At 50.2% G+C, this 120,302-nt stretch overlaps 1 protein-coding gene across 2 annotated transcripts; it reads right to left on the bottom strand.

Moving 5' to 3' along the window:
• Positions 1-1,387: 1,387 nt before the first annotated feature.
• Positions 1,388-111,508, bottom strand: PPARGC1B (PPARG coactivator 1 beta). Of its 2 annotated transcripts, XM_066344083.1 has the most exons (12): positions 111,171-111,508; positions 34,531-34,704; positions 26,933-27,154; positions 24,528-24,644; positions 21,734-22,856; positions 20,785-20,821; positions 20,129-20,193; positions 18,207-18,993; positions 15,250-15,325; positions 12,966-13,087; positions 10,100-10,254; positions 1,388-9,216 (listed from the first exon to the last, which is right to left on the bottom strand). In XM_066344083.1, exons 1-12 carry the CDS (start codon positions 111,246-111,248, stop codon positions 9,116-9,118), a joined length of 3,057 nt encoding a protein of 1,018 aa, XP_066200180.1. In that variant the 5' UTR covers positions 111,249-111,508; the 3' UTR covers positions 1,388-9,115. The 2 variants fall into 2 exon arrangements, with proteins under 2 accessions (XP_066200180.1, XP_066200181.1); XM_066344084.1 differs by lacking the exons at positions 26,933-27,154; positions 34,531-34,704; positions 111,171-111,508 and adding an exon at positions 26,110-26,235.
• Between the last annotated feature and the right edge of the window lie 8,794 nt (positions 111,509-120,302).

The following is a 120,302-nucleotide window of genomic DNA, read 5'->3' as shown; positions in this document are numbered from 1 at the left end:
CACCCAGCTGATAGGAGGTCAAGTCAGGACTCTAAGCCAAGCGCCTGACACCAGACTCCTGGCTTGTAACCATTTTCCCTGCAACATACTGCTTCTGAGAACCAGCCTTTTTTAGGACCTTGGAGTTCATCTAAGCAAACCATCTTATTTCCTAGTTGGGGATGCCAGTGGCCAAAAAGGTGCCTTGTCCAAGTTTGCACAACACAGAGGTGGCAGAGCTGGGTCTCAAACACAGGTCTTGAGGCTCCAAATCTTCCGTTCTTTCCTTGCACCATTGACTGCACCTTTGAAAGGATTATTCCTAGGACTTTGTGGTTTGGATGCCTCCCTAGCTACGTGTAGTCAACAGGTCATGGATAGGAGCCTCTTACTTGCCCATTCATGAATTCTTGGTTAATGGAGCTAGGTGCTCTGCAATGAAAGGAGAAACACTCTGTTCTCCTGGAGGTTAGCATCTAATAAGGGGGTGACAGTTACTGACTGATCAATCACATGGGTGACCTCTCTAATGACTCTAATTCATGCTGGGGAACACTGCCATTAAATGCAAACCCCCCATTCATTAAAAGGGGAAAATCACCATGCATTCCTTCCCAACCAAAGTAATCCAAACAATTTCCAGGTTGCTAGAATAAATCACCTGAACAATGACAAACTATTTCGGTAGGTAATAAGCATCAACTTGAGGATAGTTTGCACCTAACACAAAATGGAATGGCTTATCATACACGTTCTTGTTTGTGTATCATTCCCCCCCCCTCAATGTTTCAACCCTCCAGGGGCCTATGGGTACCATGCACTCGGCCAGTACTTAAAAAAATACTAACATGAAAAAAATATACATACCAACATTAAAGCAGCTATCGGGCAAAATAAAGGCTAAATCCAAGAGCGCTTTGAAACAGAGGAAATAGGCACACACCCAAGGGAGGAAATATGGCGCACAATTCAATTCTGTCCTCCGCTCCTCTGAGCTGAAATTGCTCCAGAGTTGTCAACTGGTGAGTATTCCTGCCCGAAACCACAATGTCAAAATACCTCATTCAGCACATTCATTTTGTGTGCTCATGTGAAAAACTGGACATGCTGAAACAAGGGTGTACTTGTTCAGAAAGTGGGATAGCTTTAGAAAAGTCATGGCCATAGCCAGGCATGGGACATCTGTTACGGTGGGGGTGGGGGAGCAAGTCTGAATGATTCAATATGATCCACGGAAAGTGCTGCGAAGGAAGAAAAAGGGAGCTCAGAAAACCCTGGATGGGTGGCGGCCACACCTTGACCAAGGGTCTTTTCTGCGAAGGCTACACCAAAACCAGCATCCTTTGCCCGGTCCCTCAAACGAGCATGCAGGGCCAATAAAGAAAGACACACCTGGGCAGGGTGTGGGTGGTATTTTCTTTTTAATCTCCATAGTGTATTTGCTAAGTTTATTTATAAGCAGATCACTTCACTATTTACAGTACATGAGCATAGAGATTCTACAGTTCTTGTGATGTAAACAATAGCTCCACAGTGGGAGTCTGAGAAAAGAAGCCAGTTTCTGAAGTATTTACAGACGTTAAAATAGGACTTTATACTCACAGAATAATAATACATAGAGCCATTTGGTTAAATTATCTATGAAACTATAGAATCTGACAATGTACAAATACAGGAAAACATTTTCTCATTTAGAAGGGAAGACAGATAAATCACACCAGAAATTAAATAGGGACAATGACAACCACAATAATTAAAAGCAAGGAAGCTTTTCTTCCTTGCCTCTGACAGATAAAGTATTTATTTATATAAATAAGGACACAACCCAACAAAATGGAAAAAAAATATATAAAAATCCTCTACCAATTAAAAAAAATAGCAAAACTAAAAACTCGATTTCCAATCATTAGCAGTGTCCTTTAAAAAAATTAAAATTTAGCTTTCTATTATAAATAACAAAGCGATGTGTCCCTCTGTGTGTAGGTGAAATTCTTGCACCTTTCTCAAGAAATGCATCAATGAAATTCCACACATACACAAACGCAGATAGGCATGCAGGTGCAGGTGCGCGCACACACACACGCGCGCGCACACACACACACACACACACACACACACACACACACACACAACCTTACATTCACGCACCCCAGGCTGTAGTTACCTTGTTGAGCTTCCTAATAAATAATGCCCCCTATGGAGAACCCCTGGGGATGCCCAAACCTCACAAGGTCAGCCATTCCCTGGGTTGACCCTGTCACAGAGCCAGGGAACGCCCTGGTTTCCTATTGCTCGGAATTCTCTAGGCTGCATAGTCACACCAAGAGAAGAGGATTTTGAGTCCAAGATTTGGAAATGCTGAAAGGGACCACAGGGACCACCTCACCCAGTCAATTAAGGCTAACTACAAATACCCTCTCTTTAGAAACCTGGGGCTGGGGAGAGAGACCTTACATTGGTTTCAACATCAGCAGCTGCGTCTAGAAGAGGCAGGTGCCGCAGCCCACGCTAATACCATGGCACAAGGAAGTGAGGGGGGGTGAACTTTCGGAGCAGATGTGCAGATTGCACTGAGCTGGACTTCCGGATGGTCATCTTTCCCAGAAACCATCGGGAGATCCAAGTGGTCCACTCCCCTGTTCCACTGACCACCCTGACCATGCGCCCCTTGAGATTTCCAACCTGTTTCCAATGGAATCGGAACATCCCTCGAGAAACCTGGTTGGGAAGAGTTTATGACTTTTATTCCTAACACAAAAACACTTGACGAGATTTTTAAATACAAAATATAGAAACAAAACCAAACTAAGAACAACAGCAACAAAATATAACCTGTTTGGCTATTCGGTGGACCCTATCAAAGGCCATGGCCAGCTCCCCCACCCCCCAGAATCCTGACACCCAACTTCTTTGCCTGTCCCGAGGGTACAGTATGGGCCACCTAGCAGAGGTTCACTTAAGAAGGTCAGCAGCTGGGACTGCCAGTATTGCAATTACAGTAAACCCCTCCTGGCACCTGGACACAGGGTCCACTCCTATTTCCTACGACCTACACCCACAGGAGAGCTAGTGACCTCCTCAGTCTATGTGCGTCTACGTGGTTGCTTCTTAATTCTCCTGAGTGTTCACTAAGCTCTCAATATTATAGACAGTTCACCCATAACATTACATTTCATTGCCCAAGTAGGGGTGTTGGACAGCAAGGTGGCCGAAAGGATTTATTTGCCTTCCATCTGGGTAGCTGGTGGATGCAGTCTTTGGCCACTAGATGGCGACCAGACGTTGATAAGGCAAAGTGCTGAAGTGAAAGCGAACCAATCCCTTCAAAAGTCACCCAGAGCAAGGCCAGCAAAGTGGGAAAGGAGGCTTTATTAGGCTTCCTTGAAGGATCCTTTGATAAAAAAAAATACAGCACAGAGGGGGTTATAGCTATATAAACATCTCATCTCGTTAAGGTGCTGTTTCACAGCCCAGGGACTAACCACCTACAAAATCGTATTTTCCAAGCCCCTAATTCGGGCAATTGGGTTTCTGAGCAGCTTCCAGATGTGCTAGGCATTCTGATGAAACAGAATTATCTAGTGTCTGTTCCCCTGCCCCCAAACCACGAAGAAGCTTCAGTCACTGCTGCAATACCATTGAAGAAACCAAAAACAAAAGCTGCCCTACACACAGACAGTCTGATCGAGGCCTCCTGTTGTCCCCTGTGTTTTACAATCATTTGAAAGAAATGTGTGACAAGTGTCTAAGTTAAGCTTTTTTTAGGGGGGGGGGGGTATTGCTAGTATTGTCTGAGAGCAAGAGAGAAAACAGCCACATGGTCAGAACACCGAGGTTAAGAGCTGTTTGTGGGGATGACGACAAGGCTGTTGTGAGACTCGATATCGCCACCTAGCCAAGCTGGGGTTGAACTGCTCACCATCCCCACTAGAAACTATGGCTTAGATCTGTCCTGGGGAGCTGGCCATCTGGTCTCAGGTAGCTCTGCCAGGACCGTGTAGGTTTGAACCTGCTGCTGGTTAGTGACCTTGCAGAGAATTTCACCCTGGTCATGAGCTGGGCACAACCAGCGAAGGGAATCTGAACCTATCAGAGGTGAAAGGGACTCCCGATATTCTTATTTGCTAGAGGAAGAAACGGAGGCCCAGGATCACACAGCAGGGAAGAAACATCGCCTTTCTCACTCTGAGATGGCTTATGGTTAAGTTACTTGTTCTGTACATCCATTTCAATCAGCTGGGCTGTTTTAATTTTTTTTTTTTTATTAGTAAAAATTAGGTACCAAGATCTAAACTCGCTGTTCCATTTCTAGGACCTCCAACAGAGAGGCCAGCAAAGGGCCCTAGGATTGACTCTCCTGCTGCTGTCTTAGAAGGCATCTCCGTTCTCTCCTCCCTCACACCAGCCCCTTCCCAACACCCTATCCCAATCCCTAGGAGAGTACCTCTCACAGCGAGACGTGACCCATATTTGCCAGTGCAGACACATGGAGCCAGACGGAAGTACTGCGGTTTCCCTCAAAGTGCTTTTACTGGTTCGACGCAAAGTCAGCCTCTGCCTGCTTTCTGGGTGTCACACAGAAGGCTCTCAAGGGCTCTGCCCCATACCTGTGTCTGTTTGGGGCCAAGGGCATCCCTGGCACGTGGGCTTCCCAGCTCCCAAGCTCTCCCTCTATTTACCCTGTACCTCTGGACTTGGCAAACAGCCCTGGAGCCGGCTGGTGTGTGCAAATGCCTCAGGGACATGGGGACCAGCTTAAACATATTGCACGTAAGTACTAAGTGGTTTCCTTCTGCCCCAATGGGGAAGGGGTGAGGGGGTCCCTCTTCTTTGGCCAATGAAACCATTAGGTTCCCTTTATTTGCTACTGTCCATCCCATTTCCTTCCTTGATCCTATCTGAGGGTGACTGCTAAATCTCAAATGCTAAGAAAAGTACTGAAGTTTTGACATCAAATGAATCAGATCAGCAGATCCACTAGGGTGCCTTCCACGTCACTGTTGGGATGACCCATCCTCAAGCTGCAGGCTCAGCTGTGATGTCAACTAGGCCTGAGGCCTGGGATGGGTTCTGACCTGTCCAGGCATAAGAATCTTGCTGTCAGTGTCTTCCCTGCTCCCTCCACTCCCCACCTGCACAGCAGCCTGGGCATGCATATTGCACATGCCTATAAGAAATCGCTCTCAGGACATCAACGAGCATATGCTTTAGGTGATGAAAGCTTTTTACTGCATCAGCTCTTCTCACATCAGGACTTGGATACTGAATCTTTGAGCTCAGAGCATCCCTCCCTTCCTCCTCCCACCCCCAAAGCCCCTGAAGCCCCGCCTCTCTCCTGAGCACATCCCACATGCAATGTGGCCAGATCTCCCGGTAGATGCAGACACACGAATGGGGCGTTTTGACTCCAAGCAGTTTTCTGGTTGGGAGTACAAGGTGTGAGGGGGTCACGGGGTGGGGGCCTTAGCTACACTCCATCCACTCATATTCTTTACCTCTTTGATGCATTTTCCTTCGGTAACCAGAGCCCCCGAGAATGAGGATTCTGATTCAGCCTTGTACCGACTGAGGAAGGAGATGGAAGAATTCCACTTAGCGGCAGGATTGAACATTTTTGGGAAAACACCAACACGGCACAGAGATGGACAGCACAACCTGCCCTGTGTGGGCGTCTACCGACACAGTCTATAGTAAGCTTTATGGCAATCACGTGTAAACATCATCGAGAGCAAACACTAGGACAGAGCTACAGCGAGATGGTTGCCAACGGCAGCTGCTCCCTCTGAGTTACTCCTTAAGTTGGTGGGCAAGAGACCAAGATTGACTAGTTCTCCTGGAGAGACCTTGGAGTCTCCCTGGTAAATAGTACACAGCACCGAATGAGTCTTCTGGACAGAGGTGGTCTGCGGGGTCAGTCCACTTCAGGACCTGTAGCCTTTTATGTCCAGACTGGACAGTGAGCAGGAACCGCTGGATGTCCCTGGCAGGCATCCTCTCCCATCAGCGGCCCCAGTTCTGACCTTAGGCACCTCACACCCTACTGCCATGCTCAGACCTCTGCTCTACTCAAGGACAAGTTCAAGGAACTTCAAGAGCCCGGTATTATCCAAAGTGAAAGGACAGCTTAGCTGACCCCGAAGAGGGGAGAGACTGTGTTCTTCACTAAAAAACTGCATTTCTGTACCCTAGAGCAGTGGTCCCCAAACCCCCGGGCCGCAGACCGGTACCGGTCCGTGGGCCATTTGGTACTGGTCCGCAGAGAAAGAATAAATAACTTACATTATTTCTGCTTTATTTATATTTAAGTCTGAATGATGTTTTATTTTTAAAAAATGACCAGATTCCCTCTGTTACATCCGTCTAAGACTCACTCTTGATGCTTGTCTCGGTCACATGATACATTTATCCATCCTACCCTAAAGGCCGGTCCATGAAAATATTTTCTGACATTAAACTGGTCTGTGGCCCAAAAAAGGTTGAGGACCACTGCCCTAGAGTACCACCTGTTCATGGTAGAATCTCTGGCCTAGTGTAGTTGAGGTGGAAGCCAATAGGAGGGAATTAGAGATGATCTTGACCAATTCTGAATGTTTGAGTTCTTTCCCGCTGGCTTCCACAGGTGAAATCTCAAGTTACTCCTTGGTGCAAGTGAGGACTCAGGGGAGGGAGCAGACAAATTCAAATTCCATTCCATAACCATTTATTGTGTGCCTACTGTGTGCTAGGCAGTGAATAGCTATAAAAGGAATTCAGAATGTTCAGGTCTGTGCTGTGGAAAGTCCCCCTTTTTTGGTCTATCCTCATAAAACCTGCCTCCCTCAAACATGATCCTGTCCACTATTCCACTTTCCACCCCCACCCCAAATGGGATTGTGTGTCATTATATCGGGACTCCTGTGCCAAGGAATGGCTTTAGGGAAACTGCCTCTCACAGATCAGGACATGAAAGAAATGGGCCAACACGAAACCCAGCCACCATATTAATGTGTGATGGAAACCTTTAGAAGATAAGACCAAGGTGTCAAATAGGTTCAACTCTGATCAATTAATAATGTCTGCCCAGCACACTGTGATGAGGATTTGAATAGCATGACCAGGCTCAAAGAACACAAGTGCTGTGGTCAATTAGTTATGTCTGCCACTGGCTGAGGATATGGCTGTAGTGGTGCATATGCTGTGTATTTGCCGTCTTGAGCTAGACACTGCCTTAGCAGAAGCTAAGACTATTAGGGTTGGCAGGGACCTTGAAGATCAACTTGCCTAATTCTCCCCTGGTCTATTTCACAGAAAAACAAATGGGCCCAGAGAGGTCAACTGACTGTGACACACAGGAGCTCAAATTCCCTATTCCTTCTAATGCCTGTCACCTCCAGCCTTCTTAGTGGGCTTGGAATATGCTCACCACCCAGGACAAGCTCAATGACTCAGTTTACCTACTAAAGTATTTGAAAATCTTTTTAAAAAAAATCAATTATAAAAGGACTAGGCCTGGCATTAGCAATAGATTACCATAGCTTGTTAAATTTAATGAGTCAACTTAAAAAACTTTGTTAAAGCAACAGGGCCTTTTTTCTTTTCTTTTTAAATACAAAAATTTACCAAGGAACACTAACGTTTGAAAGAGATGGAGTGGGAGCTGCTTTCTGGAGCAGAAGCCACGTGCACATACCCTGCCTGGCCATGCCCTCCCTCACAGCTGGCCCTAAGGCTGCTGCAGAACATCCAAGCCGAACATGGCTTTGACATCACTCAAGAACACAAATTTTAAAGTAAGTAAGTCAAAAAGGAGCTTGGAGATGGTTTTATCCGTCCCCCACCCTCACATCCTCTTCCTGCTCCCCCGTCCTGTGACACCCAAACAACTTGACAGATGAGGAAAGGGAAAGCCAAGCTGAAGGGAGTAAGATGGGCCGGTGACTGGCCCAAAAAGGATGACTGCTCCCAGATTACCTGTCCATGACACCCCAAATGTGTCCCTGAAGCTCTGATGGCATGTCCACAGGTGTAAGCAAACCACAGGACCCCTTGGATCAAAATGCATGCCAGAGCTTGAACTCACCGAATGCTGGCGAATCCGCTGTTGAGATAACTCCCATCATGGGCCTGCAGATTTCTAGTCAGTCGCCCGGTTTAGCTGAACTTACCTCTACCAGCCCTGAAATGTTGCATCTTCGCCCCAGCAACTGCAGGAGCATGGGACCAGGATCAGGAGGCCTGGGCGGGGTCACTGCTCTGCCCTCCCATTGGCTTTGGTACCTCGGGCAAGTCATTTCACCTGTCGGGGAACTGCCTGCCTCACCTGGAAGGCAGCTAGCTCACCTGCCCTCCTCATGAGGATCTGAGGACTGACTCATGGGCAGACAGAAACTCTTAGGTATGAGCTGGGCACCAGACGAGGGCTCTGATTGTAATCGGACCCAAACAAGCTCAATGAGAGATGGGGCAGGACTTGGCAGGAAGGGCCCAGTAACATCTCTTCACTGCATTTCGCTGTGGCCGCACCTCCCCGGCCACCCAGCATCTCTGGAGCATTCTGGCAAAGGGAGCAGAGCGGCTCAGTGGCAAACACCTCACAACAGTGCATAGTTAAAAAAATCAAGGAAGCAATACAATAACCCCAGGCACAGTACATCTGAGCCATAAATAGATTATTTTAAGGATATACTTCTTTTTTGTTTTCTTCAATTAAAAATGAGTTTATAATCCTGATTCTATTCACAAGTTAACAATTTCATCATCACACACTACGGACAAGAAATGTTATGGTGAACACGGCCGCACGTCTACGAGGGGAAATCGGTCGGGAAGGAAGGGGAAGTGGGGACCGACCCGGCCCTTGGAGACGTACCCGGGACAACCCGTCGGAAGCAAGGAGGCTAACGTGGCAGTGGAACATCAACACCAGGGAAACTCACAGACAGAAGCAGCTTTGTTCAATGTAAACATTGATTTTTTTTAAAAGGACCGCAGTTTCAAGTCTCTCTCTCTCTCTCTCTTTCTCTCTCACTTGCTCTCTCGTGTGTTCGCTCATGCGTGCTCTCTCTCTCCTCCTCATATACTTTTCTTTGAAAACGTAAACATTTGGAAAGGGCCTTGTCTGAGGTATTGAGGTATTCCTCGAAGGTTAAGGCTGTGATCAATGCAGGCTCTGCTGGGCCTCCTTCAGTAAGCTGTCAAAATCCATGGCTTCATACTTGTTTTTCACTGGTGCGGGGAGGGCCTCTTCTGAACTGGAATCTAGGCAGGGGGTGGAGGACTCGGTGAGTGGGGAAGGCGGTGAGCAACTCAGAAAGACCAGGCGATCAGAAAATCTGCCACAACAGAGCACACGTGGCCCAAGGCCTCAGAGAGCACTGGACAGCAAGCATCGGCTGTGACATCTCTGCTACGTAGCCAATGTCTCAGGGCCTTGGCTGCCATTGGCAGAACTTGGGGGGGGGGAGCTGATCTAGAGCACTCCAGAGCTCTTTATCCTATAATTCTTCTTTCCCTCAGAGCCTCGAGCCCGTTAGCAAACTGTTGTGGATGTCACCTAAGGCATGCCACAAAAGTAGGATGCCCTCCCTCACTGTCTAGCTGTGGATCGGGGTCCCTGAAGAGGACCTGCAGCCAGGTGGGGCGTGCCCTGGCCTGGTACCCTCCTGGGTCCCCTGACACTCAGCGCTGCACTGCGGAGCCTGCATCGGACTCCCACCTACAAAAAATTCTCTCCTAAATTGTACTTCTCTGTCTTTCTTCACCAGCTTGTCCCCAATTGGTCAGGGCATGGCAACAATACCATTTCACTGTGGCCCCTTTAATGGACAGGGCTGCTGCCTATTAGGGCAACCATGGAATGCCCCTCAAGGGGTCAGGGCAGCCACTGGCCTGGTGAGGTAAAAAAAATAGTAGTCATGGTTCTGCCCCTGGCTATGAACACACGTTTGGGCCTTCCAAGAGGCCACGGAGACTTGACTCTCCCCTTCTGGTACCAGACCTTGGTACCTTAAGCAAGACGGCAGCCTCTAGGCAGCGTGGTTGCAAAGTTATAGCAATCAGGTCTGGGTTTCACTCGAGGAGGTCACAGCCCGCCCCTCATGCTTCGGGTCTCACAGGAAAGGGGCAGGGCCTGTGTACGTACCGTAGTCAGTGTACCTGGGCCAGCAGAAGTGGCGGAGTCCTCCGTAGCTCAGCTGGAACGAGGGCTCATCGTGCTTCCGCAGGGCCGCGCCGTTCCGCAGCGAGAGGGCGGCGTGCTCAGAACACCGGTAGGTGATGAAGCCATACTTCTCGGCTCTGTGGGGAGAGGACAAGGGGACTACGTCACTGGGCCAGCTTGGTTGACACTGTCAGACCACCCATGACTAGATGAGGACCAGAAAGCCGATGATTCTGTAATCATGTCGCATGACCCTCCCCGCCCCCAAACAGAGATGAGGACAATGGCTAAGCTGACCTCTGCAATGTAACAATAGTAAGAGCAAGTGCTTTACTGAGTGTCTGCAGTGCTGGCTGTCACACATCACCCCACCCTCTTCAGACCACCTGTGAGTGGGTGCTGCTCTCATCTCCACCTCAGGGATGAGGAAACCGGCTCCATGGAGGTCAGTTTGCCCAAAGGTGGGTGGCAGTACCAGTACTGGGAATCCGAAATCAGGCCTTTCAGCATGAAGGCTGATGCTCTTCACACGCCCAATTCCCGCGTGATTTCCATTTTGTGGGCTTTGCCATGCCTATGGCCCCATCCTTCAAAGTCAGTCTCAGCCACCACTTCCTCGGCTGCTAATGTGGCCTCCCCCTCCCCACTATCACTGGTGTCCTCTCCACCTCTCATCCTGGTACGTCTGCCTGCCTAGCACCCCCTCTCCCGTTTCAGACAACAGGGCTCCGGGCACCAGGGTAGGTTACATGAGTGTGACCTCCCTGGACACTGTGATTTGTTCAAAGATAAGCCTGTCGCTCAAAGTGGAACCCCAGAGAATCCATCCCAGGTCTTTGCTGGAACCTGTGAGGAGGCTCCTGCTACCACTGGGAGGAGATAAACCTGGAGGTAGAAGCAGCCACTTTGCCCCCAGGAGGGAAGCCTGTCAGAGAAGGATGCCAAAACCCCAACACTCGGGAGCCTAAAGTCAGTCCTACCCCTGCCTCTGACTCTTCAGCTCCATGAAGAAAAAGAAGAAAAGAAGAAGAAGGAAGAAGGAAGGAGGAGGAAGAAGGAGGGAGAAGGAAGGAGGAGGAGGAAGAGGAAGAGGAAGAAAGGAGAAAGAAGAGGAGGAGGAGAAGAAGGAGGAGGAAGAAGGAGAAGGAGGAGGAGGAAGAAGAGGAAGAGGAAGGAGGAAGGAGGAAGGAGGAGGAAGGGGAAGAAGGGGAAGGAGGAGGGGAAGGAGGAGGAGAGGGAGGAAGAGTAGGAGGGGAGGAGCAGGAGGAGAAGGAAGAGGAGAAGGAAGAGGAGAAGGAAGAGGAAGGAGGAAGAAGGAAGAAGAATCCTGATGGCTATACCGGCCTGCCATGCAGGCTCAAGAGCAGAGGCGATGTAGAGCCTCCCTACCACTCAGAGCAAGTTTACCAATGGCAGGTGCCTAATAAACACCCAACTGAACCCCATTTCTTGACACTGCTCTGAGCCAGGCCACAGTCAAACCCCTTCTGTTGCTTTACATGTGTCTGAGAATGGTAGTATGGCTGGGACTTGTGAGTACTTTTAAAGTATTAACAAATTAACCCTTCTCTTTCAAGACTAATTTGCTCTTTTGCTTTTGCAGATTATCTCCATATGATATCCTGAAGACTGCATAGAACTTAAAACAGTTCCACTTGTATAATGATGATTTCTTTAAACTGTGGTAAAAAACATAACATAAAATGTACCATCTTTACTATTTTTAAGTGCACAGTTCAACAGTGTTAAGCATGTGACAGGATTTCCTTTCTTTTAAGATTGAATAATATTCCACCATATGCACATACTATGTTTTCTTTATACATTTATCTGGATGGACACTCAGGTTGTTTCCACATCTTGGTCATTGTGAATAATGGTGCTAAGAATGTGGGTGTACAAATACCTCTTTGAGATCTTGCTTTTCATTCTTTTGCGTATAGACCCAGAAGTGGGATTGTGGGATCATATGGTAATTCTAAGTCTAATTTCTTAGGAAAGTCCATACTATTTCCATAGTGGCTGCATCATTTTACACTCCCACCAAGAATGCATAAGGGTTCCCTTTTCTCCACATCCTTGTCAACACTTATTATTTTCTGTAACCATCCTAATGGACGTGAGGTGTGTAATGATTCTTATGCAGCCACTATTTTCTCATTGAAACTTTAAAAATTATTAATTTAGGATTTAAAAACCTTAATAACTTAGCTTGCACATATAATAGGAGATACTTTAGAATTATTTCAAAACTGACAAAGTTTTTGACATCTAAGTCGTGCATTTATGTACAACCTATTCTTGTGGGCCTCCGATAGCTCAAACACTGCTTCCACAGGTAAGTGAGGAAAACCCAGGCTTTCCAGGAGAATGGAAGGTCCGGGGTGGCTGCTGCAGAGCAATGGAAGGATAGGAGCAGCATGGGGCTTGCATGTATGTCTGTAACCATGTATGTCAGGCTGTTTGCATCCTGCACCGGCTGCAGGGCAGAGACTCTGAAGCAGACACGGGGGCTGCAGATCTGATCGCCACGAACTAGCTGCTCAGTTACCTGGTCGCCTCCAGAAAGAACAGCCATGGAAAAAATGAGTGCATGCATCATAGGCTCAGTGTTGGGAAGTTTAAGAGAATGCAAGGAAACTGACTAGTACTTAGCAAACCACCAGCACGTGTTCGCTGCTATTTTCGGGCTGCAGGATCCTTAGTGGTCCTTCTCCAGGTCCAGGCTGTGGGACTTTGTCAAATTTGTTCCATAAGCCTTCTACGGCATCTTCTATGTGGCCAGTCCTGGATGGGGACCTCTGCCCTGCCCTACCCTGACCCTGTGCCAGGGCTGGACTCCACTCACCTCTTGCTTCTCATCAACACCTGGCACTCCACGATCTCGCCAAACACTTCGAAGCGCCTCTTCAGCTCGCGGGAGCTCATATCGCTGGAGAGGTTTCGAACATACACCACTCGGCCTTCGCCCTGCTCGAGAAGGGGGACACAGAGGGAGCCAGTCATTGCCTGGGCCCCCTTAGTGACAGGCTCCCATGGATTCCTGGTCCCCAGTCCATGATGCCTGGCTGAGCAAGTGACACCAGCGGGGGCTGGAGTGAGAGAGAGGACAACAACAGTCACCATCCCAGAGAAACTGTCCTGCTGGAGCAGGGGGCTGCTGGGTGCCAAATGAGGAAGTGACCCCTAAAGAAAGCAACAGCTTCCTTGAAGGAAGCGAGCAGAGACTGGGCGGAGAAAGCAGAGGGGCTCACCACTGCTACGATTCCGTCCTCAGTAGCTTCCATGTTTGTTTTGAGCCTGAGACTTTATTGATAGTGGGGAGGTATTGGGATGGAAAGGCAAGGGTAGCGGGCAAGCCCTGGGAGCCAGGTCAGAGAGGGAGTCAGAATGGGCTGGGAGGAAAGCAGTGGGGCCATGGCCAGGTAACTCGGTTGGGTGGACCATCGTTCTGAAGCACAGAGGTTGCTGGTTCGATCCCCAGTCAAGGCACATACAGGAACAGCTTGATGGCTTGGTGTCCCCCTCCCTTTCTTTCTCTCTCTCTCTCTCTCTCTCTCTCTCTTTCCATTCTTCTCTCTCTAAAATCAATATAATAAATATTAAAAAAAGAAAGCCAATGGACAGGGAACACAGGGCCACTGGAGTCAACATTATCCTTGGTTCTCCCAGGGCAGTGTGTAGACCCTGTGACTGAGGTCCCCTTCAGGTGAGCTTGTGCCACGCCAGAGGGCTCCTAGAACAGCCCCTCCTCTCCTCGCTAATCTGCGACTGCGTCCAGTTAGAGCCACTGCTATCGGAAGAGTTGTCCTGACCTGTTGGAGAAACTCCAGCCGTGTTCCTGGGAACCCACGAGCTTGTGCTCCCATGGGCAACACCAACGGGTTCTGGTTTGGACAGGCTTTCTCGGGTCAGGGCCAGCGATTCCAGAGCCACTCATTCCACAGGCAAGAGGACTGTGCATGCCACACCAGGACACAGCTCAGTGAGGCCCAGCGCAGACACTCCTCCCAGCCTCCCTGCAGCTCCTGGGACTCATCACACTCTTCCCTGCCTGTGGCTCAGCTCCCTGGAGATGCTGCCCAGACCACCATGTAAATACATCCTCTCCGACAGTCAAAACAGTCAGACATTTGAGTCGTGATGCGATGACTTTCCCAGGACTTCTCCCAATCTGTAAGCATAGTGTTTATTTCTTGTTTCTGTGTTTGTTGTCTCTCTCTCTCTCTCTCTCTCTCTCTCTCCCTCTGCCCCAACCATGGGAATGGGGACCTCATCTGTCTTGTTTGTTGTTGTTGTCTAGGGCCTAGGACAGTGCCAACCATGTCACCACTGCTGAATGGTGACATATGGATTCTAAGAAGCCCCAGGCACAGCCTGTGGTTTTGAGCACCTGCTTGTGACAGCTCTGTACCTCTGCGGCAGGCACACCCCACATGCGCCCCTGCCTCTTCCCCGAAGCATCTGTCATGGGGGAAGCAATCAAGTGAGGGTCCCTTTGTCTTTTGTGCTTCCGTCTCCCTATCCCTTCCCTCCTGTCTAGTAACATGGAGGGGCCGGCTGCACCCGCCCCCATGGCTTCCTCATTAGCTTTCCCTGTGGGGGCTTCGCAGTCGGTTCAGCTGGTAGGGTTCACTCTGGGGTAGGGTTAGGGAGGTGAGTGGGGAGCAAGGGACAGGCCTTCTTGGCCCCTTAGACCTGATCAAGCTGAGGGACCCTTAGAAAGTATGAGGCCCAACTCCCTGTGTACAGATGAGTAAACTGAGGTTCAGGGAAGCTGAGGCACCTGCCCAAGGTCACACAGAAGGTGGTGGTGGGGCTGGTGTGTGGCCCGGTCTGCCAGGCTCTGCTTCCCTTCCCATGGCCTGCCCCAGGGCCCTGTGGAGCCCTGGTGCCGGGCCCGATATCACTACGAACTGCATGCAACTCAGCCAGTCCCTTGCGGCACTTTGCATGATGCCACCTTTGATGCCTTTCGATCACCCCTGTACTTGTTAAGATGAGAGAGATATAGTTATCTTCGGCAGGCCACAGCCAGCCTCAAAGGGCTTCGGGTCTACGAAGTCCCGGCCCTTCCTGACGCCCCTGCTCCTTCCCATTTGCTCCGGGCTCCGGGGCCCCAGATCACTTACAATAGCCTTTTCCCGCCGCTTCCTGGCGTGCCGGACGCTTGGTGTTCCGTCTGAACACGGCCCTCTGCTCTCACATCTGTCAGTGAACAAGCAAAGCAGAGGCACTCACTCTCGGGAGGGACCACACGGGGCGGGGGACGGAGCTGCTCCAGGCGGCCAGGGATGTGTCTCTCTGGAACTCATTCATGAGGGCAGAACTGTTAGAACCCTCCCTTGGCAGTGACAGCCAGTGCCGTCTGTGGGGCTGAACACTGACCCTTGCCCCCTGCCACCTTTTGGGACTAGATCTCTGAGTACCACCGCGATGCTGATCATAACCCTCTGAACCTGGCCTGTCTGCGTCTTTAGCGATAGAAAGGCCCGTTCCCTTCACTCTCGTATCTGGGCTGATGAGAACACAACAAAAAAAGATGAGGTCTTCTAGTTCCCCATTTTCCAGATGAAAACCCGAGGCTCAGGTTCAGTATGGGATCTGCCGAAACGAGAAAATGAGGAAGCCAGAGGAGGAAGGAGGTCTGCTGAATCTAGATCCACTGCTCTCTAGTGGATGGTGCCTGGTCCAGAAGCAGCTCCCGCCATGACAGCCCCACATCCAGTCCAGCTACCAGGCTACTCAGTCCAGATGCACAGAGCATGGGTGCCGCCCACTCGTGCCTTCCCGCCTGTCTGCACGCTGCCCTCTCCCCCAGAGAGCCTGGTGCGCGAGGCGCCCTGAGGCTGGCTCTGCCGCTACTGTCTGCACCCTGGGAACGCGACACAGCAGGGAGGGTGAGAGCAGGGCTCTCAAGTCCAACAGCCTGTGTTTGAATCTTGGCTTTACCACCTCCCTGCTGGGTGACCTTGGGCCAGGTCCTTAAGCTCTCTCAGCTTCAGTTCATCTGTAAAACAGGGAGAACCAATGGTATCCACCTCCTCGGTGCTTTGTGGGGGTCGATGCAGAAAATGCACGTAAACGCTGAGCCCGGGTACTGCTCAACAGCTGCTTGCTCTATATTTCTATCGACCTCTTTGATAGAGGTCAGCTTCCTCATCTGTAGAGTGGGGATAAGAAGCAGACACCCTCTAAGTGCACCCATGAAGCTCAAATAGGGTAAGAGAAGGGGACATGACCTGCAGACTGAAACGGTATCATCATCCAATTGGCAGTTTCCCCTGAAGACCTGAGACCGCCTGGAAGGAACAGTGGTGCTCAGGCTTTGTGTTGTTCAACCAGCTCAGAATGCTTCCCTGTCATCGGGCTTTGGTAGCGGACGCACAGGGAGAGAAACATGGGTCTGGAGAAGGCTGATGACTAGTTCATCAGGCTCACCGGTGCCGAGCTCTGCCAGGCAGCCAAGCAGGGACTGGGTTAGCCAATGAACTATTTCCAGTGAGCAGAAGAAGCCAGGCTGGAACGTGGCCCAGAAAAGGGAAGAGGTAAAGAAGTCATGGAGGATTTGGAGGCTCCCGACGCTTTGCCAGCAAGCCCATGAATGCAGGCCCTACTCCAACATCCCTGGACCTGTCAAGGGGGAGGGGGCTGGGCAGCTTCAGCTCTGGCACTGGGGAGGGTTTCAACAGAAACAGAACCTCAGTGGCTTCCAGGGAAATGCTGCAGAGAAACTGCTTAATGTGAACACTGAGCCGGTCATTTAGCTCACAGCACAAGCCCTGGGGAACGGAGAACAGAGATGGAAAGAGAGCTCAGGGAGGTCTGGCAGAAGACAGTTCTGACTGAGCATCCTGGCTTATTATATAGGAGGATTTTTAGAGAAATCACTGGGGAACTCACTTTGAGTAACGTAGTTCTGGGCTTCTAAGCACTAGAGCTGGGGAGTCCCTTAAAATGGAAAGCCTAGTTAGATGTCTATGCACATTTTACTGGGGGAAGAGACTTTGCTTTAATCCGATTTTCAAACAGTTCAGTTTCTATGTAAATAGAAAGCTGAATTTTTCTAAGAAAAGGTATCTTTCTATTACCTAATTCTGGTTCTCAGAGTCACACTCTGGACACTCTGGGCATTATCACCAGGGAACTTGTTAGAAATGCAAATTATCTAAACATCGTCGTCGTCCCCCCTTACTTCCCCTACCAGACCTGCAGAATTAGACACTCAGGGAGTCGGGCCCAGCCGTCCCTTGTTAACACGCCCTGGAGGTGACTCAGCGGCATTGCTCTAAACCCAAGGGCACCATCTAGTGGCCACTCAGGTGCACCTCAGGGTTTGGGACCTGCACAGACCCACCTCAGGCCTCCCCCAGGAGGGTCTATGTTGCTGAGATCAGGGAGAGAAGCAACCTGTCTTCACCAAACTATGCCAAACCTCCATTCTTCCTGCCCAGCTTCCCACTGACGTTTGGACCAGCCCCCTCTGCAGCCCAGTTCAGTGAGCAAAGATGGGATGAGCTAATGGGCTCATGACGCACCATCGCATCATCCCTGCGCAAAGGTAAAAGAGCTGGGGGGGGGGCAGTACAGGGGGGGCGGCTGACTATGGAAAGTTACAGTGCAACTCAGCAGTACCAAGAAATGGGAATAAACCTTATCGCTGCTTTAAACCCAGGTGTTTCTCAGAACACAAGACAGAATTATACCCATTTTCCTTCTACATGTAAGTGTCACATAGACTGTATGTCTGTCTCCACAAAAACCTATCTATTTCACAAACGTATAAGCAGAAAATAGGTGAGTAAGAAGTAAGTCCCTTCAGACATTAGGCCCCAAATGGCAGAAAGTAGGCGTTCTTCCTTCCCAGAGGCCAGGAGAGGTGGGCCACTCCTGACGGTCAGTCCACAGGCTTTGCTCACTTCCAGGACTTGCCCACAATTCCCCCAGGAGGCCACCTTCAGGCCCCCACCCAGGTCAGGGAACACACAGGGAAACGCAGGCCCAGCTCCAAGGCTCCTCCCTCCCCTGGCACCCTGGGAACTGGGGTCCTCAGCTGCCCATCGTCCCTCCGAAGGCCACCTGTCCATACCTGAAGGTCCTGCGGACAGCTGGTGACCGTGAGCGGCAGGATGAGGAGCCCGAGCTGGAGCGGCTGCGGAGGCAGAGCTGCCGGTTGGCCTTGCTTGGTGGGCTCTGGTAGGGGCAGTGGTCAGAGCGAGGGGGGCTGACCCCCGAGTCCTCGTCATTGTCTTCCTCCTCCTCCTCCAGGAGGAAGCTGCTCTCGCCACTGCTGCTGCTGCTGTCCTCAAAAACAGTGTCGTATTCAGGGCTCTTGCAGGAGGCCAGGTCTTCGTCCTCCAGGGCGCTCTCCAGGAGCCCAAAGTGCTTGGTGAGGCTGGCGCGGATCTCGTGGTCTCTGAGCGGCAGACTGTCCTTGGGGGGCGCCCCTGCGTCACAGCTTCTGTTTTCCACCCTGCCAGAGGCCTGCGCCTCGGCCTGCAGGGCACCTTGCTGGGGCCAGTCCTCGAGGTGGATCCCAGATGGCTCCCAGGACCTCAGCACCTTCCTCTGCAGGGCGCCCTCTGGCTTGAGCACCTGGCAGTAGTCGTGGTCTCCGAAGGAACAGGAGAAGGGGCGCTTCTGGCCAGGCTGGGAGGCTGGCTGGGCGGTGGCGTGCCGCAGGTGGGACAGGAGCTCACTCCGCTCCGGGTGCTTCTTTGGCAGCTTGTGGGCTGCCCCTGTGGCGGCCTCAAGCTGGAGGCCCTCCGGGGTGGGGAGGCTGGGAGCTATGTCTTTGCCTGGGCTGTGCTTAATGTCCGGCTTGAAGGGGTCCTCCTCTGTGGGCTTGTATGGAGGCGTGGTGGGTGGGGTGAGTCCTGCCCATGCAAGAGGACAAACATGTGAGGCAGGGACAGATCACGTCTCCAAGAGACACCGAAACCTTAGTTTGGGAAGGCAAAGTGTGACCCCACTCCCCAGACCCAATGGATGGCAGGCATCACTAATCAATCACTGCACTCGTGGCTGAGCCTGTACATAGCCTGGGACTCCTCCGAGTCCACCATCAATTTTTCGTAGCTGATGTGTGATGAAATCCATTTGCCGTCCGTTCCATAGCCTGGCAATGAAAGCCAGAGCCTCTAGGTCATCCAGGGTAACTCTTCCTGTGCCACACCCAGTCAATCAACAAGACCTCCTAGCTCTTTACCCAGCTGCCTTCCACCTGGACTTGACCACGCCAGTGTCCCTAGAGCTCCTGATCGGACTCTGGCCTCCATCCTCCCCCACGCACCAGAGGGAACGTGGTGAAATGCCACCGACCACTTCCTCTCTGGAGCTCCTGAAGTCTGCGGGGTCAAGACCACACCCCTCAGCAGCCTGGCATTCCTCTCAGCCTTTTGTGGCCGTTCTTTCTTAAATCCCCAGTTCTGCATGTCACAGCGCCAGGTACCGGAGTCCTCAGGGGCACCTGTACTTTCACTTCTCTGTGCCTTTGCTCGTGCTGAATTTGCTGCCAGGGATGCCCTTCCCCTACTTCGTCTCTCCAACTCCTATTCATCCTGCAAGCCCAGCTCAAATGACCCCTGCCCTGGGTGCCCTGCAAATCTGCCCAGGCCCCACTCCTGCCCCTGGGGCCCCACCCCTGTGCTCCCGGAGCGATTACACATACTTTGGAACTAGTGGAAACAAAACAGCACTCATCACAGTGTGAGTCTGTCTCCCACATAGGTCAGCGGGATCCTTCGGGGGAAGGCGTGTGGCTCTGTCTTTTCTGACCTCAACAGCAGCTCATAGGCCAGATGGCAGCTGAATGACTGAGCCGGCCCCTGACTCTCCTCCTTATAACACCCTCATTGTGTATCAAGAACCAGCGCAGCCTGTGTCACAGTGGCAGGGAGGGCTCAAAGGGGCACCCCTCTCTGCTCGAAGGACTGCTCAGTGTGGGGGACTCGCTGCTGGCCATTGTGCCAGCTCCCCCGAGGGCACCCCACAGCTGAGCCCCTGGCTCACCTGCCGTGCCACAGAGTTCCACTGTCAAGGTCTGCTCAAAGCTCTTCTTGCCAAAAGGAGGGTCACTGGTGGGGCGGGGAGGACAGAAAGGAAAGAGGCCAGTCAGCAGCAGGCCCTACCTCCCCGAGCACACAAGGAGGGCAAGGGGACACTGTGACAGACCCTGGTTCTGCTGCCCATGGAAGTGAGGCCTGGGGAGAATTTGCTGGGGACCCCCCCCCTCCATCCTAGCTTTTAGAGGCATTCAGAGCTGCAAGAAAGACCTCCCAAAGAGTGGGAACAGGACCAGGATTGTCAGCCTCCTTATTTTACAGATTGAGCACCTGAGGCCCAGAGAGGGAGACAGACTTGCCCAAAGCCACACAGCATTGCCAGCTTTTCCCGATCAAGAAATGTACTCCTTCCCTGGTCCTAGAGAGGACAGCTTACAAAATGGCTGAGGCCTTGAGTCCTCATCTTTCCTTGGGCCTGCAGGGACTAGCTAATGACACACTCCCTTTTAACGGAGCTCTGCTCCTGAGGGCCCCACTGGGCAGTAAGGGTATGGGCACGGGGCCAGGGCCAGGCTCAGGGCTGATGAACCACCCAGTTCCGTCATACACCCCCAACAGGACTAAGTCTCATGGAATAATAAACCAATAATTCCCAAAATCTACCTTTGTGACAAGGTCAGCATGAGGCACCTGGGAGAGTCTGAAAAGAAAAAAAAGAAAAATATTAAGATTCCTCAACATAGCACTAGTAGCAAATGTGTCCCTCATGGGGAGACCCCAAACTTCCATTAGCACCAAGCACAGCTCCCTTCAGGCATGTGACCCAAAAGCCCCTGCTGTTTTTAGGAAAGGGCAGGAACAACCTAAAGCCACCTTCATTCCCAGGGTCTCAACAACACTAACTGCTGGCAGACCTCCATTCTGCAGAAAGAACTGATGAGTACAAGAGCGACCCCTCCTGGCTACGTAGTATATATAGCACAGTGGGGAAGAGGCTGGTGCCCAGGGCCAGCGGCTGTGGGCTCTACTGCAGCCCTAACTAGCGGGAGCGATCATTAGATATCTCTGCCTTGGTTTCTCTGTCTTCAAATGGAGGTTCTAATAGAACCAGTCTTCCTGCGAGGAGTCAGTAGGGAAATCTGTGCTAGACCAGTGCCTGGTACAGTGAGTATACAACAGATACCTGTTGTTGTTGTTATCATTATTGTTACCATTTAAAACTCAACTTCATTATGGAACTAAATTTATAGATGTGCCTTCTGTCACATTACCACCTACGAAGTCTTCTTTAGAGCACTCATCACAATATGCTATCATCTTTCTTTTATTTTTTGCTTTGTGATTGCCTGTCCCCCCCCCCCCAAACATGAGCCCCATCCAGGCAGGCACCTCAGTCCTGTTCATTATGTGGTGCCTGGCCCGTGCGTGATGGGAAACTCAGATGTACGGGTGGTTCCTGAAGGTCTGCCCGACTAGCCCATTGTACAGAAAGGAAAGTTGAGAGCCAGAGAGGAAAAGGAACTTGCCCAATGCAAGGCTCCTGGCTCCCAGCACAGGGGGGGTACACCACATCCCAACCCTGTCCCCTTTCTTGCAGATGGACTCCGACTACCTCTGGAAGGGAGCTGTGGGCAGTTGGGGTCCTCGTCGGTGTCCCCACACCCACTCTCACAGGGGCTCTCCAAAGCCGGGATCTGGGGTCCCCGGAGTTGCTGCTGGTCTTGGCCACTGTCCTTGCTCGTGGGGCTGCCCAGCTCCCCCTCTGTGTCATAGGCCTCCGAAGCCAGGTGCGAGGGCAGAGCTCCTTGGGGCTCCGAGGGGACCGGCGACTCATCAGTGAGCGTCAGCCAGGGGCCCAGCTCGGGGTTCAGTCTCCTGGAACGCCGCACGGGGCACCCCGAGCTCTCCAGCTTCCTCCCCAGCTTGGTCCACGGCAAGCCTCTGCCCGGCCTTTTCCAACCCCACTCTTCCTCCTCGTCTTCTTTTTCTTCCTCTTCCTCCTCCTCCTCGTCGTTCTCCTCCTCCTGAGGCCGCCTGGCCGACCGGCTGCCATGACCCCTCACGTGCAGCCGCAGGGGGCGCAGGCTGGGGCTGGGCCCCACGCTCTTGGGCGAAGCCGCCACCCTCACCTCCTTCATGGGGGCCGGCCGGCCGGAGGAGGCCTGGCTGTCTTTGGGCCTGTGCTGGGGCCTGAGGGAGGCGTAGACAGGCGTGGCCAGGCGGTACGGTTTGCTGACATCACAGAGGACATCTTGAGCCAGAAGTTCCCTCAGGATGGAAAACTCAGCCCAAGCGGCTTTGGAAGGGTGCTGGGACCGGGCCCAGGGTCTGGCCTGCTTGGAGGGGATGCTGCAGGGCCGAGGGGCTGACTCTGCGGCCTGCGGGGGCAGCTTCCTCTGGGGGAGGCAGTAGGTGTGCATGTAGCGGATAAGCTGCACCACCGCCTGCATGTCCTCCGGGGAGACCTGGGTGCTGGGGCCTGCCCTGACCGGCGCCGAGGAGTCCCAGGTCGAGGCTGGAGCTGGCTGCGGGCTCGGGCAGTCCTTGCCCGGCTCCTCATCCTCCTTGGCAGGGGGCCGGGGACTCAGGGGGGCTGGTGGCTGCAGGCCCCTTTCTGGGGAGTGGGCTTTCGCCTGGAGGCAGGATGGCACCGACATGAGGTGCTTATGCAGTTCTGTGCAACTCCGGCTCTGGGGCTGCATCGTGGAGGCCTTCTTCTCTTGGGTGCTGTCCACCTAGAGAGGGAAAGGGGCCAAGAGTGAGGAGAGGCCACACTGGTCATCCCCTCTGCCCCACCCCTGGACCCACTAGCTGGGCTCAGCAAGGAGCACCAAAAATTGCAAGGTTTCGGCCCTGGGCAGGTGGGTCAGTGGATAAAGCATCGTCCCAGTGCACCAAGGTCGTGGGTTCAATCCCTGGTCAGGGCGTGTAGGAGAAACAATGAGTGCACAACTAATTAGAAACAAATTGATTGCCCTCTCTCTCTCTCAAACCAATGGAAAAATTGAAAAAAAAAATTCCAAGGTTTCATCCATTTTTATCTCTACTGGCACCTGGCTGTGCTCCTGTGATGAAGACTGAAAGAATGACCAGCCTCCTAACATGAATTTTGCCCCGTCCAGATTCACAGCAGAGCCCTGCTCTGACCACCCCACTCGCCTGCACGAGGGCCTCCGTTAGAGCACCAGGAAGTACAGTACATTAGCAGTTGCCCGGGGCAGGCGTGGGGACAGGGATTAACTGTAAATGGGGGCACCTCCTGGGATGGTGGAAATGTTCTAAAACTGGATTGTGGTCATGTCTGCACAGCTCTGCAAACTTACTAAAAATCACTGAATTGTGCTTCTAAAACAGGTGCCTTTTATATGTGAATGGCGCCTCCATAAAGCTGTTAAAAATAAAAAGCAGCAGCAGCAAAATTCAGTAGCTTTCCAGTGCCTATCAGATAAAGGGAAGGCTTCTTGGCTAGGTATTCGGGCCCTCTGCCCTCTGGGCCCTGATGACGGCACTCACCAGCCGTATCTGTCCCCGTTTGTCTATACAGGGGCTTTCCTCCAACACACCTCCACTGTCTCTTTGCTGGGGCCAGAAGGGCTGTCAAGTGTGTCCCACATCCCTGGGGCACTTCCCAGCCTCCCAGAGGGCAAAGGGCTGGCTCACCAAGGAGCTTAGCTGCTGCCCCCTCAACAGAACAGAAGAGAACAGAACACGAGGGAAGATCTTTGTTTGGTCAGCCAGGGAGGGGGCACAGGGACAGGGTCCCACCCCCATGGGAGTCCCAGCAGGGCGCAGGTTCCTACACAGAGCCATGTCCTGAGAGAGATGTCACCTGACTCTGCCGTGAGGGTGTGGACCGCAGGCCAGTCCCTGGAGTGTCCCAGGCCAAGAGGGGAAGGGCCAAGTGCAGGCTTCCAGTAACAAGAGCACTGGGAAACGGACCCTGAAACCTTCCCTTGGAAGTCTCAGAAGACGGAGCCCACGGAGGAGAAAGGGCTGGCTTCACTCCTGGGTGTTCGTAAGAGAGCTTCCAGCTCTCCAGGGGCTTCCCCAGAGAAATCCCAACTCCTTACTGTGGCCTCCACGACCTCGGGACCTTGCGTTTCGGGCTGTCTCCCCATCAGAATAAGCCTCCTGAGGACAGGACACATCTTCCCAGTCTCTAAGCAAACATCTACCACAGAGCCCGGAACAGGAATGTGTATGAGGATGCCCAGAACTCTTTCCGGAACCTCGGACTGGCCTGGGTCTCAAGAAATGCCGAGCATACCAGCTAGCAGGACGTGTGAGGAGCCAAGAGGCTGGCAGTTGACTGAACTTGAAACCCCGAACAAGAGCCGACGGTTGCATCCCTGCCCCCAGAGGCCACCTGAGGACCCAGGTGGGTTTTAGGGCATGCGCAGAAATACCTTGACACAGGGCCGCTGACTTTTGGACCTGAGGCCTGCCCGGCGCCAGACATTCCCCTCCTTCTGGGCGTCGGAGCTTGGCGGTGGGGAGGACGTGGCAAGCAGGAGCTTCTGCAGCTGCAGGAGAAGCAGAGAGCAGAGGAGCCGGGCCTGAGCCGCAGCCAGAGGACGCGAAGAAGAGGAGAGGCCCAGCCCCAGCTAGCCCCTCGGCGCTGACCACGCCCTGACCCCACCCATCACAGGACCATGGGAAGAACACAGGATGGGCATTTAATGACCTACACAGTATGTTCCCAACGTAGTATCAAGTACAGAGAGCAGATTGTCTAACAGCCTCAAACACACACAAGCATCCAGACAAAATGTAAATCCTTTTCAAAACTAATTACCTAAGAAGAGTATCTGTGACTTTGAGTAATGTCTTGGCTAGTGTCTGCTCATTCTGTTAAAATGTTATGGATATACTTTATTGGGACGCTCTGAACCCGCCTGCAGTACACACACACACACACACACACACACACACACACACACACACACACACACACACTGGAAGGTTGGCTATCACAAGGGTTCTTTGGTGAGGGATTCCAGCAGATTTTCCTTTTCTTCTTTTTGATTATTCATATTGCTTTTTAAAAAACTAATTTCCTTAAAAACAACACTCAATGGTGAAAAAAAGTATGTTACACAAACACTAACAGGTGGACAATCAGAAGCAAGTCTCTCTCTCCTGCTCAAGGTCCCCTTCCTCCCTCCCAGGGGCAACTGCTATTAACCATTTTCTTGTGACCCTATCACGAGGCGGGGTTTGATCACACAAGAATAGAGGGTGGGAGAAAGTAGGTTTACAGTTGTGCTGACATTCTTTTGCATTAAGAAAGCTACTGTAATCATCATAACCTGCGTGCCGTTTTCCAGACAACTGTGAACCTACTTTTGCCCTCCCTTGCACGTACACCGCACCTCCGGCCACCCGGCTATTTCTACACAAGTAGAAGTATATGGCACTTCAGCTTGTCTGGCTTTTCTAATTTTTCTTAAAAAACTGCTGAGAGACTTATACTTCTGCACCAAGAGGGCTGATGTGCAATGTATCCCATCTGAGAAAGCAGGGAGCTGAGTGCAGGTAGAGTCCTATCGGGGACCCTATCACAGCCAATGTTGAGAGCAAGTCAGAAAGTATGGCAGGTTTTTTATTGCTAAAGCATTGAGTGCCTCCTTGGGGGTCATGTTCCCAGGTCAGCCCAGCAAAGAGTGCCAAAGGCCCAGGAAGCAGAGAAGAGGCCATTCCACACTCCCTCAGGAGCTGGTGACTCCCACGACCCCACTCAGACTCCAAACCAACACAGGCACGTCTGGGACTCTTTGATGTGGGCAAGAAAAGTTCTGCGGACTGGAGGGAAGGGACCTGGTTCTGGCCCAGCTCGGCCCCAACTCACCATGAGACCTTGGGCAAATCCTTTCCCTCTCTGGGCTTTGGGTTCTCCATTGGCATAACAGGGGCTGGTGGATTAAATGACTAGATTTGAACGTTTTTTGACTCAGAAGTCCCTGTAAGAATACACTAGAAGTTGCAGACCTTATGAAAACAAACAGGTAGACAGAGAGGTCCGTGGGTCCCTGCCAATCCAATGGTGAACTCCGTGGAATCCATGACTCCAGGTTAAGAACTGAGAATGTGGACATCTCGGGGCCTTTCTAACAGTCAGTACCCTGGAGGTCTAGAGGGGTGAGTCTGTTTCCTGTGCGGAATGAAGGCAAACTAAGGCACAGGAGGGACCACCTTGTGACCAGCAGGGGTCGCTCTCTGCCTCACAGAAGTTTGGTCTCTCTCCAGAGCCCAGCACAGAAAGCACAGAGAATGTCTCTTGTTACTACAACTAATTGGTTGTGCCAGGACCATTACTTAGAGCATTTATTGAGCAACTTCCTTGTGCCAGGCACTGTTCTAAGTGCTTTACATGTAGTACCTACCACATTCCTCCTGACAGCCTTCGAGATAGGCACTATGTTTTACCCCATCTCATAGAACAGGAAGCTGAGTCAGAGGCTGGGGACACACAAACATTATTAATTGGTGGGGTGGGGATTCAAACCCAGGAGGTCTGATTCCAGTCTGCAAAGAAGCAGGACCCCTATCAGCAGGAGCCACAGTGTGGGACTGAACATACCCATGTGTCCAGCACATACGGGGTGCTTACTAAACAGTTCGCACTCCTTCAAGGAACTGAAAGGAAGCGAGAAAGAAGGAAAGGTGCCTCGGACCAGGGGGCGGAATAGCGGGGCTCTGGTTTGCACAGAGACTGCAGGGGCTGGAGCTGGTTTCCCTTCACCCGGCAGCCCCACAACCGGCACCACAGCCCCGGCCACCACCGTCATTTCGGCTGGAAAGAGGTTCTCACCAGAGAGAGCTCGTCCACCTCAGGGGCTGGGACTGGGGTCAGGGGGCTCTCCAGGGAGGGGCTGGGGGGCGCAGATGAGGGGGCAGGCGAAACTGAAGTGCAGGATGGTACGTCTCCACCGTCCAGGGCTGGGAAGGCAGCCAGACCCATGTCATCTTCGGGGATGTCGTCCAGGGTCTTGGTGAGCGCTGCCAGGAGGGCCTCATTCTCACTGTCGATTATCTGAAGTAGGGAGCGGGCGGAGCAGAGAGGGGACACAGTCAGTCAGGACCTGGGGCTCAGCCGTCTTCGTCGTAGAAAACCTGCTATGCACACACCATCAGCGCCTTAGGCAACTCACTTTGTTTTTTCATCTGTCAAATGGGGTAACTTCATAAGGTTATTGTTGATGACTAAGTTAACATACATAAGAATCTTAGAAAATACTACTACTGCCGTTACTACCATAATCCCTTTGATGATGATGGTGATGGTAATGATGATGGAGATGGTTGGGGGGTGATGCTGGTGGCAATGATAATGATAATGATGATGGTGACGGTGACGGTGGTAAGGATGGTGACAGTGGTGGTGGTGGTAGCAACAATGCCTCCCCCATCTCTTTCCTCCCTCCCTTCCCCTAACCCAGTGGTAGTCAACCTGGTCCCTACTGCGCACTAGTGCGCGTTCCAGCTTTCATGGTGGGCGGTAGAGGAGCAACCAAAGTATAAATAAAAAGATAGATTTAACTATAATAAGTTGTTTTATAAAGATTTATTCTGCCAAACTTAGAGAAAATCTGACATAGAGTACTTGGTAAATAATTATTATTATATGCATTAACTTGCTGTAACTCTGCTTTATAAATTTTATAAAGTAAAGTGACTTCCCTACTTTATAAATCACCATTACTGTGAAACCGGTGGGCAGTTAGAAAATTTTACTACTAACAGAGATACAAAAGTGTGCGGTAGGTATAAAAAGGTTGCCTACCCCTGCCCTAACACATACATACTAAATGGCTGCTCTGTGCCTGGCACTGTCTGGGCACCGGTGGTCCAGCAGGCCAGGACTGGTACAGCCCCCGCCCTCACAGAGCTTACTCCCCAGTGGAGAAAAGAGTTAAACAAGGAAACACACAAGACCGTCCCAGAGGGTGAGAAAGGCTGGGAAGAAAATAAAAGGCTGTGGTGAAGAATAAAAACAGTGAAGATTACAGGCTATTTTGGGGGCCAAAGGAGGCCGCTGCGAGCAGCTGAAATGGAAGTTCGGAGGCTGAAAGAAGAGAAGGCACCAGCCAAGCGGAGGGTGGAGGGAAGGAGATTCCAGGCAGAGGGAAGAGCGAGTACCAAGTCCTGGGACAAAGAATCTGGCAGATGAGAGGAACAGAAAGGCTTTGTAAACACTGCCTCACAACCACCTCTAAGGGGGGTACTACTCTAATCTCCGTCTTGTAGTTGAGGAAACTGACGCTTACGCAGGCTGAGTGAGGTGTCCAGGGTCACAGAGCGAATTCAGGGCAGAGGCAGGGCTTGAACCCGCACGCCCCGCACAGATGAACCAAGACCCTCCCTTCCCTGATGCCTAAGATCTATGTAATAGGAAGAGTCAGTGAGCTCGGTTCCGGCCCACCTGACACCAGCCCCCAGCCCCCACACCCAGAGGCCCTGGAGTGGGAGATCAAACTGCTTCCAGGTGAGGCAGCGAGCATCCTTCAGTGGGCCCTGGCTGCTGAGCCTGCTCTGGTGGGAAGCACACTCTGTCACATGACGCCTCCCCCGCTCTCTTTCCCATCCTAGGTCAGGTTGTTTATCCTTTCTTCAGGAAGTTCATCTGAAATACACATCTCGTGACGGCCTTTTGGCCGCACTACATCTGTTCCAGGCCTCGCAGCAGCTGAGTAATTCAAACAGGGGGACATGGGGAGAAGAGAACAAACGCGCTTGTAATTTTTGGAACACAGCTAATAAGAGAAAAGTCAAAAGAAGGTTTTGGTTGGGCCTGACCCAGGCCCTGGGGATCGGAGGGCCCGAGGGTAGATCTGGGCTTATGGAGTCTGGCTCAAGAATTCAATGGAGTTCACTTGACTTCCCTCCACCCACCTAAGGACCAGAGTCTCCTGTGTTCCCAGAGCAATCTGCCTAGCCTGGCAGGGAGTCAAGGCCTTGGGACCCGGGGCTCAATGACCACTCTTTTTTTTTTTTTTAAGGCACACTCTTAGGTAAGAGGTACTTTTTTTTTTTTTTTTTTTTTTTTTAATTCATTTTAGAGAGGAGAGGGAGAGACAGAGAGAGAGAAGGAGGGAGGAGCAGGAAGCATCAACTCCCATATGTGCCTTGACCAGGCAAGCCCAGGGTTTTGAACCGGCGACCTCAGCATTTCCAGGTCGATGCTTTATCCACTGCACCACCACAGGTCAGGCCAACCTTGGGGCTGACCACATGGGGCTCTGGCACCACAGTGATCTTGGATAACACGTTTCCCTCTTCTAAGACTCACTGCTTTGTCTGTAAAATGGGGAGGCCGTGATCCCTGCCGAGTCTCCCTCCCAGCTCTACTAGGAAGGCAAGTCGATAAGAAATGATGAAACTCAGTGCCTGAAGCATGGGAGGCACCCAGGCAGACTTTTCTGAATGGAAGAATGAGTGAACCAAACAATGAATTCTGGCCACAAAGAGATTGAGATTAGGGTTTCAAAGACTAGAATTTAGAGGGATGTTATTCAGAAATGACATCATCAAGCACTGGACAGAATGAGAATTCCCACTTTCCTAAGAGGTAGCCAACGGCCCAGAGATATTATGAATTATCACAAACATCCGCTGGCTCCCTCAGGGATCACATAGTGATGAGGGATGTTAACCATGTGACCTAAGTACTACCACATCCCTTACAACTAACCAGAGGCGGCCATTCCTCCCATGCCAGCATCTCCAGGCAACAACTGCCAATCCAGCACAAGTAGTGCTCACGAGGAAATGGACTTGCCATCCCTTTTAGGGTGGCGGGGGAATAAAGGTCCAGGAGAGAGACTTGTCAAAGTCATACAAGACAACAATCAGAGGAGAGCATCACGGTCTTACTGTGTGCCAGGCACTGTGCTAAAATGAATACAAAAATGGCCAAGACCTCAAGAAGCCCCCAACAGGTTGGTATACACACAAAATGACTGCTGAAAGGCGTCCACAATCTCCTCAGCCCTCCCTGCACCGCTCCAGCTGGGGATGGAGAAGCAGACGCCGCCTGGGAAGAAAGGCCACTCCAGACCACAACACTGCCCGGTCGGCACTCTGGGATGATACATTACAGGGAGCTGGGCCGCCCGCCCCTCTCTTCTTCCTGGGCCCATTAGCTCTACTCTCCCAGCTCTGCTTTGAAAAGGAGTGTGAATTAATGGAGAGTTAATCAGCTGAGGAAGGGATATTAATAGACTTGTCCCCACCCCCAACCTTCCTGAGCTGATCTCAAGCTAGAGGAAAAGGAGTCTTGACAAAATCTCAGGGAAAATGCTTCATTTGGGGCCTAGCATAGCTTACAAGAATGGGGCAGGACAGAAGTTAAACAGTGTGTGCTGGAATGACACTCCAAAATGCTCTGCTCCCCAGGGAGCTGAACTGGGCTCCAGGAAAACCCAGGAAATCAGTTTCCCCCCTTTTCCGCTGGCAGTTGGTCCACAGACTTCACCCAAGTCTAAAAGGGCCCTGTGAGTCTTCCCCAACAGATTCAGAACCACTTTTGAATCCATGCTCCTTCCTCATATGGGGAAACTGAGGCCCAACTAAAGGAAGCTACCTGCCCAAAGCCACATAGCACATTGTGACAGAACAACCAGAGGCCAGCTCCCTCCAAACATACGTACAGAGTGCCTGCTGTGACCCTGACCCCAGGACTCTGGGCACACAGAGAATTGAAGGCCCTGGCCCTGCCCCCGCCGAGCTGTCACACCTGTCACAGTAACTTGTTCTCCATTCTGCCAGTCTGTTTCTATAGCAATGGTGTCATTTGACTGTTAGAACACGGCTCTGACATAAGGCAGCACGGCTCTATGAGTCCCTCTGGTCAAATGAGGAAACTGTCCCAGCTAGTGGCAGAAGGCCGATGGAACCTATGGTCCCTGAGTCCCAGCTGAGGGATGTGGAATGGCTCATAGCCTGGTCCTTATGGGGGAGGGGGGGAAATAAAAATAATTTAATGTATATGATTGCATCCTGACAATGGGTGAGGGCCCCATAGACAAATAAAATGCTGTGTGTCTTTAAGGAGCTCCAATTCTAAAGGACACTAGACATACACATGCATATCTCTCTCTCTCTCTCTCTCTCTCTCTCACACACACACACACACACACACACACACACACACACCCCACAGGATGGGAACCCAGGAGAGGAAGTAACTGACCACTGTTTTAAAAGGAGCCACCATGAGAGGGGGGTGCTGAAGGATGCAGTCATTTGATAGATATGTACTAAGCCCTGAGTGCAGCCTGTGGTGGTGCAATGGATAAAGCGTTGACCTGGGATCCCTGAGGTCGCCGGTTCAAAACCCTAGGCTTGCCCGGTCAAGGCACATATGGGAGTTGATGCTTCCTGTTCCTCTCTCCTTCTCTCTCTGTCTCCTCTAAAATGAATGAATAAATAAATAAAAATAATTTTTAAAAAAGCCCCGAGAAAGGGCCGGGCTCTGTGCAGAGCCCTGGGACTATAACAATGCACAATGCCATCACAGCCCTCGGTGCTCCCGGGTTTCAGGAATCAGGCGCTAATCACATAATCACAGGCACAGAGGTGCATCAACGTATACTGGCGAAGCTGGCCTAGTCTTGAGGAAGCAGGCGAGGAGCACAGGCCATGAATGGGAGAGAGACTGGGTGGGCAGAGGTCTGCACAGTCCTAACCGGCTGTGAAGATTCTGCCTTCCTCGCCTGACCAGGCGGTGGTGCAGTGGATAGAGCGTCAGACTGGGATGCCGAGGACCCAGGTTCGAGACCCCGAGGTCGTCAGCTTGAGCACGGGCTCATCTGGTTTGAGCAAAAAGCTCACCAGCGTGGCCTAACCAGGTGGTGGCGCAGTGGATAAAGCGTCAGACTGGGATGCAGAGGACCCAGGTTCGAGACCCCCATGGTCGCCAGCTTGAGCGCGGGGTCATCTGGTTTGAGCAAAAGCCCACCAGCTTGAACCCAAGGTCGCTGGCTCCAGCAAGGGGTTACTCAATCTGCTGAAGGCCCATAGTCAAGGCACATATGAGAAAGCAATCAATGAACAACTAAGGTGTTGCAATGTGCAATGAAAAACTAATGATTGATGCTTCTCATCTCTCTCCATTCCTGTCTATCCCTCTCTCTGACTCACTCTCTGTCTCTGTAAATAAATAAATAAATAAATAAATAAATAGCTCACCAGCTTGGACCCAAGGTTGCTGGCTCGAGTAAGGGGTTAGTTGGTCTGCTGAAGGCCCATGGTCAAGGCACATATGAGAATGCAATCAATGAACAACTAAGGTGTCACAAAGCACAATGAAAAACTGATGATTGATGCTTCTCATCTCTACGTTCCTGTCTGTCTATCCCTCTCTCTGTCTCTGTAAAAAAAAAAAAAAAAAAAAGATTCTGCCTTCCTTGCCAGGCTGGGACTTTGGGGGCCACACCAGGCTGACTTGTGTCGGAGACCGTGTCATGCACACTACAGGACCTTGGCAGGACCTTGCTAGTGGGACTGGCCAGTCCCTGAGTTGGCAGGGGCCTGAACTTAGTTGGAGATGGTCCCCACGGAGCAGCTAAACTCCTCTCAACTCATCAGTCTCCACAACCTAAAAGCATTTTCTGGAAGTTGGACCCTCTGAGGGAGCGAGCAGCTTAGCGTATGTCTCATTCCCATTGTTCACGTAAAGAATGAAGGTCAGCAGATGGAGCCTGACCTTCTAGCCTGACCTAGAGCCCAGCCCTGCTGATCCTCAGAGGGTTGGCAGAGAGGCTGTGCAGCAGTGAGAGGTATGGGTTCCTGGTTAGTCTTCCTCTTGACCCTTCCTAGGACCTTGGGCAAGTAACTTAACCTCTCTGAGCTTCACTTTCCTTGCCTGTAAAATAGGTTATTAATAGTCCTTTACTTAGAGATTAGAATAGCCTTGGGGAAAAAGTCAAACTCCTTAGCACGGCCCACAAGACCCCGCATGATCTGGCTCCTGCCTACCCGTCCGACTTGATCTCCTGGCATTTTCCTCTTAGCTCCTACCCTGCAGCCCTTCTGTTCCCAACACAGCGAGCTTTCCCGCGCTTACTGCTCCCTCTGCCTGGAAAGCCCTGTCCCTGCTCTTTGGTCTTCACGAGGCTCCTCCTTCTCACCTTTCGGATAAAGCATCTCCTCCCCAAAGAGGCCTTTCCTGACCACTCAGCCTTTAGAACCCCTTCTCATCCCAGGTTCATTTCCTTTTGTGCCCCCCCCACACACACACACACTGACAATGGCCAGTGTTTTCGTGTTGACTGATCTCAGGTCAATCTCCCCTCTGGACTGTCCAGTCCACTGATGGGCACAGTGCCTGAGACACAGAGCAAGCTCCGTAAACAGTTCTAGGGGCAGCGATATCACCTGCAGGACTATCTGAGAGGGTGCTCGGGGCACACCAGCGCAGTGCCCGACACACAGGACGTCGTTGTTGTTACGATTACTATACTGCCCAGTGGGCACAGGGAGCTCTGTCTTCTTTCCCCAGTCTTCATGGGGGAGCATATTTCAAAGAAAGAATCATGAATCTGAATGTCCCCATCACCCAGGCCACCAACACCCACCCACAGAAATGCACGCAGAGCTTGCTTTACTGTGAAGTAAACCTCAGACACCATTATTACGCCATGTTATGGGGCTTCTTAAAGGAAACGTCACCCACTATGTCTCCCTGAGGCTGGGCAGGGGAGCGTGCAGGATGAGAGGCATGTGCATACACAGTGATTCTCAGCAATGCCTCCTTTAAAGACCCTCTGGGCTCCCATTGAAAAATGGAGATAACTATCCTTATGTCTGAGAGCTGTTAAGAGAATGAAATGAATTAATATACACTCACAGGGACAGTTCTGCCACAGAGCAGTTGTTCAGTAAATGATGAGACATTCCCATGATGGCATCATCGCAGCTACAAGGCCCTGGCTCGGGAAGCAGGCAGACTGGGTTTGAATCTAGCTCGCCACTGACCAGGCAAATGGCCCTGGCCCGTGACTTCACTTCTCCAAGCCTCAGTGTCCTCATCCACAAAATGGGGAAATAATTGCACCTGCCTCACAGGCTAGAGATGAGAACTGAGTGAGTGAGATGCTACAGGAGAGGGAGGACTCGAACCCGCACTGAGCCACAGAGGGGCTGGGTTCTGACTGGGGGCACAGAGGAAGCAGCTCTTCTCAGCCCTCACTTTCCAGAGGCCAGGCAAGGGGTGAGAGCTGCCTGAGACCAAGCACTGATCCAGAACAAGAGGCATGGTCCCGAGAGCTTTGGCCATGCCAAGAGGAGACCTCTGTGCAGGAGCAAGTGCAGAAGAAGGCGGGGCGGGCGGGGCCGGGCTTTCAGGTGCAGAGACGGATGAGGCCGGGCAGCCGGCGGCTCGGCTTGGCTCGGCTCGGGAGGACATACCTGGAAGAGCTCCGAGTCGTCGGGGCTGTACTGGCTGGGCTCCGTGTCGGAGCTCTCGGGGCACCACTGCAGCTCCCCAAAGCAGGTGGAGGAATCGAAGTCGCTGGCGTCCAGCTGGGAGAGGTCAAGCTCCGGAAAGTCAGCGCAGAGTTGCTCCTCCCCGGACCCCCCACCCTGAGGAGACAGGAAGGAAGGAGGCCAGTGAGAGCTGAGCTTGCCTAGACCCAAGAAGGGACTCTCTTACTCGCCATGCCGCCAGCCTTGACACTCGGCTGCCCTTGGCCAAGGACCAATTTTGCCAAGTGACCGAGAAGCGTAAAGCTCTGCCCCACTTCCTTGCACCCACCAGGAGCTGAGCCAGGCCCTGGCAGGATGGGCCTGCCCACGGCTCTCTCCCCTTCCCCTGGGCCCTCCTCCATGCCCCTCAAGGCCCTGTGAACGCAGCAGCAGCTCTTTCCTCTCGCCAGCAATGTTCTGTTGAAAACTTTATTAGAACCTATAAATAGAGACCTACTCCTTTACATACCTGCCCCCAGCTGAAAGGGCATTTCTGGAAGGCAACCATCCCTCCCTGATAATGAAACAACAAACACAGCTATCATAATGGCTGACGTTATCAAGTGATTACTATGTTGTGGACAAACACTCTCGCACACTCCCAAGGACTTTACAGGAATATCTGTGAAGTCTCATAGGTGGAAGACCACCCATCATGAGACAATGGGTAAATAAAACTACTACCCCTGTATCATGGACTTTTACAATACTGGAAGAGAGTGAGGCAGATGACCCTGCTCTTTAAGACGTGTTAAATAAAAAACTGAACTGTAGACTATCAAAACGTAGAATTTTATCCCACACGCGTAAAGAGAGAAACCAGGCTGCACATTTCCCTGCGGACCATTAGCACGGATGCAACGCACAGGAAAAGGTGTAGAAGGCCCCCCAGCCCGCCTGACGTGGTGGGTGTGGACTCTGGGCGGCCCTGGTGACGGCACTGATGGAACCAGTGCTTCTCAACACGAGGCTCCAGGACTGGCAGCCGTCAACAGTGCCGGGGCCGTGAGAGAAGTCACGCAGGTTCTCAGGCCTAACCCCACAGCCCTGAATCAGAAGGCGTTCACTCTCTCACCCCATCCCCCTAGTTTAACAGCTACCGACAGAAGGGCTGCCCTGCCGATGCAGAACAAAGCCCAAGTTGGGAGGCTGGTGCTGAAACAGAATCCCACGGGGCCTGGGGGCCTGAATCGTAACCCCGCTCAGCGGCTGTGGGCGAGTCCCTTCACCTTTCCGAAGATCACCTGCCTGTCTGTAAAGTGGGGAACCCATAACTGCCGCACGCACACAAGGGGATGGTACAGCCTGGCTCGGCAAGTGCCCGAGAACGGTCCTCACAGTAATGGTAACAAATTTTAAAAACGAATAAAAACAACAGCATTTGATGGCAGGCAGAGGGGCGGGACTGACTTAGAGAACAAAAAAAGGGCTTCTATGACACTTCGGAGAAATAGGTTCTGGCCAGGCCTTTTCCTTAATTGTTCCCACTTACTAGGCCTCATCAATTATGAATAAATGTGTATTATTAGCCCAACTTGACACAGGAAAAAGGCTTTTATCTGAATTTAGGTCAAATGTCTTAATTGGCATTTTGTAAGAATCTTGCATGCACGGGTAGCACCAGGGCCAGCTTCTCACAAGTGGCCTGTCCCCTGCTCTCGGGCCAGGGAGAGTGGTGCTCACGCCGTCTCTGTCTCCAGGGACACCCCGGCCACCCATGTTCCCCACCTGCCTAGCCTTCCTCCAACCCACACATACTCAATAACCACGTATACTGAGCACCGGTCACCCTGGGCTCCGCCAACCTCCTGACCACAAGTCACCACTGCTCAAATTCCATGGCCACAGGGAGCTCAGCTGGATTCTCAGCCACCTCTTGGGGACTTCCTTCTCCTCCTTGCCTGGGGGGACTGTGGTGATACAGCAGTCTTGCCTGCTCTAGATGGATGGATGGTTTGCTTCTAGTTTTTAGCTATTATGAACAAGCCTGCAATATTTGTGTGGAAGTCTTTGTGTGGACATATGTCTTTATTTCTCTTGGGTAAATAGCTAGGAGTAGAATTGCTGGGTCCTATGTTAAGTGTATGTGCAACTTTATAAAAACTACACCATCACTCCAAAGTGCATGCCTGTCAACTGCGTGAGTTCCCACCACTCGGAGTTCCAATCCAGCACTTGGCATTGTCACTCATTTTAATTTTAGCCACGCTAGTGGGTGCATTCCAGCATTTATTAAATGTTATGAGCCAGGCAGAGACACGGAAGACTCCGTTCATTCCTTCGTGGAGCTGACATCTTTGTGGGGGAAGAAAACACATCAATGTTTCATGATAGATCGTCGTTAGTGCTCTGAAGGGAACAAACCAGGTGCGCTGGTGGAGGACGACAGGGGTGGGGGTGGGGAGGAGGTCAGGAAAGGCTTCCTGGAAGGGCTGACATCTGAGTTGTGACTTGAAGGAGGAGGAGCCAGGTAGTGGAAGACATGGCAGAGGGCCCCGCAAAGGCCCCAGTGCGGACGAAACCCTGAGCATGAGGCTGCATGCAGCTCAGTAAGCAGGGGTGTGTGTGTGTGCGCAGAGGCCTTCAGAGAGGCAGGTGGGGACAGATCAGGTAGGGATTGTGCGGGATTTGGGGTTTGCTCCAAGTACAACGGGGGCAGGGCCAGCCTAGAAGCGGGCAGATGGGTTAGGCGCCAGTATGGCACCCAGGGGAGGGGCAGGCGGCAGGACAGGGCAGCACACTGGACACAGGAGGGCCCATGGAGCAGGAGGGAGGGCTCGGACACACAAGGGCATGGAGCAGCCGGGGCCTCCCCGGCCAGCAGAGGCCCTGGCAACAACCTCTGTGGAGAACTCTATTTGTTCCTGGTGCCCCTCTTCCCAGGGACTCAGAGCAGCCCTCTCTGTAGGATTTGCTTCTTGAGGCTTAGAAACAACTTTATAATCAGAATTCCAGACAGGGAGGAACCAGCAATCCTGACAGGTTGTCCAGGCGAGTTATTGCGGATAGTTTTGAAGTCCGAGGCCCCTTCAAGAACCAGATAAAAGCTATGGAGAGCTTTTACGGCATCCATAAAATATGTGTGCGCAATGCATAGCTGTGCAAGGAATTGGTACTTAACTTCTAGGCCTTCAGAGATGCAGCTTAAGAACTCCTGACTTGCTTGGTCTCCCGTCCTCACTCTGCAGATATGGAAACTGAGGCCCTAGGAGGATAATGGATTCGCTCAGGGTCATCCAGTGCTGTCCTTCCCATCAAAACTATGCCTGCTCCTTTAAAAACACCCCCAAAATGGCCATGACTCCTGTACTTATTGATTACCCACAGCAGCTTGACACACTGAAAGTGTATCCAGGACATAAATAAAGAAACCTCAGCTCCGCGGCCTTGTCAATTAGGGCCGAGGCCACTCTAGCTAAAAACCTTTAAGCACTGCATGAACAGTGATTTCTCCAGCCTTCTCCGTATTTGGAGAGGATTCTGACGGGTGCTGCGATGACCCAGTTCTCTTTGAAAGGTCTGACTCTAGGCCTTCTTGTTCTGTTCCGGCCACCTGCCGTGGGCCCCAGCAGTGGAACTGGGAGGTCACAGCACAGGACCAAGTCGCTGCTGTTACCGAATGCTTCCTGCACGCCAAGGCCCACCTAAGTGCTGCATATGCATCTGCTCATCAGATTCCTAAAACAACCCTGCAGAGCAGGTGTCTCTGTCCCCAGGTGCTAATCAGGAAGCTCAGAGACCAAGTCCCTTGCATTAGTTTGACAGGGCTACTGTAACTAACGAAGCACCACCGACTGGGCAGCTGAAACAACAGAAATGTATTGTTGCCTCACGGTTCTGAGGCCAGAGGTCTGAGATCAGGGTGTTGGCAGAGTTGGCTCCTTCCGAGGCCTCTCTCATGGCCTGTGGGTGGCTGTCCTTCTCCCTCTGGCTCTTTGCATGCCTTCCCTCTATGTCTGCCTGTCTCTGTGTCCAAATTTCCCTTTTTTTAATAAGGACACCAGTCATACTGGATTAGGTCCCACCTTAATGACCTCGTTCTAACTTGACTACCTCTGTAGAGACCTTATCTCCAAATAAGGTCACACTCAAACCCAAGTCTCTTCGCTCCCTACAAAGCCTGCCATCGTCCAACATCCTGCTCCTGAACGTGAGAGGAGCATTCAAGATCATGTATTCCCATTTAGAGATGGGGAGACAAAGCTTCAGAAGAGGGCTGAGAAAGACCCAAGGCACACATCAAGTTCATGGCTGAGCCTGCAGGACAGGTGTGGGTCTGATGCGCTGCCTCGTGCCCCAGCCTCGTTAGGACAGCCCCTCGGGTCTCCTCCACCCCCGCCCAGAGGGCGGCTCACACCCCTGCCATGGAGTCCCCCGGTTGCTGGGTCTGTCCTAGCCACTTCTCCAGCAACACCACACCGCACTCTGAACAGGGCTGTGGCTGCCCCAAGCCAGGGAGATGAATGCTCCTGGCAGTGAATTAATGGTGTCTCATCGAGAGTCACATAAGTGGCTGGAAGCCTGTGTATCTTGGTGCAAATCAATTCCCTGCTTAAGAAAGAAAGCATCTTCAAGAAAAAAATTGGTGGCTCCACTTTCCTGACTGCAATCAGCAAATCGCCTCACTTAGTGCCTGGCCCAGAGCAGCTTTTCAGAGCTACTGGGTGGAAGGAAGCAGGAGGGGGAGGGGTGGCCGCAGGGACAGAGCCTGGCGTCTGCGTCTGTCCCTGCTCCCTGTGCATCCTTCAGTGAGTCATCGCCTCCCTCGGCTCTCTGCCCCTTCCAGAAAAGAGAACGTCAAACAGACAGACCATATGGACCCCTTTCGCTCAAGCATTTGATTCAAGTCTGCACGTATCTAGTTTCTGAGATCCACATAGGCTCGGGGGAAATGTTTCAGTAAAACTCGGCATTTAACAAACAGATAATTTGCAGAGGTGCAGACAAGGGGCAGAGGGAAGGACTGTCTTGAAATGGAAAGAGGCCTAGACAAGAAGGACAAAGAGCTAGAACCTGGCTTCGCTACTAACAGTAATCCTGTGAGGTCAGGACATACCTTTTGCCACCTCAGTTTCTATTGACAAAATGGGGAAGGGAAAAGGGTTCTTACAAGGGTAAAGTAACATAGGTTGGGAGCCTAGCATGTGTCAGACGCCCCACGATTGATGGTCACAGATACAGCACTTAGAGTGGACATTTCAAGTGACAATCTCAGCCATAGTCTCACTGGTACCTTCCCAAGATGCAGAAAGTAGTCAATGGTCAGCATCTCCATTTGACTGATGGGAAAATGAGGGCTCTCAGAGAGGGTCACTGCTTCTCGAACTTGTCTTCTGACCCTCCCCCCTTCGGTCCTAAGCCCTCTCTCATCCCATGTCCCTTCCACCTCGGCCAGCCCCTGATCCTGGTGTCATCATCACTCATGGTGTCTGTTGAGGGAATGATCACAGCTCTACTTCCGGCTGAGCCCTGAGCCTGCCCAACACGAACCCTCAGCAGCCACTACTAATCAGTCTATAACCCTGAGCCTCTACTGGCCTTCCAGGAAGAAAGGAAGGTAAGTATTCACGAGGTCCCCACAAAGCCATTTCATTAGACAAAGGTTTCTTCTTTTCTCCTCCCACTTCTGTTATTTGGCTGGCCTCCCTCCACCCTCTTCCTCACGTTGGCACCCCATAGACTTTCCTTGGGGAAGCCACCCTTCCCCTCCAGCCAGGAGGTCCAAGTAAGCACGATCTGGCTAATGAACATGCTTCATCTAGTGAACCCCACAACCGGTTTGACTGGTTCAGAGGTTATCAGAGTGAACACCAGAAATCTCCTGGAGCATCTGGACAAGGGGCGGGGGTGGGGGGCTCAGCTAGTCTGGAGAGGCTAGAGGTCCTCTTTGCCACTATCTAGATGGAAAGAGCCCATCTAAGAATGAAGCCCGCACAGGGAATGCAGAACCATGAAGCAGAGAGAGGTCGATTTCCCCAGATAAAAAAATTGTAATTCAAACACTTGGATCCAGCTGTGCCTGAAGGCAGTTGTTCCCTGTGCTCTGCAGTTTTGTGAGTAAATTTCCTTTCCTGATGGCATGCCAGTTGGAGTTTCTGTCACGTATCAATGAAAAAAATGATGACTAATTCATCTCTCTGATACTTAAAAAGAAAATCTAATCTTTCCACTGTCTTTTAAATTAGTTCAAAACTCCTAAAGAGGCTTTTAGGATAACAGGAGGAAAAGTAATTGGTCCTAGTCCCCACAGGAATACTTACAGCATCCTCTGAAATAAGACTTTGGGATCCTTAAACTCAAGGTCAGCTCCAGAAAAAATAAGTAGAAAATGGAGAAACTCTGAGTCCAGCTTAGAAGAACAAAACACCCCGAACCTAGAGATAAACCAGGTCATTCATTGAAGGGCTCTCCTACAAAAACACAGCTCAACATTTCAACTTGGCATTCAAGAACTGTTCCATGTGGAAGCATCCGGCCCCCTACCTGCAGGCACAACCTCGTGATGCTCAGCCCCTGGCCGAGGGGCCCCAAGGCCCAGCCACGCAGCTGCCTGCTCTGGGCTTAGTGCGAAGCGACCTGCGGAAGGTCACCAGGTCTGGCAAGAGTGGGTTCTCCAGCCCAGACCCCAGGCAACCAGGGAGACGACCTGGGGAAGGCCGCTCTGTGTGGTAGACAGGACAACAGGACGGAGGAAGTCGGGGTCTCTGACACCGTGACATGCCAGCCTGGTCCTGGGACATCTACCTCAGGACATGAGAGAGGACTCAACTTGGAGCTTATTGACCTTTTTGTCATTTTTTTAAGGGGCGGGGGGAGGGGATTCTGTTACTTGCAGCCAATGCTAATCCTGACCAGGATCTCTCAGGTCCTCTGTACAATAGAGCTCCCCCGACCAGCCTCCACCTAACCAACCAGGTTAACCAGCTCCCTCCACCTCCTGTAAACAAGCCCCAGAAAAGGTCACCCGCATGTCTGCTCCCACCAGCTGGGCTGGTTGTTTACTGGGAATCAGTTGTGTGTTCTTCCCAAACCAGTTGGTTGCTATAATTACAAAATTTAATTAAATGGTTCATACCCAGAAAAAGACAAGTACAAAAGAAGCAATTTCAAGAGAAACTAAGTTGAAGGCTGTGGAAGGATGCAATAAAGTTGAGATGTTAAAAAAAGAGGGCTGTAAAATCGTGTGTTAGTGCAATAACAGTTAAAAAGAGTAGGAGGAACTGGCAGGAATCTGGAAGGATTCGGCACTCGGATTGCTTGACAGGAGCCTAAATTCTTGATCCCACTGACCGAGTCCCCACTCTGGAACTTGGATTCCTGGCACTGTGGCTGTGGACGATGCAGAGAGATGACCTGGATTCTCGGGCCAGCACCAGAAGCAGTCCTATAGCAAACGACGGGCAAAATGAATGGATGTGTCACATGGCTTCATTAAAAGATAAGGTTAGGAATTGTGTTTTCTAATTTCGTGTGTTCACTGACACTTTCCTCGGAATTCCCCTCTCCATCCCGCCACCGCCTGCTACAGTTCCCACTCTCATCAGATAAGGTGACTCTGGTGTATGGAGTCCCACCTCCACAGCACAGGAAATAAATGGACTGCCAAACCACAGGTGCAGCGCTTGGGGCCCTGGAAGAGTCTGCATTCTAGAGACTGAGGTCTCACTTTGCAGAGGGACAAGCGGACGAGGAGTCACCCAAGAGCCACACAGCCAGCTCCTTCCTGGCAGGGTTAGGACACAAACGGGATATCTCCGGGGTCCCCAGCCAAAGCTCCTTCCAATATGACAGGCCGCTTCCTCACCAGCTGTGGCCTGGACAACCAAAAATTTTTCTGTGAGATCCCTCCTCTTTTAAAAGGCAAGGGAAAGGTAAGAACAGCAAGTCTCCCGGGACGGGTGTTATCTTCCTCAGGCTTCTCCTTTCCCACTCCCTGCTGCCCGCCAGCAGCCGCTTATCCAGTGGAGATCTGTAAAGCCTCTTCTAGCTGTGCCCAGGTGAGGTTACCTGGGATGGAACAGCTCCTGGGTGTCCCAGCAAGTGGCTGGGCAGAGCCCAGACTCCTCTCCCCGGGCACCGAAGTCTCAGGGTTCCATCCGCTCTCCCCACCTCCCCACTGCAGTTCCTGGTACCTGTTGGGGCTGCCTTTTAGCGGGCACAGGCTGCTCCAGGCCGGGGAAGGTGATGTGTGTTTCATTTTTTTATTCTAAAACAATAAAACCTTGAAATATATTCTGTGACACAAGCGAGTGAGCGAGCCGAGCTGCTTTAGGGGCAGCGTAATGTGCACAATTGTGTTTGCCTATGATTGCAGTCGATTTTATGCACTTGAATTCAAGGGCCTCTTGAATTCAAAGGAGAGTGGCAGGAAAAGTGTTTCACAAGCTGCGAAGCCTGCGCAAGTATCCATTGTTAAGCTTTGTTGAAGCAGAGCGGCCCCTGGCTCATCCCTTGCTAGTTACAGGGAGTCACCTGGCCTCTGCACGTCCCCGGGGACCAGCTCCCTCAAGGATGGTAGTAAAGCTTGAGTTTCCACCCTGGGGCCTCTGTGCTGGCAGCTCCCTGGGCCTGGAACGCTTCCTCTGTCTTTCATCTTTGCATTGGCTGGTCCCTTCTTATCATCCCAGTACGATTAAGTGTCCTTCCCAGATGGGCCCTCCTGACCATAGTATCTATCCTAAAGTGGCCACCCCATCGCTCTCTTACCTATCACCCTGCTGTATCCCCACAATTAGTGCTCCTAATTCCCTGATATCTCCTATTTCTCAGTATTTTACAAAATAATGGTAAAATACACATAACAGAAAATTTACCATTTTAAGTGTGTAATTCAGGGCATTAAGTATATTCATACTATTGAGCCACCATCACCATCATCCCTCTCCAGAACCTCCCCGCATTTTTCAATCATCTGCTTTGTATACAGTTGCCTTACCTAGCTAGTAGCTCTCCGTGAGCGGGGGCCGTGTCTATCTTGTTCCCTGCTGCTTCCCCAGTGCCTAGCAGGATGCCAGCACATAATAGGTGCTCAATAACCCGAATGAGATCAACGTGGCTATACCTTGTAAAGGGCAGTACACAGAAGTAGAGAGCACAACATGGGCCATTTTTTTTTCTGTAACAACCTAAGACGTGGCCAAATCGCCTGGCATCCTGTGACCAGACAACGATTTGAGTTCCGTCCAGCTCCAGGGGAGCAAACCGCCGAGAGCCGCTTTCCTGGTTCCAGGCCCCTCTGCGAGGTCAAGAAGGAAGATATCCGATCACACAAACCACCTGACATCAACACTCACCATTTCAACACATCAGCTCTACTGAGGGCAGCATTTTATCAGTCGCTGAAGGGCAGGCACAAAAATAGACTGCTGGGATCAAATGCCACCCTCAGCTGCTCCCCTGACACTCAGGGGAGGCTGAAAAGGCCCTAGCATATGAGGACCTGAAGCCTGGGCACCAGGGAGGGGACTTTTCTGTCACCGTAGGACACACAGATTGGAAAGTGGAATCAGAGCCAAGATTTGGTGTAGTGGCATAGGCACCTGCCTTGGGCACCAAACATCTCAGAAATCAAGACAGATCATATTTAACTTTATAAAAATAAGTAAATAAATAAATAAATAAATAAATAAATAAATAAATAAATAAAAATTAATGCCAAAAAAAATCCACGCTGTGCAAAATACCAAAATTCTAAGTAAAGACAGGGTCAGTAGTACTGATTTTTCCTTTGGCTTTACACACCTATATGCCCCTGCACGGCACCCTTATTGTTCCTGCCTCTTTTTAAAATTTGGTATTTTGTTCAGTATGGATGCTTTGGCAGTCATTGTTATTATTTTTCAATGTGGTGTTAAAATATGATTTATCTTGATAACTGAGTTTTCTGGCATCTCTGTACATTTTGGAATGAGACAGTGAAAGAGTTACTGTATGTGCAGGTGAATGAAATGAGGTTAGATCACATCCTCGATCACTGCACGCCTCAGTTTCCACATCTCTACAATGGGTTCATAAATAACCCTCTGGTTGCTGTGGGATTAATGTCCCAGCCTAGTCCAATAAGGAATTTGGGATGGGAAGGTGTTTGGAAAAACTACAGTGCTATCCCTATGGAAGGAACTGTTATTAAATTTCTATCAAAGGTAAAAAAAAAAAAAATCAATGGTCCAACAGAGTGGTGAGCAGCATTCAGTTTTGCAAAACACTTGCCCTATTTATAACAAAAGGAGTGAAGTTTGCTCAATGAATAGATTTTGCTCAAGGATAGAGAGAGAAAGAGAGAGAGAGAGAGAGAGAGAGAGAGAAAGAAAAGAGCAGATTCTCGGTTCGCCCAGCAACCAGGGCATCCCCTCCCATTCCACTCATTCCAGTTCTGATCCCTTTCCTGAAATGGAAGGAAGGCAGAGGGTACAGCGAGCCCTGGGAAGTGTGCCCATTCTGCACAGCTGAAAGGGGCGACCACGCACATTCTAGTGGAGGTGTGGCAATCACAAACTGGCAGGCGCCTTCCTTCTGGGGGATTTCCTTAAAACCAGAATATGCACAGGGCAGGGGTGGGCGGACTGGCTCCGGGGACAGGGGATGGGGGAACTGGCACTGCCAGCCAGCCTCATGTGTCAGATAAACCAAAAAAAAAAAAATACCTGGCTTTGGGATAATGAAAAAATTCTAAAACTGGAGAGGCGTGACTTTGAACAGCACTGTGAATGTACTTAATGCCACTGAATTATACACATAAGAATGGTAACAATGGCAAACTTTGTATTGTATATCTTTTACCACAATGAAATAAAAATAAATTTTAAATAGTGCCAGAAACCTAAAAAAAAGGAAAACAAAGCAAGGACACGTACCAGCACGCTCGTCTGGAGGTGTCCTCGGGGTCCTACAGTGCCCGTGCTCTTGGGTTCTCTGTGTGTCTCAGCCCTGGCTGGCAGGTGCTACTGCGGGCATGGGGCCAGGGCTCAGTTGAGAAGCCTTTTTTATTTCTTTTTTATCTGTTAGCATTGTTATAAATAACCCAGAAAGAGGCAGAAAGGGGGTCCTGGCAAGAGAGTGAAGGTCAGGCAGCCCCTCGATGGCATTTGAGGAAATGTCATGCTCACCAGGCCAGCGAGGTGCCAGCTCACATCTTCAGCCCAGGGTCGACTGTAGCCTTGCCACCGTGCCAGGAGACCACGGGGCGGCATTCCCACCCAGAAAGGGCAGCCCCAAGGTGACTGGCTCCTGGCAGTTCTGACCAGGGACGGGAATGTCACATGGCGGGAAGACAGTAGAGAGCTAAGGATTCCCCTGGCCCAATGGAGAGGGGCTGAAGTCAGCTTCCTGAGAACCTGCGACCAGGGTTCTGCCACCAACACACCAGCCTTGGCTTGTTAGTCAACACAGGACCTGACCTGCTGAGGGAGAGATGACTCAGCAACCTTCAACCCACAACCGCCCCTGCTGAGGCTGCTGCACAGTGTGGGAGCCGGGAGGGGCCTCACAGCCCATCTGGCCCTGTGGTTCCCACGCTGGGCTCCCTGGGGAACCCCCTGCAGGATCTCCACCCCCCTCAGCCCAACAGGGCGCTGGGCTTTGAAGTAGGAGGGATTATGAGGGAATTGATTAATTAGGTTTTTCATTTTTATGAACTAAAAACCATAGAGTGGCAGCCCACCATACCCTTGTCTAACCCGAGGGAATTAAACATTACGAGCTTGGCAAAAAAACAAATACATAACAAGTCAAATTTCTATTTCTTCCTTACATATTACAAATATAGTGACATTCTATTCTGCACATGAATTCTGTATTTTCCCATGCCCGCATACTCACACCTACTATTCATACACACTATTTCATGGGCAATCTAAGGGGCTCTACAAGGCTACCTGGAATCCTCAGACCGAGAAGCCATGCCCCAATAGGTGGTATCCACCACTCAAGAGTGCCTGAGTGGCATATGGGAGCCCAGAAAAATGGATATTTAAAATTCACCCATTTTACAGATAAAGAAGCCAAGGCTCAGGAAGGTAACATCACTTTGCTATGCAAAGTGTAAATCCAGACTCAATCCCCAAATTCGTTGCTGTCAACTCCTCTATCCCTCTGCTCAGGCTGAGCACAGTCCTGACGGCTCCGGTGGGGAGGGGCAGCAGCCCTTCTCCTTGTTCTGTGCAGGTTTATCTGCTAGACTTTGTAATAAGGGGAGAGAAAAGAGTTCTCAACGCCCTGCTGGTACTGAGCCTTTCCGGGTTCAGGAAGCGCAGGTAACAAGTCGCTGGTGTGGACTATGGAAGAGAGAGCCCACGGCAAGGGACACGCCTGCCATCACCAGAGGGCTCAAGGCAGAGCTGAGACTAGAGTTAGTTGCTCACTCTCCTGCTTAAAAGCCTTCCCCGCCTGACCTGTGGTGGCGCAGTGGATAAAATGACCTGGACTGCTGAGGTCACCGGTTCAATACCATAGGCTTGCCTGATCAAGGCACATAGGGGAGTTGATGCTTCCTTCTCCTCCCTCCCTTCTCTCTCTCTCTCTCTCTAAAAGTAAAAAAAAAAAAAATTTTTTTTTAAAGCCTCCCTGACTTTTCACTGCCCCTGACAAAAACCCAAAGTCCCCACTGTGCCTGCAAGGCCTGGGGCCTGGGCCTGGGCCTGCCTCCTCCCCCACCATCTCCTGGACTCTTCTGACCTCCCCAAGCTGCAGGCATGGTGATCTTCTTCTCATCCCGGGCCTCCCAGGGACACCTAGGCCACTTACCCAGAGTTCGGTCGCACTGACAGACCTTCCACAACCCCTACCCCACCGGGTCTCCGCAGGCTATGGCCGTGTGTTCTCCACAGCATGAACCCAGGGGCGGCCTGTGTCCCATTCACAGTGTGAGGCACATGAGGGCAGGGGGCCCGGGCTTGTCCTCTGTTGACTCCCAGTACCTGGCACAGTACCTGGCACAGAGTAGGTGCTCACTAAACCTTTATAGGACGCGTGGAGGTTAGGAGGGGAGTGGGGAGTAGAGCTCCCATTTCCCAGGTCAGTGGGCACCTCTGCTTCACATTAGCATGACGCCTGCGAGGTCTCCCTCTCACACCCCCCCTTCACTGGGGGAGGTGCCGGTTTCCTCCCCTCTCATGTATTCTCTTATGGAAATTCCTGCCTTTCCTTTTCCAGTAGGTCAGATGATGAGAATCCCAGACCCATGAGCTCCCAGATAAGGCTGGTGGGAAACAGATTCTCTTGGGCCCCAGCAGGCCCTCCCTGGTCACGTGGTGAGTGAGGGCCAGAGGAGAAGGGAGGCCAAGGCAGACCCCCACTCACTCACGTCCCCATGTGGCCCCAGCATTGCCTCCTGATAGCCCCAGATGAACCTGCCATATGTAGAGAAGCATGTTCACTGGGCATGTAAAGTAAGTGTGTCAAACAAGTAACACGTTTCCATCCCCTTCTATCGTGTAGCAGGGATGCGTCCCATGGGGCCAGGTCCTCTGTGCTACGCACTAATGCTGGAATCCCAGGCACCGCACTGTGATAGGGTAACCACCTGACAACGCCTGATTATCACCAATGCCTGATGGAAAACAGACAGGAAGTGGGGAGCTCTCAAATAGAGACCAGTGAGCTCTTTCAGGGAGTGAGGTTCCCGCCACCCCGCACATAAGTGCCACCTGGACCCATTTTTCTGCCCCACTAGGTTTGTGCCACCCTACTGAGACTGGAGGTCTTAGGACTCATAAAAATCCTTTATGCTGTAAACTAACATTTTCCCATTTGATCCTCACAGGAAGACAGAGGTAAAGCCATTTTTCTGACCGGGAAACTGAAGTTGAGAAGGGAGGTAACTTGCCTCATGTCATACAGCAACCTGAAAGAGGGGCAAGACGTGAACCCCGAGACCTCTGACTCCTTAGCGGAAGCCATAATGGAGAGCACCGACTGGGAGTCACACAAGCCTGAATCTTCTGTGCTACTGGCATGGGACCTTGGACGAGTCCCTCCACTTCTCTGAGCCTCGGTTCCCCCATATTCCAACACTGGGTCAGCCTTGGGAACCACGGTCAAGTCAGCTTGGAGTCTGGGACATGTGGATGTAGTCAGCCTGTGGTGTCCTGAGCATGGTGGGGAAGCGTGGAGGTGGCGAGTGTCACTGCAGGATGGAGCGTCACGGTGAGGCGTGTCCGCACTGGTGTTGGGGAGGGCGTGTGGGAGACCTGCTAGCTCCTTGTGATGCCTCTCAAAGTGTTGTCCATGGACCAGCTGCAGCAGCCTCCTGGAGCTTGATAAATTCTGCAGAATCTCATGCTGAATCCCTGAACTCCTGAATCAGAATCTGCATTTTTAACAAGATCCCTGTGACTCATGTGCACAGTTTGGGAAGCAAAAAAATTTTAAATCAGGAGTCAGATGGTAGCATGTGACCTTGGGCTTGACACCTAAATCCTTCGAGCCCCAGTGTTCCCATCTGTAGGGTAGCGATGATGTGCGCACCTCACGGGATCGCTGTGAGGCTTATGTAAGATCGCGCAAGCCCACAGCTCAGCCCGGTGCCTGACAGGTAACAGCTGCCCAAATTGCCGGTTTCTTTCCTTCCTGAAAGGCCAGAAGGAAGAAGGCCTCTGCTGCCATTCCAAGTCCTGCCTATACATCAGGGAGGTGAGGAAAAGACCCCCATGGGGCAGCAACAGATGGGGACAGGGCAGGAGCAGAGGGGAAGCAGAGGAGAGGAAATAAAGAAGCAAATAAAAACAAGCAGCAGAGACTATCTGAATCCCCGGGGGCAGCCGACATGTGAAACTCAAGAGTGCTGGCTGTTTCAGCTCATGCCCTAACCACAGCTATCAAGCCCTTCCAGAAGCCAGTGGGCTAGGAGGGATGGAGAAGCGACAAGGGCCATGAGGCTGTGTCCCTTCAGGTCACACATGACAGACAATGCCTCTCCAGCCCAGCTCTGAACCAGCTCTGTGGCCAGGGCAGACACAATACTGAGGGTCACTACAGCAACAGACAGACGCCAAGGGCTTGGGCCCTGAGAAGAGTCAAACTCACATGGAAGACACCAGTCCAGGGGACTGTTAGTCCAGAGGAGCTGAACGGCGGGGAACTGAGCCATGTGGTTGTGGCTCAGTGACTTAACCTCTCTGGGCCTCACTAAAATGGGGATAACAATAGCCCCACTCACTGCCTAAGGGTTCTAAAGAGGATTTAATGAGAAGGGCTTTGCATAGTGTCTGGTGCAAAGCAAGTGCTCAAAAGACAATGGCCATTAATGAGATTATTACATGGGAGCCTTTTTTTTTTTTTTTTTAATTGAGTGAGAGGCAGGAGGCAGACAGACAGGCTCCTGCATGCACCCCTACCGGGATCCACCCAGCAATCCCCCTAATGGCCGATGCGCTGCCCATCTGGGGCAACTGAGCTATTTATTTTAGCACTTGCGGCAAGGCCATGGAGCCATCCTCAGCACCAGGGCCAACTTGCTCAAACCATTTGAGCCATGGCTGAAGGAGAGCGAGAGGGGGCGGGGGGAGAAGCAGATGGTCGCTTCTCTTATGTGCCCTGACCAGGAATCAAACCCGGGACTTTCACTCTCTGGGCCAATGCTCTACCGCTGAGCCAAGCAGCCAGGGCCTACACTGGAGTCTTGAAGCAACTTCTGGAACAATTGCTTCTCTGGGCTGCTGGAGCTTCCTCGTGGCCTAGTCATGGGGTGAACTCTTTAAGCTCTGTCTGACTCAGTGCACACCCCAGTCAACTCACACTGTAAATGGCAGCCACAGCCTTCTGCTTCCACTCCAGCCCCCTCCAGGCTGCTGGACACAGCGCAGCCAAAGCCACCTTCCCAAGATGCAAATGGACCTGCCCCGAATTTCTCCCAGACAAAGACCAACACCCACCCTCAAGCCTGTGACATCCTGTGTGATCTCATTCCTCCCTACTTCCCTCTATCATTTCCCGGTAATAACACAGTCCCTCCCCCTCCAATCCCAACTTTTAAGTCTCACTGGTCTTCTTTCCAACCCTGGCACCTGCCAGAATATTCCCCCGGAGAGCCTTTTTGTATAAACTGTTCCCTCCACTGTTACATGATCTGTTCGTGTCCACACATACCTCTACTTTGCCTAGTTATCTCCTACCTGTCCTTTACTCCAGGGGTCCCCAACCTTATTTGGGCCACAGACCGGTTTAATGTCAGAAAATATTTTCAGGCACTGGCCTTTAGGGTGGGACGGATAAATGCACAAAATAAAATTATGCGACCCGCGTAAAAACTGTGGTATTTTTAAATATAATTGTCGAACTTATGAGACAAGCGTCAAGAGTGAGTCTTAGACGGATGTAACAGAGGGAATCTGATCATTTTTAAAAATAAAACATTGTTCAGACTTAAATATAAATAAAACAGAAATAATGTAAGTTATTTATTTTTTCTCTGCGGACCGGTACCAAAAGGCCCACGGCCCGGGGGTTGGGGACCACTGCTTTACTCTACATCCCGGGGGAGTTTCCTTGAGCCCCACAGACCAGATAAGGAGCCCTACTTCACCCACTCTTGGCTTTCTGGGTTGTCCGAGCCTTCTAGACTCTAGAATCTAGTGTATACAATTGGTAATTACACATGTCTTTGCGTGGGCATTTAATACTCACCACTGTATCCCCAGCACCTGGCACATAGTAAGCGCTTAATAAATACTTGGAAAGTGAATGAATAATCCCATTCTCTGTAAACCACATCCTAGGAGGTCCCACTGTCCCTTTCACTTCACCCCCTAGGCCTTGACTCTCCACACACATGGGACAAACCCCAATGCTGCCTGGTCCTCAACTTACATCCAGCAGGCCCAGTGTCAAAGATCCAAACGTTTCTAGATCTGATTTTCTTGAAAGCAGCATTGGGCCGTGGCCAGGGAAGGCGTGCACCACCAGCCTCAGCAGTAAACGCTGATGAAGCCGTCTGGACCAGCTGAGCTGAGATGAGGAAGTGCCAAGATTTAAAAGCATCCGGAACCCATTTATTTATTGTTGTTCTTGCACTTCCAGGCTATTTTAAGATTCAGATCGATCTGTTGTCCCTCCTCCTCTCTCCAAGTGTCGCTCCAGCAACACCCAACATGCACCTGGCTCTACCTGTCAGGGCTCAGCTGCCCCCTGTCCCATCTGACATTACGACAACGTCCGCAGCAAACACAGGTACCGACAGCCTCTGTGAATGCTAAGAGCTTACACTGAAAATCCCCAGAAGTCCCAAAGGGAGATATAATTAGCTCCATGTGGAAGATGGAGGCAATGAAACTCAGAGAGGTGAAAAGACTTGCTCTGTGTCACATAGCTGGGAAGTGCCGGGGCTGAGATGTGATCCCCGATCTTTCAAATTCAAAAGTCAGACTCAGAGCCTTGGCTGACCGGCTCAGTGGTAGAGCGTCTGCCCAACGTGTGGATGTTCCAGGTTCAATTCCCAGTTGGCACATAGGAGAAGCGACCATTTCCTTCTCTTTCTCTCTCTCCTCCTCCCACAGCCATGGCTCAATTGGAGTGAGTTGGCCTTAGGAGCTGAGGATGGCTCCATGGCCTCTGCCTCAGGTGCTAAGAAAAAGCTTGGTTGCTGAGCAATGGAGTAATGCCCCAGATGGGCAGAGCATCGCCATGTAGGGAGGCTGCTGAGTGGATCCAGATCAGGTGCTAGCAGGAGTCTGTCTCTGCCTCCCCTCCTCTCACTTAATCAAAAAAAAATAAAAAGGTCAGACTCAGCTTCTAACCACTCGACAGTACTGCTTCCCTCATTCCCTATCAAAGCCCTCTTACATACTGTGGGTTTTCTCATCTGGTCCAAGCCCTTCCGGCTACCTGCAAGGACCACACCACCGCCACCCATCAAAGCCCCCCTTCCTTCTATGGAAAGCACACCAAGCTGGGGGGTTAAGAAAACAGGGGAAGACATTACATGATCCTGTTTGTACTTTTAAAAAAAATGATAGCCCTGGCCGGTTGGCTCAGCAGTAGAGCGTCGGCCTGGCGTGCGGGGGACCCGGGTTCGATTCCCGGCCAGGGCACATAGGAGAAGCGCCCATTTGCTTCTCCACCCCCCCCCCCTTCCTCTCTGTCTCTCTTCCCCTCCTGCAGCCGAGGCTCCATTGGAGCAAAGATGGCCCGGGCGCTGGGGATGGCTCCTTGGCCTCTGCCCCAGGCGCTAGAGTGGCTCTGGTCCGGCAGAGCGACGCCCCGGAGGGGCAGAGCATCACCCCCTGGTGGGCAGAGCGTCGCCCCTGGTGGGCGTGCCGGGTGGATCCTGGTCAGGCACATGCGGGAGTCTGTCTGACTGTCTCTCCCCATTTCCAGCTTCAGAAAATTTAAAAAAAAAATGATAGATGGATGAAAGGATAGTTTAAGGTGTTCAGAGATTATTACTAAAAGACCACACAAGAAAATATTAAGAGTTTGAGAATAGGAATAAGGAGTTGAATGGAGACAGTGGGAGGTCAAACAATACTTATTTCTTATTTTATGTGTTTTTCTTTTCTTTTCTTCTTTTTTGAATTTTATTAGGGTGGCACTGGTTGACATAATTTATGTTTCTTTACTCTTTGAAAATTTTACTTTTATTTAGTCACACACAAGCGTCAACCCATCCTGCGAAGTCCAATTCACATGCCACCTCCCCCATGCAGTCTACATGATTGTCCCAGCTTGTTCCTCCCCTCAGTTCCTACCGCGTTCTGCCTGCATCTCTCTGGGCACGTAGGCCACTAAACCTGTGTCTTCACACACGTTAACATGGAAACCTCCAGCCAGGCAGGAGCCCCAGGGCCTGGGTCAGTGTCCTAGGCCCCTCGGGTCTCCTTCCACACTGAGCCTGAGCCTCTAATGAGTTGGGGGTGTGGACAACCCTGGTGAGTGTGTGAATAACCGTTTTGCTTTTCTATCTTGGTCCATGCCCTTCTGAAGCCAAGGAATTTGGAAACTCTAAAATGGAGCTTGGGGGTGGGGAGGAGAAAGGGAAAGCAGAGAATCAGAGGATAAATTCAGCTTCTGGAAGCCTGCCCAGTGCTCGCTTGTCCCTGGGAAATGACTCAAGCACCACTTATGCCAGCAGACAGTCCATTTGGGCCCTGAGGTCACCAAACATTGTCATGGTCCTGCTTATTAAATATAGAGGCGCGTGAAATAGAGCTGCCACTCTGGTGCTGAGGCTCTGGGGAAGGAACAGAGCCAGGGAGGAGAGGTGGGCGTCTGGCCGCTGTTCCCTAGTCCTGACTGCTCACCTTGGAAGCATTGGGCTGTGGCTGGACTCCAGGTGGGACCTGGCTCTTGGCCTTGGTGGGAATGTGGTGACGGTCCCATCTCACCTCCCAGGCAGCAAGGGGGTCCATTCCCTCCTCAGCACCCAGCCCCTGCCTGAAGACCTCTGAGAATTTGGTAATAGTTGGCCCACGAGCATCTCTGTCCTTTGTGGAGCCTGTCTTTTGTGCCCTCCATTTTACAGACATTTCATTCATACTATGAAGCAACCATGGACAGACAGGTGGACACACTGGCCTGTCCATTTTGCAGATGGGGAAACTGAGTGCCAGGGATGGTAAGTACTGTGCTTGAGATCATGCAGCTAAGTTTGTGACACTGAAACTGGACCAAGGTTGCAGCCAGGGAACAGCCTCAACTAGAATTCCATTGGCTGAAGTACTTGACTACGGGCAAGCCATCTGATGGCCCAAAGCCTCAGTTTTCTCATTTGCTCAGTGGGCTGCCTGCCAACAAGGCAGCATGAGAATCAACTCAGCTGAGGCACGTTTCTGTCTCTGATCACACACCCACTGGGCCCAATGGTGGGCTGAGAAATAATCAAAGGCATAGGACAAGCATGGTGCCTCTTCTCTACTTCCCTCCCAAGCTTCAGCACCACAGGGAAGGCAATATTTTCACCAGTAAGGAAAACTGTCTTCTACTACAAAAATCAAGTGCGTAATAGGGGCTAGAGTGCAAAAGCTACATTAATTTTGTCAGATAAAATACAAATGGTTTTTGTGCTGTAGGTTCTGCTTGAATTGATTGTGTCACTAATGGGGCTGCTGTGGAGGCAGTGACAGGACTGTTAAGAACATCAACTTTGGAATCAGAAAGATCTGCAGTAAATGTGGGCTCGGTCACTCAACCAGCTGTGTGACTCTGGCCATGATACTCAACCTCTCTGAACCTTCGCATCTATGAAATGGGAATAAGATCATGCTTTTAAAGCAGGAGTCCTTAACCTTTTTGAGCCATGGGTCCCACTGGCAATCTGGGAAGCCTATAAACTTCTCAGAATGTTTTTAAATGCATAAAATAAGACAAGATTATAGAGGAAACCAATAATATCAAAATGCGCTCATAAAATATTAAAAAGTAAATTTATGTTACAGTAATATAACATGCTTCCTTAATACTGTATTAAATAATATGCAGTAGTGAATGCAATAATCACCTGTAATTTCAAAATAGCAATGAGCATAAATATTTCTAGATATCTGAAACAACTGTAATGTGATATGAAAATATCTATGATTGCCATTATAATGACAAAAATCACAGGTACCACTAATACTTTTTCTGGCTGGTCACCTGTACTGACAAAGAAACGCTCCATTTCACTTAGAGGTTAGGGAAAATAAAGATGCAGTATTTTTTTCCATCCAAGTTCACAGACCCCTGGGGTTTCTATCCCCCAGGGTTGGTTGATGGACATGAGGTTAAGAAGCTCAGTTGTAAAGTATGTTACACGTGCCTGGCATGTTCTGCCAAGGTTCTTTAGGGCTAGTTGGTTTAAGCTATGCCAGCCTCTGCCCCCAGACACAATAGGGCCTAAGGTTCCATCTGCATGTCACTAGAAGTCCTGTAGGGGAGCGGCTGGAGCAGCCTCAAGCTCTTCAGGGGCTCAGGGAGGGATGTGGGTCATGCCAGGCTATCAGGTGAGGGAGGTAGGCCCTTGAAGCTAATCCAGAAGCTTAGGGCTGGAAGAGGGTTAAGCCCCAGTTACATACGTACTCAGGCTGTCTCAGCTCAAAACAGGCTGTGTCCTCAGTTACTCCTGCAAAAAAAGCCCTCGAAAATCCTGCCTCTTTGACACTTCCACTTGGGTGGTCTATTGGCATCTCAAGCTTATATTCAAATGGAATTCTATTTCCACCCAAAGCAGTTCTCAATAGCATACTCTTCACCTAGCTGCTCAGAAATGAAAGTCAGGATTCCTCTCTCCCTCACCTCCACATTCAATCATCAGCCAGTCCTGTCCATTCCATCTCCAAAGCACTCCTCTCCACTTCTGCTGTCACCAGGCTAGCTCACGCTATCACCATCTCTTGCCTAGACTCTTATAATGCTGCCTAACATGTCTCCCACTTCTATCCCTGCCTGTGTCACCCTAACCTGGTCTCTCCTAAAGTAGTCAAAATCACCTTTAAAAATTGGAAATCAGACCGTGTCACCCCACTCCCCACTGAAAACTCAAAAGGCTCTCCAGTTGCATTTAGAATGAACTCCAAACATCCATGGCTTATAAGGATTGCCTAATTGCCAGCATCCTCTCCAGCTACTTTCTGCCTCATTCACCAGGACCCCAGCAAACTAGCATTCTTTACATCAGAGCTTAAAAAACAGTCATGGCCCCAGGGCCTTTGCACAAGCCATTTTTGCATGGCTGTCTTCTTCCAACACTCCAGTTCAAACATCACCTCTTCAGAGAGGCCTTCCCTGTCCACTCACTATAAAGTGGTCACCCCTCTGGCACACTCCCCCTCACAGGGTTGTGTTTTATTTTCTTCACAGCCCACATCACTGAAATAATCTCGTCTATTCTTTTCATGTTTGTTATCTGTCCACCCCCACTTGCATAGACACTCTTGATTGCTGGGAACGAGTCTGTCCTGCTTCCTACCCTATGTTGGCACATATTAGGTACTCTCCGGATTTTACTGAGTGAGCTTATTTCGCGTGGGAAAATGGCTGGGCTCTTAACATGCACTGTCATTTAATCTTCACAGCTGCTATTATTTCCAATTTACAGAGCGCAGAAGAAACTGAGGAGGCCCAATGAGATTCCTCAGCTGGCTGAGAGCTGTCTGCTGCCAAAGCCAGGTTCTTTTTTTTTTTATTTATTTATTTTTTTTTTTTTTTCATTTTTCTGAAGCTGGAAACAGGGAGAGACAGTCAGACAGACTCCCGCATGCGCCCGACCGGGATCCACCCGGCACGCCCACCATGGGGCGGTGCTCTGCCCACCAGGGGGCGATGCTCTGCCCATCCTGGGCGTCGCCATATTGCGACCAGAGCCACTCTAGCGCCTGGGGCAGAGGCCGAGGAGCCATCCCCAGCGCCCGGGCCATCTTTGCTCCAATGGAGCCTTGGCTGCGGGAGGGGAAGAGAGAGACAGAGAGGAAAGCGCGGCGGAGGGGTGGAGAAGCAAATGGGTGCTTCTCCTGTGTGCCCTGGCCGGGAATCGAACCCGGGTCCTCCGCACGCTAGGCCGACGCAAAGCCAGGTTCTTAATCCCTGCATTATACTGCTTTTTAAAAAAAATTATCCCTTCAAAAATCATCCCCGAGTAGAAGACAAGGGAAGGATGATGCTACAGAAAGATGCAGAGGGGCGGGGTTGAAGTGATGGTATCCCAGGCTTCATGATGCTGTGACCTCATCCTGCTCAGAAGGCATCCCCTTCTGGACCACTCTGCCTACAGGAGCAGCCAGCAGGGACGGGGCACTCACACCTAGACTCACCTCTGCCTGCCGTGCCCTGGAAACTCCCTGCTATTCTTTCCTCCTCCTCCTCCCTTTCCAGGCCTCTAATCTCCAGATCAGGTTTCCAGAGCTGTGGAGTGTCCTCCGCTTAGGAAACTCCCTAGCCAACATCGGGGCAGACAGGCAGGCGGGTGAGTCTGGAGACAGAGTCACAGAACCACTTCTTCCCACCTCTTCCTTATGCTTTAACCAAACAATAGCTGCAGCTGCCTCCTGGGGTAGGTTCCCTCTTCATCTGCATTTTACAGATGCAGGAACTTCAGGCCCAGAGAGGTCCGCTGACTTCCCTTGGAGACACCCAGATAAAGAAGTTCGTTGAGCTAGGATGGAACCCAGGAAGTCTGACTCCCTACACCGTGACATTCAACCTCCATGCTAGAATAAAAACACCCCCTTTGTGTTTCAGAGCCTCTTCAATTCTGGCTCAGGTGCAGAATTCTCAGAACTGGTTCTAACTATCGGATATACCAGGGGAGGACACTGAGGCTCAGGACGGGAAGTCTGACTGGCCATCTGACTACATCAAGCTGCTTCTGGTGAATGCACTGTGGCCCTGGACACAAGGCAGGGTGTCCAGGTGGCACGCTTGGGGGTGGGAGGCACTGATCCCCACAAAGGACCCGGTCCAGGACAGTGTACCCCGGGTGCCGCATTCCAATCTGGTTACGGCAGGAAGGGCAGGTGCTCAGCAGACAACGCTCCATCCACAGCGGGCGGCAGACAGCTGTTGTGCGGGACCTTGCCTTAAACAGAAGTCCCTGTTTCCATTTTAGCCCTGTTGCTATGGGATGGGCCTGGCTGGGACAGCGGCCTCCTTATATAGGGCAAAGCAGGACTCCTTGCCCCCCTTCTCCTAATGCAAAGGCAATGGACACAGAAAAGGCAAAATGAGCAACTGCCCTTTAGAGGCAAACACATCTCTTTGCTGTTTTCCTGCTTAGAGAATTTTGTGTGTGTGTTTGCGCGCGCGCCATAAAACAACAAATCAGAACAAAGTGCTCTGGCCTGGATTTGAGACAGAGAGCTGCCACCTATGCTCCCAAGCCAAGTCCCCTTGCTTCCCCAGACCTAAGTGTCCCCATATGGATATACAAGGGTCAAAGTAGACACTGCCTAATGTCCTTCTTGGCCTTAACATTTGATAATTCTATAAAATCCAGACAAGCTGAAACCTTTCCACTCATTAAAGCACCAGCACATGCACATTAGTGACAACACCATCAGCCAGTCTGTCTGCAAGTCTTTCCCCAAGAGACTTCACACCTCCTGGTGTTGTTCTCACTTGGGCTGAATTTTAACCCTTCCTGATAACTCAAACCATGAGGGCTTGGCAAATTTTTTATGTACAGACCTGTATAGTAAATATTTTTGGCTTAAAAAAATAATTTTATCAATTTGAGAGAGAGAGAGAGAGAGAGAGAGAGAGAGAAACATTAATCTGTTTCTGTATGTGTCCTGACCGAGGATTGAACCAGCAACTTCTACATACCGGACGCTGCTCTAACCACCTGAGCTATCTGGCCAGGGCTAGGTTTTTAAGCCATAAAGTGATCTGCTCAGCTTCGTGGCAGTAATACTATAAAAGCAGCCACTGACAACGTGAAAACAAATGGGTGTGGCTGGGTTCCAATAAAACTTTATTTACCAAAACAGGCAGCTGATTGAATTAGGCCCCCTGGGCCTTAGTTATTGACCCCCAGAACCATCATCTTAACCACCACCCCTTCAAAGTGGTCCTCTGCCCTGACAGTGCTGTCCTAGCCCCGGGCGCTGGGTCTTCAGAGCTGCGTACCTCTGCCCTTCGCTCATCATCTCCCAGCAGCTCCTTCTTAGTTTGCAAGTTTTCCTGCTGTGAGTCTGCTGTCTTTGAGAGCTCTCACTTCTCTCTGCTTTGCGGCCATTTCTAATCTGCTGTGGACAGGTCAACCAGATCCCCAAACTGAGGCTCTATCTAAATTTAAACTCAGTGGGCTCTGAAGAAGAATCCTTTGGGGAACAACAATGTCTGGTCTCTGTAATAATGGTTTTGGCTACCCCAGGCTCTGTGCTAGAATCCAGAAGGCAGAGGCTACTGGATGAGATGTGTCTGAAGACACGAGGAAGCCGGGCTGTGAGCCGTCCTCCCAACAGACATCGGTGGCATGGATGCCACATGAGGTAGTGCAAAGGCATTCTTCTAAACAAGGGCCACTTATGCTATTATTGGTAGTGCACTGGGGTTTTCAGAAGACAGAGGCTGCTCCGATGAACCAACTTGTTTCCCCTGGGATTTGTTGCTATAACCACTTCTTTCTTCTGACAGGAAAACATCTCCTATGAGTCAGGGGCTCCTTCTGGCAGGCCGAACCCCTCTCCTGCCCAAGACCCTCCCTACTGCCTCCACTCACTTCTTGGGAAGGCGATGAGGAAAGAACAGGCAACAGCAACTGCCCCCACAGGCTGTCTCGGGAGAATCCACCAGACCAGCAGTCCCAAGAGGGAGGGCACACCCACCACCAAACCCAGTGGCCCGACCTGCACCTCGCCTCTGACTGCATGAAGAGGCCGAGGGTGTCCTGTCCCAATGCTGTGGCCATTGCCCTCTTAGCTGCACGTCTCTGAAAAGCCTTCACGAAGCAGACACCTGAACTTCTATCACGGGGTTCCAAGGACAGATCCAAGACACCAATGGATAGAAGTCATATTTATTTCCATACATGGAAGAAGGTTCCAGTGAAGGCGGTGATGTCCTCCTCTCTGCTGAGATTTATAGTCCAGAGCCAGCAGTGCAAGCTGCAAAGGGTGCTCAGGCGCCCAAGATTGCAAGCCGCTTTAGTCAGTCAATATGACAGCATAGCGACTCTGTGCTCTTCCGGTTCTCAGCCTTCAGCAGCATATTCTTTAAGCCTCATGACAATCCGCAAGGTAGAAAGTAATATTGTCCCACTTTGCAGATGGGAAAAGTCAGGCTCAAAAAAGGTTGTAAAGAGCAGAGAAAGTAGAGCACCCAACCAGGATAAGACCGCAGCTTCCCAGACTCAGTGTCTCCATAAAAACATGCTCATTAAATGGCACTTAGAATCCAAACCCCATTCCCTTCTATCCCCAAAGTGGAATGAATTCATTCAAGAAGTGGTCTTGGTATTTTTTTTACCCCTCCTGGCTCTGGGGAGCTGCTGACATGCGGAATGATGGGGTGGAGACTCCCCATCTTAGATGCCCCGGGAGGACAGACTTCTGCCCCTGCCCCAGGGTCAGAAGTCTCCCCTAGGAGACCAGGAAGAGCCCAGCTGGCTCCAGGACTCACCATGCTCACTCCCACTTTACAGCCTCCTGCCCTGCTCCTCCCTACCCTTCACTCTAAAGGCCCTGAATTTCCCCAGGTCAGCACCTCTGTCCACACCTTCCAGCACTCGGCCCTGCTCCCGCCTGCCTTGCTAAGGTGACTTTGTTCTCAGCACCAGGTCTTCAGGGCCCTGCCCTTCCCAGCACTGCCCGAGGACACCCTCTGCCCTGTGCTCACCCCTCCCTGGCTTTAGCATCACTTCCCAGTGAAGAGGCTTGGGATGAGCTGCGGGACTATGGTGTGTGTTTCGGAATCACCTGGGGGGCCCTAGGGCCAGCAGGTGCCCATTCACCCCATGTTTGCTGACTGAGTGACACTTATAGAGATGTATCCTTTTACATGTAAACAGAAAAACCACAAGGTACTGCGATAGGGGCTTCTCAGTCATTCTCTTAATCTGTAAAAGGCTATAAAAAAGGGGGAAAGGGGACTGCTGGGTGCCATTCCAACAAGAGCAGCTCTCCTGTCCCCGTAACTCATTGGGTCCTCGGGTAAGATTCTGTCCACCCAGGGGAAGAAAGCATTCTTGCAGTGGGGGGAAAAACCTCCCTTCTAGCTCCAACATTCTCTAATTACCACCCATTCAGCAGATATTGACTTTTGCTCTAAAAGACCAGCCTCTCCAGGCAATGAAATCACAGAATCACAGCAGCAAAGGAGGCTGCACTTCAGAGGCATCTCTAAAAAGTCTTAAGAAGGAGCTCTGGGCATCTTGCAGGGTCTTCTGGCCGTCCCAGGAGTTGGGGGGAGGTGGCACAGAGAAGGGAGCCAAAAAGAAACCTCATAGAATCAAAGGATAGCCTTTTTGTTTTTAATTGAGGAATAATTGGCATATAACATTATATTGGTTTCAGGTATACAACATAATGATACAATATTTGTACATAATGCAAAATGACCACCGCAGTAAGTCTAGTTAACATCGCTGACCACACAGTTATAAATATTTTTCTTATGATGAGGAGTTATGAAGAGCTACTATCTTAGCAACATTCAGATATGCAATATAGTATTTTTAACTATAGTCACCATTCTATACAATACATCTCAGGACTTAATTATTTTATAACTAGAATCTGTGCCTTTTGAACTTTGGGGGTGGGCAAAAGAGCTGATGGTGACCAAAAGGATTTTAAGAGACTTAGCATTTCTCAAGGGTCAGTTCCTGACCCTCTGCTGCAGAATCTCCCGGGGAAGCTTGTAGAAATGCAGATTTCCGGGCTCTGCCCAAGAAGCCCTGAATCCATCTTTGGAGGAGACCCAGGAATATGCATTCTAAACAACCACTGTCCACTGCCCAGGCTCCCGTCCCAGCCCAGGAATCTATATATTTCACATAAGCCTTTTGGATCACCAGGTTCCATTCACAATGGAGTCATCGAGACCCACCCCCAACAGAAAAATGCACTCAGGGCGATTGACAAGAAAGCGAGTCACCAATGAGCTTTGCCAGTCATGTTTTTGCTTATTTCAACAAATCCAAAAACAAGAGTACTTGTACACTCTCAAGATGCCTTATCCTAGAATCAGAATGTCTTCCGATTGTGCTCTTTTTATTATAATTTTTCAAGCCTCACAGGCCCCCCAGGGAAGCCAGGCTGCAGAGCAGCTCACTCTGGATTTGGCTGGTTTGGGGCTGCTGAAGTTTGGACAAGGAGTGTGGCTGCCTACTGAGCCATGGGGGGGGGGGGGCAGCAGAGGCATGCAGGGGTGAGGGCTGAGGCACCCCCCAGAGGAGAGGCATTACTGAGCCCCATCTGGGAGCCTGCGGTGGTGGGTGGTAGCTTCCACCCAGGTAGAGAGAATCTGCTGAGTAGCCCAGGGCATCATCATAAATGATGCTGCAGAAAGGCCCCCGGTCCTTTGCCCGGTCCTGAGAAGGGAAGCCCATGACCACCATTCCAGGCCCCTTTAACCTCTGCACCCCGCCTCCCCCACACCACCCATGCTGATTACTTAATATGTCACTAAGCACATCCCTTCCATTATCCCATTGACTCCCCACAATAATCCTACATAGTCGGTATTATTATCAGCTCTATTTACAAATGAGGACACTGAGGCTCAGAGAGGTTAGGTAATCTGCTCAAGGTCACACAGCTAGGCAGTATTTTAGAGCCAGGAGGTGAACCCAGGCAGTCTGGTGATCAGGGGCAGACTCCTTCTTTACCTTCGACAAGGTCTCAGAAAGGTGTCAGTGAGCCCTGAAAGGTTGACACACAGACCAGCAGAACAATTTCACCCCCATAGGTGGTTAATGAGGGAGTGAATTAGTGAGGCATTTCCTGAGCAAGAAAGGAATTAGAGGTGCTGCTTCAGGTAATCCCTTTCAAGTGCATGAACTCTACAGTTTACAGTGAGAAGCACCTTAATAATAATGGGATTCCCAGCGGTGACCCCTGAACCAGGCTGTCTGGATTTGCACCCTGTTCCCACAGCTCTGTGATCCTGAGCATGTGACTTAGTGTCTGTGCCTAAGCATCATTCTCTATAAAATGAGGACAGGCCCTGGCTGGTTAGCTCATTTGGTTAGAGCGTCATCCAAAAACACCATGGTTTGGGTTCAATCCCCGGTCAGGGCACACACAGGAAGCAACCAATGAATGCACAACTAAGTGGAACAACAAATGAATGCTCTTCTCTCTCTTTCTCTCTTTCTTTCTCTCTTTCTCTCTCTCTCTCTCTCTCTCTCTCTCTCCCCCCCCCTAAAATCAATCAATTTATTTTATTTTATTTTTTTTACAGAGACAGAGAGGGTCAGAGAGAGGGATAGATAGGGACAGACAGACAGGAACGGAGAGAGATGAGAAGTATTAATCATCAGTTTTTCGTCGTGGCACTTTAGTTGTTCATTGATTGCTTTCTCATATGTGCCTTAACCGTGGGGCTACAGCAGACCGAGTAACCCCTTGCTCAAGCCAGCGACTTTGGGTCCAAGCTGGTGAGCTTTGCTCAAACCAGATGAGCTCGCGCTCAAGCTGGTGACCTTGGGGTCTCGAACTTGGGTTCTCTGCATCCCAGTCCGACGCTCTATCCACTGCGCCACTGCCTGGTCAGGCTCAATCAATAATTCTTAAAATATGTTTAATAAAATAAAATGAGGCTAACAACAGTAACCCACACTTCATAAGGTTGTTTTGAGAATTTAATGAGAATATAAGTAAATCACTCAGAAGAGTGTCTGACACATAAAAAGTGTCATTTAAACGCTTCCTGTTATTATATATATCACAAAGTGATTTCACATTTATTACTTCATCTGATCTCATAACGACTCTGCTTGGCTCAAACAGCTAGATTATTTGTCCCAGTCAGCAGATGAGAAGAAGGAGCCTCAACAGGAAAGACAACTTCCACAATCAGGCACAGCAAGCAGCATTAAGTTTCTGAATTCTCAAGTCTCTTCCCAGGCAAGCCCCTCTTTTGCATCTGTTTCTCCTTTGAGCCTCAAAGTTGCCCCAATTTGTTCTGTTGATTGATGTCTAAAGGGAAAGAGCTGGGGAGAAAGAAAAGTTTGCCTACTATGTGGCAAACATCACTTCCAATGCCTTTGCCCATGGCAGACACTGCTAATCAAACATAGGGCTCTTTCCTGCTGAGCCAGACTCTCCAACACAACAATATGCTTGACAGTCACTACGAATTGATCACAGATGGTAGATGATCAAACCCAACTCTTTCATTATATAAGGGTTCATTGGACAGGCTTGTTCTTCTATACAAGTTCGGACTATTTCCAAATCTAGTTATGACTGAGAGACAGTCACATCACTACCTGTTATCAACCTCCCTGCTTATCTTTCTCAAAGACTATAGTACACTTGCGGAAAGAATATGGTCACAGCAGCATACACCTTTCCTTACATCCACAAAACTGCCCGGCACAGATGGCCTGCTTACAGCTGGCTCCACGGTTTCGTCTTTGTGGCTGGAATCATGGCAGCTACTTGGGGAAACAGATGTTCTTAGCATTCGACATCAGTGGGTCTCCCCTCTGAGGCTATGGACACTGGTGAAAGGTGTGGTAGGTAACTAGTTATTAATCACATTTTAAAACTCCAACCTACAGAATGAGTTGGTTTTTAAGTAAAGAGGCACAAGAGATTTTTAATCCCTCTACCATCTCTCTCTGGAGAATATCTTCCCATTCTAGATCTCACGTTCAGTGAGGTTAAACCCACATTTCCCAGACATCACGACTGGCTCAGAGCTGAACACGTGCCCCCAATCCAGACAAGGAGAGTCAGCCCCAGGTTGTTAGCTGGTGCTTTGGGAAAAGAGATGTTCTCCTATCACAGTTGCTAACCTGAGCCTTGTGGCTTTTTTCTCCCCACTGACTGGGGAGAGCCCGTGTGGAAATGGAACCCCCACAGAGGAGGGCACAGTAGAGACAGAGCTTCTGGACCCAGTAAATTCATGCCCTTTTTGGGAGATAGGGTTGTGGGGGGGAAGACTTTGAGACAGCTCTCTTTCACTTACAACCAAAACAATCCTGGCAGTTAAATACTCACATTCTGATGTGGGTGGGAAAGAATCCAGCAGGCATGTGGCCCTGCAGCTTCTCTTACCCACGCCATAGCTGGTAATTAGAGGAGCGAGCCTGTCTTCTTTAAACACACATGTTGGGGTAGAATTTAAAAGTTTGAAAATCATTGAGCATAACCCCGTGGTTTATCTCCTGGTGTCTTTTTTCTACTCTAGGCACGTAATAAAATTGATAAGGCTTGAGCCAAGAGGGTTTGCACTCTGCTTCTGAGGCCGGGGGGCGGGGGAAGGGGGAGGATTCTGTTTCTGTTGGCAGAAGAGCTCCATTCATTCATTCCTTCATTCATTCCTTTGGTCACGTTACTGACATTTATTGCCATTGGATGGTCTGGATTATTCTCCATGTTCTCTACGACCTAAGAAATTCCTCCTGACCGTCTCAATTTCTGGTTTCTGCAGTCGGCAGCAGGCGCGCAGCTGGGGTTAGACAAGGTCACCCTGTGACAGGATGTCTGGGTGAACATCTGCACAGACCTACCTGCCTCCGATCCGGGCTCCTGCTTCTGGAGTGTCTTGATCTCGGTTTGCCTTCACTCTGAGCAAAGTCTGGCCCAGACCCTTGGGCAGCTAGCCTCGTATATATGGGGGGAGGGTCAGCAAATGCTTCTCTCTCTGGCATCTTTTAGTGTCACCCTGGGTTGGGGTGCCACCAGCCCCTGATAGTCACAACCCTAAGCCACAGCAGGACCACCTGGACCACTCATGTGACACCAAGTAGAAGGCAAGATCAAATGCATAGGAGGCTCTTTATAAATACTAGGCACTAAATTATATGGGGAGAAAATAATTTCTTAATGATGAAGATTTATTAGTCATTTGAACCACCAAGGACCATCATCAGATTGTAAACTTTAAAGGAGGGAGCCCCCATTCACTGGGTGCTTATTAAGTGTCAGGCCCTGTGCTGTATCATTTGAGACAGCAGAAATGATTATTCTACCCCTCCTGCACAGAGAAAGAAACCAAGGTTCAGAGAGGCCCAAGATCACCTGGCCAACACGTGATGAAAGCAAAGATTCAAACCTGGGTCTGTGTGGCTGCCAAGTCCGCGCTGTAAGCCTCTTTGCCTTTTTTCGGTCCTCCCTTTGGGACCAAAAGAGCCCTCGGACAAGGTGTACAGACCCGACTGAGCCCTCAAAGGAAGAGGCCTGCGTGGGACCCAGGTTCCTGCAGCCCTGGGTGAGGCTTCTTTCTCTCCAGACCTCCTGTCCCCTGAGGGTCAGTATGAAGAACCCTCGGTTGCTGAAAGTATATAAACACGTTCCTCTTCCCTAAACAGTTATTTCAGTGCTGACCTGGTACCTAGTGCTGGGACTATAGCCGTGAAGAAAGATGGGGACCTCTATCCAGTCAGGTGGGGGAGCCCCTAGGCCAGTGCCCAGTTGATCAGAACACAGGCAAAGGAACTAAGGGAAACTCAGTTGGCTGGAGTCAGGGTTTGGGAATCCACCGTGAGAGGGGAAGTGGGCGGACCAGGTCCTGGAGGACTAGCAGGCTACGGTGCTGGTGCAGGGGGCCTTTTTGCCCGAAGAATCACAGGGCTCCACTGGGGAGGTTTCCGTAGGGCACAGACATGACAGATCTGCGCTCTGGCTGCCATGGGAGAGGGGACAAAATGGCAGCAGGGGCTCCAGTGTGACAGTGGCCTCTGAGTGGAAAGGAAGAAAAATGAAGAGAAGCAGACAGACTGGCTGTATTGCGATAGATATTCTGGGTGATGGCCAGGCTGTGGGAAGTCAAGCAGGAGGAGAAACTAAGGAGGGCTTCCTGGTTCGGGGCTGCGGCAGCCTGGGTGGAAGAGGGAGGGGAACCAGGGCTGGGTGGGGGTGAAATGCAACAAGGAGCCCCACCCTGAACCCGCTGTGCTTGGGCACCTAAAAACAGGTGAGCAACACAGAAAGCTTCGGGCAGGAAAGTCAGCCAGTCTCCCACGCCCACCCTGCCCAGGCCAGGCCAGGCATCTGTGTATTGTATGTGCGCATGTGCGCGGGTGGGCGTGTGAATACGGCTGTTGCATGCTCCTCTTTATATAATGCTGAAGAACAGATTCAGACGCTCCCTACTCCTCTCATTTGGTTCTCAAAGCATCCTGGTGAATTCTCCCCAATTCACAGATAAGAAATTTAAACCCAAGAGATTAGCTGAGTTCCACGAGGTCATAGCTCCAGCCCACGTTTGCTGTCTTCCAGGCCCCACGCAGTCATCGCTGAGGTCACTAGTCCCCTTCCCTGACTGATACTCTTTTTATGAAGAACTCTGCACAGCTTTAACTGAGTTCCCAGTAGACAAAATGGGGCAGATGTGCTAATTGGTCAAGACAATGTCCCTAATCCTACTGGTGGCTGTAAGTCTCAGTGAAAATTAACTGATTGGCTTCTAGGGTGTTGAGTATGGCAGGAGGGGCAGAGATGTGTCCCGAGGGTGAGGAAGGTCTGGGTGTGCCAGTGGTCTCCTTCACTCTGTCTTATTCCATTGTGACCCAGGAGTTCCGGTGCCCAACCCAAAACCTCTGCCCTGAGCACCCTGGCCTTCCGTCCACCCTGTGAGCTCAGAACTAGCGGCCTTCACACAAGCCCTTTCTTCTCTTCCTCGTCTCTGCCCCCTCCCCACCTCAGTCCCAGCAGGCACTTGGCGGCACCCCAGAGGCCCGCTGGGAGTCAGGAGGGAATGTTGAGCATCTGGCCAGAGCTCAGGCCAGCCCTGTGGGTTCACATTAGGGCACCTGCTAATGTGCAGGACCCTGGGGCAAGCCACCTTGTGATTGGCTGGCCAGACCCAGCATCCGGCCATCCCAGTGCCCAGGGCCCCGTGACCCCAAATCCCAGCTATAAATAGATGAGGACCTGTCAGCCCCCTTGCCCATACTCGGCCTCTCCATCCTCTTGGCCAAGAATGAAAGGGTGCCTTGAAACGGTGCAGAGGCCCAGGCAACCAGCTCAGCTGCTCTGGACCCAAACCTTCTACTGACCTCAGGGAAAACGCTCCATCCTCTAGAAATCCAAGGCTCTGTCAAAGCCCAGGCCCCATTCAGCCCACATCTTGCTTCTTTTCCCAATAACTATCCTGATGTAGCTACCGCTTCCAGCCCCCAGATTTCTGAGTCATTTGGTTCACACTCTAATATGCTGCTGCCAACAAGGCATTGATTAGGAAGCCACTGCCCACTCCTAGGGAAGAAAGTGTGTGTGTGTGTGTGTGTGTGTGTGTGTGTTGGGGATGCTGGTCTTTGCAGATAAAATTTTTAAAGCCTCTTGACAGCTCTGAGGATATTGGATCAATCCCTGCCCCTGACCTTACACGAAGGAAATAAGCCTTACCCAGGGTCACATAGTAAACCACATAGTAAATGGCTGGCAGAGCAGGGACCAGGCTCACAGGTCAGTACGCACCCAGCCACCCAGATCACGAGCCCTACGTCCGGCCCAACGCCACTGGGATTTTTGCTTAGGCAGTGCCAATGGCCTGGAGTGCCCTTCTTGCTTCTCTCTCCTTCTGTCAATCTCACTCCTTCTTGGGTTTAGCCCACTACCACCTCCACCAAGAGGCCATCACAGCTGTCCTGACCCCCCACCCCCCACCAACACATACACTTCAGGTGCTGACCAAAACTGGAATTAATAATTATTTTCTTTCATTTAGCAGTGGCGAATAGAGTCTATCTCTTAAGCCTATCTAGTAGTAGCTGTCATCATGTGGATAAGAATTATGAGGCCATATCCAGAATCAGCAGGAAGGAGAGCAGTAATTGATTAGTGATGTCTGCCCTGGCCATAGAAGATGTCAACCCTCATGCCAGGTTTTGCTATCCCTGCTTTAGCATTTCCTCTTCACTCTGCTGCCCCCCAAAGACTAAATTCCTTACGGCAGAAGTTCAGCTATATAGATCAGTCAGCTTCAGTTGGGAGACAAGGATTCTCCACTCCCTGCCCGCCACCCAAAGGTCAGAATGGTGGCAAGTAGACAATCCAGAGAGGAAAAAAATGCTAAAAATCCTTTGCTTGCATCTGGAGTTGCACCATGCCAAGAACTCTATAGCCATCACTTCAACTAACCTGGATAAGAAGGCTGAGAGGCAGGCAGGTATTCTCTCTCCTTTCCCACGAGGAAACTGAGGCACACCGAGGGTGAGGGACTGCCCCGTGTCACACTACAGGAGTTGGCAAGTTCAGACCTGAAGTTAAGTCAGGTTACAGAATGGCAGCCATCCAGTACCGGCAGGAACCATCCAGTCCAAGGCTCCAAAGGGCAAAGGACAGCCAAACGGCCAGGAACCATCCCACTGGCCCTCTCCTACCTGCCTGAGAGGAAGCTCCCCGTCACCAAGCGCAGGCCAGCTCACTCCACCTGCAGGTTCTGGCTGTTTGGAGAGCTCCTTCTCAGCACCTCCACTGCCAGGTGCCACCCTCCCCCATGTCAAATACTGCCGGCAGCTCTCAGGCCCTCCCTGGAACCTTGTTTCCTTTAAGTCACACACGTCTACAGAAAACACCACTTGGAAAAACACCTGGTTTAGAGTCATCTTGCTTTGCTTTCCACCCCTTTCTCTGAGAGCACATCTGTTTGCCTTTATCTTGGTAATAGAACCATCTCCTCCCTCGTTCTAGAGCCCAGACTCCTATTAATAGTCAAATGTTCAGAACTATCAATAATTTTTTGAGGTTCACCAGGTTTCACGCTATAAATCCCCACCCCCAAATGCACCTCCTCCGCCAGGGATCCCCAAAACCAGAATAAACTAGAATAACACTGTCAGAGTGAGAAGGGCCTTAGAGACCCCTAGTTTAAACTTGTCACTGCTCAGATGGGAGAGAAGGGTCCTGTCTCAGGTTCAGTGCTGAGATGGTAAGGAGCCAGCCCAGAACCTAGATATCCTCCTCCCAGTCTTGACTCTGCCACCAAACACTAGGTAATGTTTGACTTGAAATCCTGCACCCAATTCAAGGTCAGGCGAGCCAACCTGGGTCATACTGAAGACTGCTGACAGGTCAGGATAGGAATCTGACCCTGCAGGCCTCGGGCCAGGCCTCGGGCCACACTTGGCTCCCGCTGGCCTCCACACGGGCCTCATGCTGTGTTAGAACTCGTGCTCGGTTAGAACTCCTGGGTGTGCAGGCTGGCGACACTCCAGCCTCACTTGGCTCTGCTCCCCTCCTCCCACGCGCCCCAAACTCTGCAGCAGGAATAGGCTTTCCACCTGCAGGCCTAGGAGTGCACACAGGTCCCTCCCCAGCCCCACCCAGGATGAAAGCCCTTTCACCCAGATCTCCTTTAAGCTCTGGGGAAAGGGACACTCATTTTCTGCCATCCAGAGGGTGGCAGGAAGGCCGACTGAACAGAGAGAAAGCTCCCGCGCAGAGGGGCTGCAGGGGGAGCTCCACCTACTCCTTTATCAAACATCACAGAGCCGTGAGCTATCTGCCCTGGGGCCAAGGTACCAAGAGGACGGGACAGGGCACAACGGGGGTGCAGTACATGCCCTGCCCTGCACCTCGTCCCCCCACCCACACACATTCACAACTGGGTCTCCATCCCCTGCACACCTGTGTTCTCACCACACTAGCCTCCTCTTGCAATCCCTCCAGCTCTTTCAACAATGCTCTTTCTTGCCTGGAGGTCTCAAAAGTCAATCTTGGAACAAGCCCTCCCTGATGGCCCCACCCCTCATTTTTTCCTCCTTGTGTACCCTGCATCGTGCCAGAGCTTGTCACCATTTGATTCCTCACCTCTGTGTCCCCAGAGAGCTGCATGAATGCAGTGGCCTACCAGTCTTTTCCTGGACTTGTATCCTCACTGTTCGGTATATAGTAGATGCTCAATAAAACCCCAACGTCATGAAAGCTGCATGGCGCCTGAGCTGCTCCAACACTACTTTGGGGGAAGTGAGTACCAAAACTTGACCTTGGAGACAGAAGACACAGCCCCTCCCCAAGTAGCAGAAGCACCTGCTGTTTCCCAGGTACTGAGCACTCACGCTGCGCATTTGTCCGACCAATTTCTAACTAGCCTCACCACTAAGCAAATGGATGGGGAGATGCAAGCTCAGAGGCTCAGTGACATGCACCCAGGATGCAGCAGAGACGGAATTAAAACTGTAGGACTCTTCCATGAGTTGCATTCAGATTCAGAGCCCAGCTTCCATCTGGACTTTATCTAGTAGCTAATGGAAATCTAGGAAAGACTCTACTGAGGAGGGGCTGACGTGAGCCCTTTGATCCATGACATTCAAAAACTAGGTCTTGTTGCACCTGACCAGGCAGTGGCGCAGTGGATAAGAGCGTCGGACTGGGATGCGGAGGACCCAGGTTCGAGACCACGAGGTTGCTCACTTGAGCGCGGGCTCATCTGCTTTGAGCAAAGCTCACCAGCTTGGACCCAAGGTCGCTGGCTCGAGCAAGGGGTTACTTGGTCTGCTGTAGCCCCACGGTCAAGGCACATATGAGAAAGCAATCAATGAACAACTAAGGTGTCGCAACGAAAAACTGATAATTGATGCTTCTCATCTCTCTCCGTTCCTGTCTGTCTGTCTGTCCCTATCTATCCCTCTCTCTGACTCTTTCTCTGTCTCTGTAAAAAAACAAACAAACAAACAAAAAAACTAGGTCTTGTCGGGAGTCGCAGCTTTCTAGGGCACCTACTCTGTAAATGACTGGTCTGGCATAAACTCCCAGTCAGACACAGACACTGGACACAGGTCATTTCTCCCCAGTGAGATGTTTCTAGCACCTTCTGGATACTCTTTTTCCATAAAATCCTGGCAACTGAGGGACAGTTCTGAGATCACTCAGTCAGTTACACAGTTCCCTTTATTTTTTAATTTGTTTACTGGTTTTAGAGAGAAAGGAAAGAGAGTCAGAAACATCAATGTGTTCCTGTAAGTGCCCTGACCAAGGATCGAACCAGCAACCTTTTTGTATCTATCGGACGATGCGCTAGCCAACCGAGCTGTCCAGCCAGGGTCACTCTTGCATTGTTTGTTCAAATAAGGAAACTGAGGGCACAAGTGCCTGGTCTTGCCTGAGCCCCCAAGCCACCTCCAGGTAGTTACAGGTCCAGGATGTCTGGCGTGGGCAGGGCGGGGCGGGGGAGAGGAAGGGAGAGAGCAGGTAGTGGAAAACCCAGGAAGAAAGGGGCCTGAAGAGCTGTGATCTGTCCAAGTGAGGAGCTTCACTCTGTGAGGTCCCATGAGGCTGAGCCAGGGCCAAGGATGGGAGCTGAGACCGCAGCTCAAGTAACTTAAGGAAGCACTTGTGACAGCCAGAGCTGCCCAAAGATGGTCACAGGCAGCCTTGTGAGGGCTCTGTGACTGGGCGGTATGGGACGGCAGTGGATGTAAGCACTAGAGAGTGGGCAGTCTCCATGGGACAGCCTTGAAAGCCCCCTGGACACAGCACGAGAGCTCCGAGCCCCTTCTCACCCACTGCCTCTGGGGTCTCTCTGGCTACTGGAGGTCTAAGTGAAGCCAGGAAGCCTCCCAGACCCCTCCCCCTCCTGCTTGCCAAGCTGTAGGCTGAGGGTAAGAGATACAGTTTTCTTGTCAGGAGCATGGGCCTCCCCATCACTTCATTTGGGGACTGCCTCCAGCACAGGCATCCGCTGAGACCCAGCCTATGCCAGCCCATGCACGTGAGCAGCCGGATGCTGTGTGTGTGTGTGTGTGTGTGTGTGTGTGTGTGTGTGTGTGTGTGTGTTTCAGGAAGAGGGTTTTAAATCCCTACATCCAAGTGTTCCCCTCTTGGGAAGCTGGAGCTCTGGGAGGAGGATGGGGCGGTGCGGCCCTCCTGGGGAGAGAGGACCAAAGAAGGCAAGAAGTTAGAGCAGAGGGGGAGGGGGCAGGCCACGGGCCCTTTCCCAAGGAGACCCAGGCTGTAAAAGGAGTGAAGAAGCTTCTGTGATCCATGAGGGACGAGGCGGACACTTAACTCTTCCGTCCCAGCGTTCCGGCGTGGGACAGGAGAATTTCCCAACACGGTCCTGGGCGCAGCGCCAGAGAAGCACCCCCCCTCCCGCCATCGGCACCACTCCAGCCAGGCCTCGGTCCTGAGCAGGGCTGGCAAAGGCCCAGGCGTGGTGGGCTTCAGGGAGGAGGCAGGAGAGAACGGGGAGGAGGGAAACGGCCTCGGATCCTGGCCGTGCCTACCTGGGCAACCCCGGCATGTGCCTGCGGACTTCTCTCATGACAGGAGTGTCCCCATGTGTAAAGGGGGCAGACAGTGTGTTTCAGATGATTGAGAAAACTACTCTAAAGCCCTGGCACATACGAAGTGCCCGATAAGTCGTAGGTGACACCAACCACAGAGCTGCTTGGGCAGTAATGGCAACAACAAAAATGGTGCCAGCTGAGTTCCAGCCCTGGCCCTGCAGCTGAATTAAGACGGTCCCGGCACCTTATTGAGCCCTGGGCCCTGCATCTGCAGAATGGAAATAATAACCTCCTTCTTGTAAACCAAAAAGTGCGACAGACCAGGAAATGGTTGTTCCTGTTGCGGAACAGCTAGGCAGAGGGTGGGGTTAGGACTCAGGAGCTGGGCAGGACGGAGCGTGAGGGTGTGCGCACGTGAGGATGTGCGCACGTGCGTGTAGGCGTGCGCATGCGCAGAATACAAGCAGCCTGTCGGCTGCCAAAAGGAAAATGTTACTGGGCTATTTCCATTCTCAGCTGAGAACCATACACAGTCCTGGTTCAAACCTATTGGGAGCCTCAGAGCTAGCAAGTGGCAGAGCAGGGATATAAACTCAGGTCTAACTGCTCAGGGTCCTCTGTGGCTCTTCAGTGCTGGCCTCTGGGTGGGTCACTCCGAGGGCTCCCGGATAAATTCACTGCAGCCCAGCTGTGGCTGGCACCAACACCCCACCTCACACGTGATCTCAAGATCCCCTGGTCTACATATGCCAGCCATGGACGGTAGCACTGCCAGGGGGGCATTTGGGAGTTCCAGGTTGGCACAATGATTTGATTTGGGGGCCTAGGATGCTGTATGTCCTGTATATGTCCCATACAACGAAAAGCTGTCCAACCCAAAAATCTTTTGACACTTATTTTAGGAAACACTGAACACAGGCTTTCTCATAGTGCAGACAGGGAAAGTAAGGCTCACAGAGAGAAAGAATTTGCCCATGGTCACACAATGAGGTAGCAATGGAAATGAGGCTCATCCTACTCCTGTCCAGTGCTCTACTCTTCTGCCTTTTCTACATTACCTGTAAGAGGTAGAATGGAGCACAGAAGGGATCCAAAAGAATTACACACAGTATGAGGAAGCTAATAACAATGATGGAGGAAGAGGGGAGGTGGTGGCAAGGGGCCCTGCAGTAAGTGCTCTCTTGACGCTAGCCACTAGGGGGCAATGTTGGCCTCAGTCAGCTGGGTTGTGTTGGAGCAATGTTAGGAGGAAGTCTGGGAAGGGGAGGCGGTAGGACTCAATCAGTTGATTTCTATCTTACTTGATTTACTCTCCTTATAAACTATCCAGTGCCCCAACTCCCTTCAATGCTGCCTGTGGAGAGAGGTATGAGGAAAAGACTGAATTGTAGGAAGAGGTCCAAAGACAGATATAGATCAGAGAAGCCACAGAGATCCAGAGCCCTGAGATCACAGTTGCTATGGAAAAGGTATAGTATCACTAGGTGAAGCCTTCAACACAATATAGGCCCAGCTGCAAACTCAGCATCCCTTTCTAACTCTCTTAAAAAATATTTATCTCAAGCATCAGCTCCAGCTGATTAGGAGGACTGCCTGAAGCACTATTTTGCAAAGGATTCTGAGGCCTGTCCAGGTTCAGGGGGAAAGTGTGGTGATTGATTAGTTCTGTCTGCCATGGGTGCTGAAAGGGAAGTTTTAGCTCATGTGCCTTCTCAGGCATGACTTTCTCCCTTCCAGGAATTCTCGGCTTGCCTCACTCTACTACATCCTTCAAGCAGCCTGGGTAGTGGGCAGAGCAGGAATGATTGAGCCTCCTCTTTGAAAGGAAGAAAATTGAAGGCCTGAGGGCCCAGGGAAACTGTACAAGGTTACACAATGAGTCAGTGATGATTATGAGGATGAGAACCTGGGACTCCATCTCTCCTATCACTGCTCTGTCCCCTGCTCCCTGGGGACTGACAGAAGTACCTTCTCAGCAGTCTCATGGGCCTGTAGTTATGGCTCTGTAGAAGGGGTGAAAGTTCAACCACGTGACGCTATCAGGAGGCTATTAGAGGCCTCCAAGGCAGGGAGCTACCCTACCCCACCCCTACACACCCCTACACACCCCTACACACCCCTACACACCCGTCAACTGCCCATGAACACACCCACCAAAGGAGGAAAGACAAAGCCGATGCAGACGGAGCTGTGTGACCAGTTCCATCATCACACAGCTGGGACAGCTCCCAGCACCAGCTGCAGCTCTCCTAGCTCTCTGACTGTGGGGACATGTCACGCAGGTGGGTCATGGCCCCAAGTCTCAAGTGAGTCTATCTAGACCCTGGAAAATGCTGAGGTGGAGTAACCACACCAAAAGGCCATGTTGGACAGTGAGAAACACTGCACCTGGAGCTTACAGAGTCGTAGGGTAAGGTTTTGGCTAGGCCATTCACTCTCTCTGGGGCCTGGCCAAGTCCTGTCCACCCTGAGCCTCAGCTTCCTCTCAATTCAATGAAGATTTGTGGCCCCCAAACGCCAGTCCTTGGACCAGCCACATTAGAGCCATCCACACATGGGGGCTTGTGAACACACATAGGCTGATCCCAATCCCAGACCTGGGTAAATACCTGGGCCCAGAGCCTGGAATCTATACTGTGAACCAGTTTCCCATAGGACTCGGGTCTAGGGACAGAACAACCCCTGGGCAAAAGGCCCTCATAGCTCCCACACCAGCAAGCTCATCTCCATGACTCCCTCAAGCGGGTCCTAGAGAATCTCAGCCACTTTCTGAGCAGACTGACTACAAAGGGGAGAGTCCGTGACCAACTCAGGGCAGAGGCGGGAGGGAAAGCAGGCGAGCCTCGGACCCTGCCCAGCAGACAGAGCAAGGGACCAGCCATGCTCATCCTTGAACACCTGGGACCCCAAAAAGGGCCTGGCTTATAAGGGATCCAGCCTGTATGCTGAATGAATGAATACATGTCATAGCGGGGACTCTCAGAGAACACCCCAACCCCTCTCAATGCCCAGATGTGACAACTGTAGTCAGGAAGGTCATCACGGACCAGACTCCAGAAGGATGACAGTGGCAGCAAATCTTAACTGAGCCCGCCCTTCTGCAGTGCCAGGCCCACTGCTAAGTGCTTTACCTGAATCATTTCATTTAAATGTTGGAACCCCTCAGCATGTAATATTTTCAGCCCCATTTTGCAGGTGAGGAAAGTGGGGTCCAGTGCACACAATAAGCAGCAATATTAACTTTAATCCGGCCCCATGACCATGCTTGGAACTTCTCTAATATGGTACCTGCTGTCTCAAGAGAAGAAGCCAAGGCTCCACCAGGCTTTCTGCCTTATGGCTGCTGCAAGGTACCAACCCCTGGACTTCTGCTGTTGGGGCTCAGATGTCCGTATCTCCTGGCCTCTACCCAAAGGGCATTCAAGTCAGATCTGAAAGGGGAACCCAGGACATGTACCCCATTTGCTCTCCTAATGGTGCTAAAATAAGACAAAATAGCCTAACCGGTGGTGGCGCAGTAGATAAAGCATCGACCCAGAACACCGAGGTCACCAGTTCAAAACCTGACATAGCCAGCTTGAGCCTGGGGTCATCGGCTTGAACCCACGGTTGCCAACTTGAACCCGGGGGTCGCCAGCTTAAACCCTGGGTCGACCCTGAGGTCACCAGCTTGAGCCAGAGGTCTCCAGTTCGATCCCTAGTCAAGGCATGTATGAGAAGCAATCAATACACAACTAAGTGGAACAATGAGCTGAAGTTTCTCTCCCTCTTTCTCTTCCTCTCCAATTTTCTCTCTCAAAAAATAAAATAAAACAGACAAGACAGGCAAGGCTGAGGCTAGAGCCCAGAGGTGCACCTGTAGACACCTCCTTTCAGACTGACAGAGCATGCAGGCTGCCACGGGGCCCCGCACAGGGCTGGTGAGATCCCGGGACGGAGAACCCACATCAGGAGGATGCCTGCAGGAGGGGCTGGCACCCTGCACCCAGTCCGAGAGAGTCACCGTCAAGCCAGGCAATTAGGTTTCTTCCTTCAGAATTTCACACTCGGCTCCCTCCCCGAAAAGCCTGTGCCCACTTCTCCACCTACTTCCCCTCACTTCAGCCACAGTGCCCACCCCACCCCATCTCCTTGGCTGTTCGGCCCCCCACCACCCCGTTAGCTTCATGGCACTCTCACAATGCATAACTGCATATTGACTTGGATATTGATTATTGTCTGTCTTACCCCACCCCATCCCTTTCCACACTAAGACAGGGATGCTGTCTATCTTGTTCACTTGCCCAGTGCTGGCACATTGTGGGCACTCAATAAATGCTTATCCAAGAAAGGAGTCAAAATCCAGTGGGGAGGCAAAATGCAAAGTTGAGAGTGAGTGATCCCAACCGCAAGGGCTGACAGAACCCCAATGGGCAGAGATCACTCAGGGTTGGCGCAGGTAGGGAAGAGGGAGTCAGTCAGAAAAGGCTTCCCGGAAGAGGAGTTAGTTAGGTTTTGAATGGTGAATAGGAGTTCAACCATAAGAGAGTTTTAAGAGTGGCAGAGGGGCCCTGGCCGGTTGGTTCAGTGGTAGAGCGTCGGCCTGGTGTGCAGGAGTCCCAGGTTCAATTCCCGGCCAGGGCACACAGGAGAAGTGCCCATCTGCTTCTCCACCCCTCCCCCTCTCCTTCCTCTCTATCTCTCTCTTCCCCTCCCACAACCAAGGCTCCATTGGAGCAAAGATGGCCCGGGCGCTGAGGATGGCTCCATGGCCTCTGCCTCAGGTGCTAGAGTGTCTCTGGTTGCAACAGAGCGACGCCCCGGATGGGCAGAGCATCGCCCCCTAGTGGGCATGCCGGATGGATCCCAGTCGGGCGCATGCAGGAGTCTGACTGCCTCCCCGTTTCTGGCTTTGGAAAAATACCAAAAAAAAAAAAAGAGAGAGAGAGAGTGGCAGAGGTAGAGAAAAGATCATGACGGGGTCAAGCTGGAGAACAGCCAGGTAAGGACCAAGCTGAGACACAAAAACTCTGAGAGTAGAGGCTGCCTGGCCCGCCAGAGCCCACCATCCAGAGAAGGATTCAGAGGTGTCTCCTCTCCTGTATGCAGCAATAGCTGAGAAACATCAACTGCCAGGCCGAGTCATACACTAGCCCCACAAAGCACTAAGCAGAGACACAGGAAACCAGGGGACACACGGAATGTCAGGCTTTGGGAGGCATGGTTGTGATCTCTGGGGGCTGGTTTAATAAAAGGCTATAGATCTCATGTGGCTGCACAAACACCACCACAGCAATGTCTGTCTCCAACTGCTATCACCAGAAGGTTCACACTGAGCACCAGCCCAGCTGGCACTGCTAACCGAAGACACCCAGCACAGCACACCACAGTGGCAAGCAGTATGCTGCAGCACAGCTGATAACCTCGCCTTGCACACCAGACACGCTCATGGTGTGGCCGCCACCTCGGGACACTGTCATATGAAACCAAAACACCTCTGCAAGGTAACAGCACTGTTGCACCAAGCCCCACCACAATGCCACCACCTCTGTCAGCCAGTTAGCAGAATATACAATAAATGCACAGCAATACCACACAACACCCACAGCCAAACCCATTACACCAAACACCACAATGGATGCATCATTAACATAAACCCCACATCCCACGAGAGCCAGCAAGACACAAACATTATCACACCCAAACCCGCTACAGGTATCAACATATCACAATATCCCTGCCAAACACCCTCAGAGCAACATGTCTCAACTGCCAGCCCAGCAAGCTCACAGCGAAGGCCTTCACCACTAAAACAAACTCTGACCAACATCATGCCCGCTGACCCAAGGATCCTGGGGTGACCCCAGCTCTGAGCAGATCAGAACAGCCCCTCAGAGGACACTCCGCCCTAGCACACTGTGGGGCTACGGCTCGCCCAGTCTGCTTCTTGACTCCACTGGTTCCTAATCCACGTTGTATGAGGCCCATCCTGGCCAACACCATGGCCACCGCAGATCAGGAGCTCACAGTGGTCTTGTTTCCCAGCTCAACGTTATTCTTGGCCCTTTGGGACCTGCCTTCTCTACCCCGTTCCACCCCCACCCAATGTGCCCAGTCTCTTTCCACCTGGCACATTATCTGATACATGCTCCCGTCAGTCACCTGGCTGAACTCTCAGATGAGGTGCGGCAAAGGGGAAAAGCGGGGCTGTCACAGAGCTGAGGGGGTTCTGGAGATGATGGGCTTCACCCCTACAGCAAACAATGTCCCCCCAGGATGCCCACATCCTAATCCCACAAACCTGTGGCTATGTCACTTTACATGACAAGAGTTTCTGCAGATGTGATGAAGTTAAGGGTTTTGAGATGGGAGATTATCCTGGATTATATGGGTGGGTCCCCTGTAATCACAAGGGGCTTTATTAAAGGGAGGCCCGAGCATCAGAGTAAAAAAAAAAAAAGGATATGTGATGATGGAAACAGAGGTCAGAGTAATGTGACCACAAGCCAAGGAATGTGGGCAGCCTCTAGAAGCTGAAAAAGGTAAGGAAATGGATTCTCCCCGCCATGACCCTCCAGGAGGGAATGCAGACTCCCTGCCAATATCTTGATTTTAGCCCAGTGAGATCCACTTTGGACTTCTAACCTCCAGAACTGTGTGAAACAATACCTATGTGTCGTTTCAAACAACGGAGTTTGTGGCAATATGTTGCAGCGGTCCTAGAAATACAACCCTCATTCAATACACAAGTGAAAAGGCTGAGGCCCAAAGAGAAGAAGGGAGGGAGTGGCCAGGTGTCCCAGGATGGTGGGGAAAGACCCAAGGAGGGGAGATGGGCTTCCGGTGCCAGTGAGAACCCACTTGTTCTACAGTTTCTCATTTAAAGTGAAACATAAGATAATGTGGAGCCTGTAAACAAATGCTAGAAAGTTCCAGAGGAGCAGAGTTCAGCTCAATGAAAGGACCGCCTAAACCAGGGGTAGTCAACGAACGTTTTTATACCTACCGCCCACTTTTGTATCTCTGTTAGTAGTAAAATTTTCTAACCACCCACCGGTTCCACAGTAACAGTGATTTATAAAGTAGGGAAGTTACTTTACTTTATAAAATTTATAAAGCAGAGTTACAGCAAGTTAAAGCATAAACTAATACTTACTTACCAAGTAGTTTATGTCAGATTTTCGCTAAGTTTGGCAGAATAAATCTTTAGAAAACAACTTACTATAATTAAATCTATCTTTTTATTTATACTTTGGGGTTGCTCCGCTACCGCCCACCATGAAAGCTGGAACGCTCACTAGTGGGCGGTATGGACCAGGTTGACTACCACTGGCCTAAACTGTCAGAGGCCCAAAGGGAAGGTGATACCTGCAGTGAGAATAAATGTCCTGTCCCTACAGGTGACAGCTAAGTGGGTACAGTATCCTCAGGAGTGCTAAGAGAGGTTTTTGCACTTTGGGAAGAAAGTTAGACCAAAGGATATCCATATAAACTCGTGACCTGAGAAGGTTCTAGATTTCTGGTATTCCACTACATTGAGCACAAGGCTCTAGACTCTGCTCAGTTCTAAGACCTGACTCTGCCCTTCAATAAAAAAGTCTGAGCCCCCATGCTTGTGAGACATCCTAAAGCCATCTCTCCACACATCCTCAAAGCTTCCTGGCGTCTCCATGGACTCCGAGGAAAAAGCAGGAAGAAGGTTCTTCCCCTGGGAACTCTAAAAAAAAGCCATCATTTCTAAACAATAATTTTATTATCAAGGAATCTTTGCAGCTGGCCTCACGCAGACCACACCTCCTGGAGCAGGGGAAGGCTGGAGACACAGAAACGCCTCTGTGGGCTCTCGTGCCTCCCTGCACAAACACCCCCTCAGGCCCTGGAGCCCACCTCCCAGAACTTTACACCCCTGCCCGAACCCTCCCCTCCCAGCCAAGCCAGCGTGGGAAATGGGCCGAGACGTCCCATGTGACAGAAAGAGGACGGTTGTTCCCTAGTGCAGGGCAGACTTCCTCCTCTGGCTCAGGACATCCTTGCCAGGGGCCAGGAAGTTGCTAGGACAGCTCTCCACTTACCCAAAGCAGGGACCTTGTCCTCATCCCCACGCCAGCCACACCAGCCATGCCAGGCCAGCACCACCAGCCAAACTGACTTGGAAAGAAACACGCTGGGTTTGCTTATTCCTCAACCCCAAGAGAGTGGGCTGGGTCCACATTCAGGTTCTCAAAGCGCAAACAGGAAACCTGCTTCCCAGAGCCACTCAGAGAGTACCCACCTTCCCGAAAGAGGCCAGCCACCTCACTGGGTGATGGAAACAGAGGTCAGGGGTCAGGGGACAGGAAGTAGGAGAACAGATAATTCCATGGTCTCGCATTTGCCTTCAGTGGAATCGATGAGACCATGATGGGTGATGGGCACTACCATACTCTGTAAAGGGTAGGGGCAGAGCTATAGGGTATGAACCTAGGCCGGGGGTGACATGCTGCTTCTGTAGGCCAGCTGCAAACAGAAACCAAGAAAACATTAAACCCTCTGGGACCCAGGAGCTGGACAGATATTGGTCTGTGCTTTGTTGAGAGCCAGTAAAATGAATACTTCTGGTTATTTATAGGAAGGAAACAAAACACTAACTCAAAATGATAGCTGTACCCCCATGTTCACTGCAGCATTATTTACAATAGTCAAGACATAGAAATAACCTAAGAGTCCATCAATGCATGAATGAAGAAAGAAGTGTGCATATATACAGTGGACAGTGGAATATTATTCAACCACCGAAAACAAACTCCTGCCATTTGTGACAACACAAACGGCTCTTGAGGACATTACGCTAAGTGAAATAAGTCAGACAGAAAAAGACAAATACCATATGATCTCATTTATATGTGGAATCTTAAAAAAACAACTCAATAGATACAGAGAATAGATTGGTTGTAGCCAGAGGCAGGGAGGGGCAGCAGAGATGGTGAGTAATAGTGGTCAAAAGGTATTTCCAGTTATAAAATATGATGTAATGTACAGCATGGTGACTATAGTTAGAGCTACTGTATTGCATATTTGATTTTTTTTTTTAAGTGAGAGGAGGAGAGATAGTGAGGTGGACTCCAGCATGTGCCCCAACTGGGATCCATCCAGCAACCCCATATGGAGCTGATGCTCAAGTACCAAGCTATTTTTAGTGCCTGAGGCTGATGTGCTCCAACAGAGCTATCCTCAGTGCCCAGGGACACACTTGAATCAAGCCACTGGCGGGAGTGGAAAACGGAGAGAAGGGGGAGAGGGAGGAGGGGAGAAGCAGATGGTCAGTTCTCCTGTGTGCCCTGACCAGGAATTGAACCCAGGACGTCCACACACTGCGTTGATGCTCTATCCACTGAGCCACTGGTCAGGGCCCATATTTGAAAATTTTTAATTGAAAAAAAAATGAAGGTTAAGATCACATACAAGCTTTGAAATCGGTCTGTTCAGCTTAGGTCCTGCAGAACAGCCCTAAGTAGCTCCAGCCTCCCTGAGCCCCTCCTTTTCTGCGTTAGTCTTCAGAGGAAGCGTATTCAGCAAGGGAAGCAGGGGCATGGTTGTTTGGGACCTACCTCCCCCATCCTCAAAATTCAGGAATCTGACCTGGTCAAATGTGTCAGTCATTAGTCTGGAGTGCTCTAGTCCCCATGTCAGCTGCCTGAGTTCTACCAGATCTTTGCACCCCACCATTATGTTTTATTTAATGTCTGCCTTTAAATCTACTCATTTTTTCCTCCTTAGACTTAGCAACAAGTTACTGGTACCAGCTATATTTCCTCAGATGTGCACTTAAAGACTTAGCTATTAAAATAAAATAACCCGACTCACTTGCCGCCCCAGGTCACCAAGCTGACCACCCCTGTCTGCCACCTTTTGAGAATGAATACATTCACTCACATGCACTGACTTTATCCCCGCCACTTGTCCTTGCTGGCCCTCCGTCCTTCTCCGGGAAATTCTGAAACCATGGCATCTGAGGCCTTTCCAACACAATGCCTTGTCTCCCTGGGTCTGTTACCTTCACTGTCCAAGGGTCACATCATCCTTGTACTAGAGCCTGTCTTAATTCGACCACGAATTCACTGGCTCCGTATCTTTATCCAACTCCCACCACCCACTCCCAGCCTCCATGACTGACCCAGCCTCCTCTGCAGGACTGGAGGCCATCATGCCCTCAGTCCTTGTCCCCGCTCATTTCCCCACTAACCCTGTCCCCACGCACACCGCCAGCCCTGCCTCTGGCTGAGCCCCCCCCAATACTTCTGCTCCTTGTCCGCAGCCCCCTCTGCCCCTACCAATTATTGTGAGATGTAGGGGTACCTCTCTGGACCTCAGTTTCTCTGTCCAACGAAGGCACAAGGACTCAAATAGAAGTTATTTTGGACCCATGCCTGGCTATCTGTGAAATGACATGCAAACTATTTTGTGTTTTGAAATTCTTATCTAAGAAGTGTCCATACTGTCTTCAGAGTCCCAAACAGAAGTTTTGCCGAAAAAAGGGTACACACCCCAGGAGCAGTGGTGTCAGAGGCTTTCAGGCCGTCTCTGGACTGTGATGTCCTCATCTCAGGTGCACACTCCACACCTGGGACCACGTGCGATGCGCATCAATGAGAGACTGAAACACCCTGTCTCTGCCCTGAGGTCACCCTTCAGAATCGACATGCCCTGACTACAAGAAAACGAGAAACACACCAAGTGTTTGATGCCTTTCAATCAACTAAAGAGCCAAAGCAAGTCATAACTTTCATAGGAGGAAAAAAAAAAGATTTCAAGAGTCACCCCAGGACCTGAGGTCACACAATGAAACTCTCAACTCCACTGTGGCTCCAGGAACCCAGAACAGAAACTGCAAGACCAGGGAAGGAGAGAGAAAGGGAGCAAGGGGGCAGGCAGGTCACCCCCCTGAAGGGACCCGAGGGGAAGCCCACAGGGAGAGCAGGAGGACAGAAATTACAGATCGGCTCAACACCCACACGCCACCAACACTGCCCCCCAAGCAAAATAGGAGGCCTCCCAAAACAGTGAGGGAGCGACCCGTCCCTACACGTGTGCAAGGAGCAGCTGGAAAACCCAAGCCCTGCCCGGGGGGATGTTGGATGAGATGCCCTCTGAAATCTCTTCCACTCTGGAGAGTTCTGGAATCCTGCCTCTGGGACTCCAGAAAGGAATCCAGGAAGGGAAAGCTGGGCTTCAGAAGGCGGGCGAGATTGCTAGAGAGAGGGCCTGGTGCCTGAATCCGCGGGGGGCTACCACAGGGACCCCTGACCTAAGTCACTGCGCCTACTCCTCTACTTGTCACTGCCCTTGCATTTTACACCCGCATCTCACCTGTGTCCTGGCAGGAACCCAGGGAGGATGCGGGTCTGGCCAGAGAATAGGATGGGGAATAGACTGAGCTAAGGAGGGAACAGCAAAAAACAGAGTGCTCTTGGTGACCAGCTCTGGGCTAAGTTCTTTAAAGCACACTTAAATCCAATTCACCCTCAGGGTAACCACAGTGAGGCTGGTGCTACTGGATCCACGAGATAACGCCTATTCCCCTAGCTACAGAGGAGACTGAGACAGCGGGGACCAGCAGCCCCTCAAGTTAATAAGCCACCGAGGAAGGATCAGACCCCAAGCCACCCTCCCGGGCCCACAAAACCAAAATATCACTGTGAAGTGTGAGAAGGGACATGACCCTGGGCCAAGGTCAGTCCCTGAACAAATTCACCCAGGTGCCCCACGCTGCTTTATTAACTAGAGCAGCAGGAAATATGCCCCAATTCCAGAAACATTCCTGCTCCCCCCAGCCGGTTTCCCAGTCCAGGGCACAAGCCTTTTCTTCTACATTTACTTGAAGGATGGACAGGCTCTCCTTAAATGTTGAACTAGGTGTGCATAGTGGGACCAAGGTCAACTGGGATCCTCTATCCTGCAGGGCAAATTCCAAAAATGACGCTGCTCCTCCCCCTCCTGAGAGACAGCCAGGCACAGCAGGCCTCGGTCCCTTTCTTATTCCTGTGGCAGGTGCATGAGATTGTTAGTAGGGCACTGTCTGTCATATTTGCATCGCGTTTGGGCTCAGCTTATATTTGACTCCTCAATGCCAATCCCACACGGGGCCCAGACTTCCGCACACCTGCTGCCACTGCTGTGAGGAACAATGACATAAAGAAGTTGTGATGATGCCTGTTGTGATGATGCCTGACCAGGAGGTGGCACAGTGGATAGAGCGTCGGACTGGGATGCAGAAGGACCCAGGTTCGAGACCCCGAGGTCACCAGCTTGAGTGCGGGCTTATCTGATTTGAGCAAAAGCTCACCAGCTTGGACCCAAGGTTGCTGGCTCGAGCAAGGGGTTACTTGGTCTGCTGAAGGCCCATGGTCAAGGCACATATGAGAAAGCAATCAATGAACAACTAAGGTGTCGCAACGCGCAATGAAAAACTGATAATTGATGCTTCTCATCTTTCTCCGTTCCTGTCTGTCTGTCCCTATCTATCCCTCTCTCTGACTCACTCTCTGTCTCTGTAAAAAAAAAAAGTTGTGATGATCATCACATGGCTGCTACACTAGTAGATATACCTACTACACAGATCCTTTTATTCTCATTTCATTCTTACACCCTTTAAAACAGGGCAGGGGGCTCTTAAAAGCCAAGCCACTTGCCCCTGGTCACATAGCCAGTTAACAGGCAGAATCCTCCAATGCAGCACTCGGGTTGGTCTCTAAATCAATAATCTCTTATTATGGGAAAGCCCTTTAATCCAAGTTCGTCTAGGTAATTCAGAGAGGGGCAGAAGTTTCTCTTGAGCCTGTGGTTAAAGCTGCCTTTACCTCAAAACAATCCACACACTACAGAGACACATCCTGGGGTGACTCAATCGGAACTTCCTCAGAATCTAACATGGAAGATGTGGTAGGAAAACCCTGGCTTCGAATCCCCGCTCTGCCACTAACACACTGCCTGATGGGCTTAGTCTGAGCCTCAATATCCAGGGCAGCCTGGGGGGTTGCCGGTGGCCAGGCCCTTCACCAGCTCCCAGGGAGCAGGCGGGTGGCAGCAGCCCCACCGCAGCTGCTGGGAGCACGCCAGGTCGTTCTTAACCAAATGCACTTCCTCTGGGTGGCGAGGAGGAGGGAGACAGCGGAGAGCCATCTCTGCCCCGAGGGGCACAGCCCAGCTCTCACTTACCTGCTGCTTCAGTTCCACTCTGGTCAGCAGCTGCTCAAGGCAGGTCACCTAACCCCTGGGACCCGGCTAGCAAATGGTCACCAAATCGGGAATGGTGGCAGCACCTCCTCCCCACCTGCTGCTCCCCGCCAGAAGCTCTAGTTTGGGCATTCTCCAGGCTAACCCTCCCACACCCACTCCAAGGGGGGGCAGAGTAGCTATTTCCCATTTTACAAATAAATAAAGAGGCAAAGCGGAGTCAACGACTTGCCTGAAGGTATGAGTAAAACCTAACTGACTCACTAGGAGAGAGACCAAACCACAAAAAAACAGACTCCATCTACATCCACTGGGAACTTCACCTGTGGTCCTCCGAACAATGAGCTAACTAGTTTAGAGCCATGGAAGAGACCTTCTATAAACCCTAATAAAGATTAATGAGACTTTAATAAAGATATATTATCCAATATAATGCTAAGTGAAAAAGTCACAAAGACAATATAATCTAATTTTTTTAAAGAAAAAGTGGATACGGGAAGAAAGACAAAAGAAATGTTCACGGTGGTTGCTTCTAGACAGTGAAATTATGGGTGGTTTTCATTTCCTTTTGGAGGATTTTTTTAAAGTTCTTCAATAAAGATTAATTCTTTTATAATAAAACTATTTTAAATATTTTAAAAAACGAAGCAGAACTTACGAATCAGAGTCATGGTGAATGTATAAAATTAATAGCCAATTCTTTTTTTTTTTTCAGATTTTTTGTTACTGAATTTTAGAGAGAAGGGAGAGATAGAAAGAAGGGAGTTGGTGAGGCGTGGGAAGCATCAACTGGTAGTTGCTTCTCATATGTGCATTGACCAGGCAAGCCCGGGGCTTCGAACTGGCGACCTTAGCATTCCAGGTAGATGCTTTATCCATTGTGCCGCCACAGGTCAGGCTAATGGGCAATTCTTTAGTTAATTATGTCTGCTTTAAAACTAAAAGTAAAATGTGAAAAAATTATAATTATTAAATATTTGTGCTTTTTGGGCCTGACCTGTGGTGGCGCAGTGGATAAAATGTCAACCTGGAAATGCTGAGGTTGCCGGTTCGAAACCCTGGGCTTGCCTGGTCAAGGCACATATGGGAGTTGATGCTTCCAGCTCCTCCCCCTTCTCTCTCTGTCTCTCTCTCTCTCCCTTTCTCTCTCCTCTCTAAAATGAATAAATAAAATTAAAAAGAACAAAAAACTCTCTTTCTGTTAAAAAAAATATATATATATAAGTATATATATATTTGTTGTGTTTTTTGCTTTTTTTAAAGCAGGCTATGACCCCACAGTTGAGGCACAAGACCAGAGTCTAGGACGGTCTGCCTGTTGCAACTGTGCCCCTGGCACCCAACACTGAGTCTGGCAGACCAAGGCTTAATGAGTATTTGTTGAATAAAAGAACAAAGGATGGCAATGAATACAGTGAGAGACTGTACTTACCCCTAAGGCAAGTTAGCCAGCCAGCATCCACCCCACAGTGGGCTGTGACTTGGTGGAGACCTTTAGCCTTACCACCACGTTCCCTCACATGGCCATCATGGTCCCTAACACCAGGTGGCACTGACCACAGAAGGTGCTATTGCTATAAGGTGGGGGGTGGTCCCCATCACCCAGGCTGTTACTAGGAGACTAATCCAGGCCAGAAAATGTTCCAAGTTTCCCACCTGAGCTGCACTGTGCGTGAGAATCCAACAACTCCATATTAATCTATGTCACTCCAGCTCTGTGACCAGCGTGGCTCCCCTGGCAAGGCCTCCCTTCCTTCTCTGGGCCTTCCCTCCCCGCCCCTTTCTGCCCCTCCCCCCAGGTCTAGCCCGGCTGGTTTTTCTGCATCCTGCTCCTGCCCTTGGGCCCAGCTATTCCAATTCTAAGAACCTCTCTCTTATTAAGTCACCCAATTAGCCCCAGTGACCTCTACTCTCTGCCGCTATCTGAGCAGCAAGGCGTTAAATCGCAGATTCTAGAGTGGAAATTGACTTTGTGTCCACGGTGGCTGTGGATGCTGACACCATTAGATGGAGAGCCGGCGAGGAAGTCCTCACTCCTTAGCCTGCCAGGGCCCCTCTACACTCAGGAAGGCCTCGATTCTGCAACTCACAGAGATCCTGAAGATTTTACTCATTTCAAAGAAATACCATAGCTCAAGCGATGACCTAAAATGCCTTTGTTCACTCACCTCACCCGTGCTGACTTGGCGATCCCCTCAGGTGGGGCCTGCTCCGGTTTATAACTAGCACATCACCTGCTCTGAAAAGATGCCCAAACCGCCCAGGATCTGGTTTGCACACGTCGTGGGTGTATTTTGTGAGAATGGCAAGCTCAGCCATTCACGGCCATCACCCTTGGTGTCGTGCCACTGCCTGGAGCCACTTTTCCCCAGAATGCTGCTACCTCTATGATTTCTCCAGCCTCGGCATGAATATCATCTTGGAGGGGCTTCCTGACCACTGCCCCTGGTGTGACTCACAACCCTCATCGTGTGTCCTGTCTTACGGACTCCCGTCTCTGGACTGATCACTAGCCCTGGTCATCCTGTTCATTTCCTGCCTCCCTACACTAGCTTACCACCAGCAGGACTGGACCAGCCATTAATAATAGGCACTTTGGTAATTATCTTTTTAATAACTTATTCTCTTTTTACCAAGTGCCTCTCACGTGGTAAGCACTTCATATGCAAAGCCCACTGGTTCTCCCCAACAGCCCTGTATAGCCAGTATGCCTAATCCTTACCGCTGAAAGGGAAGTAAGATGCCAACTGTCAAGAGGGCAAGACAAAGCCTTGAACCCAGGCTGTCAGACCCCATGGTGCCCAGCTCCCCGACTATGGGCAGCAGGCCTCCTGCAAAGCCAAACAGTAATAATGACACTTGTCAACCAAGCTCTATCATGTGCCAAACTGGGAACCACTGTGGTCGCAGTGATCCTCTCAACAGTCCTCCTCTATGTTCCACGGGGAAGTTATCTGTGGCCCAAAAGGCGAAGTTTCCTGGTGAAGTCCCATGAAAAGGAAAGGTTGTCATGGAAGTCGATATCATTTACTATAAAAAATCAAGATGCTCTCAAAAGGTTCCTGCTACAGCAAGACAACTAGGGGCCCCAAGCCCAGCCAGGCCAGCCTCTGGCACAGGACTCTGACCGGTCCACTCTCTCTGGGCCTCATTCTGCCCAACTGTTTAACCAGATGACTGGCCTCGAAAGTTTTAGGAATCTACAATCTTAGCACTCATTTGAAACTAAGTAGATATGAATGCAATGTGGTGTTTTTGCAGCTTTCTGCAGTTTATAAAACACTTTTCCATGGACCAGCTCGTCTATTCGACAACCTTGCTGTTAAACTATAACATCCTCACTTTTCTGAGTGGGAGACAGTAACTGACTCAGGAGAGTTGAGGTGACTTAGTCAAGGCCACACAGGGAGGAGGAGGTGGCAGGATCAGGATCTAGCTCCCTACCTGAATCAGCGGGCTTTCTCTTCTAAGCCAGGCTGCCAGAGGGAGGGTGGAGAATAAGAAGCATAAGAAGGTCCCAGGGTATTGCGGGGATGTTGGGGAAAACAAGCCCATCCGCAGGAGTCGATCAGAAAAGAATCAACAACACAATAGGCAGTTCATTGGAGAGGAAACACCAGTAACTCTTATCCACGTGAGAAAGTTTGCAAATTAAAACTCCAAAGAGACACAAGATTGACAAAGATCAAGTAAATTTAATACCGTGCTGTGTTGGTGGAGGCATGAGGGAACAAGCATTTCTTATTCATTTCTGTGGGAATGTAAAATCAGCATTTCATGAAGGGGATTGTGGCAAGAGTCATCAAAAATTTAAATGCACACACATTTACCCCCGCTGTGGAATCCACTCACATGCATACCAAATGACACTCTGAGATATTCACTGCAGACTAGTAGCAGCACTAAATTAAGAATAACCTAAGTCCTGGAGAAAGTACTGGTTAAAAAAAAAAAAAAAACACAAAACTACAGCCAAGCCAAAAAATGAAATAGATCTTTCTTTGTATACTGGTATAAAATGATCTTTAAGATATATTAAGTAGATCACTTCTTGGTCTCCTGGCTAAAATCAAGAGTAGATATATTATTATTAAGAAGAAAGAAAGTTACTCGCACAGCAATGTTTTTAGTTTACTACCATTTGTGCAAAAAATGCAAGCAGGAAGTTAGACCATATATATGGCGATGTCTCTATGCTTTATCTCTGGAAAAATATTACAAATTGGTATAGTAGGGTTGTGCTGAGGATAAGATTCAAGAATGGGAGAGAGGCCTGACCAGGCGGTGGCACAGTGGATAGAGCATCGGACTGGGATGCAGAGGACCCAGGTTCGAGACCCCGAGGTCACCAGCTTGAGCGCGGGCTCATCTGGTTTGAGGAAAGCTCACCAGCTTGGACCCAAGGTCGCTAGCTTGAGCAAGGGTTACTCAGTCCACTGAAGGCCCGTGGTCAAAGCACATATGAGAAAGCAATCAATGAACAAGTAAGGTGTCGCAACAGTCTACGGCCATACCACCCTGAACGCGCCCGATCTCGTCTGATCTCGGAAGCTAAGCAGGGTCGGGCCTGGTTAGTACTTGGATGGGAGGTGTCGCAACAAAAAACTGATGATTGATGCTTCTCATTTCTCTCCATTCCTGTCTGTCTGTCCCTGTCTATCACTCTCTCTGATTCACTTTCTCTCTCTGTAAAAAATAAATAAATAAAATTTAAAAAAAAAATGGGAGAGAGGACTTCCATTTGCAACTTTTATAATTTTTTTCAGGCAGGATCACTTATTACATGTTCAAAATAAAAACAAAAGCAAGTCTGTTGTCTCTTGCCCATTGAACAATGCTGTATGTTGAAACCAGTATGAAAATTGTTAGGTAGCTGGACCTTCGTGGGGCAGGCGTGCTCTGCATGACCCTACCCCCCAAATCTCTTCCCCTTGGGTTGGCTCCAACTGCAGCCTGAATCACAAGGTGGATCAGTTAACACTTCAAACAGCCTGGCTGAGTAATAGATTCCAAATCAGGAAGCCTGGGTTTGAATGCCTTCTCTACCAGCAATGGTGTTTGTCCTGCTCTGTACATATTAACATATGTACACATAGACGAATGTGGTACACAGTGTGTAGAATAAAAGCCAAACCTCAGGAGTGATTAAACTCTGGAGTATAATGGTGATCAGTCCTGTGAAATACCTGGAGGTGATCAGATAGCGTCCAAGCCAGAAACTCTCTGAATTAAAACTGCGGCAGCCTCTGGGGTGGCGGAAGGCTGGTAAAGTCAGAACACTGCCTTACCTCTGTTTATGACTTGACTACAACTTGCAAATAGCTTTGTAATCCATGATTTGTGCATTCTCACAGCAATGCAGGGATTGTTCCCATTTTATGAAGGAGGAAGAGAGGCTGGAAAAGGTCACATGGTGGGCAACAGTTAAACCATGACTATAGTCTCCAGATGTCCCCAAACTATGGCCCGCGGGCGCATGCGACCCCCTGAGGCCATTTATCCGGCCCCCACCGCACTTCCAGAAGGGGCACCTCTTTCATTGGTGGTGAGAGGAGCACTGTATGTGGCGGCCCTCCAATGGTCTGAGGGACAGTGAACTGGCCCCCTGTGTAAAAAGTTTGGGGACCCCTGGCTAGGCTCTCTCTCTTTCTCTCTCCCTCTCTCTCTCTCTCTCTCTCTAGGTCACAGGCAGAAATCTGTTCATAAATGACTTCTGGGAAAGAGAAAAAATGTGCCCAAGGAGGGAAGCTTGGCTGGATGTGAAACCTTCAATATTACTTACAAAAAAAAAAAAAGGCACTGCTTTTGACTGGTTTCTAGATGCTGGTTTGTTTCTTTTTCTCCCCCTAATTGTATTCTCTCAAATTGCAATAAATTAACACCTGCCACTTTTGTAACAAGAAAATACAATTTATATAAAAATAAAATAAGATAATCAGATATTCAACTGCGAGGCAATTAAACATACCACACTGCTAAGAGGTAGTTTCTTGAGGGGAAGAGATTATAGGATTATAGGATGGGGGTGGTTTCACTTTCTCTGACAAATTAGTACCTGACACCAGAAATCGTTTTAAATATTACTTATTTAATTAAAAAAGATGTTTAATCTTAATTTAAAAACATAAATATATATTTGTTGAACAACCAACTAAAATATAAAATGGGGGGAAAAAGTAATTTAAGACAATCAGTTATTTCTCCAAAACAATTTGGGGGGAAGGGTGAACCATGGAGCAATTATACAAATGTCTGAGTTACAGCGATAGAGAATTTTGGTTTTAAATTCCATAACTTTTAGCTTCCCTTATTCCCTGACAAAATTGTTTCTAAATGAAGTTGTTCCGTAGGGCTCAGAGCAGAGCGTCCCCTGGATGTAGCAGACCCAGTCTTCCAGGCTGAAGCAGGGCCAGGCCGCCTGCGGGGGCACCCACCGGACACCTACTGTGTGCACATGGCCTTGCCCTGCAGCTGGCCCCGCCCGTCACCTAATCCAAACCGCAGCAGCTGGTGAGGGCCAGAGGGAGTTAGGTAGCTCTGGTGTTGAATTGCCTACTGGCCACATGGTATGGTACGGATGGTCGCTGTTTTTCCACTTGCTGTGAGCTTTCTTTAAATAATTGCAGACCTCGTGGTGGAGCCCACAGCAGCTCTGCTGGGGGCCAGGGCCCAAGAACGACCATCCTGAGCCTCCAAGAGCATTCAAGGCCAAGGCTGCAGTCCCCCAGGCTCTCTGAGAACTCACCAACACACACCTCGCCTCCCCTATTAAAATAGGTTTTACTGAGACTCGGAGCTAAAAAGCAGCTATCCAGATTATTAAAAAAATGGTCCAAGATGGATAAAACAGTATATGGGAAAAAGGAAGGAATCAGTTTTAGATAGAATCTATCAGTAGAGGATTTTGAATAATTTGCTCCTTAAAAAAAAAAAAAGTCTGGCCTGAAGTTCCTGATTTTCACCCAATCTTTCCACCCCCATCAGTGACTTATCTAAATGTTCCATGATTCACTGGGGAGGTTGGAAATTGGGGATCTTCTTGCCCGGAGTTCCTCCTCTGCCTTCTCCTCCTTCCAAACCCACTCATTTAAGGCACATGAGCCCATGACAAATTTCTTCCAACTTGCAGTACAAGAAGTCAGCACCTGTCACCAGGAAAGGAACGCAACATGGAGAGTTCAGAACCTGCAACTGGCTTTGCACACGGGCTGTGGGGAAACCACGCTGCTCTCGCTGGTCTGAGATGGGACAGTTCCCCAGCTCCGACAGTCTTCAGAAACTAACTCTCACCCTATCTATTCAGGACGGAGAGTTCTGCCCCAAGCACAGCTTACTAAAGCAAGACAGCCCCCAGGATAGAGAAATAAGTCACAGCGTGGCAGAAATGGGAGATGGAGAAACTCCAGCCCAGAGAGGGGGGCAGACTTGTCCAAGTTCACACAGCACAGAGGGACAGGCAGGACCTGAACCCAGGCTCCATCTCTAGCGTTGCTACAAAATACTCCCAACAAGCTTTTCTCTTCTCAACTCTAAGTTAAAGAGAAATCAATGGAAGTAACACTGTTCTGGGGAAGTTGCAACTATTACAAAATCATACAATAGAAGGATGTTGCAACTCCAAGAAGACAGGATCATTGCTCTAAGGAGATAATCCTGGGAACTCAGTCTAGACAAGGCACAGACATGAATGGCTGAGGGGGCCCGATCCAAAACCATCCCTCCTCAGACAGGCGGACTTGGTGGGCCACAGGTCCCACATTCCTGTTGAGTTCCTGCAACGGTGACCTTATTGAGCAAGACACTTCAACATCCCTGGGCCCCAATTTCTTCACCTGGAAAATGAAAATCCGCACCAGGAGGTGAACTATGGATGTTAACAATGCTATGTGAATTTCAGTCACATGTTAAAGGGAAACAGTAGTGGTCACAGGAGTAACAGTAATTATCATTATGGCAACAATTATCATGATTAAAATGATTGAGGGCTTACTCTGTAAAGCTACTAAACTTCTCACACACCTACTGGTTGTGTGGGCCTGGCCCTACCTCGATGGAGACTGCAGCTTTATTTGGCAAAGGACTTCAGTCCGGCCTGCAGGTGGGAAGCCCCAGCCCCCGTGTACTCCCCGCCTAGGGCCTGGCGACGAGCTGCCCAGACCACAGGGTGACACTGCTCATCTCATCCTGCCTGTGAGGCATGGGGAAAACCTAGTCACTGTCAAAGTCACCCTCCGCAAGACTCCCCATGCCCCAGAGCAGCATCCCGCTAGATTCTCGGGCTGGAACCCTGGTGCTTCTGCTTGTGACTCTTCTGGGCACTTGGTTCATCCATTCTTCACCTTCATGGGAGGCCTCCAGCTCATGTCTCCATCCAATCACTCACTGTTCAATCACCAGCCACAGGACATGCTGGGCCTTATGACAGGCTGGTCCCTTCCCCATCATGTCGGCAGCCCCAGCTCAGCCCTCAGTATTCTCTCTGCTCTACAAGCTGTGTGGACACTCTCTCTGCACTGGCCACACTCCAGGGCCACCACAGACCTGTCCTTCCCAGGACAGGGAACAGGCCTTGTTCAAATCTGCAATCCTAGCTTACTACCTAGAGAGTGATTGCTGCATGGATAGAAAAAGGAAGAGGCATTACCAAATGTTAATCCACGGTCTATAACTCATGCGGTCTACCAGTTTCCTCCACCAATCTGTCATCAAACCATCCAGTCAATGATTGTCATTATTATCATCTAACACCCAGGCACGGCACTAGGCTCTTCAGACAGTATATCTTCTTGTCATTTCAACCACCCAGTGAGGTATACATTATTATTACCCCATTTCACAGGTGAGGAAACTGAGGCTCTGGCAAATTAAGAAAAATGCCCTAGTTCATTCAGCTGCTAAATGACAGACCCTGACTGAGATCTGGTCTTCATCACTGTTCTATTCTGCCTCCCACTGACCCTCAAACACCAGATCCTGGGCTGAGTCCATCACCTGGAACTGGCTGATACTGCCACTCTTCTGGTGGTCCCACAACTGGACCACTGAAAATTTACAGTGAGAGCATCTGGGCCAAGGTCTTTCTTCTCATTCTGGGGTGGATTCCAACTCCCCCTCTTCAATCTCATCCTCAAGCCCACCCCACTCCCCCACAACTGGATCCACTAATCTGGGCCTACTCTGGCTCTAGAGAGAGGGCCTCTCTCCCTTTAGGTTTACCTGCTACAGTGCCCAGCCTCCAGACCACACCCACCTCCAGACCACTCCCACCCATACCCCCAGAGGCGGAAGACTTGCTACCTTCCTGCTGGGCACTGGTCCACCAAGTGCAAGCCAGGCAGCTACTCCCTCAGCCACTAGAACAAAGAGCAAGTACTAGAGAAGACTGGAAAGCCCAGGGCGCTGCTGAGCAGGTACCCGTGCCTGTACCCACAAGACAGAGAGGAGCTGTTGCCCAACCCTAAGGAGAAAGTGGTGTGAGGTCAACAGGGCACTGGGGCATGACTCTTTTGGGCACAAGGCCCTAGTCACATGAGACTGCTGGGCCCCTGGGGGTTTCCATATGACATGGTCAGCAAAGGAGCTAAATTCCCAGGCCCTACCACTCGCCTGCCGGGCCTCAGGACCCTCATCTGAAGAATGGGGCTAATAGTATTTATCTTCTGGGGTTGCTGGAAGAATTAATGAGTTCATCACAGAAGCCAGTACAGATTAAGGGCTCAACCTGAATTTCATTCATTCATCCATTCATTCATTCACTCATTCATTCATTCAAGAAACAGCCAGTAAATGCCACTCATATACCAGGCCCTAGTGTAGGCCCTGGGGATACTGTGGGATCAGACAGGCAAGTCTAGTTCTTATGGAGCTCCCATTCCCACTGGGACAACAGGCAACCAACGAGGGACAAATTAATAAGCTGCAAAGTGTCTGAGAGTGGTATATGCCTTAAAGAGAAAAGAACAGTGGGTAGAAAGTGGGCCAGGCAGCAGGATCGGGAAAGGCCTCTCTGAGCTGATGTCTCCCAGCAGACCCTGAGGAGGTGAGGGAGCAGCAAGCCACAGATGCTTGCAAAGAGCCTGTGGGAAGCGGGACAAGCAAGTACACCAGCTCCTGAAGATGACTTCCATGACCGCTTGAGCCCGCCCTGCCCACTCAGAAGCAGAACACGGCTGGGTGGACAGTGAACTAGGCATCAGGAGAAGTGGATTCTAGTTCCCTTGCTTCCTCTAAATCACTCTACAACCTGGGACCATGACCATCACCAGAGCTCTGATCTTTAAGGGCCCTGAGAAATAAAATGACCACTGGGCAGAGGGTCCACAGATGGCTTGCATTCCCTTCAGTTCCCCCCCTTCACCCTCTCCCAGCCCACCCATCTCTGAGTTAACTGTGATCACCCTACCTCCTGAGTTGTCCCACAGGCGGATATGTGGCCGAAAGTCAAAAAGATCAGATATAGAAACAAAGACAAATACCTGAAAACTGGTTCACTGCTGGATCCTATCACATCACTCCCCAGGCCTCCACAGCCCCATCTGTAAAATGGGAATACTCCTTTCTTCCTGCCCACAATGCAAGATTGATGTCAATGAAGATCAAATGGATGTGCCGGATAAGGAAGCCACCCTGCTTTACACTATAAAGGGGCCTTCTATCTGCTGTCATCTGTATCCTATGGGCTACCCTATAATCTGGACAAAGGCAGGAAGGACAGAGGGGGGAGGGGACCAAGAAAGCTAATGCCAGACACTCTACAAATAGTATCTGATTATTTAGGACCGAAGCAGGGGTGCCATGAGAGCGAGCTTTCTAAAAGCAAAGAAGCTTAATGGCCTGCACTCAAAGATTCTCAATCCAAGAGCCTGGGATGGCCCCCGATGGATAACTTTTTTTTTTTTTAACTACACCATTGATTCTGATATGCATTCATAGTTGACAACCACTGACTAGTTCCACCGAGGGACAGTAGGAGCTATTATCATTCCTGTTTGGGAGCTGGCTAACTAGAGCACAGAGCGGCTGTCTCACTCCTCGGATCACACAGCTAATAAGTCATAAAGCTCAGATGTGAACCAGACAGCCTGTGCTCCTTAATCACGAAGCAGCATGCTTTCTTCAGGCCAGTTAGCATTTGCCTTGTAATTTTCCTCCCACCCCCTGCAGCCTCGGAAATACGCAAGGCAACACCTCAACCTCTCACACTAGGAGAGGGCTTTTACTTTCAAAGAAACTTTTATCGCTAGACTAACTCCTTAATCATCTGGCATTCTCAAGGAGTTACGTGCACTTGCAATAGCTGAGTTTACAGCTAACTTTGAAACTTTTCCAGCTTTTAACAGACCTCCTGTTTTAGAGGGCAAGACCCAAATGTATGTCACTCTTCCTTGCTTCCTTGCACAGAGAACACTGAACAGAATATACCGCTCCTCAGGGTGACACGCTATCGATGACCCACTAGCTTTGTACTTTTCTACAGTAACGTACTCAGGAACACGGCGCCTCTTCGCCCCTTCACTTAAAAGCTCCGAATGGGCCTGACCTGTGGTGGAACAGTGGATAAAGCGTCTAACTGGAAATGCAGAGGTTGCCGGTTCGAATCCCTGGGCTTGCCTGGTCAAGGCACATATGGGAGTTGATGCTTCCAGCTCCTCCCCCCCTTTTCTCTCTCTGTCTCTCTCTCCTCTCTCTCTCTCATCTCTAAAATGAATAAATAAAATAAAAATTAAAAAAAAAAAAAGCTCCGAATGGCCTTCAGGGCCACAGCCTGCCTGTTTCTAACTCTAGTGGAAGCGTACCGCTGACCTGTGCCTGCAGAGATACAGAACTGACGGTACTTGCCGATTCCAATGTCATAGAGGCCGGGACAAGACTGCCAGGCTTGTAAGAATTATGCATAAAGCCAGAGCTAATTGGTCCTAAGCAGAAAGGGTGAGGGTGATCAGATATGGGAAGGACTGTGTCTCGAAGGGATTCTGAGCAAGGAAACATTGATAGAGCAGGGAGTTCATCCGCTGGGGCTGGAGAGTGCTGTCCCTCGTCCCCACGTGCTCCCTCACTCCTTTACGTCTGGATCCGCCCCTTTCTTCCTCCAGAGTGGAGGCCAGCCCGCCCAGTCCCTCTGGAATAAGCCACTGGGCAATGGACATGAGCCCAGTGTAAGGTGCTGGTTTCAATCTCCCTGGAAGGCAGAGGGACATTTGCCCAGATACTGTCCCTTCAGATACTGAGACTCCGGAAGCTGAGCACCTCTCCAGTTGGGCCTGAGCAACTCCCTGGGACAGACTGGATTCCTAACAGCAGTTTAACATTCCACAAAAACCTGTTCGCTGGAAGTGTGTTCTGACAGAGGGCTCTACAGGCTCCGAAAAGTGTTTGCCTTTCATTCCTTTATGGGCAAGGCTTATCTCGGAGACAAGGCAGTGGGCTCCTTGTAGGGACTGGTACAATGCCCCTAAACTCACCTCACCCACACATCCTAGTACAGCTCCAAGCCAAATGCGGGCCTCTGTAGCCAGGCAAATAATGGTTGGTGAATTTTCTGAAAGATCAAGCAGCATTTGTTCATTCATTTGATATTCATCAAATATTCACCAAATATCTACTGAGGGGCTTACAGTGTGCCAGGAACTGCAAAGGCACTGGGGTAGGGTGGGGTGGGGGGGACGTTTGATGGTGAACCAGCTTGGTGAGGTCCCTTTCCTTAGGGAACTCCAGTCCTGGCTGGATAGGGAGGAGTAAAGAATAAATGTGTAAACAAAGGTTATCACAGGCTGGGATCTGAGTTTTGCATTTAACAAGGCTTCAGGGAAAGCCTTGGTCAAGGATGAACCTGGCACACAGTGGACCCTGAATAAGTGGATATTCTCTCCCCATACAACCCCCCCCCCCCCCAAGCAAATCCTCTTCTGCAGCCTTATCTCAGCTGGAGGGATGCACTCTGAGCTCCTTGCACTGGTCCATTCATCTCCACTGAGGAAACCCTCCCCTACTGAGGCCAAGTACAGATGCCTCCTCCCTGTCACCCATTACCCCTATTCCAGTCCTTTCTACATGCTCAGCCAGATACACCACACTGCAGTAATTCACACCATGTGTTCTGAAGCCAGGCAGACCAAGGTTCAAATCCCAGCCTTCTTACTTGCTATCTTCCTGAGTGATTTGGGGCAAGTCCCTGAAATGATCATAGTCTTGGTTTTCGTGTTCGTCATAGGACCAACCTTACCAGGTAGCTGAAGATTAAACAAGATGATGTACCTGAAGGTGCTAGCTTAGTACCTGGCGCATACCAAGTGGTCACTAAAGGCTAGCTCTGTTCGATGACTACCGTTATTAATAACAATACTAATGGAAACCTTTGCTGACCCCTCACTGCCTGCCAAGTCCAAGGTCGTCACCAGGCTAATCAAAGTTCTCTCCCTTTAGCTAGTCTCCCCTGCTTTGCTTCGGGGGGCTGGAAGGCAGGCATAAACTCATCAGCGTGACAGACTATAGAGTGAGGACAGGGCACACAAAGACTCCTTAACAAATTCTGGGATCATAGAGCAAAAAGGGGCCACTTTTGAGGACAATTCGGAGAGGTGGCACTTGAGCTGTCCTCGAAGGATACAGCAGGAGGTGGGGAGCAGGAAAGGAAGTCTCGTGGTAGGGGCCTTCGTGGTGGCCTGGTCAGGAAAGGAACTGCACAGCAGCACCAGCTCCATAAACTCTGGAGCTGGCCTCAGCTGACTCAACTGTAAAATGGGGACAACAGCAGCGGGGACTACTTCATGGGGTTCCTCTGAGAGTAAGTGTGATTGCACCTGGGACTAATTTAGCACAGGGCCTGAAAGAGGAACTGCTTGCAAGGGTTAGCAGTTGTTAGCTGTTCTCATCACCATACTAGTTAAAGGATACTGTTGAAGATGAAGCCAGGCTGGGAACACCTAACACCAGGGTCCATGTTAAGAATACTGTGTTGGCCCTGGCCGGTTGGCTCAGTGGTAGAGCGTCAGCCTGGCGTGCGGGGGACCCGGGTTCAATTCCCGGCCAGGGCACATAGGAGAAGCGCCCATTTGCTTCTCCACCCCCCCCCCTTCCTCTCTGTCTCTCTCTTCCCCTCTCGCAGCCAAGGCTCCATTGGAGCAAAGATGGCCCGGGCGCTGGGGATGGCTCCTTGGCCTCTGCCCCAGGAGCTAGAGTGGCTCTGGTCGCAGCAGAGCGACGCCCCAGAGGGGCAGAGCATCGCCCCCTGGTGGGCGTGCCGGGTGGATCCCGGTCGGGCGCATGCGGGAGTCTGTCTGACTGTCTCTCCCCGTTTCCAGCTTCAGAAAAAGGAAAAAAAAAAAAAAAAAGAATACTGTGTTAGAGGTTGCTGGGTTCGATCCCCAGTCAGGGCACATACAGGAGCAGACCGATGCTCCTCTTTCTCTCTCTAAAATCAATAAAATAAACATTTAAAAGAATACTGTATTGCTCTGCTCCTGCAGCAGTGGCTACAGTGTTGCGTGGCCACAACAGTATTTGATGAATAGTTGGATAGATAGGCATTTGAGGCCTTGGATGCCATATCCAGGAGTCTGCTCTGAAGGTGGTGCAGGCTGGGCCTGCAGATGTTTCGACCAGGGGTTCTGTGGCCTGGGATCACTAGAAGCCTGAAGGCCGGCTCATCCTTGGTGCCAAGGAGCCAGTCCTGGGTACCACACTTCCCTGCGAGGAGCCTGAGACCAGAAATGAAGGCTCAAGCAGCCACACTGCCAAGGCTGTTTGCCATGGCAACATCAGGGAGCGCCTCGTGGGCCGGCTGCTGCAGCTGCTCAGGGCCCGGTTTCTACCATCTCCTCACTCTCCCTCTGCTACGTGACTATGTTCTGCCAGGCAAGCACAAGGGGAAAACACGGCTGCAGAGCTGCTGGGAACATCCGTCTCAGCCAAGCAGGGCCGCCCGGCTGAGCTCCCAGACAGTGGGTCCCAGACAGGTGAGTCTCTGCCACAGACTGGCCAAGCAGATAGCAGATAGGGGTCCTGTCATGCCTCGGCTGGCTGAGCTGAAGGCATCCCCTGGTCTGCTCCCAGTCTGCTTCCTCACTTCAAGGTAAGGGCACTGAGCAAGATGGTCTCAAAAGCACCCTGAACTCCCTGAATGCTCAAATTTACATTAGTGTATTCCATCATCGTCACGGTCATCATCATAGTGGCGACCACTTACTGAGCGCTTACTATGTGTCCAGCAATGCTGCAGACATTATTTACTCTCTGTAGTTACAAGAATATATTATTATCATCTCCGATTTTCATGAGGCAACTGGGGTCAGAGCAGACACTTACTTGCTCAAGGTCACACAGCTAGTAAGTGGTAGACTCCGCATTTAAACCCTTGGCAGTTAAACTCCAAAGTCCAGAGCTCTCAACCACTATCCAATATTTTTCTCCCCTCTTGAAGTGATATCCTCAAAGTCAGTATTGTAACACTTGGGAAGGCTGGATGATTCCTCATCAATTCCCCCAGAAGTTTAGGTAGAAGAACATTATACTCTGAAAGACAAACCACAGGGCCCAGATAGAACCAAGGACCTACAGATCGGATTGCATTGTATTTGACTATTTTTTAATACTAACAATGACTCCTATGGACTAAGCATTTGTAAACACTTTACAGGTATCAATTAGTCTTCACTAACACCCTTTAAAAGTATGTGCTATTTTTAGTCCCATTACCTGGATGAAAACACTGAGACACAAAGAAATCTTATGCCAAGACCACAGAGTTCAATCCTGGGATGCAAAGCCCTCAGCTACCTAAATGATTACAGGAAATGTTTGTTTTCTTACCTAAAAGACTGAGCAGGAATTACAGCCTTTGGGGATAATTAATCAAAGGCTTTGTGCGTGCCATTTGTAAAAGTCACTCTGGCCTCCTACTCTAGACCTGGCAGCAACTCAGTTCCTGCCCTAAGGAAAGGGCAGGGTGGGAGTCCAGCTGCCACTGGGAGCCTATGGATCCTGTCCCTAGTGCAGCAGTGTGACCACAGGCCAGGCCCCTCCTCTCAGCTCTCTGAGCCCAGGGCGCTGACCATGCAGCCCTGTCTCCCTCATTGGGTTGTCCTGAGCACCTGATGAGAAAGAAAACCCAAGGTCAAATGCAAGGGGAGTAGGTGAGGCCTTGAGGGTTTAGGAACAGTGAGAGCAGAAAGAAAACGCAGCCCGTCCAGGGCTGGTGGGTGGACTATCGCCACCAAGCCCAGTTACTCCGTCTTTCCAAAGACTATTCACTTGATCTCTCCCCTAGAGCCAAGTCACCCCCCACATCCTGCCGCCCTCCCCCCCCCCCAAACACACACTGACTAGGGAAAAAGCACTGACTAGGGAGTCAGGAGCCTGGGCTCCTCTAGCTGGGTGGCTTCCCCTTCCGTGCCTCAGTGCCCCTTTTCAGGAAAAGGCCGCAGTAGACCGGATGCTCCCTAAGGGCCCTCCAAACCCTGGCGGAAGAGGGAGCTGCTCAGGAGCCAAGGTCCAAATCCCAGGTTGCACGCTCATCACTGCAAGACCCTGAGTGACTTACCTCTGTGCCTCAATTTCATCACTTACAAAATGGGGAAAAAAAGAACCAACCTCACAGTTATTGGGAAAAACCCATGTGATGGTACTCAGACACACACTGCAAAAGCCACCAATTACACGACGTAGTACTTGAGTGCGTGGATAAGAGTTGCCACAGGTCACAAACACCTGAAGCAGGGGACGGGGCCCCAGGGACGCACTATACCAGGCATGGCCAACATACGGCCCGCGTAATGAGTTTATGCAGCCCACGATTAAATTTTTAATATTCTCCGCACGACGCACTGTGGAAATGTAATAAGTAGTACTTTTAAGTCGTTATACATAAACTACGATATCTAACCATTGTACAACAATGAAAGTTAAAATCTCAGCTACTCAGAAGCAGAAGTGTCTTTGATTATTAGAAATCGAGATATTTAAGAAGATAGTGATACGCGCAAAAGAATTCTGCGTGTGACTAATCTAGGGTTAACTTCCAATAATTGGTCAAATAGATTCGCAATACTTCTTTACTTTTTTTAAAAAAAATGCCATTATAAAGATTTACAACTTTTGTACTCATCTGTGCAATTTTTATAAGCAACTGAATAATGGAAAATATGAAAATTTAAAAAAATTGCCAAGGAATATTTAGTAATCTTCAGCTCAACTTATATTTGTGAACAAACTTTTTCTTTAATGAATCTAAATAAATGTACAAGATCAAAATTGAATGATTTACATTTGGAGGCTGTGTTAAGAATAGCTACTACAAGTATACAGTCAGATATTAAAAAAATAATAGGCGATGCAAAGCGCCTCAACATGTCATATTAGTTTTTTTCTTAATTTGTTGTACTAAATTACTTACATTTATTCATAAACAAATTACATAATAAAATTTTGTTTACTTAAGCGAATCATTTTTGTATTTAACATTTTTTAATTTTAATATTTCATCCAGCCCGTGAAAAAAGTTTTCTTCCTAATCTGGCCCAGGTGCAAAAACTGTTGGCCACGCCTGCACTATACCATTTCCACCACTGGCTCCTTCTGTATAAGTTTGATGTTTTCATAGTAAAATGTTTAAAATACAAAGTTCTTTACAGAGAACCTGAAACCTAGTCACATAAAACATTCTTCGGATCTGCCCTGGTGGAATGGCTTGTTAGAGCATCATCCCAATGCACAGAAGTTGCTGGTTCGATTTCCTGTCAGAGCACATACAGGAACAGACTGATGTTTCTCTCTTTCTTTTTCTCTCAAACAAACAAATAAATAAATAAATTCTTCTGCTCAAAAACTCATCTACTTAATGGGTAACCGCGATGCTAGGATAAAAATATTACTTCTTGCCCTCCAAGAGCTGTCAGCCTAGTCGTAGGGTAAGGGAATACAGGCACCTCAAGATAATAAGTGGCACCCTCCACGTCAGTGGCAGATGCAGAAGGACAGTTACTTAAAAATTAAAAGGCTTTCCAGAGAGGGCAGGTGTGAGCAGGGGCTTAAAGTGCCAGTAGGCGATGAATATATTATAATGATGAGAATGGAGGTATGGGGAAGCTATGCCGGGTCACTCCACAAGCATTGATTAGTCTGCCCTTCTCAGAACTCCTGGACTGAGGGTACAAGAGGAGAAGCTGTGTCAGCCCTGAAGAGGTTCGTGGTCCAGCACAGTTGCTCACTCAGTGAGGATTCTGAATGACGGCTGTGCTTCAGGCACTTGTCTATTCACTGTGGGGGAAAAGTACTGAATGAAACAAACAGAAATCCACACCCTTGTAGAGCTTAACAATCTGGAGTGATTTCCTGAGTAACGCTTGATGTGGTCTGTCTAAAAGGAGACGTTAACTATTATTTGGTGCTTATTATATGCCAGGCATTGTGTTAAGTGCTTTAGATCCATTTTGTCATTTGATTTTCATTGACTCTCTGCAACAACCTTATATAAGGGAATGAATCTTTATCTCTACAGGTGAGGAAAGGGAAGCTCAGAGAGGTTATGTGACCCACCCAAGGTCTCACAGCCAACAAACTGAAGAACCAGGACTCAAACCCAAGAAGGCTGACTTCAAAGTGAGTGCCTGCTGCCACACAGGGGACACACCTGTGCCCGGAGGTGAGCAAGAAGGCTTCACCAAGACAGTGGCTTGGGAGCTGGGTCTTGCAGGGTGACAGAAATGGAGACAGTGGACACAGAAAAGGAGAGCATGAGGTTGAGCTTTCAGGAAGAAAGTTCATAATCCTGGGGGACCAGGATTCCAAAGGTAAAGCAGACAACTGAGGATAAAGTTGGGTCCTAACTCTCCAACCTCATGTACCTGAAAGGCCCTTGAACATCAGGATTAACTTAAAAGCTTTAATTTAATGTAAAAGCACTGTGGAGCCACGGGTGATGTGTGAGGAAGGGAGTGGCATCAGACAGGCACTCTAAGAGGACTGATCTGCCAGCAGGGCCAAGGACAAGTAGAAGAGGGCTAAGTCTAGTGTGGCCAGGACCTGTTGGGTACTCATTGCAGGAACCTATAGTCATTATGAATGGGCAAGGACCTAGACCAAAGAGAGGGAGGAACAGGAAGCTCAAGCCAATCCATTGATTTTACACCAACTGAGTGTCCACAGGGTGGATGTGAGGGGCTAGGGAGGAGGAGAGACAGTAAACAACTCCTCTCATTCTCTTCCAAATGGCTTTATTCGGGTTCCCTTCACCTTCACAGATCAAGAACTATGTGTCCTGTTTTTACATAAAAAAAGACTGAATGGATGGGAGTCAGCACTCCCCTAGATCCAGCCATCCTAAAATGCTTCAGAGAGAAGAATGCCAAGTTTTCTGATAGCAGGCAGATGCTCGTGTTACATACCTTCTATTACGTAATGCTCAACCCTGAGAGTTAGGGCCTATTAGCCCCATTTCACAACTTGAGAAACTGAGGCCTAGAGAAGCACAGGGATTTCTGAGTTCTGTCTTCACTCAGCACTGTGCCTCCATTTGCACCAGGTGCTGGAAATACAAAGACAGAAACAGAAAGCTGTGCCCATCTTCACAGAGCTTGGAGTCAAGAAGTCTGGAAACCTCACCTCACTGATCCTGCCTCTTCCACTGACTGGTACAGTACGGTCATCAAGCTATCAATAGATGGTCAGTGAGTTCTCTGCAACTGTACAATCCTCATCAATTAATGGGAATAACACCTACCCTTTGTAGAATCTTTATGAATAAAAAACATAATAATGAACATGAGAAGGTTCGGCAAGGTGCATGGCATCTAGAGGACGCTCAAAAAATATTGACGACGAGGAGGATAACGAAGGAGAAGGAGATAGCTGTTACCTGCAATGCTCATGTTATGGCCTATCTTCCGAGCCCAAACCCCCATCTGCAAGGCTGCTTGTGACTCAAAGCCGCATCCTATTATTCCAGAAAGAGAAGGAAAAGGGTGACTCACGCACATCCTGGCAAGGGGGGACCTTCCGGCTGGCTTGCACCAGCTGGGGAGAGGATGGCCCCAAGGAGAAGGGGAAATATGAGCCCTTGGGGCCCAGGTGCAGGTCCATTGCCTTTTCTGGGTTTCACAGGCATCTCGATCATTAGTACCAGTGAAGGAGCACCAGGCCTCCATGGCCCCTTCTGGACTCAGAAGTTACTCTCTCTGGTTTCACACAGGTGAAGAGGGGACAAAGACACCCAACAAAGGCTGCACTTCAACTTGCTCCCATAGCTGGCTAGAACTTTGACTTGGAAAAGAAACTGGCCCTGTTTTCAGGGTTGTGGAGGCAGCAATATTCTACACCTCACAGGTGAACACTAGGACTCCAACCCATTTTCCCAATTCTCCGTGTGGCGGGGGCCCCTTCTGGCAGCTCAGATCCAGTTTTAGAACAATGATGGAGAGGATACCAATTGAAAAATGGGCCAAGTTTTTACAAACACAGCATTTTATAGAACAGAACCATAAATGGTCCATAATCATATGGAGGAAAGGTTCAGCATCACAAGCGATCAAAAAATGCACATTAAACCAATAAGGGTGACAGAGAATTTATTGAACAGACTAGTAAATATGAAAAACAATGAAAATACCAAGAGTTATCTGGGAATGAAGAAACAGGCATTCCCATAAAATACTGGTAAGCGTGTAAATTAGCACAATCTTTCTAGAAAGCAATCCAGAAATGTGTTTACCAAATGCCTGCATAGTTCCTTTGACAGAGTAATTTCACTTCCAGGAATTTAAATAAAGAAGAGAAGACATATGCAAAGATATTCATTTCAGCACAGCTTACAATAGGAAAAAAAATAAAAAAAACATCTTAAATGACTAAGAATAAAGGACAGATTAAATACATTTTGGTTCAACTGTCAATGAAATACTATATAACCATTAAGATATTATGATATTAAGGAAAGATAGTCACAGTACATTGTTTGGAGGAGAGGAAAAAAGCAAGTTACAGCAGTGTGATTCTAAGTTACAATTAATATATAAAGAGTGACTCCGTTTTTCTACAAAGATATAATCAATGGGAAACAACAGCAAAGGAAAAAGTCTGGAAGTATACATAAAAATGAACAGTGGTTATCTTTGGGTAAGATTACATATTTTCAATTTCTTTCTCTATGCTTGCCAGTACTTTCTAACGATTCTACAATTAAATATTTTCAAATGATAAGAGGTTGGACCAGATGATGTATAAAGTTCCTGCCAACTCTGGTATTTCGGACATCTATGATTGATGTCACAAGTGACCTCAAACAACCCGTATTTAGTGTGGGCGTCTAGTGTGGCCTTTGGAGCCAGAGTCACTGCCCACAGCTGCAGCCCTCTGCATTCCTCTCTCCCCATACTCTCTGCCCAGCTGTCCCCCAGCCAGCCTGAGAGCTTCCCCTGTAATTCACGTGCCTAGCCAAAGACTGAGCAAAGGGTCTCAGCATGCTGACAGGTGCCATGGGGGCCCAAAGAGATGAAAGGCACATCTCTAGCTCTAGAATCTTACTGGGACACAGGAGTCACATACAAAGTGCCTGGTTTATAACACAAACTAAGAAAACCGGAGAGGAAAGAGAAAGAAAGCAAGGCGAGCCAGGCCGGGAAGGCCTCCTAGAAGAGGCCAAGCATGATGCGTGGATGAGGGCATTGCAGGCAAGGGGCACAGCCTGGGCAAAGGTGAAGCCAACCCAAAGTCCTTTGGAATACATGGCCCAAACTGTTCCAAGAAACTTTCACAATCCTTGGGCTGCTGGATCTCTGAACTTCGGCCCGAATTGGTAAAAGTTAAGTCTCCTAAATATTAGTCTTCCTTCTATCTTAAGTCTCGATTAGCCACCAAAGACAACTTAAGTCTTTTTGGATAAAGACAATAAATTACCTTTTTATTCACTTTCTCCACCGCATCCAATGGGAGGAGGGGACATTGAGGGAGGGTCTGGGGGAGGAAAGGGAATTGCAGGAGCCAGACATCTCACATGCAAAAAGTGCTCACCCCCACCACCGGGCCCTTGGCTTCGCTTGCTGACACCACCAGCCCCATTTGACAGATGGACGAAGGGAGGCTCCCAGGGTTAAAATGGCCTGCTCCAGGGTCACCCAGCCAGAGAGTGGGGAAGGCGACTCCACTCAGGCCTTCTGACTCCAAGTCCAGTGCTATTTCGAGGTAACACACAGGACCTGGAGTCAGGAGCCCTGGGTGGCTCTGTCACCCTTTGGCTGCATGGTCCTGTACAAGCCGCTCACCCCTCACAGCCTCTATCCCCAACTGTAAAATGAGGAGGCACGCGATTGCCCGCCCACGTCTTCTTACCACTGGGCTCTCTGAGCCTTCTAGGGGCGGCTGCAAAGCTCTCCCTATCAATTACATTTCCCAAGTTGGGCCGGCAAAGATCACCAGAAGAGCCTCAGCCTGTCACGTGGTTAAATAAAAAAATCAAACGTCCCAGATTAACTTTCACTGCTCTGCTTCTGCTGACACCTGATTACCCAATTTTCTAGTTTCCTTGGATGAATATGCCTACTGGGTAGGGCCCGCTGGGTGACTAACAGGGCAAATAATTAATTATTGGTGAGCCAAAGAACACTGAAGATGGAGTTAAAAACCCGGAGTCGGGTCCAAAATGGCCAGTTCTTGCTCTGGGTTCCTGAACAAGTCTCTCGCTATTTCAGGCCTTCTTCACCCGACAGGCTTGGAAACACTCCCAGACAAGCGCGACGACTGCGAACAGAACTTTCCCAGGGGCAACTCTGTCCTGCCGGCACCCAGTCTCCTACCCCCCGGTTGTCCGCGGGGGAGGGGAGCTGGAGGGGACCGTGGTGGTGCTGGGGCTGGGATCTGCAGTCCGCGCAGACTTGGGCTCTGCGCTCCACGCGTGTGACGGTGCCTGGTGACGACCGCGGGAGCTCCACTGCGGTTTCGTCAGAGGTAAAGGTACGCGCCCGGCGCGCGCGGCGTGTGCACACAAACACCCGCGCGCTCAACCCATTAAGTACACACTCACTCCTGGCTTTGAGAAGCGCGATCACAAGCCACCAGCCCCTTCGGCCCCTGACTGGAACCCACCCGAGCGCGCCCGCCACCGACCACGAGGCCCCGCGGCTCCCTGACGCATGGACGTCTATAAGCGGGCCAGGGGTGATCTTCCCGCGCGTGGCGGGCTTCCTCTCGGCGACACCCCGTCACGCCGCGCCATCCTAGCCGCCAGCCGGTAGTCGCCACCGGGAGTCTGCCCAGAGATGAATGTCTCGGCTGCTGCGTCCCCTCCAAGTCGCGTCTCAAGGCTAGGAGTCAGCTTGCAAGCCTCTCCCCGCCCACCCGGTCCCATGACAGCTGCGGCCGCCCAAAGACAGGCAGATTACAACAAGAAGCAAAGTTTTCCTCTCTGCCCTCCGCCCCCGCCCCCCTCCGCTTTCCCCTTCCCTTCCAGTGTTATGCAAAATAAGCAGGCACCGGCACTCCGACTCCAGGTATCAAACTAGCCTTCTCGAGCCGCGCCCCGTTCCGCCGACGGCCCCTCTCCTCGCCCAGGCGTGTGCCCGCATCTGGGATCTCATTCTCGGCTCCGCCGCATCCCCATTCTCCCGGCTTCCTGCAGCCTGGCGCCGGGAGAAAAAGCCCTAATTGTGGAGCCAAACTTACATGCTTTCAACAGGCATGGGGTTGGGGAAACCAAGGAAAGGGTGGGGGTGGGGGGCGCACGCCTTGTTAAAGCATTTCGGTGGCTGCTTGTCCCAACAACCCCCGCGCCCCGCTTCGGTCTCCAAGTCACCAGCTCCTCGGCGTCTCCGTCCCCCCCCACCCACCCTCGGCACACCAGAGCACCTTCTCCTGTCACGCGCGTGTCGCCGATTGGGCTCCCAGGCGCTGCCAGAACCTGGGACGCCGCCTCGCCTTCCCTTCCCCCAGCATCACTGAGCGCGCACGGGGGCCGCGCGCCGCAGAGGGACCCAGGCGCCCCCAGAGAGTCCTTCCGCCCCCATCCAGCCGAGCTCCCCCCACCGCCTCCGGCGCTCCGCTGGCTAGCGTAATCAGGAAGGTGCTATCCCGCCCGCATGTCCACGTGCCCCTCAAACCCCTATGCCCTTAGCGGGCAACTGGCAAGAAACTCCGCGCTGCAGGCGCGGAAGAGGAGCCACGGGGCCGACGGGCAGTCACGGAGAGACTAGAGACTGGAGGAGCAGGGGACTCCGAGGACGGGGATAGGCGCCTGTGCCGGGGCCACAAGTCCACGTGAAAGTACGGCAGCAAGTGCCGGGAGCCTGAGGGCGCGCCTCCAGCACCCAGAGCTATCCTGAGGGTCCCCCACACCTTGGCGCGGCTCCACCTCCCCAAAGAAACGTGGTACAACCCCCCCACCAGCTGCCGGCGGGGGAGCGAATTCCAAGAGACCAAAGCTAGAGCCTCCCCAGTGGCCGTAGAGCCCACAACGCTCCGGCTTGCGCGGGAGTACATCCAGCTCCCTGCCCCCTTAACAGAGCGTATCGCAGGGTGCATGGAAGGGGGGAGGCTCTGCAGCCCGGAACCCCCCGATTCCCTCGATGCGTCCAGCGCTGCGTCCCAGCCTCCGCGGCTGCGGCGGCAAACCCCAGCAGCTCAGCACCCCTAGCCCCGGGCCCGTGGCCCCAGCTGGCCGTACCTGCGTGTCGGCGAGATAGTTGAGGAAGAAGGAGGAGAGCTCTTCGTCCAGCAGCGCGCCGCAGTCGTTCCCCGCCATCTTCCAGCCGCGGCTGCAGCGTGCGGCGGAATCAGCGCGGAGCCGGCAGGGGGGAGGGAGCGAGCGAGCAAGCAAGGGAGGCGGGAGGAGGGAGCGAGGGAGGCAGAGGGCGGAGCTCAAGCTCTGGCTGCGGCAAGGCCGCTGGCTGCGGGGGCGGGGCCGCGCGGTGCCCGCGCTAGCAGGGGGTCGCGCCCCCACTTTCTTGCGGCACGTCTGGAGCCGCGATCCTCGCAGGCAGCCCCTGGCCGGCAGGACAACGTCTGAAGCCGGGTGACGCTGCCCCAGCCTGCAGCCGGATCCCTGCGCAGCAATGCGGGCAGCCCCCAGCTTTTGCCAGAGCGAATCACGTTGCCTTAGCGCTGGGCGGGTCCATCGAGACAACTGCTTCTGCACTGATGGGGAAACTGAGGCCAGAGAAGGCGGAGAACCGCGTTTGAAGCCCCAGTACGCTTCAGTAGAAGGAAGACAAGGCCTACGTCCACTGCCTCAGAGGCTTGAGTTTCTCCACCAGGGCTGCAAGAAAAGAGAAAGAGAAATACCATAGTTCAAAGGTGGAGAAATCAGGAAAGGCTCCTAGGAAGGGGAGGCATTTTTGTCTTTAACCTGAAAATGCATTGACTCATATTCTGTTAAATTTGGCAATCTCTCTCAAGTCTCCCTGCAAGCTCCTAAACCCCTTAAAACCGAAAAACAAAACAAAATAAACCCAGTAACTTCTCTTATCATCATGGCCCACAATACGTTGAAGTGCCTAGATTCCTGCCAGCCTGGCCCTCTCTGAGTTCTTCAGATGAACCTTCTCACAATGGGCCTCTCTCTACACACCCAGTGTTGTTTCCTGCCCAGCGGCCATTCACCTAGTAACCACATCTCCAGGGCATCCTTCCCCACTGCCTCTCAGACTGTCAACCCATTCCTTCTTCTCCCACCCACACCACATGGGCTCTCTGCAGGCCTTCCTTTAATACACTGGCCCTGGTTGCCACTTTACATTTGTTTCAGTGACAATTTGATTTACATATCTCTCCTTGCTCTACTCCAAGACCCATGAGAGCAGGGCTTGAATCTGCTTTTCCACTGGCCATGTCTCCAGTGCCTGGCACATAGGAAGTGGTTAATAAATAAAATATTAACTAAAAACTGGACAGTTTTGATTCCCAACACACACACAAACACACACACACACACATTACCATCACCACCACACATTGTATAGATTAAAAAATGCCCAGAGTCAAAGGTGCACGTGGATTGAGTGCCTAAGCCAGAACCCGAACTCAGGCTTCCTGACTCCAGCCTTGAACTCTCATCATCATGACCCGCTGTTTGCCAGGTAGGAGCTGAGGGCACGGCCAGGATAAAGGCATGAAGGCGGGAAGAGTTAGACCTGTTTTATTGGGCACGCCTGTCTCCTGCTCTCCCCCCACCTGTGCTCACAGGGGCTGCCCCACCCTACCCCAGCGTAGGCTCCCTCCCAACTGAGGGAAACAGGGAGAGTTCCAGTACACCTGCTCAGACTTGAACACCAGAGCAAGAGCTTCCTTCTCCCATCTGAGCTTCCCAGAACCGCAGGGTGTGATTTCACTCTTTGGGCTTTAGGCCAACGTGCTTTTAAGGAACAATGAATTCCAACAAAGAGTCCACATCTAACCTTGGAGCGCTACTAGGCTGGGAGTCAGGAGTCCTGGGGGCTGGACCAGCCCTGCCATACCTTGTTCTAGTCCTGGGCAATTCAGAAAGTTAAGCATAGGGGCTCTCTAGTTAGAATGCTGAGTTTTTAACTCCCATTGAGTCCCAGGCCTCAGTTTCCTCACCTATACAAATGGGTATCATAGAATTACTTACTTTGTAGGCCAATTATGATGACTGAGGAAATAGTATAGGTAAAGTGCTTGGCATGGTGCCTGACCTCATTGGGAGTATGCAAAAACTCTCTGGCCTTTTGTTTCCTCATCTGTAAAAATAGCAACAAAATATATATCCCTTGAAGGCACTGGTCAGTGTTGCTTTTCTTTCTTCCAGCACTTATAGGCTGCTGGCTCTCTTGGACTCCAATAGGTCTAGGTTTGAATCCTGGTGCTCACTAGCTATGTGACATTGACCACTTAACTTCTCTGAGCTTCTGTTTCCTCTACGCAGGGATCTTAGGAGATTTGCAGGAAATAATGCATGTAAAATAAGTTGAATCAATGAACAACTAAGAGTGCCACAATTATGAGTTGATGCTTCTCATTTCTCTCCCTTCCTGTCTCTCTCTCTCTCTCTCTCTCTCTCTCTTTTTCTCTCTCTCTCTCTCACACACACACAAAATAAAATAAAATAAAAAATTGCTTGACCCTGCCCTGGCAGAGAGGAAATGCTTATCCCCACTATGTCACCATCACCAATGTTATCACCATTAGCACTAAGGACTTGAACTTTCCCAACACCCTGACTTTCTGAGGCTACTCAGGGACACCAGAGCCAGAGCCCTACGGGACAGTTTCCAGAGATGTCTCTACCAGATCCAGCCTACTGTTGTGCCCCTTATGGCCCAGAGGCCAGACTTGGAGAGTTCCCAAGGCCAGCCATCTCCAGTCTTGACATTGCAGAGCTGCTAGACTAGATAGGGCCTCCCAGGGAAGACCTCAACAATGCTCACCCAAAAGTGTTTGTCTTTAAAATTGCAGTGTTGGCAGATAACAGTGATTGCTGTGGGAGAGGGGGGTAGAGGAGGGTATAGGGGTGATACATGGCATGGATGAAGACTTGACTTGGGGAAGATGGACACACAATATGGAGAGTAGAGATGTGTTATTGAATTGGGCACCTGAAACCTGTGTAATTATGTTAACCAGTGTCACCCCAATAAATTCCATTAAAAAATAAAATCCTGGTGTTGCTAGGAAAGCCACTAATGGCTCAGCTTCAGGAACTTTCTCACTAATCTCTATGTCCTCAGAATGGGCTTCTGGCTGGCAAGATACTCAGGTGCGATGGCACCTCACCTGGCATATCTAATTTCCTTTTCAAAAGCATCTTATCCCAGGAATTCCTTCATCAAGGCCACCCACAGTGTCAGGCATCGGCCTCATCACCCCCTCTAGTACACGGAGGAATTTTAAATTCTTCATTGAGATTAAGAGCTCTCAAGAAACTCAAGGTGCCAGATGATAGTGGGCAATTTGCTTATTCTCCCCGAGGCTATTCCCTACCTGTAAAACTAAGAGCTGGGCTGAATGACCCTCTGCTGAGCCTTCCAGCCCAAATAGGATGGCATTTTATAGGTATCAGCCAAAACTTTGCAGTTTTTCTGTCCTAGGCACATGCCAGACACCTGAGTTTATATCATCTCAGGTTGTTTTTAACAACTCTGAATAATCTGCATTGTGATGTCCATTCTATGGCTGAGGAGACTAAGCTTAAAAGGAGTTACAGTGGCCTGACCAGGTGATGGCGCAATGGATAGAGCTTCGGCCTAGGATACTGAGGACCCAGGTTCAAAACCCTGAGGTCACCAGTTAGAGCACGGGCTCATCCTACTTGAGTGCAGGCTTGCCAGCTGGAACACAGGGTTGCTGGCTTGAGCATGAGATCATGAACATGACCCCCATGGTCACTGGCTTGAGACCAAGGTCACTGGCTTGAGCAAGGGGTCACTCACTCTGCTGTAGACCCTCAGTCAAGGAACATATGAGAAAGCAATCAATGAACAACTAAGGTGCTGCAACTATGAGTTGATGCTTCTTATCTCTGTCCCTTCCTGTCTGTCTGTCCCTGTCTATCCCTCTCTCTCTCTCACACTAAAAAGGTCACTCACTAAAAAGGATTACAGTGATTAGCCCCAGACCAAGAAGTTACGTTGAGATCTGAATCCAGATCTGTGCTTGGTCCAAGGCACAGTCCCTTGAAAGGGATTGAGAAAAGCCTCACATTAGCTAACCACTCCCAGGAATGGTGGCACACTTCTTATTCTATGACTTTCAAGTGAAGGACAATAATAATGCCAAGCCTGAGTTTCATGTGGCTCAACTCCTATCTTCTCTGCCTTTTTATTGGCTTAGCCTCTCTTGAGATTAGTGAAAGTTCGCCCTGCGCATACTCCGAGCAAAGCCCAGACTCCTCCAGGCTCTGTGAAAATAGTTAGAGCAATATGAACCTATTTGACTTGAGTATTACAGTCACTACCGACAAATGCTCAAAAGTAAAAACATCAGCATTTTCTCCTTTCTGGTAATAGGAGAATGCTTTAATCAGACACAGTGGCCATGGTTCTCCAACTCTGGAGGGCATGACAGTCACCTGTCATTAGAGATTGTAAGTTAGTAGGTCTGCAGTGGGCCCAGAAACCTTCATTGAATAAGCTCCCCTTGGCCCTGGCCAGTTGGCTCAGTGGTAGAGCATCTGCCTGGCATGTGAAAGTCCCAGGTTCAAACCCCAGTCAGGGCACATAAGAGAAGCAACCATCTGCTTCTCCTCCCTCCCCTACTCCCTTCTCCTTTCTCTCTCTCTTTTCTTCCTGTAGCCATGTGCTCGATTCTTGATTGATTTGAGCGCATTGACCCTGGGCTACTGAGGATGACTTTGTGGAGCCTCTGTCTCAGGCACTAAAAATAGCTCTGTTGTGAGCATCAGCCCCAGACCAGGGTTGTTGGGTGGATCTCGGTCAGGGCCCATGCAAGACTCTGTCTATCTCCCTTCCTCTTACTTAAATTAAAAACAAAATAAGCTCCCCTCAATGACTGTGCTGCAGGAAACTCCCCATCATTCAGCAGGAGGTTAATGAACCCCTACTATGTGCCAGCTGTTGTGCTAGGGGCCACAGAAAAATCAGTGAACACAACAGCTGCCATCCCAGCCCACATGTTATTCAACACAACAGCTTAAGAAATTTTTGTTGAATGAGGAAGGAGATAGGACGTGAGTCTTGATAATCACTGAGGTTTCCTGCCAGCCACCCACGACTCTGTAATTCTACGACCCAGGCCAGGGAGCCAGACACACACACCTATTTCCCAGCTTCTGTCCAGGAGGCAGGGACTCCAGCCAAGAAGAATTAAAAGGGCGCCTGTATTGTATTGTTAATTCTGAAAGCCATCTCTACCTCCCATTGAAGGGTAGGATTTGTGCAAGGGCAGTGCAGAGCATGTTAGCCACTGATTTCACTGTCCAGGTACAAGAATGTGAAATAATGAAGGGGGGAAAAATAGAAGTGTGTTTTCTTCTCATCCGCCTGCCCCTAGAGCAAAAAGATCTTACACAGTGTCTTCCTTAAGCCCATTTGATAGATGGTGGGGGGGGGGGGGGCATGTGAGCTTTTTTTTTTACACTGGATCTTAGCCAAAAGGCCGAGAAGCGATGTGAGCTTTTTTTTTTTAATAGAGGAATAAATCCCATAAGACTATTTTATGTGTGGCAACAGATCAGCAACACTTAAAGAGATAGTCAACTGACACTAAAGGGCAACATCTAAATTTAGTATCCTTATCAAATAAGGCAAGCAGATGGCAAGAATAGTGGAGTACTTGTTGTTGTTCTTTACGTTCTGTCACTTACTGGCTTTGGGACTTTGTGAAAATCAGTCCTTGGCAAGGATCATCTTAACTGTACTACCTGACCTAGAGTTGTGTACAGATCAAGTTCACGTACACAGGGCTTAGAACTTCACATTTATTATCCTAAGTCATTAATAATGCTCCTTTGGGGAATTTATCCTAAAGGCTTGATTCAAAAGATGGGGAAACTATAGCATGATATATAGTTTAATATATATTTATATTTATATATATATATATATATACTTTGATTCAATAAATAGTTGTAGAATCTGCTACATGCCAGGCAGGGCTGCAGGCACACAAGTGATATGATCTTTGTTCATATGTAACTCACAACTCTGATCTCTATAATACACAAAGGAGAAACAGAGTCAACACGCAATTTGCTAAAGTGGAATAAGTTCTTCAGTGGAGGAAGTACGGGGCTGGAGAGGATAAGGGACCATTTAGGAGCTAAGAGAGAAGCCCAGGGGAAAGGTGGAGTCCTGGCCAGACAATGAAAGGAGGAGAGACATGGAGGAGTGGATGGGTTAGAATCATCTTTCAGAGTGGGAGTCAATAGGCTCAGGTCATAGGTAAAGAGTGCTGAGAGGGTTACAGGAAAGAGTTAGGACACTGTTTTTGTCTTCAATGGATGAGGGGTCTTAGAGGGGAGGCAACTTGGTGAGGAAGTCCCTGGGCGGGGTTTTCAGAGAACTGTAGGACATCCAAGCGACGGCATACAAGCAGAACATACCAATGCCAAACAAAACTATTGAAAATAACCTCAACATCTAGGAAGACACTTTGATTCTACACCTTGTTACCAACAGTAGACAAAAGCTCACACATGTGCACAAAGAACTTTGTTCACTGCAGGGTTTTTTTTGTTTTGTTTTGTTTTTTACAGAGACAGAGAGAGAGAGTCAGAGAGAGGGATAGACAGGGACAGACAGACAAGAATGGAGAGAGATGAGAAGCATCAATCATTAGTTTTACATTGCGCATTGCGACATCTTAGTTGTTCATTGATTGCTTTCTCGTATGTGCCTTGACCACGGGCCTTCAGTAAACCGAGTAACCCCTTGCTTGAGCCAGCGACCTTGGGTCCAAGCTGGTGAGCTTTTGCTCAAACCAGATGAGCCCGTGCTCAAGCTGGCGACCTCAGGGTCTCGAACCTGGGTCCTCGGCATCCCAGTCCGACGCTCTAGCCACTGCGTAACCGCCTGGTCAGGCCTCACTGCAGTTTTTTTAATGATGGTAAAAATAAATAGAAGTATTGGGCAGATAAAATATATTATGCTCACTTTGTTAAAGATGGCGCTGCCCATGTGGAAGCCTGTTGCCCAGGTGATATTAATGTGTGTTGGGGGCAGACTGTGGGCAGGCAGAATTCTTGTATCTTGGGGCTTGGTTTTAGGACTAAGCCTTTCCCACCCTTTTTGATGTAGGGTGGTGCACTCTCAAGAGGAATCCCATCATGCCTCAGTTAAGTGACTTTGTATTAGAGACTTCCCTATTTGTATAGTGGATTAAAGGTTTGGATTTCTACATTTTATAAATGGGGCAGACTGGGAGCTTGTTCCCTCTCTCGGTTCCTGCTATCACCATTGCAGGGGCCTCCCTGATCCCCTGCCCTTCATGGGAAAAGCTGATTTTCTGCTTTTCCTTTGTCTTCTCTTGTGGTTTGCCTGTCTTGGTGAGACACCAATAAACAGAATGGCCCACCATCCTCTGACTCCGCCATTTCTTTACCGTCTGCCCAAATCCAATGGGAACCTGCATGTGAATGGCCACGATGGCGGCTCCTGGCCTTACAAGAAGGTACTGAAAAAAATTAACTGTAGTGAGATCACACCCTGGAATATTAAACAATAGTGAAAATCAATAACATCTACAGGAATCCACACAGATAAATCACAAAAACAAGTGACGTAAGCAAGCAGCCTAAGGACACATACAGTATTATGCATCCATTGATATTTTTAAATACACAAGCATTCCATAACGTTGGTCAACACTTGCACATCAGGTAAAAGCACAAAGATGGGACTGCGGTGATGCAGATTGGTACTAGGAGGGTCAGAGGAGAAGGGGAGCCAAGGCTGGGTTCAGGGGTGTGCAATCTGTGCAGTCGCACTGGGCCCGCACCTAGAAGGGCCCATGCTGGGCTGAGTGCTCTGCTGTCACCATCTTGAAATTCATGACTTTTGAATATGTCCCTGCATTTTCATTTTGTACTGGGCCTTGCAAGTTCTGTCGCTTATCCTGGGGGGATTCGAGTACATTGTACAGAAGAGAGTTCCAACTGTATCTGTAATGTTTCGACTTGTTCTAAATCTCAAAAATGTTTTAAAATATTAATATGTTAAATCTGCATAGTATATTGTTTGTTTCTTATGCTTTTCTGTGTGTTTGAGGTAATTGATCATATAAGAATAGTTATGTGTGATGAAATACTCTGCAGAAGGTAGGAAGCTACATGGGGGGGGCGGTGTCCTTGGGTTACTATAATCTCAACATACAACGTTTTGCCGAGTTTATGATGCTCACTCCCATAAAAACTTTAAAAAGTGCATGTTTTGGCTTACGCCGTTAGCATCATAAAAGTAGAATCCTCTCCAGCGTCCCCTGCATGTTCCTTGGGCAATCCTGATTCGTCTGACCCAGTATCTCCAGCACCTTCTGCAGATTCCCCTGCCTCTCCAACTTCCTCCTCTCAATAAGTCACTCTCTCCCACTTGTAATGCCCCTTTCAGTGTGCAAGCCAACCACAGCAATCCTTTAGGTAAGGAATTTGTTTTTTAACCTCTTTTTTGGTCATTTTTTTCTGTTACTACAGTACAGGGTACAGTACAGTATATTTATGTCCTTTTCCTTTTTCTGTGACTTAGTTGTGATTTTATGTTCTAGATTATAATTTTACAACTGTGTTAGGATAGGTAAGTGACTTAGGCTAGGGTGTGTTTCAATTTACACCAAAATTCGGGTTACGTCCCTGTTGTAGGGACGGAGCTGTGTTGTAACCCAAGTATCCCCGTATGGAAAATGTCCAGGAAGTCATGTACAACATTAAGTGAAATGAGATTAGAAAATACTTGTGAATGATTATAGCTCTATGCATAAATGCACATGACATAAATGTGAACAAATGAAACATGACTAGGAGGGCAGAAATACTTTCTTTTAATGTTTTCACTTGTTACAATTTTGTTTTTACAAGAAATAAAGCAAAATGTAACTTGCTCTCTGCTTTCTATACTAAAAACCAGCTCCTCTGATAAACTGTGTTGCTGGGTGCTAAGTTATTTAAGTAACAGATACATACACATTACAGTGGGGATATTGTGGAGACTGAAAGTCTCAACAGTAAAGGAATAGCTATGATGGTGGAGCTTTTGGAAACCTTCCCTATAATGAGCTCTGAACCGGAAGTCAGGTTGGAGTCCCACTCTGGAGCTGAACTCACAGTTGGATAAATCTCTTCTCCATTCTGAGACTCAGGATTTCCAGGCTGCACAACCATGGACTTAGACTG

This window comes from Saccopteryx leptura, chromosome 6, assembly GCF_036850995.1.
Source record: "Saccopteryx leptura isolate mSacLep1 chromosome 6, mSacLep1_pri_phased_curated, whole genome shotgun sequence".
In the NCBI taxonomy this organism is placed as follows: Eukaryota; Metazoa; Chordata; class Mammalia; order Chiroptera; family Emballonuridae; genus Saccopteryx; species Saccopteryx leptura.
The sequence above is the reverse complement of the archived record's forward strand: the minus strand, read 5'-3'. Positions and strand labels throughout refer to the sequence as shown.

What these genes read in the sequence shown, in the direction of transcription:
- PPARGC1B (XM_066344083.1), bottom strand. Translation starts at nt 111,248, where the DNA reads ATGGCGGGGAACGACTGCGGCGCGCTGCTGGACGAAGAGCTCTCCTCC. An exon ending in ACGACTCGGAGCTCTTCCAG is followed by an intron (nt 27,155 to 34,530) that starts GTATGTCCTCCC and finishes TCCCTACTTCAG; the next exon opens with ATAATCGACAGTGAGAATGA. An exon ending in GGAACTCTGTGGCACGGCAG is followed by an intron (nt 18,994 to 20,128) that starts GTGAGCCAGGGG and finishes TTGCATGGGCAG; the next exon opens with GACTCACCCCACCCACCACG.